Source organism: Amphiura filiformis, chromosome 10 (assembly GCF_039555335.1).
Source record: "Amphiura filiformis chromosome 10, Afil_fr2py, whole genome shotgun sequence".
NCBI classification, from domain to species: Eukaryota; Metazoa; Echinodermata; class Ophiuroidea; order Amphilepidida; family Amphiuridae; genus Amphiura; species Amphiura filiformis.
The window spans coordinates 24,193,675-24,337,853 of record NC_092637.1 but is presented as its reverse complement, the minus strand read 5'-3'; the positions used below and the strand labels follow the sequence as shown (position 1 = coordinate 24,337,853).

Genomic DNA, 144,179 nt, shown 5'->3' with positions numbered 1-144,179 from the left:
CAGAATTCAAATGACATTTTAAACTGGTTCAAATTGTGTAAAATACATTCCCAAGTATTCCTCAAGTCATAAGGATTCACAAATTGTATAGTTTGACCTAGCTAGCTGAGTTATTTACATAAAGGTCAAAGGTCACGTTTTTGGCTCTATGGGGTCGCATTGGATTGCATGTTAACCGGGATGTACCCTATACATGGAAAATAATGCTTTCAGTCCGACGAGAGAAATACTCGCATAAATCTACAATTAGCTTACGTTATTTAGGTGTAAACACAAAAGTTTTAGTTTGCCGGATAAAATACATTAAGAAGGAAGGACGCGGGATAATTTCACAATAATAATTTTATTTGATAATTATATGCCCTGGCTACAGGGAGTTTTAGCAAATGACAGCATTATATAATATCAACTGTACATGTTTAATCTGCACTTTTTTTCTCAATCAGTCGTTTATGCAATATTTGAACTTATCTTTGTCAAGGTCTCTTTAATCATAAACCCCGTTCGGGACAGATGTTGTGAGCTAATTCCATCGTCCATCTGTTATCCTGCTCAGATGTCAACCCACCTCCATGTAATTCATTTTACTGTTGTTAACACATCATTTACTCTTGTTTGTTCCCTGATCCAGATGTTCTTTTCCCGGTCTCTCCTTGTATACCCTAGCATCATTATACCCATACTTCTTTGTGTAGTCTGAAGTTTCCTTTCCATATCTTTGTTTAATGTCCACGTTTCACTTCCATATGTTATGGCAGGTATGCTGCATTGATTGAACAGCTTCCTTTTCGGTGAATTTTGCATGGTTTTGTCCGTTAGTATGTCTTTGTATCTGCTGAAAGCTGCCCATCCTGCTTGTGTTTTTCTCTTTATTTCCTGCAACTGATTCCCATCTGGCCAAATCTCCCGTCCAAGGTACAGTTCAGTTCAGGTCAGTCAGTTTTGTTTCATCAAATTCCATCCATGTAAATAAATACAATATAAAACAGCTTTTACAAACATCGTATAATATGATGAAAATTATGAGGATGCCATTGAACGCAGAGCGTGTTGTTGTGGCACCCTTTACAAAAGTTAGTATTAAATAATAATAATATGATAATTAATACATTTATAAGATATATGCCTTGTGGGTTAGGTATAAACTTATTATCACAAGAGCTATGCTTTCAATTGAAGACCTGAGCGCAAGAAGACCGTAAGTCCACTTGGCCCCTCAACATGTATACACTAAAGTTACGTATAGTTTCTTAGGGCTTTGATAATGTGTAATACATGTTCAGGGGCCAAAACCTCATGAAAGGTTGTGAAAGATCTGCTTTGTTTGGAGCCAATCGATAAAAGCATGCAGGGCCTCTACAACAACCAAACCTACACAGTATGTGTAAATGGGTTGTAAAATCCCATTATAAAATAGTTCAGGCGTGGCATAAGTATTAGATTAACAAAATGCATAGTCCGAGTGATATGATAAGCATTGCACGTACACTTGAAACGAATGAGCAAAGTTATAGGCCTAACCTACATAGAAGGTAACTATTAAATGCAATGATAATTTAACATGGTAAATGGTGTATAGTTCTGCAGAGCAAGAACGATAACATTTAAAAGTGATAATCTGCCTAAAAGGCCAAGCGAGATGACAACATTTATCAAATACCGTAAAACCTCATTTAGTGTTTTTTTATGAAAACTAAACAGCGAAGCAACGCACGCCTTTTCAAGTAAATATTTGCAGATTTATTCAACGGTAGTCACTCACCGTTATTCAGTAATCTAATACTCTTCTACAAAGAGAGCATCACTTTCACCATATGTTGCATACACCCTTGACAAGTCGAGTATACACGACGGCTGTTTGCCATCTTAACTGAAATCTTCCTGAAGTAAGGTTTGACATAACTTTCTTTCAGCGAATATATATAAAAAAATAAATATAATATATATAAAAAATAAATATATAAACACATACACAACTGACCATGTGAGTACATTGACCAATGTTGAATACTCTTAGATTGCTACTTTGACCGCGCCATTGAAAAACACCAGGAACTTGCAATTAATTTACTGTCAACACCGAGTGCAAATCTTGGTTTGCGCATACATATCAATTATATTTCATGAAGTGCCCTTAAAGTCGTCATGTCTTAAGACATGCATGCTTGTATACATGGTAGAGTCAAACAAAGTTTTAAATATCGAGTAGCCATATGATTTTTGCACACACTCCCGCGCTTCTTTTATTTGTATTATTTATTTATTTGTATTGTTTTACAAACGTGATAAACATGGACTTTAAATATCATAGTTTGCTGCACTATTGTAACCACACGTGTACAGTCACTACGAGAAAGACCCAGTTGGTTGAAATAAAAATGCGAGTCAACAACCTCATGAGCTCATAAAAAGCATTCAATGTAAAATCGATATGAATAAATAAAAAAAAAAATTGGTATGAATAATAAAAATGAAAAGTAAAGACCAGTAAAATGCGAAAAAACATGCGGCTTTTAACGAGCATTTTAAAAGTATTAAACGATATGTGCTCACTTTTTTTCCATAATCTAATAATCCGCTTTGGCATTGCCAAACAAGTTATTATTTAACGTCAATTCATCGAGTATGAATCATTACATCTCAAAAGAAAAGTGGAAAGTGTCATATGTGGCAATTAGAACATACTGCTGTGACATGATGCTTACATCAACGTCAAGGGAGCAGTCCTAGCTTTTAAATACCGTTTGTTTTATTCATTTAGGTTTCCGCAATCCAGATATCTGCGTCACTAAACACAAATGTATGAAAACCCTTTTGTGCCACTTTTTAGGAAATTGAATAGAATGGTATATCCAAATACAGTACATTAACTAAAAGAACATTCATTTGTAGGATTTGAAATTATTGCATAATCATTGCTCAGTATAATTGTATTGAAGACGAGGGCAGCAAGATGCATTGCTACAGGTGACGGTCACACAGAAGGAAGGGGGCTCTGAGTGTACACAAACAATATTGTTAAAGACTAAACTGTAAATGGCTAAACTGTTGATTTCAAGCAATGTCGGATTCATCTGCTGCACACTCGGAAATGTGCAATGAATTTTAATTCTTTAGTGTAAAATTTGTAACGTATTATTATGAAATATGAAAGTGGAAAGACGAGGTGAAACAGCTGTACGATAGCGGTACAAAACTGAGATTTATCGCCGGAAAATGGCGGAGGAGTGACGGCCAGATTTACAACTTTGATGCAGAACAAACCCTTCAATGTGTTTTTGTTTCTGTGACTTTTGCCGCTTTTTGGGAGACTGAATGAAGACGAGTACCGGTACTATGGAACATAAATATGGAATAATTATAACTTTTCGCGATGTGACTGTAAATTATCCACTTTCGTTATCTGTACAGCGCGCGGACTGTACTTCGATTTGACGAGAACTTTTCCTGTAAAAGAAGACCTTTTAAAATGGATTCTTAAACGGATTTATACTACTTTCTTCGTTAACAAGTCGCGGTAAGACTATGTTGTTGTGTTCCAGTTTAAATTCATATTTATGTTGTCAATGATGCGAGTAAATCTTCGGACTTTTATACCAAGAGACAGTGTTAGAAATTTTTTCTAACCTTTGCTACACTGATTATAAATTGACTTTTGATATATCATGTATTGAGAGAAATGCTTTTCTAATTATAATATGTAATGTCTTGAACATATTTCTTTTGCCATTAAAATATTGGGTTGCTTGGTTTTACCATATAATGCACTGGGTGAGAATTTTTAATATGGCTGTGGTTTGCCACGGTTTTTGTTGGTTTTTTTCCCAGTTGTCGCCAGTGCAGCGTGTTTTAGCTACACCTGCACGTACGGTCGGTATACAGTCAAGGGGTGCCAGGCTGGGCCCTTGGCTTGCCATGCCCATGTTGTTGCCATCTCACCGAGTGCAATACTTTATGGAATTTCCATACTTTATTTGATGCTTTATATTTATGCTGTTGTTTTTATTTTTGATATGATTTGAGCGGGTTTTGTTTGTTTTTCCCTTCCTCAAGTTTCAGATACGACAAGTTCGTGCGCGCACGTATCTGATTTTTCTAAAATACATTTTTTATTATTATTATTTTTTTTGGTCTGCTTATTTTTGTCAATCAGGTCTATACATTTTTAGCTAATCTTTTTACTGCTTTCGTTCTCGTGATACCATGAATCATGTATTCGCAATTTTTCACCTGTGCATGTACATTGTGCATAACTGTGATCCCTGTGTGCCCTTTCGGTATGCTTCTTCCCATGTTCAGTCTCTTTTGTTTAGAAGTGATGATCAACGTCCCTGGGGCTGCGCAGGGATTCACAGTTGTGGTTTTCTTTTGTGTGATGAGTATCATAGCCACGATAACAGGTGCGTTGTCTTCTGCATAAATTACATGACTAACAGGTGGGAGGTTGTTGATCTGGGCCGTGGTTGCGAGACTCAGTGCTTTCAGATTTACATAAATGATTTTAGCAATTATCCTTCATTATTTTTTTTAGACCCGATTGGCAAGTGTAGTGATCGATCGCATGAAATTACCAGCTTTTTCGGGTATAACCAGTCTGTTCCATCATATCTGGTTTATAGGCCAAGGCCTATTTTGAGTAACTTTGGCATATTTGCCTTTCAGAAGTATTATGGTTGCATAAATGTGTGTATAAACAATATGAATTCTTTAAATGATATCTATAAACATGGTAACACTTATAAACATGATAATGTTTCAATATTATATCAACAATATTATAATTATGTCAAATACGTGTATGTTATGCTGTACAATAGAGTTCCCTTTCATGAACCAATTATATATGCATGTATTGGTGTGGTATTCACAAGTTTGACTCTTCTGCCGGTCTGGTGAAATACAATCTTTTTCCCTTTAATGTGCACTATTCCTTCAAACGTACTTTGTGTTTTGATGTTTGCAAACATTTTTTTTTTAAATGAGTAATCCACGTGGGGTTAGTTTTTATTCAATGAATGTTAGAGGTTTGGGGGATCGTGTCAAACGTGTTCAAGTTTTTTCTTGGCTTAAAAATAGACCTGCTGAAATATTTTTGCTTCAGGAAACTCACTCTAGTTTTAATTTTGAGCAGGAATGGAAAGATGATTGGGGTAATGCAAATGTTTTATTTCAATCATTTTCAGGTCTTAAAATTAATTTTGACAAATCTGAGCTTTTGGCTCTTGGCTCTTTTCGTAGAAACCCTCCCAATGTTAGTGATATTGATCTGTCATACACCATTCAGCCTGTTAGACTTTTAGGAGTACTTTTTGATTCTAATCTAAATAATACTTTTGAGTTAAACTTTGCGCCCAAATTAAAAAAACTCAAAGAGATTCTTAGAATTTGGTCTATGAGAGATCTCACTCCAATTGGCAAAATTACCATTCTTAAATCTCTTGCTCTCTCACAGCTTATTTTCCTTTTTTCGGTTCTCCCAAATCCGCCTGATGCATTTGTTAAGGAATTGAATTCTATTATTTTCAAATTTGTTTGGTCAAACAAACCTGATAAAATTAGAAGAAGTACTATTATTGGGAACTATGAGCAAGGCGGTCTTAAGATGATTCATGTTCCATCCATTATTAACGGTCTCAAAATTGCTTGGGTGAAACGTCTTCTGGATACGAATGATAGTAGTTGGAAGTATTTTATAGACACCATTTACAGAATTTAGGTGGTAATCTCATTTGGGAGTGTAATGTAAAACCTTCTGCTAGATGTATTAATCGTATTAAAAGTAATTTTATTAAAGATGTTGTAAATGCATGGTGTTTTACGACTTATGATCCTCCTGCATATAATTTTAGACATCAAATTCTCTGGAATAATTCTTCTATTATTATTAATGGTAGCACTATTTATAGGCATGTATGGTGCAGTAAAGGGATTAAGTTTTTGGAAGATATTTTAGATGATGATGGGGAATTTTAGCCTTGTCACGTTTAAAAGATAAGTTTAATTTGAAGTGTAACTTTTGGACTACTATTCACTTATTTATGCCATTCCAAATAAATGGAAAAGAAGTGTCAAGAGGGGGAGGACAATGATAATATTAATTCATCTCAGGAGGAGATGCTAGCCAGAATTACGAAGACTGTTAAAGTGTGTAAAACCATTAGTGATATCTGTATTAGTAAGCTCTTCAAACCACCAATCGCTGAGGTGAAATGGTCGTATATCTTTGATAATATTGATTTGAATTGGTGTGATATTTATCAAATTCCATTGTCCTCCTCCCGATCGACCCAACTTAGATATTTTCAATTTAAAATTCTTCATAGGTACCTTGGTACCAATAATAATATGTTTAAATTTGGTTATGTTGATTCCAATTTGTGTTATTTTTGTAAACATGAAGTTGAGACTATACAGCATCTCTTTTGGGAATGTAATGTTGTAAGAAATTTCTGGAATGATGTTCAAAATCAAATCATAAAAAAACAGGTTTACCTGGACATGAAGAGTGTTTTGTTAGGTATTCTTGACCCAGATGTGTCCAAATTCAACTTCCTTGTTCTTCATGGGAAAAAATTCATTTATGATGTGAAGTATAAACAAGGTTCTCTAAATATTTCTTATTTTATTAGAAGGCTTAAGAAGACTGCTAAGGTAGAAAAAAGCATGTCATGTACTGGCAAAAGGTTAAATGAATGGCATAAACGTTGGAACTCCATTTTGTAAAATAATTATAATTGTATACCGTATCATGTTTATTGAGTACAAATGCATTGTTGTTTATACATATCACATATCATAATGTTTTCTATGATTATATTATTCATGCTACGTTGTATGTAACCTGCTGATAAAATAAAAGCACGGTGTACCTGGTGTATACTGTGGAAAGATAAAAAAAAAAATTATTATGAAATGCAATATTTCGTTGACATTATTTTAATTTTACAATAGAGTGTGCAATATCTGTCTTGAGTGACAAAGACAACAGTATTAACCATGATAAATACATTGACAAAATACATGTATTTAATTTTACAGCAGAATGTGATTATGTATTTATCTTTTAATCTTTTTAAGAGAGATAAAAAAGAATCATCATACCTGTATCATGATAAAACAGTAAAAACAGTACTGTTGTGTAATCGATGCATTCTTTTCATTTTATGAAGGAACTCGTGATAAAATTGATGCTATATCAATGATTTACATGTACAGCCATATTCCGTAGTAAAAGTGGCACAATTGTGATTTCACCCTTTCGTTGTTAACTAAACATATTTCGAGATTAAAACAAGCAAATTGAACAGAACAAGCGGCATTCAAGAGCTAAGACTGCGCTTTTGACGTTGATGTAAGTATTATGTCACAACAGTAGTTTCTAATTGCCAAAGAGGGCGCTGTTTACTTGCACAATTTTTTGAGATAGGCTGTAGTTTTAATCAAGGTCCTTTACTCATAAAAAAGGAACATCAAACTTGTTCAGAACAGGTTCAGAGAGAATCTAATTACAATGGTAAACACAAAGAACACCGACAGCGTATATGATGTTAAGTTACATTTCATTTTGATTATCATTATTGAGTATTCGGACTCTTTCAATTTTACGCAATCAGCAACAGACTTCGCATGATCACCAGGTGTACATGTTAACCAGGATTTTACAGGTTCAAAATGCCGCTACATCAAATATGTAATAGCGTGCTTTCACTCCGACACATTACACCGCTGTCAATATTAAACATCTCACTAACAAATATTGTCAGAGCTTGTTTTCGGATCATCAATGTGTTAAACCAGTGTCAATTACTGTGCTGATTTCAAGAATACCCTTTTCCTATATCGACCATAACTAAATAACGCTGGTCTACAAAGGGCCTTCAACTTATTCGTATCTGACTTTCTTTGTGCACTTGCGTAACCTCCAAACTGTTTTTTTGTGTACATCAAAGCCAACAATCTCGTTACATGACGGATGTTTCCCATCTTTTCGGAAATCCCATGAAATCAAGTTTAATATTTTGTTTCACAATAAATACACAATTATTGCATCACAGACCTTCACTACCTGTCAGATGAGAACATTGACTAATTTTTAATATGATATTGACAATCTAAGTGGGCTTTGTTGAGGCATTTGAGGTGTTTGTTACGACTAGACTTAAGGTTAGCCGAGAGTTTTTCATGCGCTTGATTTCAGAGGGGCGTAAGTTCATAACAGAAACAGCCATGCAGAAAATGAACAAGCGTACTGGGACGTAGGCCTATACTTACAATAGAATATTGATCCACGGTCAAGACATGAAACTTGGCTTAGCTCGTGCCCGCCCGCGCCCGGAGCTCGTGAGTCGGGGCGGGCGGGGGGTTACATGAGGGGCGACATGCCGGGTCGGATGCCGGGGGAGGGGTACAAGCCATTTTCGGCAATTTTCATAAGTATTTTATAAATTTTAAAATTGATTGGGGCACTTCGTCAATCTACGCCCTGGAAAATGTGTTGATTTTGAATTTATAGCCTTGATATATTTGATGAAATAAATCAATGCTGCTATTCCCCTGATTACAATGTAATAGGGTACAACAATAAGCAACAACAATATCAAAAAGCAATTATTTGCAAATCGAATTTGGGAAGAATATTCAAAAAGACAGACTTAGCAGGCCTACAAATTTCTGAATTATATAAAGTGAAAAACAATCAATCACGATTCACTGCAGTCAGCGAATCAATCAAATAAAAAGAAAAGAAAGGAGCAAGAAAGAATAAAGAAATAGTGAAAAGAGAAAGAAAGAGAGAGAGAAAGAAAAGAACGAAAAGAACGTAAGAAAGAAAAGAAAGGAAGAAAGAAAGAAAGAAATGAAAAAAAAAAATGAAAAAAGAAAATGAGAAAGAAAAGAGGAAAGAAAGGAAGTAAAAATGAGAAAAGAGAGAAAAAAGGAAAGAAAATTCAGCCACATGGGGACTCGAACCCACAAAAATTGTTCATAACAGATTCCCAGCCCAACGCTCTATCCACTGGACCATACATCAGCTTACGCAATTTCTAATTCTCGAACATGGTGCGTAAAAATGATTTAAACGAAGGATTTTCAAACGGATTCTAAATTTTTTTATAAACACACAAAAATAATGTAAAGTTACATCCATGCACCAACATTTGACTCACTGCGATATTTGATTGCTGAGAAAACGCGGTTTTAGAGAACAACTTTATACGTCTTTTATACGTTTTTTATACGTTTCTTCGTGTAACCTTAAGGTAATTTCAACATATTTACAGACATCATTTTAAAAAACTTCCGTGCAAGAAATTGATGTGGAAATCTTACATTTTGCATACTTGCCGATTATATTTCACGAGTCGACTATGTCATAAGACATAAGTCATAAGACATACCTTACGGTCATATACATGCACCAACTATTTTAATACTCTTATAATGATGATTTTTAAATGTATGACCAAACATCCTAGTACAGCACAGTGTATTGCAGTGTGTAAAAATGTATTAGAGAGCTATGGATTTCCAAACGTATGTTTCAAACCCCGTGCATCTGTTCAACATCACTCCCATGTCATGGAAATGCAAGTATGTTTTAGTTATATTTTATATTTGTGTTAAAACGATAGTGGGGCTGAAGAATCTAAACAAGTCGACCGATTCGGCTAATATAGACTGTATCAAAATGATTGGTATCCATTAGCTTTCAATGATTGCAGATACATCAAAATGAATGCAACACCGGAGCTACCGTATTGATAGATGAATGTTATAAAAGGTAATTCAACTATACATTCTGGGTATTTCAAGATGATCACATTTGCAGGTTTGGTAAAATTTTAGCGTGTTTTTTCTGCCGTCTTTCCTTTTTACGCATTCTTGTCAGAAACGCAAGGTGAAAAGCCTTGTATCATCATTTACATTGTTGTAGTGTACTACGCGTGGATTCGTGACAGTTTTGTTTGAAAAACATTCCATTATAGATTTCAGGTTCGCCATCTCAGGTAAATTTATTCAATTAGATCTATCTAAAACGTCGTTAGCCTTCTGGCTCAAACCATGATTTGTTTATGTTGTGTATCAATGAGTGAATGGGATATTGCAAGAAGTTAGATAGTGATCGACTGATTTAATTAGTGGTGTTAGGATAAGCCATTAACGAAGACGACTCAAAATATTATTAAATCAACGACATCCCTAGGTGAAACGACACAATCGCAGGTTTTGAGTCTAAAAATAATTTGTTGACTTTTACACTGTACCACCCTCGTGCCATTTTCTCATCATGCTTCCATTCACATTTAAAAAAGAAAAAGTTCTTCCCAGCTTTGACAGAAATAAAATACCATGTTATGGGAGGTTGTAATTTTAATTATTGTTATTATACTTGTGTTTTATTTTTCGTTGCAATTTTGCAGGCATATTATAAGTCATGGCTTAGATAAAGTGACTTTGTGGCTCAGTGGTTTAAGACTTCGACTCATCTGCTCATAGTCGCGAGGTATCTTGATGTTGTGGGCTTGATTCCACGTGTCAACATGTTGTACGCATATGCAAAGTTCTTCACTACTGTTGCCTTCCCCCACCCAGTTGCAAATTAGATACCGGCTTAGGTCAATGCCGGAAAGGTAACAAAATCGGGAGGTTGTGTCACGTACTCCACCCCGGCTGCAAAAGTATATAGATAAGTCTGGCCCAAATCGCTTTGAAAGAATGATAGACACCCCGGCCTGTAAACGAATGTTTGTCTTCTTTACCTTTTTATAGCCAGAATTGCACAATTATATCAGTCCAATTAGCCTTTTCGAGATATGACGTAAAAAACCCCAGGAGGGCAGTCCTCAATCTGGGTAAAACTCGGCATATTCAAAATGCTTTACCAATTTTGTGCAGCGCCATCCTATTCTGTTCGCCATATCTCGAAAAAATGGTAATAAGAAACAAATATTATAACTATAACTATCACGGCAACAACAACACAAATGTAATAAAGAAAGAAACAAAAACATCAGTAAAACACAATGTCTAAACCAAAGCAAGATATTTCGTATTTAAACGACAAGATGAAACGGGCACGTTAAATAATTCTATCTCACCGGTTTCAAAGAATTTCAATAGATTATGTAAACTCAATACCAATGAAATAGGAGAAGTGAATGAACGTCACAAATTTCCAGGGAACGCTCAATGAGATGCACTCTTTTGGATTAAGATGAACAGCGAATCAATGCACGCCTTTTCAAGAAGATATTTGCAGATTTATTCAACGATATTCGCTCACCTTTATTCAGTAATCCAATACTCTTCTACAGAGAGAGAAAACATTACCTTCAGATTGTACATAAACCCTTGACAAGTCGAGTAATGGATTATATTACTAGTAGGAAGCACTCCAGACAAAACCGTCGTTGAGGAAGAACACGATTATTTGTTTAGAATCAAATATGGAGTAGGTTTATGTGTTATGGCGAAACTCGTGTATGTGGATTCTACAAAGGAAAAGCAAAACAAAGAAACAAACAAAAATAATGTAATCATAAAGCAAAATACGCTTTAGATTAGACTTATTTAAAGACATTATTTTAAACACTTGAGAGCGAAGTAATATCGAATGCAAGACATTGAATCATACTAGACTTGCCGTTTAACAAGGAGCGAAAATCTTGCATTTTGTATACTTACCAATTGAATACCTGAGTGGAAGAAGGGCCCAACTCCATTTTTTTACAAAAATGAGTTAGACCCAGCATTTTATTGCCAGCAGACTGATCTTCCTTGTGTGTGAAAGATGAGCCAAAATCCACTCTCTAAATAGTCTTTCACGTACACTTAATAATGGTTTTCATGGAAGAAAGGCCCAACTCCATGGAGTTGGGCTCTTCTTCCAAAAATATAGGGTTAAAGAGGAATTTTGTTCATCCATGAAATCTGCTTTTCACTACAATAAATTTTCTTGCTAACATATTACATGAGTTCTACTTGTGCAATTAATGGTGATTACGTAATTTCTGTAGCTATTTATAACACAGAACTGGCACTTGTAGTATATTAGTGGAAGAAGGGCCCAACTCCAACTCGTATTAAGACCTGTACCGCTGCCATGGAAACATCAAATATAATTACGAATGTATGTACTATTGTATGTTCATGTATTAAAGGTCCCCTGAAGATGAAAACGTTCTGTCTATAAAACTTTTCCAAATATTAAGTTTTTTCTTAATATCTCAAAAACAGTTTTGATGGAGTTGGGCCCTTCTTCCACTCAGGTATTCAATTATGATTTCACCAAGTGGACTTGAAGTAGTCTATATCTTAAGATATACCTTTTGAATTTATAACCAAAGATCCTAGTGCAACATAGTGCAAAATATATCAAAAATATAAAATTGCTAATTAATATAGTTTTTGTACTATAAATAGAAAGGGGCATATGTTAACTTATTGATCCAATAATCTGAAGATGATTGGTTGATGCATCTGGGATATATTGTCATTTAAACGAAGATCGACGTAATCATGGTTTTACTTACACAACACAAGATGAATAGGTTCACTGCTTGAACTATTTATTGCATACATGCTCCTCAATATCTCACCTCAGTCTACATAACAAAAAATGCTTTACACATGCTTTTAGAAAGATAGTTCCTGAAGTCCCTGCCTTTAATACGAATCTGGCAGTATGAGGTGAAGCCCTATCTTGAATGAACTTAACACCTGGGATGAATCCGTTCTGTAACTGGCCATATCAAATTGTGACACATTGCAAGTTATAGCATGTTTGCATGAGATACTCCTTGCACTTGAAAACTGTCTTCAAAATCTTCTCTGTATACTTCTCCAAGGCTTCGTGTCAACATATCAAAAGGTATTTGTAGTTAGCTTTGAAAATGGTGCGCTACTGATCCAGCGTTACGATGAAAAGTGTAAAAACACCTACTTTCCTTTAGAATCCTGTAACTTCTGAACAAAATTTGCTATATTTATGATCTAAAATTCTTAGAGAAGATAAAACTACTATAAATACAAATATTTAAACAATTTACCCCAAACTGGTACAAAAAATAGTTTAAAACATCGGTAAAAAATGAAAAGTCGTCGGTACCAATCATTTTGATACACCCTGTAGTGTAGCACGTTGTTTCAAAAAGGTATTAGTAGGTTTATTTTGAGTTATAGCTTATTTTTGTTGGGCACTGGCCCTTTGCATATCAATATTCACCTTCATTTTGGGCTACAAATCGGCTTCAAAGAAATCAATATCTCGATTTGTATTATAAATTTATTATATAAACTGAAATAGGAGAAGTGAATGAACCACACAAAATTCCAGGGGACGTTCAATGGGATGCACTCTTTTGGATTAAGATGAACAGCGAAGCAACGCACGCCTTTTCAATAAGATATTTGTAGATTTATTCAACGGCAGTCACTCACCTTTATTCAGTAATCCAATACTCTTCTACAAAGGGAGCATTACTTTTAGATTTTCCATAAATCCTTGCCAAGTCGAGTAGTGGGTTATAGTAGAAAGCACTCTAGACAAGAAGAACGCGATTCTTTGGATAGAATAAAATATGGAGTAGGCTTATGTGTAATGGTGAAATTACCCATCTAATTAAAGAGCAAATCAAGTACATTTCTAAGTGTTATAGTACGAGGCATTAATATTAATATTTTAGCACCAAGTTGTTTGATAATCTTCCTATTTTTTCCAATATGTTACCAAAGATTCAGGAGTAGCGATTAATTGAGGATTTTGAAAACTCCAATGTGATGAACACGTGCAATCAGGGAAACCCCCACATAATCATGTAATAGATTGCAATGTCAAATCTCGAGGTTAATCCTGTGTAATAAATTGTATTAGCTGGTATATATTGCATTCGTGTGAATCCCAATTTGTATTTAAAACCCGAAGATACAACAAGATATATCTTATAATACGTTTACGGGACCTTTGGACGTCTAACCGATCGATTTGAACGTACCATTGGCCTGGAGAGGAGGTATCTCTGTATACGATAAATCAATATGACCTTCATCAAGTGACGATCAGCCAAGCACGAAAATAGCGTTACTAGTATATTATCTTATTTATTAAGGGCTGGGGTATGAACGTTTAGACAGTATTTATGTTGGGACATTAGAGCACATCAGACATATCGAATTGCATTCTGAATACGAAGAATGTCATTCTGATATCAAATAATTTTGATTTTTTGAAATTCGCAATTTAATACACTTTTTATGGCAAATCATTAAAAATTGATATTTTTGATATTTAACAGTACTTGAAGTAAACTTTATTAATCTGATGATTTATACTTAAAGTGTATGTATGTGGGATGAAAAGCCGACGATCAATTGAAAATTTTGACCTTGCGTATTGAAGAAATGGATTTTATTTCCCAAAACACAAATAAAATTAGGTCTTTTGGGGAAAAAAATTCAGTTCTTCAATATGAAAGGTCAAAATTTTCAATTGACCGTCGGCTTTTCCTCCCAGCTACATACACTTTAAGAATATATCATTAGATTTATATAATTTACTTCGAGGACTGTTAAATATCAAAATTTGAAAAATATCAAATTTTTATAATTTGTCATAAAATTTGTATTATATTGTGATTTAAAAAAATTAAAATTATTTGATATCAGAAAGACATGCTTCGTATTCAGAATGCAATTCGATAGGTCTGAGGTGGTCTCATGTCCCACAAAAAATACTGTCGAAACGCAATAAACGCTCATTTTGGATCCCTTAAGTAGTTTTACCGGCCTATAATCATATCATATAATACAGGCCTGCCTCAAGGGTAATGTGCGAGTAGGCTGATTTCTTTGATATTCTTCTTGGTTTGATTAATATTAGACCTATTTCTTTTCTTTTAATAGTAATACCTTTACATCATAGGCGTATAACTTATATTAGTGAAAATATAGTCTAAAACAAGATGGGATTTCCCTCCACCTTTTCATTTTCAAAGAAAGTTTTCAAGCTGGAAATAGTGTCACAGATATTTTGTGCTGCCATGTTTAGAGATACGAAATACCTGTGTGAGGTTGATATCATCTACCTCTCTTCCGGCAAACATAGTCCAAGGGTCCCTTAAACGTATTATAGATGAAGTGAAGTAGTCTTCAATCTATGAATTTTGAACAGGAGATAAAATCATCTCCTATTCTGCGGATTGCAAGTTGCAAGTGACGCAGGTTTATCCTGGTCTTCTTGTTATCACGGACAGCATTATCGGCCAACTCCAGGATCTTAGCAGTCAAGCAGCCAAATAAACACCAGAACCGACACGACCAGAAAAGTTTGCTTTGCGCAAGAAACGGTGCACACTTGGAATCAGGTAAGTGTGCTCTACCTTTGCCCAGTGAACGAAGGAGACTTTGGTCCTTTTCATCCTCCCAGTTTTAGTTTTCAGTTCCAGATCTCATTGTTGTTTTGAAGTGTTATGTTATGTGTGATAAACTCTTTTATTCTAGTCTTTGTGGCTCACTGAAAAGTTTCATTTTCAGTATGTAATGTTTGACATGCAAACTCGAAATGAGAAGGGACAGACTGAATGACAAACCACAGAGCAAGACGATGGCAAGATGTTGCGGAGTTGATGCCCATAATTGCAAAGACGCAACCAGTGATATGGCTACATATATTACAATCAATCGGCTCGCTGTGTCTTGAAAAAGTACGACACAGGAGCGCCATCGAAAAGCTCTTAGGCACAACATCGTTTTTGGTCCTATAGCGCTATTGGTGTCCGAAGAGGTACCGATGGCACTGTTTATCGTACCCTGAACATTCCTACAGTGCATTCGTTTTTTATTTGAATGAAAAACAATAACACTATGCAAGTGTTAATTATTATGCTTGATACAATGTATTACATCTCCAGGGAGCGATGTTAAGAGTCATCGGTACCTAACCGGGCACCGATAGTTCTATAGGACCAAACTGGATGTGGTGTCTTAGCCGACGTCAACTTAGTCTGAGAGATTCTGTCCCGGATCCTAAGCTTCCACTGTTTAACGTTTTTCATCTAACATTTTTTTCTAGTTTTAAGCTTGTAGAAATTGTATTGCATCGGTAGTACCACAAAAACATTTGATGATAAAATGAGAACTGTTTGTTTGTTTTCCGTCTTGCTTCCGATGCAAAAACAAACGAACAGTTTATTCATATAAATGATGGGTACACTTAATACGCTTTTTGGTGGGAATGAAGTACAGCATATTGCACGCGTATTGAGGTGTTGATTCGTCTAATGCAAGAGCGCTGCAGGGGACAGTGCATTAGACGCAAACTTCCAGGATGATAATGATCGTCATTAATCAAACTACTAGTGGTGAGTCCGTTACACGCGGTAGGTAATTACTTCGACAAAATAGGATGATACCGATCGATCAACGCTTGAAGTGTAATTATCGTGACCGCTCAAACGTATATAATTCATCGGTATTGCTTATAATCCGGCTGCAAGATATCGTTTATCAGGCAAGATCGTTTTGCCAGTTAATATGTTTTCTTCATTGATTTTGAGATGACGGTGCGATTCATCTTTATCAATTCAATATTTCCAAGGTAATGTTTATTATGTTCCTATTATGTATAATTTGACTTAACAACGACATGTCGTTTTGGATCATTTAAAGATACATAATGGGATAAAACAGATCAAGTACTCAAATTGTTGGTACTATTATCTCAAGTGTACAAAGAATAGTTATAACTACATTAAGGAACCGTTGTAGGTGGTCCAAACTATTCTTTATTAGAGACCATTTTCATAAAAAATGGAATAATTGCCTTGTTAACTCTATGAAGCTCCCTATTTAACTTCGATCTTTATACACGGTTGTTTGATGTATATAGAATTGGCTTCATTATTAACTGAAAAAGTTAATTACCGTGTATAATTTAAACATTAACAATTATCAACATTCACAAGTTTCAACATCAGTATTTGTTTCGTATTACCTTTTTCGAGATATGGCGGACAGAATAGGATGGCGCTATTTATCCTAAATCATATTTCTATATTTGCAAGGGGTGGGTGATTAATACTAGCATTAAAACACCTGGAATAGGTGAAACAAGCAACAAGGAAATTTTATAAACATATTTAATCAAACAATTAAAGGAATTATTTCTATTAAAAGCTTGAAAGAGTAATTTCCTCTAAATAAATAGCGCCATCAATTTTGGCTGTTTAAGCCTACATTTTGGCTGTACATGATGTTTTGTTTGAAAAACTAATAAATGATCCCATCAAACAACCGCAAAACCAACCTACCTTGCTCTGGCATCAGACTATGTCGGTGATATTTTGCTCGAGCGCGGCATTTATTGGGTTTCCTGCTAAACAAATTGTATACAAATTGTATACTACGGGGGAATCTTGGTAAAGAGCAGTGCGGATGGCAGCAATGATTTCATGGTAAAACAAAGTCGACGACGACAACGTTTGGTGTTTTACCGTCGTAGAACCATCCGTTATGGAAAACTAAAACTCCTTACTATAAAACAACAACGTCACCGAGTAAAGTCATTATGGATCATACAGTTTGTAGTTAAATTTGTTTTTCGACATCATGACAAAAACCCATTAATCTTATCAGAGGAATTAGATCAAGCTAACCAACAAAAGTAAATTGGAAACATTAGTAGAACAAGTCGGACTGAGAAAGAATACTGGCAGAACCAAGTTCATAGTATTTAACAATATCTCCAAATTCTACAACACACAAAGAGTCTGACAACGACGACAACGTTTGGTGTTTTACCTTCGCAGTGCCATCCGTCGTTGAATTTGAAAACTCCCTAGTATGAAATCATTGTCGCCATTGGTGTCACCCACACTGCTCTTTACCAATCACTTATGTTCCATGGCATTACGGGTTGTATATTGCTATTTTTTGCCAAAATTACGATGAATTATGTCTGTAATATTACTCGTCAGAAACGTAAACAATTATCTTTTTAATTAAATCAAGCAAACAAAACACCATATTATTATGCATATAAGGATAATAATTATAGTTCTTAATATTTCGTTATCGACCTGATTCGGTATACATGTTTAAATTTAATATTCAGGTTTATTTTTTTGAAAATAAATGTCAACACCATGCAGTTTTAATGTGCTTTTTTATGCTTCTACAATCAACCAAAAAAACCTGTACTAAGAATAATTAACAAAGATGATTCATATCCTGCTTTGTAGTAAAATAATAGTGAAATAATAATCGAGATACTATAGCATACATGCTTGATTTTGAATGCGTAGACTTGTAACATATAGTTACAATTGTCATAAAATAATGAAAAAACAAAAAATGTTTTCTCCAAACAATTGTTTGGTACGGGTTGAGCTTTGTTTTAACCGGGGGGTCCAACAAATACATCTTATTATTCTCCTATGCATAACCATGGATAAACTGTCAGTCAGTCAGTAATTTGAGCCAACAACTACACAACAAGCACCAAGCAAATTACTCATAAATGTTTTTTTTTCACAGAAGTATAATCTTTATTGTTTTGCAAACTTCACATCATTTTGACAAAATACGAAGCTGATGAACATTAACCGTCGTCCAACTAAGGCAAATTGTCTAACACTATCTACGAAGGGTAGTGTTTGCTAATATGTCATATACTGTATAGTTTATATTTAGGCACCAGAGCCATATAGGTACGATCTTTGGATCGCACGTCGATGCTGCTTCAATGTTGGTAATTAGTGGACTGTCAACTAATAAATCAGAATTACTAGTACATTTTTTTTGGTCGATATATCATTACATTCAGAAATTCATAATCATAATTAACAACCGTCAACTTTGATATATAATATGGATAGACCAAGCATCGATGGTCGATTGAAAGGTCGAACTAATTTGGTTATTTTGCCTTAGCTATGGGTCCTAAGTATCAAGCAGCACCAAAATAAATACATACATTTCCAAGCTAATTACGCTATGGTGTCATGATATGAAAGTTTTCTCGCAAAGATAACACACAAGCATAAACCTTACCCCCGGTGAAGGTTATAGAAGTGGTTGGTTAAGCAACGAATCCCGAGTGAGCTCAAAGGAAGGTATTAACACATCTCATTTTGGTGAAAATCGAGTGCTTTAGTATGCCGTTTGGTAAAATATTCTAGGGTGGGGTTGTCTCTCTCCCCCAGAACGTGGGGAGGGGTCCGCCGCATTATATTAAACGTAAACGTTAGTATATGTTAATATTTGTATTCTGTGTGAGTTGTGACAGTGTTTGGCTTAGGTTGTTGCATTGTTAACTGTTAGTAGTGGCTTAGCTAGGGATTGGGGCGCCGGAGGCAATGGTATCCCCTTCCCTAGAACACAGAATCTATCCAGGAATGAAAGGTAGACATCACTTAGTAAAGTGTCCTTAAAATGACTACTAATGGGCACAGCTTTGACAAGCGGGGACGAAACTTTGGCTACAGTTCTAGCCTTGACTGTGTTGTTTTAGAGCTAGGAGATGTGGAGAGACAGAACATAGCCTTAGCACATTTTTCTTTGCACGAATGTTGAGAAAAAAACCCGAAGTATATCTCACCCAATATTTGGAAGACTCTTATCAAAACAGTTAAATGTCGTTACCAAAATAAAGCTTAGAAGGGATCCCCATTCAGTACGGTACTAATCGTTAGTGCGGGTAATCATCATGGACATGCATTGATTGCTTGTAACCGACAGGTCAGAGAGATATCGACGCCTGTAAATCACAGATGAAAAACATGAAGTCCTGCAGGACTTGATGAATTATATCAGCAATGAAAACGTGCTAAATTCACGCTTTTGCAATATATCTTTAACAATTAAATGTGACATAATATTACATGTTCAATCTTTCCTTTCAAGTATTTTTCACCACATATTGAAACATTGTCAGATTATTTATTTTCTTACTTTTTTGGCCAGTGCACATCTTGATATTAAAGGTAGAGGGTAGATTTAGCATTGTTGTTTGATGTGTTCGTAAAGTACACTTTTGTTGGCAGTACAATGTAAACATTCTCCCTCTGATTATGATGAGCGTCTGTTTGTCCTTAGTCCACGGTTGTTTGATGGGATCATTTATTAGTTTTTCAAACAAAACATCATGTATAACCAAATTTTAGGCTTAAACAGCTAAAAGTAATATCGTGCTAATATTCAGATGCTTTTGAGTCGTTAACTTTAATTTCCCCTCTTTTACAAAATTATTCACTTTTATAGTACTTTTTATAGCTTTTTCGGATATAAAATGTATCTATTAATGACAAAATAGGTGGCGCTATTTTGTTACTGGAAATTACCCTTTCAAGCTTTTAATACAAATAATTCCTTTTATTGTTTGATAAAATATGTTTATAAAATCCCCTTGTTGCTTGTTTCACTTATTCCAGCTGTTTTAATGACGGTTTTAACCCCCTAAACCTTGCAAATAAAGAAATATGATTTAGGATAAATAGCGCCATCTATACTTTATATTTAGTTAATAATGAAGCCAATTCTATATACATCAAACAGCCGTGAGTCGATCACCATAACGTCCTCGTCTCGTCATTATGTCAAATAATAATAAAAGAAGTAACTCAACAACATGTGCTAATAAAACATCAACTATTGGGTACATAAATAAACGAACACATGAATTCGGTACAAACACTGTCTCTTTAGTCTGTCTGTGTTCGACGTTCTAGGCGAGTGCTTGTGCTGGTGTCATTGGGTGTTTGTGCTGTGGGAGTGGGTTAGATGTGTCAAACGTGGAATTGTGTCCGTTATACTCAGTAAATCCGCGGACAGATTTCAAACCACGCAGTGGCGTATACAGTGGGGTGGGGTTGGGTGGGCGAGTATGGGGGGAGGCGTCGGTTCATATAAGGCCGTCGGTAGACGGAAGGTGTTGGTGAAAAAAACCGGTTAACAATAGATTATTTTTGACCCAGGGTGACAGAAAAAATGGGAGAATTGTAAAAAGTGATGAAAAATTGTTAATAATATATGCAAATTTTGTGTTTTTATGTTTGTACTGCCTAGTTATATTCTTTTTTTTTTTGCTCTTCACTTTTTGAAACCAGACAAAAACAAATTGGGTCAACAAATCACAACTTACGATTTACAAGTTGTGCCCCCACCCCGGTTCCAAAATCCTGGCTGCGCCACTGCAACCACGGACTTTAATGGTCTACCACTACCTCACAAAATGGCAACAAACTTACAAATAGTCCACGGTTGATAGAGTGGAAACTAATGGGGTCCTCGATTTTGTATACCATGTTTTTATCTACGGTTGACAAATCATACCAGAGCTAATGTTGATGCGCTGTGTCTGCGCATTTGTTTATGTACAAGCTGGCGAAAGTGTTCATATTCTTCTTTGTTTATACATGTATGCCTGCTTATGTTAAATGCATTTTGAATGTGATATGCCATACATGTCTGCAGGATATGGCATTCCATATTGATCACGAAAACGTCTTATTTTTACATATGCTGGTACGCGTGTGGTTGTAAAAAACCTCGAGTCCTGAGTTTTTGTAAATGTTTGTTTGATGTTTGTATCGGTGTGTTCAAGGCATAACGCGTGACATGTCATATTTTTGTTTAGGATGTACAGGTACGCAGGTAACTGCTATATTTATTATTTTGTTGTCTCTATAACCATGGGCGTCAATCCCGGGGGGACGGGTGGAGGCAGAGTCCCCCACCTTTAGTCACAATTACCCATTTCTTGTTCTTTTCAGCCACTTTTAAACAAATGTTCCCGGTTGTCACCCCCTACACTTCAAGCCGGGATGTGTATAGCTACAATTTCACAAATACATGTAGTTTGCAGGGTCGAGCTCACGTTACTGCTTCATCGGGACATCGCGTTGCAAATGTTTGTACTTAATTTTATATCAATATCACTGCTATATCACTTCAATGAGCCTAACGATGGTCAGAAATCATTCGTACATTATAGGGTTCCATCGCATCAAACTGGTGTTGTGACTGCCTAATTGGGTCGATAAGGGCCATTTAAATCGATCTTATTATTGTATTGTGTCGTAAACTTTCTTCACTCTTTAGTCTACGTTTAACCAGTCTAAACGCAGGACAACCGATTCTTTTGTTCTGCTTAGTCGCGCTAAAAGTCGATCGATACATGTTAAAATCAGCACAATTCCGAGATACACCTTTATGATATGAAATTTATTTTCTCGGTCAAATATAAAGCAAAATTTTTTTTTTTTCTTCAGTAATGTCAAATAAAAACATAGTGCTTGGATGGACATTTAAAAAAAAAAAATCCTGGTGTTAAAATTAAGCATCAAATTGTGTCTTTTAGTGTGATATTTTTGATTTTTATAGGCCTTTAGTTCGCCCGTGAGCTTTTTACATAATTCATTTTTTAGCGTCTCAAACTAATATAGTTTGCTAAAGAAAGATATTTCCCACCTCTGTAAAGCACATCGTGTGGGTCTATATATTATAGTTTTGTCAGAATTTCCGTTTTGATTCCATAATTTTTGACTACCAGTTGAAATATTTTCAAATCCACGCGTGAACTCTTCGGCTAATACTAGCATTGTGGATCGATATCTCTGGGTGCCCGGCCTGGATAGAGTGTTGCCAGAACTTCAATATAGCAAAGAAATTACCTGGTGTTTCAATTGTCATGAAGGTGACTGGGTATAGTGCCTTTAGTTTGTGTTTGTTTGAAATTGCTTAAACCCACCGAAAGTCATAATGAAGCAGCCAAAACAATACAAGGTTAAACATGGAAGTTTATAACAACCTATTATAATGACCTAAAGGAAAAATCATTTATGGCAACAATGAGCCTTGCATTGTAAGTCATGGTTAAAATGTGTTGAGTACCCACCCCACCCCCATAGGCCTACATAATATTACATACCGGTACCTTATAATATTTATATAGCACGGCTATAGCTATACATTTATAAAGTAGGTCCTATAGCGCTAAATTATGACAAATAGGCCTACACAAACCCGAACGCAAGTCTGAAGGGTGTAATGAAAATGCCAACCCGCGATGCCCGATGGGGGGGTCATTCAAAATTCACCTGGAGATAGGAGGGACAGAAAATTAAAAATCCCCTCTAATAACACGCGAATTTTTCTAGGTTTGGACAGTGGATTTTCCCATGGACCTCATCCTAGGTAAATAAACAAACAAACAAACAAACAAACAAACAAACAGACAAAATGGTTTTCATAATCATGGAATCCATAGCCCCTATAAATTGAAATTGCAGGCTATCACGGGAGCAAATTTCCAAAATTCACCTCATTTACCAGAATTGGGGATTTGGGCTACCAAATCGCTGGTCAGGCAATCCTGGTTTTCAATGGAAAAGGGACCTGGTTGACAACAATTGAAATATCGATTAATTCAGCTGGTTGCTCCCGAGATAAAGTACTGATTTTGATATTTTCGGAGGATGAAGGGAAAAGGGTAAAATAAAAACGGAAATTCTGACAAAACTATAATATATAGACCCACACGATGTGCTTTACAGAGGTGGGAAATATCTTTCTTTAGCAAACTATATTAGTTTGAGACGCTAAAAAATGAATTCTGTAAAAAGCTCACGGGCGAACTAAAGGCCTATAAAAATCAAAAATATCACACTAAAAGACACAATTTGATGCTTAATTTTAACACCAGGATTTAAAAAAAAAAATGTTCATCCAAGCACTATGTTTTTATTTGACATTACTGAAGAAAAAAAAATTTTGCTTTATATTTGACCGAGAAAATAAATTTCATAGCAAAAAGGTGTATCTCGGAATTGTGCTGATTTTAACATGTATCGATCGACTTTTAGCGCGACTAAGCAGAACAAAAGAATCGGTTGTCCTGCGTTTAGACTGTAACATGGGTGATGGAATGCAGCATCAAGGCCGCATCATTTCACATTTCAGTAGTAGATAAAGAGTGAGAAACAGACCATTATCAGAAATAATGGGCGTGTTGTTCATGACTGGTGAGATGTTAGTTGGTTTGAGGTTGAGACCCCGATAGGGGTCGAAACCTCAAACCAACTAACATTGAGCCAGTCATGAACAACACGCCCATTATTTCTGATAATGGTCTGTTTTGAACCGTTTATCTTACATATACGGCGAGCACAATTAAATTGTTTGTATCAAAATATGTAAATATAATAGTTGTAAAAGGAATTTAATGCCAAAATTTAGTTTCTTGAATTAAAAACACTAACACCTCAGACGCCAGCATTGTCAAATCAATACAGAATTGATCTGTATTTGAAGTGTACTTGCATAGTTAATCCGCTGGAGTGTATTCACCCCGTTACCATTATTATTAAAATGATTAATGAATAATGCAAATGGCAAAAAAGTTATCAACGTTTTGACTACGATCGGTTTCAACACCATGAAATTTATATCTTAGAAAAATGTGATTAAGCACATATTTGAAAACACATTAACGCAGTGTTCATTGGTACTCCCCTTTTATGGGTAGGTCACAGTAAGGCTTTGCACCCCAGCCTCTTGACTTGTAATGAGTACCGCAGAGTAGTTGCGAAGCTCCCCTGGTCGGGTAGTATCCCGGGGGTTCTTGCCTAGTAGCTAATTTGCATGGACCGTTGAGCGTTTTTGGGTTGGGTAAGGATAAAGACAGATTCCCTTCTAAAAACCTAATGGAAAGTTTATATATATGTACTGAGCATACATTCAACGAAACATTTACTTTTTATTTATGAATGATTATTACTTCGTTGTGGTAATTAAGTTTTAATTTGCATGTTTATTAATTTTGCATCAGTGGTGTTAATACTGTTATATAAAATATTAATGTTATACGGACTGCAGTAGCCCTCTATAATTTTCTCTTGCCATGTAACATTTGCATATAAATCGAGCTGTAAATGCATTTGTTTCGTAAGTCTAACAAACTAAACTCAGATTCTACATGTATGTTGTGAACCTTTCCATAGTGTTTCTAGAATGCCCTAGTATTTCTTTTGTTCAGCTCGCTGCCCGAGACCGTTATCTTGAGCTATTGTGTTGATAATGGTCTCTGGGCAGCTAGCTACCTCCATTACTCTAGGTAATGGTCGAGGCAACGAACCTTGAACAAAAGAAATACAATGGATAATCAGTGAATAGAAAAGGGCTAGACGTATATATTGGGATAGAGGCAGCATGACCCAGCTATGGCGGTCATCGAGGTGTAGGAATGCGTGAAATTGGATTCGTCTGTAGACGAATACATGCAACGAGCCTATTGAGGGTCAGAAATCATTCGGTCATTACTGTGTCCCATCCGCACCAAACTGGTGTTGCGACTGCCCAATTAGGTGGATAAAAGCCACTTAAAATCGATCTTATATTGTACTCTGTTGAAAACTTTCTTCATTCGTTTGTCTAACACGGGTGACAGAATGCAGTTTAAAATCCCTGTGAAGACTGCAACAGTTCATATTTCTGGTGGGATAGGATCCATCAATTGTATCCAAATGTATGACATTTGATTCGTTTATAACGGTAGAATAAAAATATGTGACGTTTAATATTCAATAATATTTAGAAATTGATACCCCCTCCCCTCATTCGTTCGTGTTATAATGTTTGCTTCTTAAGGGGGTTAACATTAAGCCACTAGAAAACGGTGGACATCAACACAAAGTGTAATAATTTTATATTTTATGTTGTCCCGGCGACCTGAGTACTCTGTAGAAGTGGGTATAAATGTACTGCCAGCATAAGCCGCCTTTTTTGAAAATGTAAAAAAATAGGGATTTATGCCAAACCCCTGACTTCGGAACACTTTAAACATTTCCGCTGACCGCTGTTGCCCAAGACAGACATTATAAACTATCAAGCGACATTCAAGGACGTAGATCGAAATAGGCGTATATGGCAAGCCAAGGGGGCCAAAAGCGTGGAACAGCTACGCGTAGCTTCTTTCTCGTTACGAGCAGCTGTTTGACCAATCAAAATAGTCAAATTTAATCACGTGGTTGGGTCGTTAGCTGCGCGTAGTATAGTTATAGGTATCCTCTTTCACAATTATTATCTTGTAATTAATTTACGGAATTAGCATAGATAACGAACGTGTAAAGGAGGCCAAATCACAGCACGTGTCAAGAGAACATGTTGCTAATGCCTGGCTAAAATGACACAAAGCATATTTATTTAGTGTTTCCAAGTTTACACCGTGTTTAATAGCAAGTAACTTTATACTCAGGCTGTATTAGCGCCCGGTATTAGCGGTGCAGGGGATATGAAGGTCAAACAACAACTACTATATACTGATGTAAAGCGCTGTGTAAAGATATTGCAGGGAAAGCGATATCACATGCCACTGTGTAAATATGGAGAGAGTAAAATGGGTCATCATTCTTTTCGGAACGGGGGGGGTCCTAAATTTACAAAAAGTCGGCGTCAATAAATTGCGGCCCTCACTATTTCGGCATCAAAATGTTATGAACCCCGACTCCCCCACCACCGATACACCTTACCCCCTAGACAGGCTAAAATTGTATTGAAATCAGTCTTTTTGAATACAATAAACACACTATCTGTAGTCATCTTGTGACTCCCTACAATTTGTCATTATCAATTTATGACCGCCCTCCCCCTTATTATAATAACCAAAAAAGTATGACCCCCTATATTTGGGATCCCCTTCCGAAGAAAATGATAGCCCCTAAATATAGAACAATCATCATTCTGTTCAGATATTATTTTAATAGCACCTATACCATTTTTTGCTGATATACTACAGATATTTTCATTTACAAAAATTAACAACGTAATATTTGTGAGAGAGGATGTTTACATCAGCTCCACGTGTTTAAAACCGCGAATCTGATTGGTTAATAAGCTGCACGTAACGAGAAAGAAGCTGCGCGTAGCTAGTCCCACGTTCTGAGCCGCTTAGCTTGCCATAGGCGTAGTCTACTAGTCTCTCCACATAATATAGTCATCGCAACCAGGATCAGCTTCCCGAATAACACACTTAGGCAGCTAGTTCCTCGACCAGGGAACTTTCAAGTATTTTCGTGAGAATATTTTCAAACCACATCGGGGATCGAACTAGGTACTTCTCTCAATGAAGTCTGACAATCTTAAAGCTAACAATCTAAAATTAGGCGCTGACATCCTTGGTCACGTCACTACATGTGAAGACCTGAGCGCAAGAAGACCGTAAGTCCACTTGGCCCCTCAACATGTATACACTAAAGTAACGTATAGTTTCTTAGGGCTTTATAATGTTTACTACATGTTCCAGGGTGAAAACATCATGAAAGGTTGTGAAAGATTTGTTTTGGCCACTGAACATGAATAAAACATTACCAAACTATACGAAACTATACGCAACTTTCGTGTATACATGTTGAGGGGCCAAGTTATAGTAAGTATGGTAATTGACACACTCATCAGATCCCTTTGAGTGAGAGGGATGTTTCAACCCATAGCTATTGTGTGTAATGCTCCGTCAGCTCTCTAACTTAAGTGGAACAATGTGGTATACCGTAAAGGTTCGCCTAATGACGCACTTGGGGCCCTTTTCCTTGGGGGTAAATTACGTGCAAATAGAGAGTTCCCTTCTTTGAAACCCCACCTGGAATCAAGGTTCCGTGCCCTTATTTGCTGGTGGGATTTTTACGGGAGGGCACTTTTAGGTTGTGCCTAAATTCCACTTAGTGCAATTGATTTCAGTTTTCATGCACTACAATCGTGCAAATCATGTTAACCTTGCCATATTTTGCAGATGAATAGAACTTTTAGGCATTTTAACAGTACCGTCAATCTAGTAGAAAAAAGGTCATTGAACTTGCCACAGAGGGTGAAGTTCAAAATTACTCAGACATGTTCAAATCTTACACCATCGTGATCCAATGGTAATAAGGATTCAGAAAAAAAGTATACTTTGACCTATCCACGATGTACGGTTATGCCGCTGAGGGGAAAAATGACTGATTTTGATGAAGCTGGTCTCAAATTATTTGTCTTGTTGCAAGAATTCAGACAAAATATAGTTTTAACTATCTTAGGTGCTTTTCATCCAGGTAACGTAACAATTGGTCAAAGTCGAATTGATGAAAATATACAGGGTGTCCCAGAAAAAATTACCGAGTGAATAAAATTGAACGTAAGTCAAGAAATAAACATCAGATTCAAAAAATTCATTCCAAGTTTGATCAAAAGGCGCTTTTTTCATACTCGCTCATCCCTTCTTAAAGTTTGTGTATCTCATCAAATTTAGTCGACATCTGTTTTATAATCCGACGGTTATTAACTGTTATTTCTGCAATTGGAAGCTTTCTAACTTTAACTCTTTAGGTCATGCAAATTTACAGCTTTACGTGTGATTTTTGATACCAACATTAATGTTGAAGTTTAAAATTTCTTGGAAATATTCACAAAACATTAATGTACGTGAGAAATTGTTTAAGCCAGGTGGAATTCTTTCTGCAATCATTCTTTATGCAACATTTATATCAACATTAACGAAACAGATAGTTGGAAGTACCGAGCATTATCTTACATGCAAACTTTCATTTTCAATACCGTGCAGGTTTTCAAATGTGAATTAAATGTTTTGCAAGAAGAAGCAGATTGTTTAAAAAGAATAAAAACAGATTTCACCGAACAAAATATGAAGCCCATTGACAGTTAACCACTAGTGCGCATTGTGTTGACTGATTTTTCTTTCAAATTGTGAATGAAGTGAATTGACGCATGCGTTATGTAATTGCTCATTTCTTCGTAATCATTCAACCGATTCCTGTAAAATTAGCGTATAATATGCATAAATAAGATGGGCTATAAGCTGATTTTTAAATTTTTGGACTCTGATGTATATTTCTGGACTTACGTCCAAATTGTTTATGGGACACCCTGTAGAACCCAATGCGACTCAATTGTCGATTTTGATGTGTTACTGAGGTAACGAAACATCCTACATAGCACAAGCTATCATTTTTCTGATTTATCATGGAAATGCCAATAATTTGGGACCATTTTCAATAAAATCGGGGCATTTATCGAAGTCGATCGACGTAGTGCCAAAATTAGACACGTCACAATGTTACATTTTTGCTCAAAACTCCATAACCATACATCGTAGCTAGGTCAAACTATACGTTTTCTGAATCCTTATGACCAGAGGAACACATTGCTTGATTTTTCACAAAGTCAGAGCAATTTTGAACTTGACCTCTATGTCAACGACTTTTTGCAACCAAATAAGGGTACTGTTGAAATGCTTCCATAGTCTACAATGATAAGCGCTATAAGTACTGTATCTCAGCCGAGTACTGCAAATTTAACATGATTTGCAAGATTGTTACGGGAACTTATTGGACTAATTTAAGAGAGTCCACAGTAGAGCCATCAGGCGAACCTTTACGTTATCAAGTAAACACATAATTGTAGTAAATTTAAAATGACGTGGAAGTTTTTTTCCTGTTTTAAATAAATTCACTTGTACCAACTAATAAGCTATTCCGCATACCGTCGGCAATTGTGTATCATTACTTATAGCCCAAGAATATATTGGAATATTCCATAGGATTTTCACATGACAATATTTAGCAATAGATATACTTAGGCACATAATGTACTCTTTTATATACATTATATTTACACAGATGTTTCTGCTGATTATTAAGAGTCAGAACTGGCAGTCCTTTCATATTCGAGATTACACTTTCTGACTACTACTGAAAACAACCCTGATGTCAGTAGATAATAAAGGCATTATAAGACGTCGAGTAATGTATTGTTGGGTACCATGCATGATTCAAAATGTAAACGGCAATGAAAAATCACACACTGTTCTAAAGCATTTCAACTTTTCTCAACTGAACTTGCTTTGAATCAAATATAAGAGAGAAATCGTATAAAAATGCTACATAAATGCTTCTCACGTAACTGCTTTGTACATGTTTTAACGTGTTTGATTTTCGACTAATTCAGAGTATTCAAATAACCAATAAAAACGCAGTATTATTTTGTTGCGCGTCTTGAGTGAACGGTTGTTTCCTATCAAATCAAAACAAATATATTATCACGGTCCCAACATGTTTTAATGACATAGGTTTAGCACACTAATGAATCTAAACATTAATGCTCGCACTTCTGGAGTCAGTTTAATGTTGTTGTTTTTAATTTCGTACTTCCCATATAGGTACAAGACCACATATAAGCGAAGGCATTGTTCACAAAAAAGTACAGTATAATTACACTTTTGTTTGACTTGTCATAATTGTTCTCGTTGTTACTTTATTTGTGCTCTGAAACGTACTGCAACTACCTGCTTCTTTTTCAGATTTAGATGGTTTTCCTTTACTGCACTTGAATGGCTTGAGTAGCTTTCTTCTATGAGATGAGCTCATAATGAATACAACCCACGGATTGAGACAGCTGTTGGCCAATGACATGTAATAGTGGACATGTCTGAAGGTGTTAATGTAACTGCGAGCTTCTTTGAAATGGTGTTCATTCTTCGTGAAATGACACCACATTTGATAAACTACGCTTGGGAACCAGAACACAGCAAAGAATACCGATATTGTCACAGCGAGATAAGCTAACCTTGAGCGGGCTTTGTTTTGCTTCACGAACTGTTTGGAGTTACTCTCTGCAAATGTTTTTGTGCTTGCAAGTAATGTCTTCGCCATTTTGGAGTAATGGAATGCTATTAGAAAGCAGGGTATAGCAAACAGGAATACCAAACGAAGAGTTTCGTAAATCTGGGCTGATAACGAGCCTCTCACAACACTCATACACGTATAGAGGTTGACGTACGAAAACCAAAAGTATGGCATACCACAAAGGCAGCTAGCGATCCAGAGCAAAATCAATGAACCAATGGTCCAGCTCAATCGATTTGAAAATCGCGACTGCAATCCATGAACAATAGCTGAGTACCTCTCACGACTTAGGGCAACAAGTGAAAACACGCATGCGCTTTGGCATACAACAGGTGCAAATTGTTTCATGGCGCACCAAACTGTACCAATATGCCAGCATGGGTCTAATTCATGCTCAATACGTATTGGCGCTGTTACCAAAATATACATCAAATCCGCAAATGCTAGATTTGTGAGCAAAATGTTAGGTGTGTTTCTCAAGTTTGTATCGCTCCAAACAACAATGAGCAACCCAATATTTCCAACGATACCGACGAAGCTAAACACTGCCAGCAGTATCATCTGAGTATAATAGTTCGGGGACCTGTGCCCACACGCGAGCTCATATAACAGTTGTTCATAGTTGAGACTAGAATCACTATTGTTGGTAAAGTTTCCATCCATCATTATAGTTTAATACAAACTCTTGCGATATCCTTCTTAATGCATTCACGAAACGGGTGTTTTGTGTCTTCTTTGACCAGCTTGAGCTTGGCACTATGTTATTATGATAAACGTATATAGATGTAACCAACATGAACAGCCAGATAGGTAATCTGTAAATACAAAGAAAAGGAAAACATAATTCTTTTAATGTTTGATGGGAATAGGATAAATGTGAGTAATACACAAAAGAATACGAAAATTATCCTGAAAAGAAGGAGACAATATTAAAATGATAATTATGTCTAAGCGAGGGAAATGAACACAGCAACCAGAAAATGGCGGGCATATGTGGGGACGACGGCGCATGTCTTTTTGTGGTGTACATAATTAGAATTTACATTTTAATACTGACACACCAAAATACAACATAAGACCCACTAAATGTGTGTGTTATGTTATAAAATATCGCAAAGATATATTCTTTATAGCAATCTGTATTTGAGTGGTCCTTATTTGTTTTTGATTGTTATTATCTCGATGTATTGAAAACCCAAAATTATTTCTAACTTTTAAATATGAGAGGCAACCCTTTCAAGAAAAATCAGATCCGTTGGACACCAATTACTTTGATGCATCTTGTATATTATATCAAGATACGATATTACAATATATATCACGGGAGAAAGTGGCATATGAAAGTTTAAGGTTTAGCATGATCGGCTAACTCAGTAAGATCAAGTGGCGAGTAGAAGAAAAACAACACAAACTAACATAACACAAAAAATTAGCATAACAGATTAGTGAAAAAATGAAAAGTTTGTATGACAATCACAACATTTGATTTTACTGTATATGCTACCTTGATGATAATTATGAAATATTTACTGAACATACTATGGTTTTATTTGATGGTAGATGCATTTAATAATAATAAATAAATAAATTAACAATGTGATTAATTTGACCGAACAGTTAAACACAGAATACAACTCGACAGTAAACATCACTTATCGTTACCCGAGTGCAATGATGACGATTATAAGCCCAATCGCCATTGCAACTTCCGGAGTTTTTTTCGGGGGGGCAGTTTTGGGACACTTTGACCAGTGACATATCGGGCAAATTGCTGTAATTATTAATAATTAATTTATTATTTTAATAATGTTATCATCACAAATAACACATTTTTTTGGGTTTGTTTTTTATTCTAGTAACACGTTTTAAATTATATTTTGTACGCCAAAACCCCGATTTTTTCTGAATTTTCCCGATAGGTCAAAGGACAAAGTGTCCCAAAACTGCAAAAACTGTCCCACAATACATTGCAAACTTCCAATGCCGATTGGGCTTATTCTATCAGACATTATACGACTCGCATATATGTCAGTTTGACGAATCTGTCAGTGTAAAGGTATTTGTATTTGTTATGGTAGTGATATTGTTACGCCTACACGGTCTATTCATATGTTCAAAGACACTGGTATCAATATACAGCCTGGAGGAAATTGGTTGAAATATAAAGGATTGAATGTGCAACAAGAAGTAGGGTCAATAAAAATATACGCATGTTGAACTACTTTAATTTCCTGTCTCGCCTGCGCTTATTTTCGTGAGGTATCGCTTAGTTTTAAGTTGTTTATTGTTTTGATTTTATGTGTAAGTACCTATAACTAAAGCAGCCTTGACGAGAAACAAGATGTGAATAGTCTTATACATGTACTAAATAGTATTAATTCATTAAAGCTTTAATATTGTAATATTATTATTTTTCATGTTGTAAGCAGTACCCTTTCATCGTGTGTAACCATCATTTCGAATATGAAGGGTTGGTGTATTACCTTTATTAGTTCAGAGTGATACCTTTTATTTCTTACAGTGCTATGAAGCATTAATCCTTTACATACGAACTATATCACACTTTACCGATCATTGTTATCATTATGTTATTGAAAACAAATCTGTAATCTTTGTTAATTAAAGTCAATGCAAGTAACTTATGTATTTTCATTGTTTACGTTCCGTCACCCAATGAATTGTATATAAGGTGTCTTTATTTCTAACTACGATATGCATTTGTCAAATGCTTTGTTAAAACCAGCATCTAGGAATATTTGACCCGTTGGCATAAGGTAAGGTTATGTATCGAGCAAAAGCAAACTCTTTCTTTTGGTTATCACCACTGGTAATAAGTTTGTCGGAATATATGTATTTGGTTGGCTGAGATAAAGATATTGTGCAAGCAAAATGTAGCAACTAAAACCTGCATGCTGTTATAATAAACGTCTCAAAAAAATAATGACCATTATTCACAAACGGGTAATTATATTACAAATCTGAAAAATGCATTGGAAGCAGAATTTATTATTTGACACCTCATTTGTAGCAATTGACTAAATATTGACGTCACAGCGTACATTTAAATCAATGTAACCCAAGATTTTGAGAGTTGCAGTAAATTGTATTGATTTTGTAATTCAGTGTAATGGAAGGAAATCTGTGTAATGATATCTGAGTGTTTTTGTATTGTAAAAAGCTGTATTCAAGTGCAACTTTCAAATCTGGACCTCACTATATTAAATTGACCGGTGTTTTATTGTTTTTGGGCTATCGTATCAAATGAGGTGTCAAAATGCGCAGAGATAAATTCTGCTTGCAATGCATTTTACAGATTTGAAATACAATAGCCCATTTTTGAATAATGGTCGTTATTTAAGGGGGGGGGGTTACTTTTTTTGAGATGTTTATAACAAAAACAATGTTTAAATTGCACCAGCCAAAAAAACCAAAAGTTCCTTCGTGAAATCAAAATAATGCATCGATTACACTACAATACAAAATTGTTTTTACTGTTTTATCATGATCAGGTATAATGATTCTCTTTTTCCACTTAAAACGAATCAAAAGATAAATATATATTTGCACACTCTGTTGTAAAATTAAAATCATGTCAACGAAATATTGCACATGGTATACTTTTGAAATTTCACACTAACAATTTAAATTCATTGATGATTTTCATCAAACCATTGGTGCAAATTATAATATTTCCGAGTGTGAGGCAGCTGAATCCGACATTGCTTGAAATCAACAGTTTAGTCTAGTCCATTTTACAGTTTGGTCTTTAACATTATTGATCTTGTACATGGGTCACTCAGAGCCCTTCCTTCTATGAGACCGCCGCACCTCAATGCATCTTGCTCCCCTTGTCTTCAATACAATTACAAACTGACCAATTGTTACACAATCATTTCTCATCCTACAAACGAATGTTCTTTTATTGGATACATCATTCTATTCAATTTTCTAAAAAGTGGCACAAAAGGGATTTCATACATTTGTGTTTAGTGAAGCAGATCTCAGGATTGCCGAAACCAAAATGAATGATACAAACGGGATTTAAAACTATTAGGACTAGTCCATTGACGTTGATGTAAGCATCATGTCACAACAGTATTTTCTAATTGCCAAAGATGGCATTTTCCACTTTTGAGACAGGCTGAACGTGAACGAAAGTGTACTTTGACAAAATGAATATGGTCTCATTTATATTTATGATTAAAATATGTGATGCAATCAAGCAAAATCAGTCGGAACTCGGAAATATTGGTTTTGAGATATAGGCATACAAAGGAAATTATTTCCTTTTGTTTCCTGTTGTTTTGGAAACTTTTTAATTGCTTATATCTTTGGGACTTGGTTGTGTAATTTGAATGGTGTTTTCTGCAAAACCCAGATTTGTGAATGCTTTTTAATATCCTATAAGAAACTGACAATTTAATATTTCCGAGTTCTGACTGATTTGCTTGATCGCATCACATACAGCCTGTCTCACAAAAAATGTGCAAGTGAAAGGCGCCCTCTATGGCAATTAGATAATACCGTTGTGACATAATGCTTACATCAACGTCACGGGCGCAGTCTTAGCTCTCAAATGCCGTTTGTTCTGTTCAATTTGCTTGTTCCAATTTCGAGATATGTTTATTTAACAACGTAAGGGTAAAATCACAATTGTGCCACTGTTACTAGGGAAGAGAGCTGTACATGTAAATCAATGATTGCTGATGCTGATGCGTCTAATGCACTCCTCCTTTCGGGGCGCATGCATTAGACGCATCAACATCAGCACGCGTGCATTATTTTGTCTAATATCTCTCCCAACAAGTAATACGCGTTCATTAACATATAACATGTATAAGTGCGCAATATTTGTTTGTCTTTTAACATGTCTTAAGTGACTAAGAGAACAGCATTTACCATGATAAAATCATTGACATGCACATGTATTTAATTTTTACAGCAGAATGTGAAATATTTATTTATCTTTTAATCTCTTTTAAGTGGAAAAAGGGAATCATCATTCCTGCATCATGATAAAACAGTAAAAACAGTCAAAAATTTTGAAATGTGTAATTGATGCATTCTTTTGATTTCACGAAGGAACTCTTGATAAACTTGATGCTCTCACTGTTACATATAAAGCCCTCTTCCCCATTAAAAGTGGCACAATTGCGATTTTACCCTTTCGTCTTTAACTAAACATATCTCGAGATTAAAACAAGCAAATTGAACAGAACAAACGGCATTTGACAGCTAAGACTACATTCTTGACGTTGATGTAAGCATTATGTCATAACTATATTTTCTAATGGTCACTTGCACAATTTTTTTTGAGACAGGCTGTATAGGTTATAAAGTGAACAAAATGGCTATCTTAAAACTATAAAGAAAAGACAATATTAATTGACACTCAGGTACAAAAAAGAAACAGCTTATACTCTCCTATATGCAGTTTAAAACTTTTATTTTCTGACGTTTGAAGCAGACATTTTTTAATGACTAGTGGATTTCTATGTAGCCAATTTGAGTAACGAGTTTACAATCTGTCCCATTATACCCAAGGCGAAAACAATCAGCAATTACCAATAACCCATTAGATTATTTTTTGGTCAACTGCTTAAAGTCTAGACGATACAAACATTTTGAAACATACTAAACTCACGTCAGGTAACGGCACTTTTAACGCAAAGCTAACGTGTGTTGAATTTCTGGTTATTGTACAACTCATTAACAACAACATTAGGGGAGTAAATTTTTTTATTTTTTTATTTATAACATTCGGCCGAAGCCAGGCTAAACCCAATAGTGCTCAGAGGCTACTAAATTCAAGGGATGCCTCCAGATATGACGGGACAGGGATATGGGAAGAGGTCCGATTTTAGAAGCAGGAGGAAAACCGGAGCACCCGGAGAAAAACCTGCGAGGACGAGCATGGATCGGCAACCAAACTCATATGTGGCACCGCGGGGAATTGAACCCAGGCTACAGTGGTGAGAAGCGAGTGAGAAGACCACTGCACTAAATGGTTTCCAGGTATATCAACTAAGATGCTGCGATGTTTCTATGAATTACAAAATATCAACGCTTTTCTAACCATTGACTTATCATTGTTTTCAATTATACTAACATTGACAACATTGTAAATCATTAAATTGTCAATGCTTTTGCAATGAAAAGTTGATTAAATCGTAATTATCTAACATTTCATACAAAGTGGGTAACGGTGAATCCAACGGACGAGGGCACAAAACACATCACGAATCAATAAATGATACAAGAGGGCACCTTGAATATATAAACAATTGGAAAGAAATAGAGCAGGGTACGCTATTAACTTGACGGGGGGAAAAAGTAAAATTCAGACGTTACGCAGAAGAGGAACAAAAACAGCAAATGTAGGCATATAGAAGTAGGACAATATCGATATCCAAATATTATCGGTTCCAAGGCCCACAGCATGGGTCAATGGGAACACCGATGTGATGAAAATCACTGTGCACATAAGCAGACACATTAAACCAAACATCCAATCTAGGCACAAAAATATGCAAAGTTCGATGGCCAAAATTGCCAATTCGAGAGCCCAAGTACAGAAGTTGCAGAAACACAGTGACATTACAAAAAAAACCAAAAAACAACAAACAACACTGGAAGTGATAAAAATCACTGTACACATACAGGCAAACAGAACCAAACAAACCAAAAAACAAAAAAACAAAAAACAACAACAAAAAAAAACAGGAAAAAAAAACCCGACGTTTCGAGCTTTCGAAATTATTATGTTAATTAATAAAAGAAGATGAGCGGTTCACTTTATAGATTTATTATAGTTGAGACAGTAACTAATCATTAAGATTCATTTACTTGATGGATCTTTAATTGGGTTTTTTTGCTGCAGTTGGGGTAAGCAGTAAGTAGTATTGTATACTAACACAATCAATCCTGTACTGTCTATTATTACCTCCGGCAATTATTAGTGAGAACAGTTAGTGACACGATATATATGGAACAACTTTTTTTGCACATTGTACTGTGTCCTAGAAAAAAGTTCTTGTCGACGATTATTAGGTAACACACTTTCCGACGCATCAAGACACACCACAGCTTTCAGTATCTCATTGATTTACACTGCTTTAATTAGTGCTTGTTGATGTATGACTGTCCATCAACATGTTTGAAACAAGATACTGGTGTGATGGAAGTGATGTATCTTTATCAAAAAGTTATTTGCATGACCTACATTTTCTACTCAGATGCACACTAAAGATGACAAATTAAATATGAAGCTAATTGTAATGTATTGTTATCCCATATGTCCCGAAGCGTTTTCAACGAAAAATGCAAATACACATGTTTGCATTTCAGCTATATCAGATTTGCCAAGTGCCCTTCGGGTAAATGCATTTTAATATCTCTATTATTCAGGAACATTGACGCACAGTGGCACGGTAACCCACTTGGAGCTACTCACTGTAAATCGCAGTATTTATACGAAAAAACAAAAAACAAAACAAAAAAATAAATCAATTGACACTTATTCCTCGTTAACCCCGACACAAATTCATCGTGCTGTAATCATGCCAGTTGTCTGTACCTTGATCCAGTTTGGCCACAACGGCAAGGTACCCCATCGACAAGGATTGGAATGGCTACGGGGTAATGATGTGCATGCACCCGCGGCTCCAATGGGGGTGTGAGCGCAGAGAACTGGTTGAACCATATAATGTAAAATGTTATAATTTACTGTAGATTTTAATTTTAGTTTCTATACCGATATTATAGTCCCCACCACTAATCAGCCCCAGGCACTGAGAAAAATGTTTCCTACTAACGGGTTTATGTGTCGAAACGTTTTAATAACTAATGAAATCTCTTGTGTGTTTAGTCAATCATCATTTGCGAAGGCCACAACAATATAAAGAACTACCTACTTTTAATTTTGAAGTGTCTTATTCATTTTTGAACGCAATTAGTAATTAACATTAAACCGTTGTATTTGGTCAAAGGCTTAATGCCTAGACGATACTAACTGTCGATGTAATGACAGTAACACATATGGTACCAGAAACAAATTTGTTCGATCTTTGAATTGACCGTTGAGGCTGCTTCGATGCTTGTTAACAACTAAATGGCCAGAATTCATGCTCAATTTATATTGACAACTTCTAATACAGGCAATAATTTATATGTTACCACAATTAACAATAGTAATTTAACTGTTTTCATTAATAATAATGATCAACAAAGCATCGATGGTCGATCGAAAGATCGAATTAATTTGTTTCTATTGCCTAAGCAAATGTCATATTATTATTGAGAACTTTTAATTCATATTATGTCAAGCAACATTGATTATTTATAAAAGCAATATGCAAAGATATTTCAAATGTGTATTTTGAAAGCCGTTTTTTTTTCGATTAGCTTCAAACAAAATGCATATTGATCATTGTTCTTTGCTCTGCTCAATTAATGTTTGAAACATGCTTAGAGCATTTTCACAATGCCTCATATTCCACCGTAACACTTTACTTTCACACGGAGTGTGTCGCAATTATGTTTATCGTTCAATTCATAAAAAAAATATGAATCTCGTCCTACATAACTACCATATAATGTTATATATGGTACCCACAATAGATTTGGATCTATCCAGTGATACCAAAATAAGAACAACCATTCCCCACATAATGTCGCTATGAGCATGCCCTCGCAAAATTGAGAAATCTTGCTATGTTTAAGTATAGGCAAAATTGTTATTTGAATTAAAAACATTTAAACTAACTACCAAGTGAAAATTCGATGCATAATTTGCAATACTTTTACATAAACAAGTGCAAAATGAAAATCATGGATTTTATTGTATGTACCTATGGTGGGTCGTACGAACTCAACCCTCTATAGTCATTTTTAATAGTCGGCCCTACCCCCCAAATTAAGATGTTAAAAATTAAGTTGATTAAAAATGTTTTATATTCTTATCACTAAAATGAGCGCAAAATATGGCTCTAAGTGTAGCTTAAGTCCTTGTAACTTGTTTTTGTTTTTGACTTATAGACCAAAATCAAACTGGATACTTTCTTTTTGGGATGCGTTTAGAAACCTACTCGTATTAGTGAACGCGAAAGTCCAGTGATCGCTCCCATTCCGAGACTGAACGAAAGTGTTTCAGATCTTCCTTCCAATTAATCGTTCAACGAAGCCGGGTGATTCCGATGTCAATTACGAAAGCCCGCTCGTTTCAATTCAAATATGGTAGCACAAAGCCATGCCGAGGGATGTTACGCACTGACATGGAGATCGGGATGGGATACTTGTCAACAGCTGAGAGGTATTGGCACGCGTCTGATAGACACATGGTACGCGCAGTATAAAAGGTAACAACTCGACTCGGACTTAGTCCTATAGTCCGTATTGCGTGTATTGTCGTAAGGGGTTTGCAAATGTCTGCACAATATTTATCTAGGGAAGCCTCTTCAAATATCACCGCGCTGCCAAGCTACGTTGATCTATCGGCCTCTCTCCTTCAAACTGTCAAACGAGGCGGAACAACATCGTCACATAGTGCCCAGCACTATGTTGAACAAAGGAGAAGTCGTGCGCTTTCTTTGTTAAAAGCAATTTCTCAATGGATTTCATTGTATTGTAAGGCAAAGATTGAAATAAAACATGTTTCCATTTTTTTAAAGACCGTTTAGTCCCTAAAATCCAAGATGGCCGCCGTGATTGAAAATTTGCCATATTTTACTCATAAATTGCGCTTTAGTAGGGTACAGAATGGAAGTCCCTTCTCGGGTTGAGTACAAGAAGTTTTGAAGGTGTTTCTTTATAGATTTGAGGACGCTGAATAAAATGAGAGAAGTCTGCACCATCGAAAAGTGTGGGAATTCTTGGTAGAGGGCGTTTTTCAAGATGGCCGCCAAAATCCCTTAAAATCACCATAACTTGGTCAGAGAAGCACCCAGCAGCACGATTCTGATGTCTATACCCATGTTTTCAGGGTCAAGGAATCCAATAGAGTAATTTACAACAGCCTAGAGCCTATCATTCCAAGATGGCTGCCAAAATTTCAAAATGGCCACCAGTGAAAATTAATTTGGCTATATCTCGGGTGCAAAAAGTCCTAGAAGTATGATGCTGGTGTCTATACCCATGTTTACAGCGTCTAGAAATCCATTGGCATAATCTAAAACAGCACAGGACCTTAAATCCAAAGATGGCTGCCAAAATTTAAAAATAACCACCACTAAAATGCAGAATTTTGCTTATATTATTATCTTATCGGTGGTTTATACGGCCTTATACGGGGTTTACGATCCTTACCTGGGGCTAAGATACCTTAACCTTAGCATAACGCAGTCTAAACCCCAGATAAGGTATCTAAACCCCAGATAAGGCGCCGTAACCCCATATTAAGGGACGTAGACTCCAGATAAAGCAGTCCAAACCCCAAATAAGGTGCCTTAACCCTAAATAAGGAACATAAACCACATATAAGGCATCTAAACTCCACGTAAGGTGCCTTAACTCTAGATAAGGATCGTTAACCCCAGATAAGGGTCGTAAACCCTAGATAAGGCATCTAAACCCCAGATAGGGCACCTTAACCCCAGATAAGAGACATAAACCCCAGATAAGGCAGTTTAAACCCAGATAAGGCGCCTTAACACCAGATAAGGAACGTAAACAACAGATAAGGCATCTTAATCCCAGATAAGGCGCCTTAACTTCAGATAAGGATCGTTAACCCCAGATAAGGGTCGTAAACCCCAGATAAGGCATATAAACCCCAGATAGGGCGCCTTAACCCCAGATAAGTGACATAAACCTCCGATAAGGCAGTTTAAAAACCCCACTAAGGCACCTTAAACCCTAGATAAGGAACACAAACCCTATATATAGGGTGATTCGGACAAGTATGGACTAGGCAGATGATCAGTTATGCTGCCCTCAGGTAGTTATCGTTAGCACTAATCATCTGGGTGTCAATGAATTTTCAAGACAACATATCAGCCTCCATTTAGAAACTTTCTCCATGAAATTGGGGCAATATTTTTTCATTTTCAGACCATTTTATGTAGGGTGAACAAATAACTTCTGGTTGCATCTTTGATTTAAAGGCAAAATAGTCATATATTTCCCTCATACTGGGACGAGATTTTTGGCCAAGAAACAGCCCTGATCTCAATCCAGTTGAAAATGTGTGTTCTAGTGGAAGAGAAAGTCTACTCTCCCCCATTTGCCACAAACAAGAACATGCTGGTCAAAATAATCAAGGATGCATGGGATTATGTGAAATTGGGAGGCCATACGATTCTTCCTAATCTTCTCGAGGGAGATCACGGCTGGAAGAATCGCTGCCGCAAAGTGAAAGAGAACCAGGGAGGGGAAAGTTTGTAAACATTCAGTTCTTCAGTTCATTAACTTCATATAAAAGTACAGTTTTACCATAATTCATGTAAATATATATTGTGTTTTATTCATTTAAACATACTTTATGATATAGGTGGTCCATTCTTATCCGAATCACCCTATATAAAGGTAGTCTAAATCCTGGATAAGGCATCTAAACCAAGATGAGGCGCTCTAACCCCAGATAAGGGACCTGAATCTAGGATAATGCAGTCTAAACCCCAGATAAGGCGCCCAGCCCCAGATAAGGGACGTGAATCTAGGATAATGCAGTCTAAACCCCAGATAAGGCGCCCTAACCCCAGATAAGGGACGTGAATCTAGGATAACGCTGTCTAAACCCCTAAACCCATTACATTGTTGTCAATGGGAAAATGGCTGATTTCGGGTGTAATGTTCTCAAATTCAGAACTCTCACAGTTAAATAAAGTTAAACGCCACCAATTTCAGGTGAAACTAGATGATTTAGATCCCAAATGATCAAAAACTCAACATAGGTTGAAATGAGACTTTTCGCAAACAAAATGGCATTGTGCCCTTGAAGCTGAAAGTTACAATTAATTAGATAGGGCGAATATAATGCTAAAAAGTGTCATAAAATGAGAAAAATATACCATTTCGAAGCATCAAAACCCAAAATGTACTTTTTTGGCTATATCACTTGGTCAATTACAGTGATTTTAATCAGTCTTTTCAGATGCCACGCAAACAAATAGTTCATCATTTCCATGCATCGCCCAGGCCTATTAGTGGTGTATAACCATGTACTAGTGCCATGAGTAGGTACTGTATCTGATATGCCGTCTATCTTGGACCTGGCAAGGGGTCTGGTTATGTCAAACATTGTGCTTTTGGTCCAAAGACATAATTATACACTTGGAAACGTGATCATAAAAACAAACTCATTTACATTTAAGCAGTATATAAGCAGCCTCACATTGATCCTTTACTGAGAAGCAACCAGTCTGGCTTTAGATCAGGTCGAAGCTGTGCTCAGCAAATACACATTTTGAGGAGGATCGTGGAAGGCTTCAAGGAGTACCAACTTCCCTTGACAGTCACTTTTGTGGACTTCAAAAAGCCTTTGACTCCATCAACAGGTCCGTCATGTTCTCAGTGCTGCGGCATTATGGAATACCAAAGGTTGTGGTCAATGCCATCCAGGTGCTCTACAATGACTCCAATAGTGCCGTTATGATAGATGGAAGTATTTCAGAGCCTTTCCAAGTAACAACTGGAGTGCTTCAGGGTGATGTGTTGGCACCATTCCTGTTCATTATCCTGGTAGACTACCTCCTGAAGAAATCAACTTCTGGAATTGACGCTGGAATTGTTACCTACCCACGTCGGTCAAGCAGGTATCCTGCTAAGATGCTGAATGACCTGGATTTTGCTGATGATATTGCCCTGTTGGAATCTTCTATAGCCCGGGCCCAGTAGGACTGCAACAGCAGCAGCAGATCTAGGCCTTGTCATCAGCGCACCTAAGACAGAATATATGACTGCAAACTGTAACGCCCAGCCAGCACTTGAAGTCTATGGTAGTACCATCAACCATGTCACAGACTTCAAGTACATGGGTTCCAGGATGGGCTCTAGTGTTGGAGACCTAAAAAGAAGAAAAGCACTAGCCTGGGCCGCTTTCTGGAAACTGGAACGCCTTTGGAGAAGCCCATCCCTGCCAATCGGAACAAAAATCAAGCTGTTTAAGATAACTTGTGTCACTATCCTTCTGTACGGGTGCGAGTCATGGGTAATCACCAAGGACATGGAAAACAAGATCAATGCCTTTGCAACATCTTGCTACAGAGTCATGTTAAACATCAAGAGTGTGGATCGGATCCCAAATGAAACCATCTACAATCTGACCAACACCACTCCACTGGTTGCCAGAGTCAAGATTCATCAACTCAAATTTCTCGGCCATATACTGCGTCTTGAAGATGACGAGCCTGTGAAAGAATATGCCCTTTATATTCCACCACATGGGAAGAGGAAACCGGGACGGCTAGAATATTAAATATATCTTCAAGTGCCTGACACAATACTAGTTCCAGTGTTTGAAATTTAGATTTTGAGCATACTTTGAGAGAGATATGTGGCTTTTTTGCATGTGTCAGCCAGTTTTACAAGATTTTGGCGGCCATCTTGGATTTTATGCCACTTACCCCGAAATATTACATGTTTCTATGAATGTCTGACACAAGGCTACATAGTTCCAGTGTTTGAAATTTACATTTTAGCATATTTTGAGAGCGATAGGCCTATGTAGCTTTTTAGCATGTGTCAGTCAGTTTTATAGGATTTTGGCGGCCATCTTGGATTTTACCAGTTACTCCGAAATATTAAATCTTTCTTTGAGTATCTGACACAAGGCTACATAGTTCCAGTATTTGAAATTTACATTTTGGCATATTTTAAGAGTGATATATAGCTTTTTTTTGCATGTGTCAGTCAGTTTTATAGGATTTTGGCGGCCATCTTGGATTTTACCACTTCCCACGAAATAAAAAAATGGAAACATCTTTTTTCCCATTATTCCCAAAGTTTGCTTTTAACACCGAAATCGCACGACTCGACATAGTGCTGAGCACTAACACGTGGCTTTTAAAGAACTGGTGGATTCGGCCTACTATCATAGCAATTTCTGACACGAAGATATCGGGATGATAATCGAGTTAATTAATTTCGATTATAAATTGAAGCCTTGGACCGCTTCTACACTGTGCCCCTCTTTAGTAAAACGCTGTGGTAAATCCCGTTTAAAAAAAACACGAATGGACACCGCATCCGGCATGAATCGGCAAAATCTCCAAATCGAACGACAATTTACATCTTTAAGCTTCATTTAATTTCATAGTGTTCTATGCGTGTAGTGCTGTCACGTATAAATTTGCCTACACACGCAACGCAAACAAACCCTCACTATAAATCGAAGTTTGTCACTATTCTGTATCCATTGATGAGCGACAATCACAGAGCCGGGAATATTTAGGTCAAAACTCGTTGTCGCAATAGATAGACCAACCTTCTGAGACATGCGTTTTATGCTCCAGAAAGTATAAGCTTATAGCTTATCTACAATATGTAGCCCGAAACGGAACATATCGCCCACTCCGTCACTTTATACTTCTTAAAGTTTATCACTAAATATATCACTCTCATTTTACATAGCTGGAATCCAAACCACTTGATCTTGACATCTATTACCTACTGTTTTTGGGCAGATATCTTTAAAGTCAGATAATAAAGGTAAAAGACAGGTAATAGCCAGAGGTAAAATGCAGGCAATTACCACATATAATACAATTTTGACATTATATTTTGATGAAAAAAATGTGATCTCATTTTCACCCAAGGTATTCACATTATTACGGATGATTGCAGGATAATATAGCAATGTAACGCTATATCATTTGCGTCAGTAATTGTGTCGTGAATGACAAAAAAAATGTGCGTGGAACTATTAGAGGTATGACTTTGAGTGAAACAACAAAACTATGTATTGTACAACGTTTGCAAAGTACCCGGATGTAATACAATATTGTTTTGAATACAGTAAGCCAAAGAATTAAGATACCAGCTATGTCCACCCTATGTATATCCTAAACAGATATGTCATAATTAGAACCAGCATCTAATAGCTGCATCTTCTAGCTCGAATTTAAGACCTTATTTGTTGATATTGTTCAAGAAATAAAGACACGACGATACAAAAACCCAAGGAAGATGCCAATTTTAAAGTTGCAGGTTTGCTCCATTGAATGCCCTATTGATTTTGTACACAAAGCGTTCGCGAATAAGAGGACTAGCGCCATGCTTCCATTGGTTAGCACGGTAAAACTAGCGTCGTGCTTTTATTGATAGAACACATAAGTGCAACTTTTGATTTCGTTTCTTCATTATGTTTTAGATCACCGTTTCTTTAATTCTCATCCAATTTCAACAAGTGGTCCATGGGGGCCAAAGGCGGCAAACTTGAGATAAAGGCAAAAATATGGCGAAAAAAACAAACAATAAAATTCATAACAAATAAATAGACATCACAAAACTTCATAACTTCAATGAACAAAATGCAAATTATCTTTAAGCGGTGCAAAAACGTTTTGTCATACGGTTGTAAATTCAATGAACAATTAAAGAGCGCTTAGAAATTGATATGTTGCTGAGAGTTTCATTGAGGCTGTTTGAACAATCTTGAATGTTTCCCTCCGAGGGTCTATAGCACAGGATTACCGCCAAGTTCTGACTCGATGGACGTATCTTGATGCCAAAAATATCACCATCTCCAGACTCCAGTTCCGAAGATTTTGTTCCTCACAAGAAACACAATCCCTCCACCGCAACCGCAAGACATTCTCGTGCCAACTATGTCTCCGCGATAAGGTGTGTACCCCGGAAAGGTAACTCGTGTACAGCCACGTCTCTCTCATACACGCACATCAGGTATTATTCGTAAATAGCAACCAGTTATATTGATCATTCCCCATGGCTTCCATTCAGGCAATCTTGATCTTGATATCTCTAAACATCTTTCTCCGACCATTAACCCCATACTGTCAGCTAAAAGATGTAAAATCTAGGCTAAAAGACATATTATAGCATTTTTTCCCTAAAACTTGACGTTACTTTCCTATGGCAATATCTTGTTACATGTTCCCCTCAAGTACTGATATTAGAAAATAACATTTGTTTTTTTAATAATGCTTTTAACGCGACTATTATTTTCATCGGAAGCCTGACAAGATGGAACAATCGGAACAAACCACTTAAGAAGGCCAGACAAAATGGAGTATTATTAACTTAGTATTGTATTACATAGGAAATGATATAAGGAATGTAATTTCTTTTATTATTTTTGTTTTCCAAATCAGAACACTATGTGGTCATATTTAATAAGCACCTTTCATGTTCTGATAATAAAATACAAGTGTTACGCCATAAGCGCTCTATATACAACAAGCAAGTGTTATGCAATAAGCGCAATAAAATATAACAACTCAAAAAGTTCAGTAATGGTAGATGTATTTTTGATGTCTCCACCGAAGTTCTGCAGGGTGATGTTCTGGTACCATTCCTATTTATAGTGTTGGTAAACTTTCTACTTAAAAATGGCCTCTTGCGATCTTGACTCGGAAATTGTACTCGTCGCTCCAGTCGTTACCCAGTTATTTTCCAAGCCCAAATACTACGAGAGCTATTTTCCAAGCCAGGACGCCACGAGAGCCACATTTTATGAGTTTATAATAAAATGTCAGTGTTAACAATATAAGCGCGTAATACAACTGCTCAAAAAGTTCGCTAATGGTAGAAGACAGATTCTGATGTTCTTTTGATGTCTCCAGTGTAGTTTTGCAAGGTGATGTTCTGGCTACAATCCTATTTATAGGGTTAGTAGACTTTCTACCTAAAACAGGCCACCTCCGTTCTTAACTCGGGAGTTGTATCACATTCTCGTCGCTCCAGTCGTTATCCAGCTAAATGTTAAACGACGTGGATGATGACATTGCCCTACTGGATTAGCCGAATTGTCAAAGTTTACTGTGTATGGTGTGTATGGAGACATAGTGTGGTCGCATGCTCCGCAGCCGAAGGATGATGTGTTTCAATTTAAAAAGGAAGTGATATGTTAAAATTTTGGTCGTAAATCAATGATGGTGTATTAAAACCAACACCAATATTTTATGATTGTGTATCCATAAACATCAGTGTTTATTTTATGCCCCGCCAGTGTTTCTGCCACCCAATCGCCACATGATACATTTTTTTTTAAATCTTTTTAGTTTTAGTTTTGACAATGTTTCGCGAGTTACTATTTGTTGCCAAAGACGACAGTATTAACAAGTTTTTCTTAATATATTGGCCGGCTGAGCATACACAGATTCCGCTTTGACCGACACTTAACTATTAAACCACTAAAAATCAAATTATCGTTCCTCTTTTCCGTAGCTTCAACCTTAAGGGATGAGTCTATAGGAATAACGACCAAACAAAGAAATTCTTGTTTAAGCCGTAATATTGTAGTCTTTCAACCCTTTCACAACTTCAGCTGTGTAACTTACAAAAATTCCCGCTAAAAAGTGGTTCTTTTAATTTTAGAAAATACATTAATAATCGCATTGGACTTTTCGTACTGATCGTACTATAAGTGACCACCAGCCTATACTGTTCTAATCACACTATAGACTGGGATTACATGTGACGTCATTGCCAGGCAATTGGTCTCTATTGTTCCTTGTCCGGAAATATGCCCACGCAGTCAGGGACCGTGCTTTTAAAACTCCCGCCAGATCACAATAAGGCCATTGAACTGCGTAGTAGCCATACGTACTCATTGAAGTATAACGGTAGCACGTTCCCTTACCGACTCATTATTAATGTGTGAAAGGGGTCAGGGACGGCATTCTGATCATTCTAATCCTTTCTTTTGAGGTCAATAGATAAAAGAAAGGCCTTGAACACAGGTGCCGAGTTGTAGATAATATTTAATCATCAAAGCTGATGGCATAAGAAATTTCGAGGAGGCAGCGCTTATTATTTCTTGTAAACACAATCTAATGTGGTACTCACTACATGTAGAAGGCCAAGCGGGTCTGCAAATTAGTGCATGAAGCTAGTAAAGATATAGCTTTATGTTCAGTTTAATCAATTAAAATACTATGGCTGGATATCAAAAAATCGCGAGGCATTAAGTATTAATTTTTATATTATTATGACAAAATCCAGTCCCTTCTCAATTGAATAGGCTCCGAAATTAGACTTTCCTTTCCAAAAATAAATTATATGGCCTAGAGGACATGATATAGGCCTAATCTAAACCCATATTCGGTATCCAGAAACCTTCACAGTCTGAGCGGCGCTTGCACTCGCATCGCATTAAACTAGACATTTTCGGCTGGTGACTTCATCACAAAAAAGGAATCCCCGATCATCACGATAATGGCGCGCGATCACGAACACCCGGCAAGCGGCAGAGCGTTTCAACCAATGACAAGTCTTGATTGTGTCCGTTTGTCTGCAATGCGCGTGCGCCACGCCGCTCATTGCAACCGGCATGGTAGTATGAAACCAGCACAGAGGAGTAAGATATCTTACTCCTCTGTGGAAACCAGCTTTATACTGACGTGACCCCGGATGTGACGTCACTGTCACATCAGGGTGAAATATAGTCTCGGTACCAGCCGGTTTGTGCTCCTCCGTCACCGTTAGTGACGGAGGAGCACAAACCGGCTGGTACCAAGACTAGGTGAAATGGTATTGAACAACGCAAACCAGCCAAATGTGTCATAAGTTTGAATAGCCATTAGAACAACCGTGAATATAGTGTCAGAAAGTCTTACACATCTTAGTATAACCTTGTCGTTTAGTGTGATACTGAATGCAGCGCCATATTTGGAATATATTCGTACACGGTGTGGGCAAATAGTTGCTCAAATGTAGGCTAAGTAGGCCTAAATCATGAAAATCGCTTAATCGGAATAATACTAACCAGTAACGGACACTGCAGACAGCACTACGTTTGAAGTTTGAGGTAAGTAAAGCTTTTCCTTGTTATAAAAAACAAGGAAAAGGCAGTCATTTTTATCACAACGCGATATTTTAAAAAGTACATTTTGAGAGGGCCTACGCTGGTTCTTTTGATTCTAGTGTAAAATCTGTTCATCACATGTAGTCCGATTTGGTATCTATGGTCTCATCAAAGTCTTGAGAACTCTTTTTGATGTTATGTTGGTTAACAAAAACGATACTGTTAAAAATAGCGGTATTTATGCAAGCGACGTATCTATTGTGTAAAATGCATTGAAAATTGTCGGCTAAAGAGGGCATAAATTAAAATCGCGAAGAGTAATAGCAACAATAACTATCTACATTCCAAGCGGAAACGCTTTTCAAAAACATACCACCTTTTTCGGGCAATCGCTGAAACCGAAATATGAAATTCCAGGCCATCTGTAAAAAAGTGCGTGAGCAGAAATGACCATGAACTTGGGTCACCGAAACAAGTGTTTATATTGGTGTCAGGCCTATCATAGTGATACAACAATTAGCCCCCAATAATGGCTTTCATTTGAACCGTTATTTGTTAAACTGCGATTTTTACTTTTTAAGAAATCAATGAATGTATCAAAAAACTTTTCGAAAGTCGATTTAAAATGGCATAACTCGTTAACAGTCATGATCTTGACATTTATTATCCGCTTTCATTCGTTCATCAACCTCGTTGCATCTGGTAATGTAGCCTAAACGACAAAAGATCTAGCCCTGTAAAAGAATAGTTCTATTAAGTCTACCATGGGAGTAATCGGTTACATTATAACCTAAGATACCTACTCCGGGCATTAAGTGTGTTTTGCACTTTAAATATTACAATGTCAAGATATTTGGTAATGCAATGCGCTCTGAGCATTGAATCACACATGTAGGGGTGGGCGTGCAAAAATGTCGGTTAAGTGTTAAGCAATATATGTAACAATTTTATTTATTACATATGCAGGTCATTAGTCTGCCTGACTAATATAACATTTAACAATAATGGTAATAGTAGGTGATGACGGATGTTTCGGAAATGTGTACTCACACATTAAACAAACACCAAATCAAAATATTTTTAGATCTTGATTGTTTGCCTTTTTTTTCAAAGGGTCAAAGTGTTATTGTACACCATAGTATACAAACGTTGGCTGCTATGAGGGGCGTGGTTAAAATTATAGGCCCAAGCTGATCTCAAAACCATGACTATGCCCCGAATAAAAAACATTTAATATTTGTTTTATATACCAATCTTAAGATTCTTGTCATCTGTTTAAATTCAAACGGCACAGATTACAATCTGCGATTTCCGCGTAATTATAGCGCGCGAAGCTATGCCCGCGCTTTTAACCAATCAGATGTCGGGAATCTTTTATGAGGTATATAATAACGAATGTTGCGATGTTTTCCAGCCAGGCAATGATTACATAGGTATAGTATAAGTATACTAGATTGCATTTTATAAATTAGTTTTCAAGATATGTGACGTCTAATTTAAGAATAGTTGTAGGATAATAGTTTAATGCCTTTGTCATTTGAGGTAAATTGAAAACACAATAAAGAATGAGGATGTTTTCACACAATGCAAAAATATATTTACTTATTTTAAAAACATACATAAATATAATTATATGGATGATCGAATTGTGTTCAGATCAGAATATACAAAACTATTTTTGTTCACACTTATTGTATCCAATATCACGAGATGGGGAAGTAATTCGATTATCCCCAAACGTTTACAAAGTTTTCTTCTCAAATACTATTTTGCTTGCGGAATTAGCTTGAGAAAACCTGTGTATAAAACATTATCAAATATCATACCGACGGGAAATATTATGAAATTTGATAATCACAATTTAATCGATATTGCTTTCTATATACATTAGCTTGGTTTACGCGTGGTAATATATGAGTAATTGCAGGAAACATGGGAACATGAATGTGTTTTTATTTTATAGTAAAGTATAGCCCTTGTTAATTTCCAGTTAAGACACGAATGCTTCTGAATATCATGCATACATTTCTATGGAAAGATGACACGTCATGTCATAACACTAATTAACACCATCTCGTATCATGTTGAAATTCAATCTTCAAATCTTACGGCTGCATGTCATTCGATCATCAAGGTCGATTTACACACCCAAGAAATTGATTGTAACATTAAAGCAGAGACAAATGAACAATTTAAATTAAGCAATGTTATTACAAAAAACATCATTTGAGCGTATTAGACTGACAAAATTACCTTTGGCTTTTCCCAATGTGCATTTCCATGCCTTCTGAACATTCGCATTTACTTTTCTCAATGAGCTTTCCGTGCATTTGAACATTTACTGTTCTTTTCCCAGTGCGGTTTTCCGTGCCTTCTCAAACACATTTAATTTCAATCGGAGCTGTATCATATTTCTGTGTATTTAGTGTTTTTAAACTATATTTCATATCATCCATATTTCAACTTGGTTCTTCATGTAGAACAAAGATAAACTGTGTCAAGTGAAGACCTGAGCGCAAGAAGACCGTAAGTCCACTTGGCCCCTCAACATGTATACACAAAAGTTACGTATAGTTTCTTAGGGTTTTATAATGTTTAATACATGTTCCAAGGTGAAAACATCATGAAAGGTTGTAAAAGATTTGTTTTGCACCCTGAACATGTATAAAACATTACCAAACTATACGAAACTATACGAAACTTTAATGTATACATGTTGAGGGGCCATGTGGACTTACAGTTTTCTTGCGCTCAGGTCTTCAAGTGGAGTTTACAGTGGCATACACTTGAAGTTTCGTTTTAAACGTCTTTGTTGGTGTCGCGTGTATCCACCCTGTAATTCATCTCTAGCTCCAGGACAAGCTTAACTTTCTACTTAAAGTGGATTATTCTATGAATTAAAGGATATCTTAGAGTCAATCATTTTTAAATCCCGGAGGGGTAATAACATTTAACAGACAGATGTGTATGCAACCTCAGAACTGAAATAATACATAAAAGCAATATGTATACAATGTATTCAAGAAATCGACACTTCACAAGAATGGAAACGACTGCTTTCTTATGTTCTGTGTTGGGATGTATCCATTATTGTTATTTAACACTTACATATGAAAACATAAAAGTCACGTGTTTCAATGTTAGAGGAGTGGTAAGTAGATGCTACGTGTAAAATAATGCATGTATTGTAAATTTAGGGTACCCTCGTGCACCTCGGAAATCAACTTTTATTTGACGTCACTAAGTCAGAAAAAGTACGTAGAAAATCCTGAAATTAATAACCCTCGTACCACCAAAATTCAACTTAATCATAAATTGTGCATAAATCGAATAAGCTTAGAGTTTCTATCTTGAAAAAAGAACTTAACAGAATTTAAAGTTTCAGCGCCCTTAATAGATTTGTCCAAAACTTACAGTATTTTGCCAACAAAATGCCGTGGTATCCGCCGTCATTCCAATTGACATTTACCTTTGTAAATTGACATATATTGGTTCAAAAAAGCGTAAGCTTTAATTACACAAATCACGTAGGAATATGTGATGGATGGAAGACGCATTCAACGTTGCCTCAATATGGAACAAAGTTATAATCTTATCGTCTCTTTACTTCTTAAAGGCCAATACTAAATATATCGCTCGCATTTTACATAGCATGCATCCAAACCACTTGATCTTGACATTTATTACCTACTCTTCTTATAGGCAAATATCTTTAAGGCCTGCTAATGTAGGGTAAAAGACACATAATAGCCAGATATAGTGCAATTTTGACATCACCTTTTGTTGGAAATATGTGATTGCATTTTCACCCGAGGTATTCACATTATTAGGTAAAGCCATTGCACGCTTGAAGGGCAATGTACAGGGTGATTTAAAATGAACTGTACCCAACTTTACCCATTTTTTATATATATTCGCGGAGATTGTACATATCAAAAAACTAACATAGAAAGCAGTGATAATTGTTCTGTAATAGAAATTTTGAATTTTGATAATAAGTCGTTTTAGTCAGAAGATATCGCATTTTCAAATTATCATCCCATTTTTAGACCAACACATGGAACTAAGTTTATGCGTGTTCTCTACCGCAGTAACAAAATTGGTGTGTTTTATAAAAATGTTTTTTTCTTCAAAACCATTTGAGGTAAAGACATGATTTTTTCACCAATAATAGGAAACATACTATCCTACTACAGCTTACAAACACAAATTATTTAAATGTCGGTAAGTATTTTATTTGAATTTTTGAATTTGGGTACAGTTCATTTTAAATCACCCTGTAGCATTGTAACGCTTTGCCAATCATTTTAGTATCATATTTTCACGCATGTCAAGAACAAGGGCGTTGCTGAGGGGTATGGGATGCATGGCTAGAATACGTGTAGTATTATTGCAGTGGGAAGGAAAGCACATTAAATAACTGGCATGCGTGATGCACCAGTAAAATCACGTTGGTGGTCATTACAAAAGTGAAAAAGTACGTCGTCAAAAGTCCACCCGGACAAAATTTTCAATAAATTTGAGTTGCATAAAAATCAATGTGAAATTCGTCGCATTAACACCAACATGGCTGCATTATATTCAGTTATACATCATACCATTAATGGGAATATCATACTGTGCAATGTTCAGCTAATTTTATTTTCAATTAGCATTGATTTAAAGCATTTCGTTACGTGTGTTCGTATAATACGTAAACACTAATATTTCCTTTGCGAAGGAAAATTGGCACGCCCAAATAAATGAACCGAGTTTTGCAGCTATCTTCGAAAGATTTGAACTTAGTACGTTCTCCTTTTTTATCAGCTATTACTCGTAGCGACCAGTTATACTGATCGTTTCCCCGCGGCTTCCATCAGGCAATCTTGATCATGACATCTATATACGACCTTATCCGAACATTAACCCCATAATGTCAGCTAAAAGACATAAAATGTAGGCTAAAAGACAGATTATAACCCTCTTTACTAAAACTTTGACGCTACTTTCCAAAGGGAATATCTGGTAACATGCTCCCCTTAAGTACTGACATTAGAAAATAACAATTTCTAAACCAATGCTTTTAACGCGTCAACGGTAAGCTATTATTTACATCGGAAGACTAAGAATTTTGGACCAAACCATTCTGGAAAGTGGCAAAATGCGAAATGTCAAGAGTGCTTGTGTGGAGAATATAAACTTTTTATCATCATGTTACGTATGAAATAACTAAACACTTTTATGGCCAATAGGGAGAGAGTTCCTAAAGGAGCCAACCTTTGTTTTTACCGCGTTCGTTTGCACGTATATATTGTTTGCCGGAGATTTTCAATTAACTTGTGGTTATTTCAACGAGCACAACCCCACATCCACCACGCACACCCCCTAACAGTCACATTGTGTGTTAATGAGATAAACACAAGCCTAGAAATAAAATAGTTGGCACACTTGTATTCAACAATATTGAAATACGTGCCCTATCAAAATTACAGAGGCGACTCTTATGGGCGAGAGGAAAATACAGGCGACATATGTGAAGCACAGACTCCCCATGTGTCTCGCCCTCCACCACTCTCCATCGTTTAATGTTGGAGGGTCTGTTAACAACATGGCTTGGTCCAACATTAAAGTTGGGGGAGTGGGGAGAAAGATATACCAAATGACAGGCAAAGTATACAGAACATTTTAAAAATCTTGATTTTTGGCACAAAAAAAAAAGGATTTTCTTTTCACGAATCCGATTTCACGCATTCCAATACCTCATTGGCAGCAATAGCTGGGAACCCCCTTAATTGTGAAATGACGTGGCCTTGTTGGAGATATTAAACTGCATTCCATCACCCGTGTTACACGTAGACAAAAGAATGATGAAAGTTTATAACATAATACAATTCAACATCGAATTTTAAGCGGATGTCATCCACCCTATAGGGCAGTAACAACACCTGTTTGGTGCAGAAGGGGCCAAGGAAAGGTCGACTGAATTCTGACATTTTCTTGACTCATTGGATTCGTCTATGTGACGGCCAAATTAAAACTAGTTGTAAAAATATAACTTTTGCAATTTTCAATTGATTTAAAACATAGGCTATAGTTTAACGCCTTTGTCATTTGAGGTAAATTAGCAATATAATAAAGAATGAGGATGTTTTCACACAATGTGCTCTAAAATTTACTGTTCATTTACTGTTCTTTTCCCAATGCGCTTTTCCGTGCCTTCTCAAACACATATTCATTCAGAGCTGTATCATATTTCTATGTATTTGTTTTTTAAAGTATAATTTATATCATCCAAATTAAAACTTGGTTCTTCATGACGAACAAAGCGTCGCTGGGCGGAAATCCTCATAATGTAATTCGAAAGGTCAAATGAAAAACTTCAAATGTAAAAAGTAGGCCCCAATTACAAAACCTCATATGTGCAATTTTGCTCAAATTTTTCTGTGTCATGTTGAAGAAAACTGTAACCAACTATAACCAATGGTGAAACACCATGCTTTAATCGTGTTTGATTTTAACCGGTTTTTTTTTTTTTTTTGCGTCTCACACAAAATGGCAAAATCGTTACATATGCGATTTTGTAACTGGACCCACTTTTTACTTATGAGGTTTTGCATTTTGACCTTTGGGATTACATATGATGTTTTTCTCGTCCAGCTACAAAAGATGAAATGTGTCAAGTGGAGCTTACAGTGGTATAAACTTGAAGATGCGTTTAAAAAGGCGTTTTTGGTGTCGCGTGTATTCACTCTGAAAATTGATATCTAGCTCCAAAACAAGCTTAACTTTCCACTTAAGTTGTGTTATTATATGGATTAAAGGATATTGTAGAGCGAATAATTTCTAAATCCCTGAGGGATTATAACATTTAACAGACAGATTTGTATGCAACCTCAGAACAGAGAGTATACATAAAAGCAATATGTATACAATGTCTTCAAGAAATCGACACTTTACACGAATGGTAACGACTGCTTTTTTATGTTCTGTGTTGGGATGCATTCTTTATCGTCATTTAACACTTACAAATGAAAACATAAAAGTCACGCGTTTCAATATTAAAGTATAGTAAGTAGATGCTACGTGTTTAAGAATGCATGTATTGTAAGTTTAGTAGGAAGAAGGGAGTACCTTCGTGCACCTCGGAAATCAACTTTTAACTGAAGTCTTTAAAATCAGAAAAAGTACGTAGGATATCGTATATTTATTACCAGCATACCACCCAACTTAAAATTTAATCATAAACCGTGCATAAATCGAATACGCTTGGAGTTTCTATCTTGAAAAAGGAACTTTACCGACTTTAAAGTTCCAGAAATAAAAACAGCGCACTTGAATTGTCAAAAAACTTGCCGTGGTATACGCCGTTATTCCAAATATATTGACAATAACGTTTGTAAATTGACATATACTGGTCCAAACTAGCGTAGGCTTTAACTACACATATCACGTAGGAACACGTGATGGATGGAAGACGCATTCCACGTTGCCTCAATATGGAACAATGATATAATCTTAATCGTCACTTTACTTCTTAAAGGCCAATACTAAATATACCACTCGCCTTTTACATAGCCTGCATCCAAACCACTTGATCTTGACATTTATTACCAACTCTCCTTATGCTTATCTTTACTGTCTGTAAATGTAGGATAAAAGACATGTAATAGCCAGATATAGTGCAAAATAATGACATCTTTTGCAGCAGATATGTGATTATATTTTCACCTGAGGTATTCCCATTATTAGATTGAAGGGAAATGCAGCATTGTAACGCTTTCCCAATCATTTTAGCATATCATATTTTCACGCATGTCAAGAACAAGGGCATAGCTGAGGGGTTCTTTGATGCATGGCTAGAATAGTACCGGTATATATGGGAAAGGAAAGCATATCAAATAAATGACATATGTGATGTACTAATAACATTACATTGGTGGTCGTTACAAAAGTAAAAAAGTACGTGTCAAAATTTTCAATACATTTGAGTGAAATTTGTCGCATTTACATATAATATTATTACCACAAAATTGTTGGATTATATTGAGTTATACTTCATAACATTAATTGGAATATCATTCTGTGCAATGATCAGCTAATTTTATTTTCAATTAGCATTAATTTAAAGCATTTGGTTATTTTATGTGTGTTCGTATATACTTAACTTACGAAAAGGCTAATATTCACTTTGCGAAGTAAAATTGTTACGTCCAAATAAATGAACCGAGTCTTGCATCTATCTTTTAAAGATATGAACTTAATACGTTCTACTTTTTTTTATCAACTATTACTCGTAGCGACTAGTTATTCTGAGCGCTTCCGCGCGGCTTTCATTCAGGCAATCTTGATCATGACATTTATATACGTCCTTATCCGAACATTAACCCCATAATGTCAGCTAAAAGACATAAAATGTAGGCTAAAAGACAGATTATAACCCTCTTTACTAAAACTTTGACGCTACTTTCCAACGGGAATATCTGGTAACATGCCTCCCTTAAGTACTGACATTAGAAAATAACAATTTTTAAACGAATGCTTTTAACGCGTCAACGGTAAGCTATTATTTACATCGGAAGACTTAGAATATTGGACTAAACCACTCTTGCAAGTGACAAAAATGCGAAATGTCAAGAGTGCTAGTGTGGAGAAAATAAACTTTTGATCATCATGTTACGTATGATATAACTAAGAGGGAGAGAGTCCCTAAAGGAGCCAAACTTTATTTTTCACCGCGTTCGTTTGCACGTATAAACGTCAATCAAAAGGCCATTTCGTGATCCACAACCTCATATAATTAACCTTTTTTTTTACACTGGAAACATCTGGAATACATAATATTTATCTACCAAAAAAAATCTTGCAGGTCAATTCCGTTACCAAACATATCGTCGTCAAATTTGAATTTCGTTCCGGTTTTTGTAAAAAAACAAAAAACACTCAACATGGTGATACATTTTTGATCTCAACTAGTGGGGGGGATGGCGGTCGCCTCGATGTCGTTTCATAATCCATCAACCAAGTGGGAAGGCTCATACCGTATTTATCATTGCGTTTAAATCATTTCCTGGCAAACTGTATTTTTTTTGTTACGTTAATATTTTGTTTCCTCCGGTATCATTAAATTGTTTTCCAATGTTTCCATTCGGACTTGTTTACGATGCGTAACTCAGTTTCTTACTTTAAAAGAACAATACTAATGACACTCTTATTAAAGTATATACTATTGTTTTATAATTAGCATAGAGAATAAATTGTGATAAGCTTCATTTATTTATCATCGCTTATACATAATATAAATAAAAGGGGTCCTCGAATTTTACCTTGGGGTACACAACTTGTATTCTAAAATTGAAGCTTTGAAATTAACCTAATTTAATTTTATCATTTACAATTTGTCCAAAAGTTCGTAAGGACAACTTGTTGTTGTTTCTGTGAATTTTGTTTTCACTTTTGGTCACACGATTTAGAATATTTTAAATAATAAACGTGTTATCCGAACGGCTCGATTCTTGTTGTTATTTTTGAACCTAGCTTCAGCTCGATAAAATTACATATCTAGTTTATTAGTAGTGTCAAGTAACCGGTTTTGTTATTATAAAATATTTATAAGAATGCAATAACACAAACACACTATGTAAAGTTGCATAAAATGTACAGAGGTGCCTACGTTTTCATAAAATTACAATATCTGTAAAATTTTAATCAGAAAAGAAAATACTTAGAGTTATTTAGAAGGGTAGATTATCATTTAAAATGTAAATCCCTTTAATTGACCTGCCATTATTTTTTTTTTTACTTAGATACAGCTTGGTGATGTTGCTTTACAATCTTAATCATTAAAGAAAATGTTTAGAGTTATTTAGAAGGGTAGTTTTTAATTAAAAATGTAAATCCCTTTAATTGAATTTTTACAGCTTGATGTAAGTGCATACTGGGTTCACCAATGTCAAGCTAGTCACGCCTGTTGCGCAACCTCTCGTCCTGAGGCTTTCCACAATGAGCGATCGCAAATTTGAGGAGGGTAATATTTGCTTGACAAACTAAACTTTATTTTTTTATTTTTTTATTTTTTATTTTTTTGACTCCACCAGTGTTACTTTGTGAAATAATGTCCCGGTCATTAGTGTGGACGAAACTTGAATAGTATAGAAATATTTTAAGCATGGATTTTTAATTCTTACTGCACGGATTTTGTATTCTAACTGTATATAGAAAAATATAAGTGAACATGTGAGAAAAAATCATTCAGTCGGATAAAGGAAGCCAAACTTTGACTCAAATGGTTGGCGTGAACATTGCGCTTCATGTTAACAAAGACATGGGGAAAAAAAGGAAATTGCACAGGGACAGCGAATAAGACGAGAGAAAGAGAGTGAGAATGAAATAGAAAAAAAAACCATGTGAATTCCTTAAATACATTCATCAGGTCTGTAGTATAGTCATACTAAAATAATTTCATTACATTGGCCATACCATATGAATTCCGGTAAGTCCTACGGTTGCAAATCTATTCCTTCATTAGTTGGAACAACAGACAGTTGCCAATACCCCATTGGAGTACAAGCCAGTGATGTATCGTTCGAGTCCGGACTCGGACTAGAGTCCGGACTCGAGTCCACTTTTTGTTGGACTCGGACTTGGCTCGGACTCGGACACCAAACGACTCGGCTCGGCTCGGACTCGGACACAAAAGGACTCGGACTCGAAGCCGAGTCCGGTCCGAGTCCAGTCCAATTAAATCCATGTAAAATGTGAAATGATTATCTAAAAATGTCAAAGTAGATCTCAAATTTGTTGACTTTACATATTTGGCAATTTTACAAATTAATTGGGGCTGTCAAATCTGTGATCTGTCATATATCCTACATATCGACCAAATTATTTAGATTTATTTGTCACTTTGTAGAATCATATTATTGTTATCATTAATGAAATAATTGATAATTAAATAAATGCAAACTTTATTAAATATTTGGACTACATCAAAATATCTAAGAGTTCTTTCATGGAACTTTCCAATCCAATCTTGAAAGAGAGAAATATGCACACTGGACCATACATCTCAGCTCAGTAAATTGTAATGGCTGTAGGGTGCACATTTGTGTGGGACAATTTTGAAAAGATATTTAGAATTAAAGGTGAATTTCTGTTATTATTATTATTATGACGATGATGATAATGATGATGATAAAGAGAATGATAACGATGATGATGGTGATATTTTTCTATGATATATTTGAATACATTGCAATTCATTTATATGTATGCTGCATGCAGCCTAGTGACACTTCTCTAGTCCCTGGGTGCAAGTTCACAGTGCGTTTACATGTAGTGTGCCACACACACACAGATAGCCCCACATGACTGCTGTGAGTGCTGTTTAGTACAGGTGGTCTGATACATGTAGAAGTTTTTTACCATCAGGAGATACCTGTTCATGGGTATGGGACTTTGAAGGGGTGTGTACGTACAGTTGGTTGGTTGAGTTGTGTTGAGTCTTTTAAATGTTAACTGTGTAGGGTGGGGTTTGGTAGGGTGGGTGTGTATAGGGCAGACTTGTAGTATTGGGACCCGCCATGAGGTACGGGCCCCGGACCATGAGTACGGGTACGGGTCCCAAGCCATGGGTACGGGTACGGGTCCCAGGTCACGGGTACGGGTCCGAGTCCATGAGGACGGGTACGGGTCCAAAGTCAAAATAGGGTATGAGTACGGGTACGGGTACGAAGCCACGGGTACGAGTACGGGTACGGAAATGGGGACTCGAGTACGGGTACGGGTACAGGTCCCAGTATGGGTACGGGCCATGGGTACGGGTATGGAAATTTGAACTTATGGGTCCAATTATAGGGTATGAGTTATGGGTATTATGAGGGGAATTAGACATACCCATAATTATGGGTATGAGTATAAACAAACTAATAAAACAAGTACAAAAAGAGATTAAATATTGGTGTCATGGTGAATCTAGCCTAAATGTGGCATATTTTGGGATGCAAGTGAAAAAACTATGTCTTTGTATGGACAACCAGACTGTGCAATACTAATTTCAACATACTTTAGTATATATTTAGCAGTGATGTCGCGTTCGAGTCTGGACTCGGACTCAAGTCCACTTTTTGCCGGACTCGGACTCAGCTCGGAATTGAACATTAAAAGGCTCAGCTCGGTAAAAAAATAGGACTCGGGCTCGAAGTCGACCCCAGTCCGATTCCAGTCCAATCAATCCATGTACAATGTGGAAAAATTATTTATCTTAAAACATCAATTGGAATTAAATTAATTGTCAATTTTCCAAGTACATTCATGCACATCTACACAATACACATCCATCAGATTATCCATTAGCTCAATCATTCTAATTATTATCATTAATTATGCACATCTGGATAATTATATTCATGTTTTATCAATATTTTAAAACTCCTTTAAATCTCTTATCAAATCCCAAACTTCAGTATGGTAAGGACCTCTCTATTCATTTGTCTCAGATGCACTGCATGGTAGAAGAAGTACATGTACACCGTGAGCTCATGTGGCTGGCAGAAAATCTCACTCCAGTCCCCAGCACCAGTCACATTATCATTAGTTCTACATGTGTGCAGCATACAAGTAGTTGAGTGTATTTGAATGGGGAATATCAAAATGATTAATACAAGCTAAAATAATGATATTTTAACATAAAACATAAAAATTCACCACAAAAGAAAAAAAATCTTGAAATTTTTTTCCAGTTTGCTAGGTCTTTTTCTGTATTGATCAGTCATTGTGTGAATGAGACATGTACATGTAGCACACATGTCATGGGTGGCAGTGTGCACAGGCTGTTGTAGATCTCAGCATTGATGTTCTTTTTGTGTAACCAGGGTTGGATTGATATTTTTCAGGGCTCTAGACCAGGCTAAAATAAATTTAAGGGCACTTGCTAAAGCTTTCCATTTACTCCCCACACAACCCCATTCATGATGTAACCTATTTGTTTTAATTATGAATTTATGATCAGAGGACTCACAGTGGGATTCATGAGTGGAGTTAACATGCATCTGGGAAGTGATAGTATTCTATTCTCACTTTCCTGCATTTGTGTATAAACCATGTACTGTATGGTACCCGTACCCGTGGGTACTGTAAAAATAGGGCATGAGTATGGGTACGGGTCCGAAGCCACGGGTACGGAAATTGGGACCCGAGTACGGGTACAGGTACTACAAGTCTGGTATAGGGAGAGCGGTGTGTGGTATAGTGTATAGTGAGTGACTTATGGCCAATGACCTTCTTTTTCTACAATTTTAGCATCAAAAACTTTGCAATTTTCTTTTTTCAGCAAATTTGTATTGTAAATTTTCAAATTAGAAACAAAATTTAAAATTTTGCTCCATTTTTGGGAAATAATGACCCATTTTTTCAAAATGTTATACCAAATGGCCCCCTTCTTTCAAAATTTTATACCCAATTATCCCTTTTTCATTTTGTTATACCCAAATGACCCATTTTTATACAAATAGGCTCCTACTAAGCAATGCCAGACACCTGTCACATCATAAGTTGAATGACCCCCCCATACACACACGGGCATGGACTTTGACCGAGTCCGGACTCGAGCCGGACTCGAGTCCGGACTTGAATCATATTTTTGTTGGACTCGGACTTGGCTCGGACTCGGCACCCCTGGACTTGGACTCGAGTCCGGACTCGGACACAAAAGGACTCGGACTTGGCTCGGACTCGGATACAAATGGACTCGGCTCGGCTCGGACTCGGACAAGCTGGACTCGGGTACAAGTCTGGTACAAGCCCGAACTTTGAGAGCGTTATGTTGATGATTATTTAAATGTCATAGGGCAAGGGTCAACACAACAAATTACTGACCATCTAAACACCGTCGACACCACCAATGATATAAAATGAGGAGGAATAGGATGGTAAAATTTCACTCCTGGACACGATAATCATAACAAATAAAGAGAAGAAAAGGAAAGACGACATATGAAAACCATGGTGTATAAGATCAGGTTCAGAGAGTCCTGGGAAACGTTGCCACTGCCGTGAGACCCAGTTGTACTCTACGCAACCTCTTAATCCACCACAAAGACAAGAGGAACCCTATGTCATATATAGACATAGTTTACCAGATCACCTGTCATTCATATCGCCAGTCCTATTGGTGGGATAATTCAAGACCAGGTTACCTAAACACATGGTAGCAGTAAAGAATGCATCTAAACAAACAAATACACCAGATCCAACATAAAACAATCAGCTATTTATGACAACGTTACTAGGGACAACATTGTTATAAACAGTAAGGAGGCCAACACCATAAGGAAACAAAAACAAAACAAGACGGACCAAAACAACAAAAAACAACAACAACAAAAAAAACCAAGCAGGGTCCGGAGGAATAGCGGGAAGCTTCTAACCATAGATGAAGGACCTGTTAACGTTTACATCTATACAATCCTGTGTTTCATAAGAACTTTGACACAGGGCATGATGCTACTCCAACTCGGACCAATATCACACAGGACTTCAAAACAGTAACACTGCTGATTAAACGTAACCTTTGACTGGTATTGATGTTTTAACATTGTTTATGTTATGTGATTTTTAAAGTAACTGAACCTTTGCCTATAAATCTACCTTGAATAGTTTCAATAAACGTTAAACAAACTACCTGCAATTTAGTTTCAAGTTGTTTAATGCACGATGCTTGTTACTTTAAAAAGATGAATATTTAATCTCGTTATCCACTACCTGCATATTGCCATAACATACCAATGATAATATCTGAAGAAATGAAAATAATAACAAACACACACATGATGTAAATGTACACACGATAAAATATAACACACATAGTAAACTCAACATAGTTTTTTTTTAACATTATGTTGTTTTTAAATTATTCACACCAGGTGGCTATCGTTACTTTGTACAAAACTTCTGTCTAATGTTTGGGCACTTATCTCGCGTTTCCCGATAATGTAGTAGCAGACAAGCTCTTCGATTACCCCTCTTAACTTTGGTTGCTTATAATACTAAGGTACTATTACTATCTCTTGACTTGCCTAAAAGCACGACGGTCGCGGTTATGGGTATCGACAGACACACGTTGCTACTATTAATGCACAACGACGATGTGTTCTAGAACGCCTAAAACAACGAATATAATAAGTTTGCCGTCTCTATCCGCACGTACAATGAAACTTTGAAATGCATACTATGTCTAAGTGCAAGCACTTCTTTTAAGTACGATCATCAGTTTGCTACGAGTGCTCTAGAGTACCCATAAGCGATCTTATAACATGGTCCTTCACGTGATCTTGACTGGGGCTATTTTAAGGAGAACAAGTCTGAACGTTATGAGAAAGGTTTTAAACACAAGTCTCCACATACATACATGACAGCCAGTGAAAAAATTTCACTGACCATCCAGGATTTGAACCTGGGACCTTCGGATCACCGGACCGATGCTCTACCAACTGAGCTAATGAGTCAGATGGAGAAGAGCAGTGATGTTATTATCTATAGGCCTTCAGTTCAATACCCGCCCTCTATCATCTTCTCATCCAAGAACGCTCTATAACAAAATTACTAATCAACTCAGTATCACTCCACAAGGGGTGTAAAGAGCAAACAAATAGTATTTGGGCCTCACCAACCCCTCTCCTACCCACGATATACCGGGTAAGATAGTATCTTAGCGTAAGTGCCACATACGATAGTGTAGCATTCATTGCTAAATTAGGATATGCGTAATATCGGCTCAAAATGTCCAATATTTTGTCAGTTTATGTTTCTTAGCAAGTGTTAATTTATTTTGGCACATACTATTTACATTAGCAAGACACCTTTTGCCGTAATGTTATCTCTCAAGACTTATTACTGAATCTAAAAATAAAAACACCGGGTTTATCGTCTCTATTACCAGTCATGGGAGCTATGAACTTAGCCGGCATGATGACAATGTATACAGCCGTCACAGCAAGTGATGTGTTAGAGACTGTTTTGCACTTACGATGGTGTAGCATTCCGTGATTTTGTTGTTTAGGCCCAATAAAGTAGCGTATGTGGCACATACGATGGTCTTGCAGCAAATGAAAAAAAAAATAGCGTGTAAGACTATCGTAAGTGGCACATACGATAGCCTTGCATATTTTATTTTATTAATTAAAAAATAATTAATTAATTTTGAAACTCAAAACCTGGTTTAAAATTTTTGTTTTTATATGGCCTTCCATACTTCGTCAAAATCTCATTTTGGCCAAAAATGTCACTTACGATAGTGTAGCACTCTGCCGACGAATTGTCAACGAGTTTTTGATTATACAGAGAGTGAGAAACTCATCCACTCAACCACGGGGACCAACCTCAGTCACAGCCGATGGAGGGACACGCGTTTGCGACATCGGCCCAAAAATCCAAATAGACCACATACATAAAGAAATGCAGCTTCAGGGAAGAACTCTGGTATATGGTGAGATATCATCTGTCATATTTTGTTTTCTAAATTATAGAAAATCCTATAAATATGTAACTTGATATTTCCAACCCTATAGCCATACAATCTTGAAACGAATCACACCCACAAAGGCTAATTTTCTTTGGTAACCTTATCAGTTTATATTTTGCTTCACTTATTCAAATCTCATTCGTCAAAGAGATTTGCTGTTGATAACGTATTCGGAATTTGATCGTACACAAGTCTGTTTTGAGACAACACATAATAGAGGTAAGAGACAAACGGATAAACACGTGGCGCGACGGTATCTCCTTTCAGAAAACGTTGTTGGTAGCATTATAGGCCATGACAATAATATGTCTAAGACTAAAAAAAGATACATAACCATAACCAAGTCGAGAGCTCTTTTGAAATAGAGTAATTACTCTCCAGTGTATTGTCGAGTAAACCACAAATGATGTTTATGTCAGTAAGCTTTATGTATGGGAGTAGCCCGTTATTTAAAAACTGTAAGACTTAATCTGCGTAACTTACAAAATAATGTACAAAGTTCAGTACAGATTTTTTCCCATTTTGTTATCAAAGAAAGGACGCCGACCAAAATGTAAAACAAAATATATTAAGGACAGGAAGCAAGACACTGTTGACTTTGAATCCCAGAAGGTCATGTACGGAAAGTAGGTTGGTGCATAGGAAGGTACAATGAATAAACAAGGGACGTAACCAGAAGCAGGAAGGGTAGTCGAGGTGTCATTCCCCTGTCAGCAGATTCATACTTGCTCACTACTTATGTTTAATAATACACACGGACTGTGTATTATTGGAGACGATCTTGTCCGATGCGATTTGACAGAATCATGACAGTCGCATATTATTGATCGATATCTGATGCATTATCAGACATACATGGTGTATTTCTGTTATTTCAGCTCTTGAAATCAATGTTGAAAAAATGCAAATGAGAATGTCTTACATGTTCTAAATAATCCGAGGGAAAAACAAACAAAAACAATAAACGGTGTGATCTTAGTATCCCTTTAAGTCAATAATATTCTACACGTACGCTATGAAATGGTCAATGCAATTTTTGCCAAAGCTCACTGCCGTTCGCAAGATGCTGTAAACTATAAAATCGCAACAGTTTAAAATAGTTGCTATACTCAAGCTTAAGCTGGTTGTCGTTACTTTGTATTATCGAATATCGTGCAGCTCGCTTTCCTGATAATATAGTTGGCTTTAGGCAGTGCGACTGTCCCTCTTGACGTTGTATTCTAAGATGCTGATAACCTCGTCACTTGAGTGATATCAACCCATAAACTCTAGTCCGCTGGTCAGTCGATTCCTTGGCGCATTTACAAGCTGTTAAATATTTGATAACCGTGGCAGTGCAAGAAAAAAGATATCGGTTACAACATGTGAACTAAACTACTTTTTGTATTTAAAAGTAAAATGTACCACAACATCAACTAGTGGCAAATGGTGGTCATAGACCACAAACCTAGCTGGGCGTGTTGGTGTTGTGGAGGTATCTGACCCCTGCAAAATGTTCCAAAAATGTTCCCCTGGTTATGAGGTTTGTTGTCACCGAGTTTGAGACCCGTACTCCTTACAGATGTCCAGATAATGAAATTCTAGGATTTGGCCCCAGGTGACCTTTGACCTGACCCCTGCAAAGTGTTCCAAAATGTTTCCCTTGGCATTAAGCCCCGTACCCCTTACAGATGTCCAGAAAATGCATTTCTAAAATTTGACCTCTGCATGACCTTTGACCTGAACCCTGCAAAATGTTCCCCTGGTCATGAGATTTGTTGTCACTGAGTTTGAGCCCCATACTTCTTACAGATGTCCAGAAAATAAAATTAAAAGGTTTGACCCCAGATAACCTTTGACCTGACCCCACAAAATTTTCCAAAATGTTCCCTTGGTTATTAAGTTTGTTGTCAGCGAGTTTGAACCTCGTACCCCTTACAGATGTCCAGAAAATGCATTTCTAAAATTTGATCTCTGCATGACCTTTGACCTGATGCCTGCAAAATGATCCCCTGGTCATGAGATTTGTTGTCACTGAGTTTAAGCCCCATACCCCTTATAGATGTCCAGATAATGCAATTGCAAGATTTTACCCTCTTAATGACCTTTGACCCCAATTCTGTGTGCAAGTGATGGGCGCTGGGTAAAGCCGATGCACATGTGTAAGTGACGTCATTGTGCTATGTAATATGTGGCAGAAGAAGCATTTTGAAGGTATTTGGTTATATACCAAAAATGCCCTTTTAGTGACCTTTGATCCCAATTCTGTTTGCAACCTATGGGCACTGGATATAGCCGATACATATGTGCAAGTTACGTAATTGTAGGGTGTAACATGTAGGAGGAGAAGCATTTTGAAGTTTGTTGTCAGAAGAAGAAGAAGAAGAAGAAGAAGAAGAAAGAAAGAAGAATCGGATAGCAAAACAGTACCTAGCTCGGGGGTTTGAAAACCCCCAGCTAGGTAAATAAAGATTTGCGCAACACCTTGAATATTTTGATTTCAATTACGAATAGTCCTTCAAGGAGGACCACGCTCCATTTAGTACGATAGTCCACGCCGTCAGGCGTGGGTCCTTCTACATTAGACATATCCTTCCCGGAAAGTCGGGGGAAATGTCAAACTGATTAACCACGCCTACTGACAGCTACTAGTGATATTCAGCCAATCCGATTGACTGAATATCATCAATAACTAATCAGTAGGTGTGGCTTGCTACCTGCTACCAGAACACTAGCTTCTAGCTTGGGATTGACACAAGTATTGCGTAACGAAATTGATTATTAATCCTCTTCAGTTGATATGTGTTAATGATATTATAATACTCGGTTTTCTTCTTACCCTCAGTTCACTGACCTGTAGGTTGCACACAATCAATTCCTTTTGTTTGTCATCACTACATTTAATATTGTCCTGGTTAACCACGATTCGTTACTATTTTTGTATAGAGATTGTGCTTGAAATTAGTGATTGGCTACAAACAAAGGATTTGAACCGGTGTCCTTCACCGTAATCATGGGCCAGTGCAGTCCATTTAATCAAATGTTGTAATCAACCTATTTGATCGTAGTGCATTTGTTATGTATGTGAGACGAACTGTCTCGGTAGATTGCACTCATGCTTTTGTTGAATGGATTTGAGTAGTCCGCCATATTTACGGTATATGATACGTCATATGCACAACCTCTATTAACTGTGATAGTTGGCCTATTCGTTTAACATGTTTAAGAAAAATATAGAATTGGAGGACACACGCTTCATAAAAACTTTGGGTTTCACTCATAAAAGAAAGAAAGAAAGAAAGAAAGAAGGAAAGAAGGAAAGAAAGAAAGAAAGAAAGAAGGAAGGAAGGAAGGAAGGAAGTAAAGAAAGAAAGAAAGAAAAAAAAAGGAAGGAAAGAAAGAAAGAAAGAACTTGCTGAACTTATTATTTTCAAGAAAAGGAATTAACCTAATGTGTATTCATTAATTATTCGTTAATATATATATTTATTTCTATTCATCAGTATTGGTTTTATTATTCATTTATTTATTTTCTATTCATTTATTGATTTATATATTGCCATTTATCAGGCTTATGGTTGTTATTTATTTTATTCGAATTATTTGTTGATTTATTTATCCATTTATTTATAGAAAGAAAATATTTATTTATTTACATTAAATTTATATTATTTTATTAAATCATCAATTCATTTTTCGATTGATCAATTAAAAGTGGTGAATCCCATGCCCTCGGTTAAAACGAGAGGACCATGTTGTTTTTTAAAGAGTTGATATTAAAATAGTTTAAATCAAAACCCTAAATTCAAATAGTAATCACAGGCCCTTTCATGCCTTCGGGATTAAAGAAATATACTGTAATTTTTCCGTTCCTTTTTTTCTTCACATGCATTTGAAATATCAACAGTACTTGCGAGTTGTATCGCCTTTTGTTTTATTTTACTCACTCTATTATTTCCAGTTAGGTGTTAAAGGCTTAATGTACGATTTCCTTCAAATTTTAAATTTGTCATTATATATTCAAAATGCTGAAATAATACCAGTAATAGGCCCTAATTATCGGGAATGGTTTCTGTCCATTTTGAGCGGAAATAACGAGGTGAACACTGCTTGTTATTTTGGCCGTTTAACACGCAGTTCTATAGGAGGACATAAAGTCATAATTCTTGAATTATGACTTTATGTCAAACTTTGCTCTGTTTACATACAAACACAACAAATTTGGCTGATTCCATTCAGGTGGAAGTTGTGACATGTGTATACATTACAAATATGCCAAAAAAATCAGGTTTGAAAAAAAATAACCAAATTCATATTTATATATAAAGATCGTACATTATGACTAATTTAATAAATCAAAGTCCAGTTCCAAATAAACGGTGTGTAGAATTAATGTTCTTTTAGCTTTTTTTATTGTATCACGGTTAGGCCTATCGACAAATGTGACAATTTTAAATAAAAAAGAAAACAAACCTAGAATCATATAAATGACTTTTTGTTAACACTGATTATGCCTACATTATATCTGCACTGATATAGCAACAAAAAACTTTCATTTAATTCATACTAGCCCGATTTACACTGGTCATGGAAATAGTAGATATCTACTATGCACTGGTAAGCGACCTCAAAAGTTTGTATTGCTTTTATTGCATTATCAAAATCAATCGATTGAGATACCAAGTACTAGAGATGACTTGAGAGTCCCAGTTATGTAATAGATGCGGTTGAATGATGGCCCGAATGGTGGGCGGGGCTATTTTCCATATTTGGATTCATGACGTAACTCATCGACTGGTTTGGTTTTGGTCACTGTTTATTATAATGAGGGTGCACTGCTGGGGGTAGCGACCCAATGTGTAAGGACCAACGCCTGACGGCGTTGATTATGGTGCTAAATATTCCGTTGGTCCTGTATGGACTAATTACGAATGAAATTTAAACGAGTTCCGGATTAATACACCTCACAATCAGTTATTAGAACAAACCCTTGTATAATTATCAGTTCGCTTCGAGTGCCATAGAGAGCTCATTGGCAAGAATAATGTCAGAATAATGTCCTTCAAGTACTAGCTTTAAGTACCGATGCCATGTCTATTCCTGGAGAGGAAAAAACCTCTTGACCTCCCAAATTAAAGCAATCTATATAGTAAAATAACACAAGAAAAAAAAAATCAATAATGTAATTAATTTGGAATTTTAGGTGCGACACAGAAAAGCGATTTAAATTTAGTGTTGAGTGATTTATATTTGCAGTTTATAAAAGCTATCGGGACATTTTTTTTTCAATATACAAAGCAGAAGTGTACCAAATAGGGGTTTATAAGTACTTGGTTTATGTACTGGTGCGCACCTTTTACATACGATTTTGTATTTGACTTTTGGAATTAGATTAAAAAAAAAAAAATTAGGATAATGATAATTATGATAATTGTTTTCCCGCCCGACTGTATTATATCTCTGTTTCATTGTGTTATATAACTTGTTGTCCTCTACTCTATCACCTTGAATTTCTTCCGCTGATAAGGTGTTGAAGCTTGGGCGTTTCGTCGCCGCGTTTTGCGTTCTAAATAGCTGATGATAGTGGACTCATGTTGAACTTGGTGATGTTGGACTCATTAATATATTTTATCTCATAAAACCTATCAATGAAACAAGACAAAACACCTATTAGTTTTTTTTACTGTCTTGGACACTTTATTTGCGGGTGATAGATATTACATTGCCCGGTGTTTCTTTCATACAGATCCAATACTGGTAAGCAGTTCAAATAATATGATATGTGATATAGGTTTAACCAGTTCTCCAATATCGTACATGAAATTAGAAACTTGATGTACGAATTCCATATAAGAATATCAGATAATAACTGAATAAGAGAAGAAATACGAACAATCAAATGACTCGTTGATCAAATTATCTCCATATTTCTCGTTGAAATATTACTTAAGAAGGCATATAAAGTTTCATTGTAGCATTTCAATACAATTAAAACTCAATCTTTTTCAGTAATACGTATGCTCGAATTAAACTCAGATTACATATACCAGCTGAAAAGCGGCCAATGTTTCTGCTCACGTACCATATATCATAAAAACTTTCATCTCAAACAATTGCGGAGTTAGATTGAAAAACCTGAGAAACAACATTCACAGTGACTGGCTGCATCAGTACCGTGTTTTCACACCTTGCCCGGCTGCACCGGTAATGTGATATCCGACGGCGCACCCGGATAAAAATCAGTTGTTATGGAATCCCCTCGTGAAAGCCTATATACTTTCTTATTATATTATTTCTTCTGATTGCTTACTTGCTATTGTAGTATTTTATTAATGGATCAACGCTCTGCAAGACACGAGAAGATAAAATATGTTGAGAATTTAGTAGATGATGACAGTAGTATGACATTGATCTATACCCCAATGGTAGCTTCAAACGACAGACATTTGTTAACTCCGTCCCTGAGTTCAATGTATATAGAAAATACAAGTGAACGTGTGAGAAAAAAATTATTCAGTCGGTTAAAGGAAGCCCAACTTTGACTCAAAAGGTTGGCGAGAACATTCCGCTTCATGTTTACAAAGACAAGAAAAGCTAAAGGAAATTTCACAGGGACAGGGAATAAGAAGAGTGAGAAGGAAATCAAGGGTTGAGAGCCAGAAAGCCTCAACTCACAATCATCTGCTCCTACAAGATGAGCATAATGTCGCCATGGCACTATAGAAGATACAGTCCATTAATCATGACAAAATTCAACAGAAAACAGTAGACATTGTGGAGTGAATATTGATGTTTGAAGACAAAAGCAAGGAGCCAATGTTATGCTCATTTTGGGAGAACTTGTCATAGTGAGCTACGGCTTTCTGGTTCTGAACCCTCGATATAGGAAAGAACGTCAAACAATGTGAATTCCTTGAATGAATTCATCAGGTCTGTAGTATAGTCGTAATGAAAATAATTTTATCACATTGAGACCAGCATCATAAGAAACAGACTACTCCAGTACACATAGATTAGGAACATTGCTTGGTGTGGATATTTTTTCATGGGACTTTTGGCATTTATATTAAGAACTACACACTTCACATTTGTGTCACCAGCTAGCCTCCAACATCTTTGCAACCGTATTACTGATGCATTCTCAAGTATACGGCGCACAAGGAGGGTATGCAATGTAATTGACGCAATGAGGACCAGAGCTGAAAGCTGTATTCGTCAAGGAAAAATGAGGGCAAAGCAGCAAAATAAACTCACTTCAGAAGAAGAACCAAGGATATACCAAGCAGATCTTTTTAGGCTACATTTTATCCCCCCAAAAAGAGAAATGACGTTGTAAATAAAAATAAATTAGAAACAACAAAATAAGAAAATAAGAAACATTATAAAACAAAAAGGTATAAATAACCAAGGAAAATAAGCATAATTACTGTGGAGAACCCATAAGTGATCTTATTATAACATGGTCCTTCACGTGATCTTGACTGGGGCTATTTTAAGGAGAACAAGTCTGAACGTTCTATAACAAAATTTCTAATCAACTCAGTATCACTCCACATGGGGTGTAAAGAGCAAACAAATAGTATTTGGGCCTCACCAACCCCTATCCTACCCGCGATATACCTGGGTAAGATAGTATGTCCAAATTCATTTTTGGTAAAATGAGATTTAAAAGTGATGGACTTCAGATTAGATTTACTCATTATGGCGCTTATGAGTTGGTACAATGGTTAAGGCTTAACTATATAAGCATCTACCAAGTTAAGAAAATTCGATATTTGTCAGTTTGTGTTTTCAAATCGCAAACTGGAAGTTCAAAGCGCAGACAGCAGCTTACCATATTCTTTCAACACATATATTCAACTGCAAGTCTAACAATGTGTTTTTACAAATACCCAAAATAATGAGATATATTCAAGAATTTGAGATGTTAACTCATACATTTAATATCAAATACACCACCGTATACTGCTCGTACCATTACTCACGCAATTCATCTCAATGCAACTATGTGCTTGAGTAAAGTGTTCTTAATTGTCAACGAGTTTTTGATTCTATACAGACAGTGAGAAACTCATCCACTCAACCCCGGGGACCAACCTCAGTCACAGCCGATCGAGGGACACGCGTTTGCTACAACGGCGCTAGAATTCAATAGAGATTTTCTTTTCATTTGTTCCACGTTCCAAAAATCCGAATAGACCGCATACATAAAGAAATGCAGCTTCAGGGAAGAACTTAAAAAGAAAAGCCCTACTCTGGTATATGGTGAGATATCTTCTGTTATATTTTGTTTTCTAAATTTTAGAAAATCCTATAAATATGTAACTTGATATGTCCAACCCTATTGCCAAACAATCTTGAAACAAATCACACCCACAAAGGTTAATTTTCTTTGGTAACCTTATCAGTTTATTCTTTCTTTGCTTCACTTATTCAAATCTCATTCGTCAAAGAGATTTGCTGTTGATAACGTATGTGGAATTTGATCGTACACAAGTCTGTTTTGAGACAACACATAATAGAGACAAGAGATAAACGGATAAACAGGCGACGAGACGATATCTTCTTTCAGAAAACGTTGTTGGTAGCATTACAGGTCATGACAATAATATGTCTAAGACTAAGAAAATGATACATAGCTGTAAGACAAGAGCTCTTGAAATACAGTAATTATTACTCTTCAGGGTATTGTCGAGTAAACAACAAATGATGTTTATGTCAGTAAGCTTTATGTATGGGGTAGCCCGTTATTTGAAAACTGTAAGACTTAATCTGGGTAACCTTCAAAATAACGTACACAGTTATGTACCGACATTTTTCACTGTTCAAGACACTGTTGACTTTGAATCCAAGAAGGTCATGTAAGGAAAGTAGGTTGGTGCATAGGAAGGTACAATGAATAAACAAGGGACGTAACCAGAAGCAGGAAGGGTAGTCGAGGTGTCATTCCCCTGTCAGCAGATTCATGCTTGCTCACTACTTATGTTTAATAATACACACGGACTGTGTATTATTGGAGACGATCTTGTCCGATGCGATTTGACAGAATCATGACAGTCGCATATTATTGATCGATATCTGATGCATTATCAGACATACATGTACATGGTGTATTTCTGTTATTTCAGCTCTTGAAATCAATGTTGAAAAAATGCAAATGAGAATGTCTTACATGTTCTAAATAATCCGAGGGAAAAACAAACAAAAACAATAAACGGTGTGATCTTAGTATCCCTTTAAGTCAATAATAAGGTACTATTTTGTCTAAAAAATGTGAACTAGACGGAACCAGATGGTCGAGTTTTTATCTCATCCCTAACACCACGAATAAATATCATTAAGTATATAGTTACTACTTAAAGCGACGCGATGTTTTGTTGGTAGAAGCAACCCCCCTCCGATTTTCGTTGTCTATATCAATATATCATTGAAAAATAACACTTTGATGTTTTGCAAAAGTTCATTCTAAAAATCATATACTTTGAAAACTTGCTTGATTTATTGTTGCTAATGAGTTTTACAAGAGTGTTGTTGTTTCAGTCCTCATTACAACATAACTCATGAACCACATGACCTACAAAAGTATATCTGTGATATTTGAATTCTTCTACACACTCGCTATGACATGTGCTATGCGATTTTTGCCAAAGCTGACTGCCATTCGCAAGATGCTGTGAGCTTCCAAATCGCAACAGTTTAAAATAGTTGTTAAACTCAGGCTTAAGCTGGTTGTCGTTACTTTGTATGAAACTTTGTACGGAACGAATATCGCGCAGCTCGCTTTCCTGATAATATAGTTGGCCTCAGGCAGTGCGACTGTCCCTCTTGACGGTGTATTCTAAGAAGCTGATAACCTCTTCACTTGAGTGATATCAACCCTAAAACTCTAGTCCGCTGGTCAGTCGACTCCTTGGCATATTTACAACCTGTTAAATATTTGATAACCGTGGCAGTGCAAGAAAAAAGATAAAGGTTACAACATGTGAACCAAACTACTTTTTGTATTTGAAAGTAAAATGTACCACAACATCAAAAAAAAGATGTGTACAATATCTTGAATATTTTGATTTCATTAACGTAAGATATTAAAACGAAGTACCGGATGAATGCACCTCACAATCAATTATTAGAACAAACCCTTGTATAATTATCAGTTTGCTTCGAGTACCACGGCGAGCTCATTGGGAAGAATAATGTGCTACAAGTACTAGCTATAAGTACCGATGACATATCCTTTCCTGGAGAGGAAAAAATTGGGATGATCATGGTTTTCCCGCCCAACTGTATTATACCTCTGTTTCATTGTGTTATATAACTTGATGTCACCTACTCTATCACCTTCAATTTCTGCGGCTAGTAAGGTGTCGCAGCTTGGACCTTTCGTCTTCACGTTTTGTGTTCTAAATAGATGATAATACTGCTTTGGTACTGTTGGATTTATTAATAATTTATCTCATAAAACCTATCAATGAAGTACAACTAAACACCTATTACTAGGGTGGCCACAATGCTAGCTATTGTGTGTACCCTGCCTGCATACACAAATGTATGGTGGAAATTTTAACAGATATTGCAGCAGTTGGAAAACTTTTGGGCATTTTGAATTCCATATAATTTGTCTAATAGTAACTTCTGTGCAAACCCGACTACCTAATTAGATAGAAAATTGCCTGCTCGTAATGAAGGTGAATATAGCATTTTTGTACGGTCACGCATAAAATTTTTTGTCATCAAATAAAATTATTTTCCCAAAGATGTACAATAATGCTATATTCAGTTTTACAATCTAGACCCTCAGAGCAAAATCCTGTGCAAACATCAGACAATTTGGTTGTGTAGTTTAGGAAATACAGGCCTTTGAAGGTCATAATTAGCACATAATAGCGCCCTCAATGGTGAAAATCACACATATTTAAAGTAGGTAATGGTGCCTCCAACGGACAAGGTACAAAACACACCAAGGATCAAAGAATGATACAAGAGGATACCTAGAGTATATAAAAACAGAAAGATTCGAGCCAGGTATACCAACTTGGTGTGGGGAACAAAGACAAAGACAAGAAAAAAACTAATGCAGTATGTAAACCAGAATGGTGTACATGCACTGTTACGTCTGCATTCGAAAAAATCCAAAAATCCAAAACCACAGGGGTGGTCACACATATTTACCTTAAAAGTCCTGGCAAAAGAGTTATTTTTGTGATTTCAGCCATTTAAAAAATGTTGTAAAGAAGCAAATGTAGCAATTATGACCCTGGATTTTTAATATTTGTATAAATGAACATTGAATAAACCAAAACAATACATCTCATGCCTTCTTTGGCTTTATTCCCACAATTATCGCTTCATGAATATGCAAATTTATGACAAAATCAGGATTTTCCTAAAAATGGGGTAAAAATGGCAAATTTTGTGAATCTTTAAAAGGCTGTATCTTCACAACGGATTGTCCGATTGAGTTGATTCAAAGGGTTTTTTAAATCATTTTGCAGAAGGAACAATCCTGACAGAAAAAGTAATTCCAGGAGTGGGTTTGAAATTTTCATGTGACCACCCTACTATTACCTATTTTACGGTCTTGGACACTTTATTTGCGCGTGAAAGATACTACATTACCCGGTGTTACCTCCGTACATATCCAATACTCGTAAGCGGTTCAAATAATCTGAAATGCGATATAGGTTTAACCAGTTCTCCGATATCGTACATGAAATAAGAAACTTGATATAAAAACATATATCTAGAAGATAGTAACAGAATTGAATAAGAAATAGGAACAATAAAAATGAATCGTTGATCAAATTATCTCCATATTTTTCGTTGACATATTACTAAAGAAGGCATATAAGGTTTCATTGCGGTATTTCAATACAATCAAAACTCAATCTTTTTCAGTAATACGTATGCTCGAATTATACTCAGATTATAAATAACAGCTGAATAGGGGCCATTATTTATCCTCACGTATCATATATCAGAAACGCGGGCTATTAATTAGATTATATCTTAATGGTTATAATAATTTCATCTCAAACATTTGCGGAATTAGAATGAAAAACCGAGAAACAACATTCACAAAATATGTCCTACCGATGGTTAATATGGAATCTGATAACCACATTTTAATCAACGGTATCACCCATTTTTTACATTAAAAAGTTTTCACCATGAAATGCATTATCTGCAAGTTAAGGGACTAATTGCTATTCCATTATCATCACAATATATCATCATTTAGAGGATTTCTCTTTTATAGTAGTTTTTAAATATCGCATTTCATCATTTTCAATGTCATTACTCATGAATGATTTCAGTAAGAAAATGTAAAAGGATTTGATTAATAGGTTTGATCGGTTAACCATAATAGGGAGCTCCCACTTTTCTTTGTATTGAGGGGTTAATAATATGTATATTATATATGATCTTCGTGTCACGGACTGATCTTTTTGAATTTCCTGTTTTGGGTTGACAATATGTATGACCCTAGCACTACTCTAGCTTATGCACACACAGACTTAAACGGCAATATTATATGTCGGATTTAAGATGCGCGGAACTCGCATGAATGATAATGATGATGTAAATAATGCGAGCGATCAAGTTTAATTGTAACTACACCACCCTACGCCATACATTATCCTAGCCCCCATTTCCATAAAAACTGAATTGTAGCTTGGCAGAGGCAGACCTCGAACCCATGCCACACCTGCCCGCTATCATGGCTATCAAACTAATGTTAGTATGTTACGATATATGAAAGTATCGTATACGAGGCTATAACTGTGACTTTGTTTATGTGGACGAAAGGGGAAGACTCCTTAGCACACGTATCAAAGAACATAGGAAGGAAGCGGACAAAATCATCAGCAAAATCCAAACCAGAGCAAATAGACTCTCTTCAATATCAGGCCAACACAAATCGGCCATATCAAACCAGGGGAGACAAAACATTGAACAATCAAGTTGGGCGCAGCATTCAACCTCAGTCACAGTTATGATCATTTGATTCAGAACAATTCTAGAAACACTACATCTTCTAGAAACACCACCACTGTTGCTGGATCAAGTCATCACCCATAATTAGGAAACCAGACAAGAAGGTTTCGAAACGTCGAGTCTCCATAAAATGTGAGTACTTTGTCCATGGATAGCTACAAATTTTAATTGTTGTGCAATTTTGAAAAATCAACCATTTTTAGGAAGTTCGATTGTTTTACATTAATCTACTTCGTAACACAAATAAACAGAACAAGACTCATTAATGTGGTAAAATGATCTTGAGATAAATTGTTTTGCCGTATTATTATTTATTTCCGTTTGTGTGTGTTTGGCGCCATCTAGAGGTCTTAGCTAATGAAGTAAAATGATCTAACGTTTAACTCATTTACACGGAAAAGTATCAAGATAAGCTCTGCTATCTTCAAAAGTGCGGTTGTGATTTTAGGATGCCACCAACAGATAGAGCGCCCTCAAATGATCCATGATATGGATTTGTCTCAAAATATCCTAATTTCAAGTCAAATCGTTTCACCAAATCAGGACCTAATGCCATAATGGTATGTTACATTTGCAACATTATACTATTAAAAATATTAATTCTTTTCATTCAATAGACTCAAATTTTATTTATGTATTAGACTGTATCAGACTGTATCAGGAACTTTTAATACCAGAGCAAAAAAGGAAAAGCAATTCCCAAATGCAGTGTTTGCAGTGTAGTAAACTTCCGCTTAATGGTCCCATGTGTAAAGTAAAGTTCCGAAAAAATATAATAGAGATTAGGAAGTGCCTTTCAGCAACAGATTAGGCAATTTCTTTTTTTTTAAAACGTCTGAGTATACCGCATTAATACTACAAAGCCCGTAAAATATTCATAAATGGAAAGGATAAATACCTCCAACTTGGCCATACATGTTAACCTATACTGCGCTAAAAAGTATCCTTACACTTAGAATCAATCCTTATTTTAAAACTGAACCATATTTGGGTTAATTTAGATGTTTTCAAAATACGTAGATGCACTAATCCTGCGTATTTTAACACATCATTGAATCAATGTAATTCAAGATGCAAAGTTATACTCATTTTTAATTTAAAACAAAAGGAACAAAAGAAAACTGACGGTCGAGTTTTGATTTGATTTTTAAGTTCAATAGTATAATGTAACTTTGGTACCATTTAAGGGTAGACGAGGTATTGTTGGTCGAAGCAACCTAAAAATCGATTTTCATTATCTAAATCAATATATTATTGAAAATTAACATCTTGATGTTTTGCAAAAGTTCATTCTACAAATCGTATGCTCTGCAAACTTGCTTAATTTATTGTCGTTAATTAGTTATGTACGTTTTACAAAAACGTTGTTGTTTCAGCCCTCTTCCCAACGTAACTCAAGAACCGCAGCACCTATAAAAGTATATCTGTGATATTTTAATTCTTCTACACGCTCGCTATGAATTGAGCAATGCAGTTTTTGCCAAAGCTCACTACCATTCGTAAAATGCTGTGAACTACCAAATCACAACAGTTTAAAATAATTAATAACCTTAATAGTAAATCCATCCACATTAACGAACTTCGTTTTCTTTGTTGTTCCAGGCAGAGGCTCAAATTTATTTCCATCATCGTTTATCGTTTAGTTAGTAATAAGATATAAAATGCAGCATTGATATTTCACTTGAAAACACACGTGTTTCCCTGTTATGTTTTGTTTGTTTTTGTTTTTTTTACTTCTGATACCACAGCCAACGTAAAATAAATCCCTTGTGCATTACCATCAGTGTTGTTATCAGTAAATTTCCGATTATGGTCCCATGTGTAAAAAAAATGTCAACCAGTCAATCGGAAGTGCCTTCCAGCAATATTTTGATAATTGGCTTGTAATAAAAGGACTGAGTATAATGCATTAATGATGCAAAGCTTGTAAAAGGCTTAAAGTAGTTATTGACGAGGCAAACGTTTTCTTGACAGTCACTGTCAAACGATGCACATTTACTGTAGGCTCCGTATTTATATTTTTATAGTAAAAACATCTTCTAACATCAAAAATCTCCAATTTGGCCATATATTTCAACTATTTACATTATATTTCGTAGAAGGTTGAGGATGAGAGCAGTCATGCTGAGAATTAAAGTAGTAAGAACCACTTTGGTAACTGGAGTAGAACAAACAAGTCTTCTGCAAATTCCTAATGTAGTCTTTAAATTATCATATTCGTCTGAATATGTGATTCATTGGAGACAAGGTTAATTGAGCTTATTTCACTAATGTTATTGCTCAAGACGTATTTGTCTTTGATTCTCAATGTTGCTTTTTATTGTATGCAAACTCCTCAAAATAAGTTTGAAAACTTTCCAAAACGGCTATACATGTAAACCAGAAACATACCTCCATATTTCATTCTTGTCAAAATGACACCAATTTTGTGACCATAACTTATACCATGGTTGAGTAACTGTCTTTGAAAGGAGAGGAGATATCAAACAAAATGACCAAATCTGCCATTGTCTGTGCAATTTGCATCATTAAACATGAGTAAGGAATATCACACTGTTTCATTAAAACAATCGTCACATACCTAAATGCAGTAATATATAACTCATATGCATTCATAACAGCATTGCATCTTCTCCTCATGCTTCTTATCAACCTGGCCACAATCTCCTGAGGGACGGCATTCCACTATTCAAGCAATATCTGTCTTGATCAGTCACTCAAGTGCGCACAGCCCCACCAAGTTTGTCCCAGAGATGTTCTATAGGATTTAAGTCCGAGCTATTGGCTGGCCACTCCATTCGTTGAAATTCTCACAGAAAGTCAACAACTCTGCCCTTTGTGGTCGAGCGTTTACGTCCTGTAGAACAGCGTTCAAGGGATTACAGAAACGGGAGCTAATGGGACTGCGACTGACTGAAAGATGTCATCTTGATAGTTAATTGCAGCCACTTAGGGGTCTGTCTTTGATATACCCGGTCTGACGAAACTTGGCCCTTAGCTTGGAGATCATACTACGGGAAACTCCAAAAGTTGCCGCAACTTGATTCTGAGGTATGTCATCCTCAAGCTGACCAATGGCTCGAGCCGTATCCAGATCTGATAATCGAACCATGGTTGATTAGATCTTTCTTGGAAATGACCACTATGATCCATTTCGATCCACCTGTAGAACTATTCCATCATAGTACTTTTCATTCAAAATGATATACTGTAAAAAACTTTTCATTCATTTTTTTATTCCTGCATTAAACCACTCATTAATTCGTTCATTCAAGTCAACGAGATGAGATGATCGCAGACAATGGTCTATTTGGCACATTTTCTTTGAGACCTCGCTGTCTTTCAAAGAAAATTGCTTACCACTGGTATAAGTTATCGTCACAAATAAGGCTTATTGTTGACAGAAAACATTAATGTTTTAAGTGTTATGAAACAATGTATAGATAGATTTCAAAAATTTCTGATATACAGCCGTTTTTGAAAGTTTCCAAACTTTGTGGAGGAGTTTGGTTATGGAGTATATTTAAATTCTTTCCAGATGGTTTAGCATCATCGATGTTGAACATATTCTTTATGTGTCTTCATTGCCAATCGTGTGCTGTCATTCGAAATGCACGGTACCTGTTAGAAAATATTTGGGTGTTGATGTTACTATGTCTCACAAAATAAAACACATTATGACTATTCTTGTGTAGCATTTATAACATTTTCGAAAAGTTCAACTTGGTTCTATTGGTTGTTTACCCCATTGCAGTTTCTTTTTGAACTACCCTGTGTAAACGGGTATAAGCAGGCTAGTTGATGCCAATGGTATAGCGTTACGTTGGCAATATTGAATGTTTTGTTGTATTTAATAAGTTCTTCTTGGTGGTGTTTCTATTTTTGATCATTTTTACCACATGTCTGATGAAGATTTAATGTACACCTCTGCAAGAACTGCAGCAGCATCAGCATCATGATTTATTTAATAATATCTGCAACTTAGGCATTCTCTTTGAACAAAATACATTGTACTGTTTAATGGGTCCTAAATTAATGCAACCAAAGTCAAATAAATCCCCGATGCGTTTTTTGGTCGTTGTGGTACTCTTCAACTTAATAGTCTCATGTGTAAGATCTGAATAGATTTAATCAGAAGTGCCTTCTAGCAATATAATAAGCATTGACTTTTAACAAAAGGTCTATGAATATTGCATTACTATTATAATACATGGATGTTATTAACGAATTTCTAAGTAAATGCGATATGTTTCAGTATTGCTCCTCCGGGTATTCTTGAGAGTATTTATTGTCCTAGAAAAACAAGTATAACACAGCTCTGGCGATTTACACAATGGAAATTTGAGGCAAGCTTCGGTGAGAAATCTTGAGACAATTTTTTTTCAGATTCAGATGAAAATAGAAAAGATGTTCTAATATATTTATTAAAGCAAGGATATACAGCTATATTCAACTTGACAATACATCTCTCCAGACATTATATTTTGCACCAGATGAAACTGATACTTAATAATTCTAATTGAATTTGTACTTAAAATATGACTTTGTGGGGTGTAACATTAGAATTAAAGCGACGCAATCTTTTGTTGGTCGAAGCAACCAAAAATCTAAATCAATTATATTATTGAAAATAACACTTTGATGTATTGCAAAAGTTCATTCTGCAAATTATATACTTTGAAAACGTGCTTGCTTTATTGCTGTTATTAAGTTGTGTACGTTTTACAAAGTGTTGTTGTTTCAGCCCACTTTACATCATAACTGAATAACTGAAGAACCACAGGACCTACAAAGTATATCTGTGATATTTGAATTCTTCTACACGCTCGCTATGAAATGATCAATGCCACTTTTGCCAAAGCTCACTTCCATTCGCAAGATGCTGTGAAATTAACTACCAAATCGCAACAGTTTAAGGGCTGGGGTATGAACGTTTGGACAGTATTTATTTTGGGACATTAGAGCACATCAGACATATCGAATTGCATTCTGAATACGAAGAATGTCATTCTGATATCAAATAATTTTGATTTTTGAAATTCGCAATTTGATACATTTTTATGGCAAATCATTAAAAATTGATATTTTTGATATTTAACAGTACTTGAAGTAAACTTTATAAATCTGATGATTTATACTTAAAGTGTATGTAGGTGGGATGAAAAGCCGACGATCAATTGAAAATGTTGACCTTTCGTATTGAAGATATGGATTTTTTCCCCAAAACACCAAAAAAAAATTAGGTCTTTTGGGAAAAAAAATCCATATCTTCAATATGAAAGGTCACAATTTTCAATTGACCGTCGGCTTTTCCTCCTGCTACATACACTTTAAGAATATATCATTAGATTTATATAATTTACTTCGAGGACTGTTATATGTCAAAAATTTGAAAAATATCAATTTTTATAATTTGTCATAAAATTTGTATTATATTGTGATTTTCAAAAAATGAAAATTATTTTATATCAGAAAGACATGCTTCGTATTCAGAATGCAATTCGATAGGTCTGAGGTGCTCTCATGTCCTACAAAAAATACTGTCGAAACACAATAAACCCTCATTTTGGATCCCTTAAAAGAGTTGCTAACCTTAATACATATTTTGCTTGCATGTTTTCTAGACTATATACCTGCTACAGTGCACAATAAAATTAAGGTACCAGTAATGTTTACCCTTGTTTATCCTAAACAAAGATAGATATGTTATAATTGGAACCAGCAGCCAATAGCTGCAACTTGTAGCTAGGACTCATTCTTTGAAATCGTTCCAAAAACGAAAAAGAATAAAAGAATACTCAATTAATATAAACATTCAAAAGTTGCTGTATGCTCCATTACACGCCTTATTTTTTGGTATACACGCTTCATTGAGAGCGTATTGAGAACGTATTGTGAGACTGCGTCAGTGAGAGCGTATTGCGTAAGCACGATACACAAATACGATGAGATTCGCGTACAAATGTCATTCGCGTACGGGCGCGTAAAATGATATTTTAATGATTTCTTTTCTTTTTTGCAACAATTAGAATGCTTATAAACTTAAATATTTCAATATTTAGAATGATTTTAGTGGTATGATAACGTGCCATAATAACACATCGCGAACGGCACTTTCCCGACGCTAATAACTAAAAATATCTCAAGAAACACAATGCTTTCATCTCAACAAAAGTAACTGAATATGACACCCGATGATTAATATAAAATTTGTGTGCATAAGATAATTTTTGACATGACACACTTAAATACTAAAGTAATTGCACAAATCAGGCTGTGGCGGAGAAAACTATATTGGGAACACGGGCCCCTGGGGATCCTTGCTTTTTCGCCGGGTTGGGTAATTTGTGGTCCTAATTCGAGCAAATATGCCCTTAATTCCGGCAGTTGGCGTTTGTTTGGAAGCTCTTAAACAGTGGGCTGCTTGACAATCCTGTACCGCGGCCTGGTGAGCCAATGCGCCGCACCTTGGCGTGAAGAACATGCTACACTGAAACCATTGGCTTAGTGATGACAAGTAAAGACCCTGAATGGAGAAAATCTTCAATACAGCTTTTTTTGATATGTGATGCGATCAAGCAAAATCAGTCGGAACTCGGCAATAATAAATTTTCAGTTTCTTATAGGATACTAAAAACCATTTACAAAGCTGGATTTGGCAGAAAAACCGCATTGAAATCGAACAACCAGTTCCAAAGATATGAGCAATTAAAGAGTTTCCAAAACAAGAGGAAACAAAAGGAAATACTTCCTTTGTTTGGCTATATCTCAAATCAATATTTCCGAGTTCCGACTGATTTTGCTTGATCGCATCACATATGGTTATGTTATTATTATATTGCAAAGTAAACTGTAAGATAAACGTTTTTCTTTTTCTCTCTGACACTCTAACATTTCATTTTACTCTTTCCGTTTTTAAACGCATGTGATGAATATCGATATAGACGTGTGATGAATATCATCAATATCGGAATATTAAACTGTATTCTTATTGTGTTTCAATCTACAGGTGCGTACTCCTGGCATATTTGTTTTAAATTTGCCATAGGCTAAAGTTCTTGTATATCGGACGAGAAAATCTAAAGGTTTAATACGTCCTCCAAATTTTACAGACTATCCAGTGTGCTTGAATCTTTAACAGCTTTGAACAATATTAATAACAAATCGACATTGAAATTTGTAATGCATTGTGGGACAGTGATTGTAGGTTTGGGACAGTTTGCCCTCTGACCTATCGGGATTTTTTCTGCGTACGCAATATTATTGAAAATGTTTTACTGGAGTAAAACTAAAAGAAGGCTTAGAACTTAAACATGATTATTTCACAAACTGTTATTATCTTAATGAATATAATACAATGCGTTTATCTCAACATTTGCGGCATTTGCTTCAAAATTGTGTACAAAAGTAGTTGGTGATCTAGCGATGGTTAATATGAACGTTTTGTGCTAAATTGAGTTTTTTTACATGACAAACTTAAAATTTTAAAGTAATTGCACGAAGCAGGCTGTGATGGAGCAATATGTACATGACATTGAATTATCATCACATCATATTTGATTAAAAATGGTACGTTATAAAAAAAAACCTGATTTCACAATGTTCACATTTTTTCTCGGTTGTCATTCATGAATGTATTTACACAGCATTTGAAGCTGTGAACATTTTTTAGAGATCTGGTTAAACGGTTTCCTTTAAGTGTCAGAATAATAATAATAATTTGACTGGAACTGCAAGTTTGCTCAGCATTTTTATTTTGGAAGGAGAAATCAATCAAAAATATGCAATTGCAAGGGCTTCAATACTTCGTCTTTTCTATCAACGATAGTTATATGTTAGTATGCTCACATAGATGTTGTCAACTCAACAATGCATTAATATGTCAACATAATTTTACATGGTAGTACTATAAAATACATTAAGATGAAAGACTGCGCTTTCTTCTGCCATTCATTGCAATTACTTTATGTGACTCGTCTTTAATCTATTGTTATTGCTCCTCATATTCGCATTTTTATTACAAGTAATATTTCCTTAACGCTTGCCAAATAGAGATAATTAAGAGTTCATGGATTGCTGCATGTGCATATGTTATGTTACTTGACTAAAACTAAACGAACATTACTTGTTTGAACAAGTTGAAGATTTGAAAATCGACCACTGTTTGAACAGGTTTTTTGTTTTTTCTTGTTTTATCACTATAAAGAGTACAAGTATTGCACATATTGAATACTTTAGGTTTATTATAGTATATTGAGATAGCAATGAACTAATCGTGGGTGACTGTCAGCCGCTGTCAATCACTTAATGTAAAGCTATTTCGATTATCCTATAAATTAAACGTGATTTTGCCATGAGCGCGTTAACTCTTCAATGTAGTTTTGCTTGTCTTAAGCTATTGGGCATTATTTGCATAGATATCGTATGCATTGTTTGGTACACAACTTCACAAGGCATCATTATCATCATCATTATCCTTCATCATTCTCTTCGTCATAGACGTTTATCTACATCTTGTGCTTGGGAACTTGTCAGGAAACACGGGCCTAGAGGGATCCTTCCGGCCAATGTGTAATAGTTGCAATACGTCAGGATGACAAACATTGATTCAAGTCTAGTAATCTTGTTGCGCATAGGTCTATCTCTGTATTGAGTATCTTTGATCTCTGTCACCACGAGTTTATGTTACTGCAGTGTTTACAGTGATACAATCAAACACATAAAATGGATAATTGATGCTAGTAGTATAATGTTACGCAGGCAACAGATCCTTTGTTGTTTGTTTTTGGTGGTGTTCCTGTTTCTCATCAAAGTTTTACCACATGTATTACTAAGATTCATTGCAATGACTCAAACTTCTTCTCATCATCATACATTATTCAAAATCATGTACATCATGTATGTAACATTTCAATATCAAAATAACTTGAACAGTGAATCCTTTGTGCAATATTTCCAATCTTTAAATCCCCCAAAATGATTTAATAAGAGGCGCCTTCCAGCAATATTATGAGCAATGACCTTTACAGTATGTACAAGTACACTGCTTTACTTAATGTTAATAGTACAAAGCACCAACTAACTTTTCACGATACCCGAGAACATTTCTTAATTTGTCGGAATATTGTGACATTGTTCAGCGGTATTCCTACGGGTATTTCTCGACAGAAACAACTAGTATAAGGAAGCTTCTGCGAGGTATAACAAGGTTGGCTTCGAATGACAAATGATGGAGTTATTGTTCAGGTTCAAATATTTTCCAATATATTCTTAAATGAAAAGATACATACTACAGCTTGTTCAAATTTGTTTCAAAAATGTTTCAAATCTGAGCTTCTTAACCACTATATCTCAAATTAACTTGTCAGTATACCTACTTCGTGCTATTTTTACTAGTGCTTTTATGAATTCTGGGATATCTTGACTCTATATTTGACAACTCAATTTTGTATTTTTAATGTATTTTGTAGTGTTTTATTTAACGTGTTTAAAATGTAATGTGTAATGCATTCGTGTGAACAATTGTTGGTCATTTTGCAGATTGATACATGTGTTTTATATAGGTTTAATAATGTGATTAAAACCAAATCAATAGATCACAAAAATCATCACCTCTAAAGACAGCATAAATCAAGTTTTGACTCATAATTGGGAGGATTAAAAAACAACATGATGTTGCGACGCCTCTCAAATCAAACAATATTTTAGGTTATCCAAAAGACCAACGGGGCATATCACAAACGTCAGTCTAAGTATGTCTACAGAATCAGATGCAAAAACTGTAACGATACATACATTGGCGAAACGTCACGATTGTTTTGCCAAATACATGAGAAGCGGAGAAAGCAGCACATTGTTCTTTGGCAGTCAAAGTCTCCTATGTATTTGTGGCCTTTGGGCATGTTTAAAACAAAACTGCCAAGGGGTAATATATGATTTTCTGCATTAACCCTAGAACTACATATTTTATAGTAACACGGAATACGAAGGGGGAGGGGGAAGTGTTGCTACCCCCTTTACTTTGTTTAAATTATAAACACCATACCGTTATATTTGGCATATACAGCTATGGGTCTCCTCTGTCATGTGATACCAAAACAAGTACAAGTACAAATATTCCCCACAGAATATCGTTATGACGTCATAATGTGAGGGGCCTACACAAATATTTGAATAATTCCACAAGAGCGAAATAAAAATAATAGATTTTATTGTAGAAACCAATGCTGTGTATTACCCCCCCCCCTCATGGCCGGTCCTACTGGGTAAAAAAAATGTCACTAAAATGAGCGAGGAAAGATCTACTTAGGTCGTTCGAGCGTAAACGCGTGCGTTGTTATATCACGGATAAAAGATCTTAGAGGTACAACGCCCCACTCGTAGTTCTAGGGTTAAACATTTTCAGGGGATAATTTCACAATGGCACATAGGAGGTTTTCCCTGCCCAGCGACGACATGCAAATTACAAATTACAACCCGTCACAGAAAACAAGTGCCCACAGAAATAAATGTATCAGCTAATTGCAGACCACGTTGCGCAAAACAACCATGTCATATGCTCGGAGGACACTAATCTCAGCTAACAAGGGCAAGCAACATCAATAAAAAATGTCGTACCCAATATTGTGCTCAGCTTCTGGCGCCGCCAACGGCAGCAACTTCGTGAAAGATTAAGTGCTGCGTAAAAGGGTAAAAATGTATATCACAAAAATGGATTTGATGGTATGATTTCCCATCAAACAGTCAAGACTAAAGTCTTTTCAATTTGTGCTTGCTTTCATAGAAAGTGCCAAATATATTGCCGTTCTTTGCAATCACTTTCTCTGAATCATCTTGAATTTATTTGCTCCTCTTTCTGGTAATAAAAAATAATTCATATACGCTTGTTTAAAAGAGATAATTTATTGTTTCAAAAGATCGACCACTATTTGAACAAGCTCTATGTTTCTTACAAGTTTTATCATTTACTGAACAAGCATGGCACGCATTGAATGCTGTATAATTATTATTTTATGTTGTGATAGCAATGCAGTAATCGCGGGTGACTTTCAGCCGCTATCTATCACTTAATTTAGTATTATATCGTGTTTTTTCCGGTAAAGTAAGAGTGACTTCGTCATGAGCGCGTTAACTCTTTAATGCATTTTAGCTTGTTTTAAGCTATTGCGCATTATTTGCTCAGGCGTCGTTGTTTGGTACGCAACTTCAAAAGGCATCATTAGCATCATTATCGTTCAGTCTTCTTTAAATCCGTATAGACGTTTATCTACATAGTATGTTTAGGAACTTGTCAGGAAACACGCGAGACGAGGTGATTCTTCCGGCCAACGTCAGGATAAAAATGATTGATTCGCTACATTCAGTGTCACGAATGTTGTTTCTGTGATACAAGCAAACACATTCGCGGTCGACCATTACCATAGAAATAGATGAATACAATTTTCGAATATATCGCCCTGCACTACAACGTTCACCCGGTACCTATGCATTGAATCATATATGTTAACAATGCTAATCACTTGCACCTGTATGATTAGAATCTTTAAAAAGAGCTGTATTGTATTCAATCTATGATTGCATACATACACAGGTGATGAATGCAACCTCAGTGTAGTGCAGGGCGATCTATTCAAAAGTGCATTCATCTATTACTATAAGTTAATCGGATTATTACATAACTACGGTGGCGAATAGATGGGTAGCTAACCAATCAAACATGGTAATTTATGCTAGTAGTATAATGTTACATCGGCAACATTGGATTCTTTGTTGTTTGTTCTTGGTGGTGTTTTTGGTTCACACTACATTTTAAGCAATCTTTTTTAAGATTTACTGTACGCCTCTGCATTGACGCATTCTTTTCATCATCATACATGATTCAATATCATGTAACTTTGACATTTTCCTTGAATAAAAATGTATTTCACTGTTTGGTTGAACTTTTAATATCACAAAGTATAATAATCCCCTATGCTTTAATTTCGGTCTTTGTGGTATTCTTCCGCTTAATGGTCCCAAGTGTTGAATAAATTTCCCAACAGGTTTAATAGAGATGCCTTCCAGCAGTATTGCTAGCAATGTCCTCTACAAAATAAGTGAGTATATTTCATTATTTAATAGTACAAAGCCTCAAATAACTCTCCACGAGACCTGGGAAAATTGCTTAATTTTCCGAAAGCTTTGACTGTTATTAACGAATTTCTAAGTGTATTGTAATATCTTTCAGCGGTGTTGCTCCGGTTATTTTCTTGACAGTGACTACTGAAAGAAACTAATATAAGTACGCTCTTACGAGTTATACCATGCATATTCGAGGTTTGCGTCTAATAAGAAATGTTGAAATCATTGTTCAGGTTCAAATATATTCATTATTCATAATGGAAAGATAAATACAATCGCTCCAATTTGGCAAATCACGTGCAAGTGCATTATATTATGAAGCAGATGATTCGCAGTCATGTAGGGGCAACTGGTTGATTCATACGAAACATTGTGGTCATTTTGAAGAAGACACGTTCTAAACGTTCTTACACAAGTTTAAAAAAATCGATAAAGCATAAAAATAAACCCTTTGAAGACAGCATAAACCAACTATTGACATAGTATGAGCTCCTGCATATTAGGTTCCTAACGTAGTCTTATAACTGTTCATTCGTTGTTGTTGTTTTTGTGTGCTTTTTTTTCTCGAAGAGAAACGTTGTTCCGTGTGTTTTAAATATACATATCGATAGAGCATAAAAATAAACCATTTAAAGACAGCATAAACCAACTATTGATATATTATGAGCTCCTGTATATTAGGTTCCTAACGTAATTTTATAACTGTCATTTGGCTTGTTCGAAGAAACGTTGTTACGTATGTTTTAAAAAATCGATGAGCATAAAAAATAAACCATTTGAAGACAACATAAACCAACTATTGACAAAGCATGAGCTTCTGCATATTAGGTTCCTAACGTAGTCTTATAACTGTTCATTCGTTGTTGTTGTTTTTTGTGTGCTTTTTTCGAAGAGAAACGTTGTTCCGTGTGTTTTAAAACTACATATGGATAGAGCATAAAAATAAACAATTTGAAGACATCATAAACCAACTATTGACATATTGTGAGTTTCTGCATAATTAGGTTCCTAACGTAATCTTATAACTGTCCTTTGGCTTGTTCGAAGAAACGTTGTTACGTATGTTTAAAAAAATCGATAGAGCATAAAAAAAACATTTGAAGACAGGATAAACCAACTATTGACAAAGCATGAGCTTCTGCATATCAGGATCCTAACGTATGGTTCCCGTGAGACAGTAGCATCCATCTGTAATACACGCATGCTCAAAGGCAGTGCACCTGTCACAAGCGTGCGATGCCACGGAAAGTAATTTCGCCCAACAGCTACGCCACCTCTGACGCTACCGTCTCTGAACCCAAATTGACTATAATAAAGGGACTTTGTCAGATTATGCGAGTTTATTTAAATAATTCTCATTATCCCACCTTTGTCTAAGAATATTTTTTTGCGATTCTCAGTATTTTATTTTGTTTATGATTAAAATACCTCTGTAATGGATTATGGCAATCGATTGAGAGATAACTATGTGGCTGGTTTTCTATATAAAATGTATTGTCCCAAACGTAAAATCAAGCTGATTCTATTCATATCGATGATACAAACAGACCAATTGGCAATACTTTTAAAGAGTGAATATTTGTCAATGTACTAAAAACCTATAAAATCTAACTCGCACGTAATTTTCTTTGTGAACGAAGAATTTGCTTATATCACTTCCTAAATTCGTCGTAGTTATCATATCATGATCATCGTATCTATTTTCAAAAGTTAATCTCACCAATGTGTGACACCCTTCCAAGCACATAGAATAGATACCGATATTGATGTCGTATAGTAGACATGTATAATACTTTAGCAGATTATTTTCGTAAAAAATGTGTCACTGACGGCAGTAAGGCGACACAAAAATCTTAACAATAAACGTATTTGATAGGCTACATTGTTCAACTAAAACGACTGCATAATTGGCATTACTACACACGAGATGATCATGCTCATATCATGATCAAATGAAGAGTAATTACAGTAATACAATACAAAAACTGGTTGTGCGGCATCGAAAATACGTATAATGTTACATACCACTAATAAGCCTGGGCGATACATGGAAATACGACGAGTAACTATTTGTTTGCATGGCATCTGAAAAGACTGCATTAAAATCGCTGAAAATGGTATATTTTCTCTCTTTATATGACATTTTGGTTGTAATAGTACCAAAATTAATACACCCGGCTTCTGTTTTTAGTAAATATTCGCCTTACCATATTGTAACATTCAGCTTCGAGGGCGCACTGCCATTTTAAGGTGTTTACGGTTCAGTGCGTTAAAACAAGAAAAGTCTCAGGTCAACCTATGTTGAGTTTTTTATCATTTGGCATCTAAATCATATAGTTTCACCTGTTATTCGTGGCATTTAACTGTGAGTGTTCTGAATATGAGAAAATTCCACCCAAAATTATCCATTTTCCAATTGAAACCCGTGTAATATTATTCACGTTTGATGAGAGAGCAACCGAGAAGAGACCCATTGGCTTTACGTAGCTGGTGTATTACTACTGATCCCAAGTAAAGACCCTGAATCGAGAAAAAAAAAGTATTCGTTATTATCATACAAATTGCAAAGTAAACTGTAAGATAAACGATTTTCTCTTTCTCTTTTACGCTCTAATGTTGCATTTCCCTCTCTCCATTTTTCGGATTTAATTCAATCGGCGTGTGACGAATAAAATCAATATCGGAATATTATATTGTATTCTTACTTTGATGAGAACATCTTTCAAAAGGTTTACCTCCTCCTGATTTTGCAGAATACTCCGTGTGCTAGAATTTATAATATTTTTGATGGTTGCGGATGTTTTTGATCTACTGTATAAGAAGTTTATACGTATTGATACATTTATATTAGGACTCTGTATGATCTAAATGAGAATGAGTAATTGTCCGTTATGATGTTGCATTAACGGGCACCCGAAATACCTTCATAGCATTGAGCGCATTTAATTATTTACATCTTCATTTTGATCTGACACAGATTAAAACTTGTAATTATCCTGTATACGATATCTTGTTTATCCCGTATTTATTATGCCAAACTTTTAGTGTTCATGGCAAGGAAGTTCACTTTTATAGCGAATTAATAAAATGTGTTTAATTTGATACCCACATGACCACCTTTAGTAAAAAAGTAGTTTAATATTCCTACTGATTGTTAATATGAACCTTTAGTGATAATAGGAGTTTTGACATGACAAACTTAAAATACTAAATTAATTGCACGGAGCAGGCGGTGATGGAGCAATATATATACTTATGCCATTGAAATGAAATAAACTATAATAATAATTATAAAAAAAAATGCACGTTATTAACTCGTTTTCACAATTTTCATATTTTTTAAAGATTGCATTTCAACCTCTCGGTTGTAATTCATCAACCCACCAAGACTCATTTACACATCATTTGTAGTTCTGAGTACTTTTGAAGAGATCTGATTAACATATTTTCTTACAGTGTCAGTTTAAATATAATAATTTGACGCGAACTGCGATTAGGCTCAGGCTTTTTTATTTTGGAAGTAGAAATCGAATTAAGATATGAGAAAAAAAAAAGAAAAATCACAAAATATCAAATTTATTTGAAGGACTTTTCTGTCAACGATAGTTATATATTATTAGTATGCTAACATAAATGTTGTTAACTCAACAATGCAATAATGTTAACAGCAATACATTAAGATGAAAGTCTGCACTTCCGAAATTGACATTCTTTGCAATCACTTTTTAATTGGTCGTTATTGTTCCTCCTATTTGCAGTTTAGTAATACAAGTAATATTTACTTTGCGCTTGCTAAAGAGAGATAATTAAGAGTTCATGAAATGATTCATTCACAGGTTTTATATTACGTGACTAAAAGTAAAAGAACACAACTTGTACGAACAAATGAAGATTTGAAAATCGATCACTGTTTAAACAAGTTCGTTCTTTGGACATGTTTTATCATTAAGAACACAAGTATTGCGCATATTGAATGCTTTAGAATTATTATAGTAATGCACATTGAGATAGCAATGAACTAATCGTGGGTGACTGTCAGCCGCCGTCAATCACTTAATGTAAAACTATTTCGTGATTATCCTGTAAATTAAAAGTGATTTTGCCATGAGCGCGTTTTAGTTTGTCTTAAGCTATTGGGCATTATTTGCATAGAAATTAAATGCATTATTTGGTACAAAACTTCACGCAGCATCATTATCATCATCATTATCATTCATCATTTCGCTTCTTTTCAATCCGTATACGTTATAGACGTTTATCTTCACCTTGTGCTTGGGAACTTGTCAGGAAACACGGGCCTCGGGAGATCCTTCCGGCCAATGTGTAACAGTTGCAATATGTAAGGATGATTCGGTCTATTTCTATCTTCACAAATTCTTTGCTGTTTACAGTGATACAATCAAACACATCAACGGGTACCTAAACATGGTAATTGATGCTAGTAGTATAATTTTATGTCGGCAACAGATCATTTGTTGTTTGTTTTTGGTGGTTTTCCTGTTTCTGATCATAGTTTTACCACATGTCCTGTTAAGATTCATTGTAAACATTTTCTATTCACTATACATAATTCAAAATCATATTTGTAACTTTGACATTTCTCGTGAATAAAAATGTTTTCGCTGTTTAATGGACCCTTTAATAATTTCACAACAAAAATAAAATGAATCTCCTGTGCATTATTTTCTTTGTGGTTCTTCCACTTAATGGCACCATGTGTTAAATAAATCCCCAACTGCCTTTCAGCAGTATTGTTAGCAATGTCCTCTACAAAAGACATGAGTATATTTCATTATTATTAATAGTACAAATCCTCAACTAATTCTTCGCGCGACCTGAGAGCAGTGCTTACATTTGAGTAAAGCTTTGACTGTTATTAACGAATTTCTAAGTGTATAGCGTTATTTTTCAGCGGTGTCGCGCCAGTTATTTTCTTGACAGTGACTACTGTTCTATTATAGAAAGAAACTATAATAAGGAAACTCCTACGAGTTATACCACGTATATTCGAGGTTGGCGTCAAATGAGAAATGTTGAAATCACTGTTCAGGTTCAAATATATTATGTGGAAATATACATACAATAGTTTCAATTTGGTAAATCATGTTCACGTGCATTATATTACGCATGTTGATTCATATGAAACATTTGTGGTCATTCTGCAGAAGAAACATTGTGTCACGTGTTGAATATACAAATCGATAGAGCATACAAACAAAACCTTTGAAGACAGCATAAACCAACAATTGACAAAATATTAGCTTCTGCTTATTATTATTAGACAGGCAAAACTTTGCCAAAATTTTTGGGAATTCCCAAGCCTAAAAAGGGGATTGTCTTCTTTAGGGTATCGAGAATAACAACTATTCCCAGAGCAAAAATGGTAAAATTAATTTCTGGAATAGCCCAATCATCGTATCTATTTTGTAAAATTAATTTCCCCAATGTGTGACACCCTTCCAAGCAAAGAGGAATCGATACCGATATTGGTGTCGTATAGCGGACATATAAAACAATTCAGCAGCTTATTTTCGAAAGTAGTGTGTCACTGACGGCAGTAAGGTACACAAATAATCTTAACAATCAACGTATTTGACATGATACTTTGTTACACTATCAAGACAGAGCGATGTAAAGTTCAAATGAAATGTCCAAGTTCACGCCTAGGAAAAAAACAAGAAACAAAAGTGTAATCCGTCACTTATGGTTAGCAACTATTTCAAACTGTTGCGATTTGGTAGTTCACAGCATCTTGCAAACAGTAGTGAGCTGTGGCAAAAATTGCATTGGTCTTTTCATAACCAGTGTGTAGAAGAATTCAAATATAACAGATATACTTTTGTAGGTCCAGTGGTTCTTGGGTTATGTTGTAAGGCTGAAACAACAGCACTTTTATAAAAACATACATAACTCATTAACAACAATAATTCAAGCAAGTTTACAAGGTATACGATTTGTAGAATGAAATTTTGCAAAACATCGAAGTGTTATTTTACAATAATATATTGATTTGCATAATGAAGATCATTTTTGCTGCTTCGACTAAGAATGCCTCGTCCACCATTAAGGTAGCTATATCCCTCAGGATGTTTAATCCTATGATCTATTTTAGTTCATAACGGTTTTGTAACTGTAATGTATTTAGTTGAACGTACAAGTTGGTGACAACCATCATCGTTGAATGCGTACGAAAGGAATTTGCACATTCATTAAATTTGCAAACCTGTAATGTTAGAAAGAACATACAGAGTTATTCCATGTATTACTATTATGATTGGTGTGCAAAGCTACAACAATACTTTTCACAAAACATACCCACGTAAGTATATCTTATAAATCAGCATCTCACGAACCAAATTAAGCATAATACAATCGTTTTATCATATGGGAATTAATATATTGCCCCGAAATATGTGAACAAATGTGAAAAAGATTAATCATGATAAATTAATCTTATAATCAGCATACCACGATCCAAATCAAGCATAATACAGTCGGTTTATTATTTATATGGGAATTAATATGTTGTTCCGAAATGTGTGATAAAAATGTGAACACATTGAACATGATAGGTGCTGTGTGCATGTATTTATTTAATTCAGGAAAGCATCCATCTTAATAGAGCTTCTAGGCAATTATGTATACTCTTTGCATTGCAAAATTTTGAGCATATTAAGCTGCAAGAGAAGCGTTTTTCTCTTCCAGCCTTTGCTTTAATGTATTACATCACCTCTCCATCTTCAAATTCAACCGACGTATTTAATATCATGTATACCGAAATATTATATTGTTTTCTTATTTCGTTTTAAGGTTATTAATTATTTTAAACTGTTGTGATTTGGTAGTTCACAGCATCTTACGAATGGTAGTGAGGTTTGGCAAAATCTGCATTGCTCAATTCATAGCGAGCGTGTAGAAGAATTAAAATATCACAGATATACTTTTATAGGTGCTGCGGTTCTTGAGTTACGTTGTAAAGAGGTCTGATACAACAACACTTTTGTAAAACGTACATAACTCATTAACAACAATAAATTAAGCAAGTTTGCAAAGTATACGATTTGTAGAATGAACTTTTGCAAAACATCAAGTTGTTAATTTTCAATAATATATTGATCTAGATAATGGAAATCGATTTTTAGGTTGCTTCGACCAACAATACCTCGTCTACCCTTAATCTATCCAAGCTAGATGCACACTCTTGTCATATTAATGTTTTGAGTTACTATAGGCTAACGTACAGGAATTCAAATGTTTAATACATCCTCCTTACTTTACTTTACAGAATAGAATTTGAACAACATAATAATAATAATAATAATAATAATAATAATAATAATAATAATAATAATAATAATAATAATAATAATAATAATAATAATAATAATAATAATAATAATAATAATAATAATAATAATAATAATAATAATAATAATAATAATAATAATAATACCATATCATCCTGTACCCCACAGTACTGCGGGCTTACAGTGATACCGTTGGCTCAGAATTACAATATGTTTTTCTCTGGATAATAGTATTTTAAATTCCATTACTTTTCAACATTTATTTGTGCATTAACGTTTTATAAAACATTTTATGTCCTACTGTTTTTACCTCAATCTAAGAGAAAAAATCAGAACATACCGCTTTGTACACATTATAACGAATAAACAAATACCGAAATAAATGTCATTTAAAATCTTGTAGAACTCAGAACGCATGGATATCTCATGGGATTGGCAAATGTAAATTTCAACCAAAATGTGATGTAATCAATGAGGCATTACGGGGTATCATTGATATGAGGTATCAAGTATTTAGTATGTAGCCTCATTTGTCCCAATAACGCAAATAAAATAATGTTTAATCGAGCAAAATATTTACACAACGTAGGATTTGACTGATACTGATATTTTAAAAAGTAGATTTTGACTGCAATTAAACACTATTATATGGCTATGTCACAGCTGTACACATTGCGCTTTATTGTGCTGAGTATGTTGATTTGAATAATTAATACCCAGTGCAGATGAGTTTTTTGAGAAAACAACTTTATTACATGAAAAGACAATACACTGTTTCCTATGATTTCCAGCAACTATTATAAAGTCTTGCGCAAACATTGACAATATTGATGAAAATAAAAACTGTTGTTTTCATCAAATTACATAGACTTGTACAAACATTGAAAGTGTTTGATGAAATTTTAATTAAGATGTGCAATGTTTTACGCAATTCCTAGCTTCATTGTAGTACACAGAGCTAGTTTTGAAACAAGCGATTAATATTGTACAATGCATAGAAAAGTATGTATGTAACGAGTAACGACGAAACATGGTAGCTGCAACATATTAGTATATAAACCCCAAGCAATTCATGTTACAAATCGTGAAGATATTTTTTTTTCTTTTGCAGACCTCAAAATCGTTGGTGATATTATCTTTATAATTTTTTGATATTATAATGAACAAACGTCCAAGACAAATTGTGGTACTGTTGTGGTAAGATCAAATGGTAAATTCAGGTTATAATATTACTTTGTAAGAATATCTTATCCTTTAACGTCGTACTCACCAGTTCAAGAGTAACGTTGGCTACAGGGTTATATCCAATACACGTAACAGATCCACAGTGAAGGCAATCGATTATTGTATGGATTTGGTATATCGCTCATGAGATAAACTACTCCAATGAGTTAAAACAACTGTTTTCCATTAATTAAAACCAGAATATTTCTCGTTGTTGCAGTTACTTCATTCGTTTCTAGCAAACACACTACAAATGTTCCGATATGCTATCCAAGTCATCAAGCGCTGTTCGCATAACGAAATATGTGTTCAATATACAGAAATTACCTACTTCACAGCATACCTTTACAGCCTTATAACTTTAGGAAGTGTTAAAAGTTGTGAAATGAACGATAGTTTTATACTCAAACGATGAACAACGCAGCCGTGCTCACGTGATATGCACAATCCTCCAGTAAAATCTCTTGACATAATCAGAGCGATGTTTCTAAGCTCGTATGTTCTTTTCAGCCATAGAGGTCCTACCTCTAGAGCAATACACGGGAAATCATTGGACAACTCACACTGATATAGTATATAAGCGAAGATTGGTTTTCAGAACTGTTCTGTTTGGTTTGCAATGTTTCGTTTAAGTGAAGATAACAGATTGCTGGAATTTATTTCTTGATTATGATTGGACCACTTAGTTCAAACATTACTTGAATTACATGTTTTGAGTATAAAATAATTCAGAGTGTGTTCATATGGGATCGATACAAATGGTAACATACGTATCAAATGAGAACGAACTGCGCTTACTTTATATTTACTATTAGGTTATCAATTGATGGTAACGTTACATTCTCGAAATAAATTTTATGTAAATAAGACTCACAAGAGTGTCTCAGCTATTAGTCAGTGTTATTTAATGTAGGTTAGAATTGCACTCGTTTAAGTAAATAATGTTGTTTCATTTTAAAGAATTTTATCGTTCAATTAAATGTATGTTTATGTGTAAGCATGGGAGATATCTCTCAAAAGTAATGCGGTAGAGAACCAAATATCCATTGCAGCTGAATATATATGCAGTGTCCTATATTCACCACAGATCCTGACACAAATGCACCTTGAAATACGCTCGCCTGTATTCCATATAACAACAAAGTGTTGTAGTACGTTTGGGTAATCAGTTACATATTACATTCCAAACCAAGTATTCAACTTTCACCGGATGATTATGCAGAACTTTCAAATAAACAAAAGACAAACAAGCAAGAAAGAATCACAAAAAGTCAGAAGGGAAACTCACACAAATATTAAAAGGTTAATTCTGTTTGACCTATATATTTAACACGTTTGGTGCTATATGTCTGTTTAATTTGGACTAATAGAAACACGGGTTATTAAGTCAGATGGTATCAGTGGATGACCTGATTTACATTGTTGATCATTTGATGGTGAATACAGGCTTAAAAGCTTAAACAATGACAGCCTAAATTTACAGCCTAAAGCAAATATATCCGTAAAAAACGTCTAGAGGGATGGAAAAGTAGGTGAAACCTGTGCACGATGGTGTATCCCATTGCAAAACCGTAACATTTTGCAAACATCTGTATATTGTAATAACATACTATTGCTGCAATTATTCTGCAATTATATGATAACATTGCTTACTTGATGGATGTTACATGATTATGTTTAAATCAAACACTTCTTTACCATGAAAAATAGCTATCCTCTAATACAGGTTTATTAGGCATATTCAAGGGGTTTACAATTCGGCAATAGAAAATACAATGTATATAACAAACCTTCTTCCGTATCAATGTTACCTTTGATGGTTACCCTCTATTTGGAAAGTGCGAGTGATAAGTGTTTTTCAAGATTACATTTCGAATTTATATAGCAGTGCTTATTATTCGATATTCAACAATATAGTCAAGAACTTGTATTTGAAACATAGCTGTATATAGAATAGGCCTATTATATAAAACCAATATAGGAATGCAAAAGGGTGATAAAAATGACATTGCTACCGGCTATAAGTAACACTCCTTTGAAATCAAAATATTTTGACTTCTTAGAGGTTTTATTGGGCGCACGTATACAGTTTCTCAAAACTAACGCCGATGATGTGCGATATGCTTTTTAAGAAATAGTAGGTGTGAAACACTTAACTGTTTGTGTAGAGCAACACACATCACGCTTAAGGTTTGACACTATTTTAAAGTGTTGCGATTTGGTAGTTCACAGCATTTTGCGAATGGTAGTCAGCTTTGGCAAAAATCGCATTGCTCATTTCATAGCGAGCTTGTAGAAGAATTCAAATATCACATATATACTTTTGTAGGTCCTGTGGTTCTTGAGTTATGTTATCTTACGAATGGTAGTGAGGTTTGGCAAAATCTGCATTGCTCAATTCATATCGAGTGTGTAGAAAAATTAAAATATCACAGATATACTTTTATATGTGCTGCGGTTCTTGAATTACGTTGTAAAGAGGTCTGAAACAACAACGCTTTTGTAAAACGTACATAACTCATTAACAACAATAAATTAAGCAAGTTTGCAAAGTATACGGTTTGTAGAATGAACTTTTGCAAAGCATCAAGGTGTTAATTTTCAATAATATATTGATCTATATAATGAAAATCGATTTTTAGGTTGCTTCGACCAACAATACCTCGTCTACCCTTAACACCTCATTTTGTGGAATATAGCGCATATTTAATTTTATCACCCAAATGGATATATTCTTTAATAATCTTTAGCCAAGGGTCCATAATTAAACGAAAATACACACAAGGGTAACATTCAGCTGATTGTTTAATAAAAACGACCCATAGAAATGGGCTACGGTATTCCGGAAAAATCCACACGTACTATATAGGTTAAATATGCAATAATAGAAATATCCAAGCTTGCTTGGAAATCACGAACATTAGATTTTGTTTTTCAATTGTTAACTATTTCTGCTACATTTGTTCGTATTTAGATACTTTAAAATATTGATTTACACCAATAATAACTGGCTAAAAAGTCTGTAAATCAAACGTCAAAACGTATAACACCTATGGATTAAAGAATACCTGCTTGAATAATATCTCCTAAAATACGAACACGTTTAAAGGTACACACTTCTACGTGTTGAAATACTGCCATGTATACTGCATTTTTTATGTATTAAGTTCTAACATTCTGTTAGAACAACTATTAACCAAAATTTACAAAAATATTCAAGATATTGAAAGAAAGAGAGAAGGGAAGCGTTTTTTCTCCATGTTTTAATTGTATTCTTTACTGTTTCCAATGACCCTTTTCTTATAGACAACCAGTTATAGTTTGCTCCATCTATATCTTCTTCTTTTACTAAACTTGCATACATATTAAACGTAGAAGTAGTTTAGAGGGCAGTAGTTCGCTTTCACTGTAGATATGCCAGGACATGCAAATTTAATTCTTAGTGCGTGAAATTTAAAATGACTGTCAAAATCAGACAACATTAATGAGAGTTCATAGCTTTTAACGGATAACGCATACATACTAAATGCACCCCCCCCCCTCAAAAAGAAGAAGAAAGAACTCAGTACATGTATTTACTATTTCAACATATTTTTACTTTTTTAAGCAGGGTAATCCGATAAATAAAAACACTAATTTAGGTTCCCTGAAAGAGATGTACATTTACTAAATTAAAAAATAACTGATAATATTCAAAGAGAGTACATGAGGAAAATACAATATATATTTGTCAAAAGACTGAAGCTGTCAGGAAGTTTATGACATTATGTAGTCCTAGGTTTATGATGGCATAAAAACTTCGTTGGAGTAAAGGTGAATAACGAACTGCCCCTTTAAATCTGATGCTATTATCCTGGTGATGGTTTAATGTATTATACTGGATTTGTAAACATTCATTTTTATCCTGTCTTCTTTTCAAACAAGATAATAATATACAAAATTCAATTGAAATTCAGGCAGGTGATAATGCCTGTACCAGGAAAAATGCGATCATAGTATTGATATTCGTCTATGTTATTTTATGTCACATCTTAAGATGGTTCACCTGCCAAGAAATTCATTATAAAAAGGAATGGTGTCAACATACCTCTACCTGATGGATGTTCATGTTATATAATGTATTCCTAAAACAAGCAATTCTCCACCAAGAAAAATAGGTAGCTTCTAATACAGGTTTATGTTGCATTTTCAAGAGATTTACAAGTCGGCAATAGAAAAACAAATGCACACCATTATCTCTCATGTTTTCCACTTGTTTTCAAGCTTTCAAAGTCTATGTGATGAATGTTTTTCAAGATTACATTTCGAACTTATATAGCAATGCTAACTGTTAGCTATTCATAGTCAGTGTCTGTTGCTCAGCTTCTTAGCGCTGAATTCCACTGGTTTCTGCGTCCAGTCTGTCACACGCTAGACGGCAGCAACCGTGTCATCACGGACGACGCTTTTCGAGGCGCAAGGTTACGTAATCATGTGTGTGATATTTTTTTACATGTGTTGTTTGAAAGACAAAGGGACATTGTTTATGTAATCATTGAGAAATGCCATGAAAACAATCCACATATGACGTCACAAGTCAACTCTTAAAACATACTGACTGCCCCTAGTACAAACGAATTAAACGGTTCCAAAAAATAAGTCCCCCCCTAAGAATTTTTGGTATAATCCAAAATAACTTAAGTTAAGATGTTCATGAATTAATTAGTAATGTGAGGGCGCTCTTTCCATTGGTGACATCCTCAAATCACCACCATGCCACCAAATAATGCGATTTTTATATTTTCTAAGACATTAGATCTGTTTAATAATTTATTTTATTCAAAAAGAAAAACGGCAAGTGTTCAAACTTTAAAGCTCTTTTTCTCGGAACAGCGATTTTAATTTCAAGTTAGATCATTTTACCAAATCAGGGCCGAACAGCAGAGAAGAACGATGCTTGGAAGCCATCTCACATGAAGGAAGGCATATTCATTATTGAAAGACATTAATAAGCTGCAGCATTCAATTTAATTTATTCACTTAACCATAAAAACTGTTTTTGAATGTATGATACTTAAATCAGGAAAGGCTTCAACTTAAATAAATTGAATGAATGAATGAATGAATGAATGAATGAATGAATGAATGAATGAATGAATGATGGAATGAATGAATGAATGAATGAATGAATGAATGAATGAATGAATGTACGAATCAATCAATCGACCAATCAAGCAAATATATCAATCAATCAATCAATCAACAAATCAATCAATCAATCAATCAATCAACCAACCAACCAATTAAATCAGGAAAGGCTTCAACTTAAATAAATTGAATGAATGAATGAATGAATGAATGAATGAATGAATGAATGAATGAATGATGGAATGAATGAATGAATGAATGAATGAATGAATGTACGAATCAATCAATCGACCAATCAAGCAAATATATCAATCAATCAATCAATCAACAAACAATCAATCAATCAATCGATCGATCGATCGATCAATCAATACATCAATCAACAATCAATCAATCAATGAATCAAACAATCAATCGATGAATTAATCGGGCGATCGATCGATCAATCAATTTCTCGATCAATTAAAAGCAATCAATGATCCTTTTAGTTGAATCATTTTCTTACGATCCGTGACCATTCATAGCATACCTTTGTTTCTCTATGGATTTGACTAGACGGACATATTCTAAGAAAAAATAGCTCCTATGTCCCTCCCAAAAATGACGGGAAAATCTATTTATAGCTCATTTTTCAAAATGGCCGCCGGTGACATTTTGAAAAACATGAATATCTATATACCATGTTCTGGATAGGCTATAAAGACAAATAATATGTCACTATCTTTGGCATGCCCAACCTTTTAATAAAATTCATGTTGAGAGTTTCTTGACCCCTAAATCTGGCCGCCAGTTCCATATTGCATGCCCAACAAACAATGTAACCTTTTAAGATAAAATTCAAAGTGTTCTTGAATCATGAAGTAAGGTTATAATAACAAACAAACCATATTTGTTTGGATCATATTCAAAGAGTTTGGGGTCACATTGACCCCTAAATCAAGATGGCCGCCAGTTCCATATTGAAAAACATGAACATCGATATATCATGAAGTGGATAGGTTATAATAACAAACAATGTGTCGTTTTCAACCATATTTGACATAAAACCCCGTTTAAGATCATATTCAAAGAGTTTGGGGTCACATTGACCCCCTATATCCAAGATGGCCACCAGCGCCATATTGACAAAAACATGAAAATATATACCATGAAGTGGATAGGCTATACTGACAAACAATGTGCCGTTTTCCACTATTTTGGGCATGCAAAATCATTTTTGTCATATTCAAAGTGTTTGGAGGTCATCTTAAACCCTAAATCCAAGATGGCCGCCAGCACAATAGTGACAAAAACATGAAATGGATAGGCTATACTGACATATATTCCACTATTTTTGGCATGCAATCTTGATATCATGATGACTGTCTAAGCCATGTGGATTGACATGAGGCCAATGCTTAACCAATGTTATACTATAGATTTTGAAAGTGTTACAGAAAAGTTGCACGTTAAGAGCATGGGAACATGAAGAGCTCAAAAGATCATTTAGAAAAGTTGGGAGACACAAATTTTTACAATGTTGTCAATACAACAGTGGAATGGGATAAATGACCTCACTTGTTGTACCACGACAACACACACGCTCACTGAAATCTGAGTCCGGTCAAAGAAGTATAGGTGTTCTGCATGATAAGGCATTGTGCACAAAAGTCTGGTAACCGGGACAAAAACATTGTTGTTACTTTTGACACAAGATGCATGGAAAAGATTCAAGGCACACACTATCTACATTGCAGATGAGGATACAAGAGAGCGGTTAGATACGTTTATAACGTCAATCCCAGACAGGCAAACAGCATTTGGCAAATCAGATACCATCATTGCTGGCGTCAATATGTCAGCAATCAAGAAGTGAAAATGCAGAGCATCTACAGCATATTAACTTTCGGAAGGCTCAAGCTTTGTTCTTTCATGATCGCGAAATTAGCTCAATTACATGATTACTTCAAACTACGGGCACTTTTCCCAAGTTTAAAAAAGTTAGAGGATTTCACGAACGTATTCAGAAGAATGTTAGTGAGCTTGTGTATGATACAAGAACTGCCGGTACATCATTTTATCACTGGGGTAACGGTCAACAATGCATGAACACGCATTTTAGTGAGCTCCTGGTTGAAAACCTAAGGGCTGATGACAACCCAAAGGTCAATCTTAGAGAGCGATCGTTATTTATGACAGAAATGGGCATTTTGAAGGGGACCTGATTTTTTTTATCTTGAAGGGGGGGATGGAGAAATTCCTGAAAACAAGGGCGGAATTTGAAGCGTAACAATATTTTGGCATGCCAAACCTTTTCATGACGTATTCAAAGTGTTTGTGGGTCATCTTGACTCCTATCCAAGATGACTGTCTAAGCCAGCATGAACATCGATATTTAAGATTGACACACATTGCTTTCCCCCTCGAGTCCACTCAAAATTGTCAGATTCCCCTTTAAACTTAACAATCTTTTACAATGGAAGGGCCTTGGTTCAACAAACAATTTTTCGTTTCCACCACAAGATAAAAAAAAAAAAGATATATCGGGTTCCCCCTCAAAATGCCCATTCCCCCTGTCGCAAATAACGATCTCTCCCTAAGATTGACGCAATCGATCGGACCTTTGGGTTGTCATCAGTTAGACCTGTGTTAGGTTTTTTCAACCAGGTAATGAACTTCAGTTGGAGCTCACTCAAGTTTTCAGCTTGCTCCTCCTCATGTATTTCGGGGGCCAAGGAACAGTGGTTGTTTTGATGACCTGTTCTCTAAGTCGTGTTGCGACATTGTTGACCAACTGGTCATCCGTTACTCCCAGTGATAACAGCGGGACCTCGATGTATGTATCGGAAGTGCTTGTATCATACACAAGCTCACTAACTTTCTTCTGAATACGTACGTGAAATCCTATGTCTTTCCCAAATTCTTTGATCATAAGTTCCCTGAGGTAGCTGGACCTAAACTGGGAAAAGTGCCCGTAGTTTGAAGTAATGCGAATGTAATCTTGTAGCAGTCTTTCAAGGGTGCGTATTTCACGATCTTTAAATATGACTTGTTGGATATGTTGAAAGAACAAAGCTTGAGCCTCCCCAAGGTTAACATGCTGTAGATGCTCTGCACTTTTACTGAGATTATCTCTTGCTTGATTGCTGACATATTGACGCCAGCAATGACCGTGGTATCTGATTTCCAAGCCAAAGGCTGTTTGTCTGGGATTGACGTTATAAAGGTATCTAACCGCTCTCGTGCCTTGAATCTTTTACATGCATCTTGTGTCAAAAGTAACAACAGTGTTTTTGTCCCGGTTACCAGACTTTTGTGGACGCACAATGCCTTATCATGCAGAACACCTATACTTGAACGAAGTTTCTTGGGAGGAGGTCCTGAGAAAGATGATTGCTGACCGGACATCCCAGCCTTTTTTTTTTTTTTTTTTCTCAGATTTGTGCTTGCGTTTTGTGGCTTGGCAGTGAGCGTGTGTGTTAGACACCGTGGTACAACAAGTAGGATGCATATGATAACCCTTAGGTCCTTTATCAAATTCAACTGTTGTATTGACATGTTGAAATTTATCAAGGCCCTTCCATTGTGAAAATTTGTCCTTAATGTTCTCCCATTTCTTTACTTTTTCTAAACTATCTTTTACAGGGCAATGATCTTTCAGCATGCATTCTAGTTTATAAGTCTCTTGGTTGATCTGTAGCTCTTCAGTGTCTGTTCTGTTCTCCATCACATGCTCTTAACGTGCAACTTTCCTGGAAGAACAAAGGTAACACTTTCGAAATCTATAATATAAGTAATTGAGTAAAAATAAGTATTGGCCTCATGTATGTCACATCTTAAATATCGTTCGATCATGTTTTTTCGACATGGCTTGAACAGTCATCTTGGATTTAGGGGTCAAGATGCCCCCAAACACTTTGAATACGACATGAAAATGGATTGGCATGCCAAAAATAGTGGAATATTTGTCAGTATAGCCTATCCACTTCATGTTTTTGTCAATATGGTGCTGGCGGCCATCTTGGATTTAGGGGTCAAGGTGACCCCAAACTCTTTGAATATGATCTTAAATGGTTTTGCATGCCCAAAATAGTTGAAAACGACACATTGTTGGTTATTATAGTCAATCCACTTCATGATATATCGATTTTCATGTTTTCCAATATGGCGCTGGCGGCCATCTTGGATTTAGGGTTCACGATGACCCCCAAACACTTTGAATATGACAAAAATAGATTTGGCATGCCAAAAATAGTAGAAAACGACACATTGTTTGTCAGTATAGCCTATCCACTTCATGGTATATAGATTTTCATGTTTTTGTCAATATGGCGCTGGCGGCCATCTTGGATTTAGGGGTCAATGTGACCCCAAACTCTTTGAATATGATCTTAAACGGTTTTTCATGCCAAATATGGTTGAAAACGACACATTGTTTGTTATTATAGCCTATCCCCTTCATGATATATCGATTTATATGTTTTTCAATATGGAACTGGCGGCCATCTTGGATTTAGGGGTCAAGATGACCTCTCAACATTTTGAATTTTATTTTAAAAGGTTGGGCATGCCACAGATAGTGGAAAAGGACATATTATTTGTCATTATAGCCTATCCAGAACATGGTATATAGATATTCATGTTTTTCAAAATGTCACCGGCGGCCATTTTGAAAAATGAGCTATAATGAGCTCTAGTCAAATCCACAGAGAAACAAAGGTATGCTATGAATGGTCACGGATCGTAAGAAAATGATTCAACTATTTACTGTGACGTGTGACGTGTTATAGTAGGCCCATTCTACCATCATATTTACATTTCAATATTAAGTCAAAGCATAGACCCTAAAAAGGAATTCGGGTCTATGGTCAAAGTCCCGTTATTATAATATTACAGGCTTGTACCCTACTACTACACTAAGTAATAACTAGAAGCTACAAAAATTTCATGTCTGGGAAACAAGATAGGATATCGTCTATCTCTAAAGCTGATTTTATACTCCGTCGCTGAGCCACGAGCGATTTTTTTCCCAACGCAACCAAATTCTTTCTACCTCATTGTCTAAAAATCAATCGCTCTCCTCTTCAGGTATGAGAGCACAAATTGGTTGCGCTATAGCGGGTGGCTTCCATTTGGCCCTGCTACCCTTTTTCAATTCTGACTGTGCTGTCTGGCTGCAAAAGTTCCCAGGTTGGCTGCAAAATACGCCAATGGATTACTGGTACACCATAGGAAAAATCAATATTCTGTAAAGTTTCATATAATGTAATTATAACTATTGTTTCGTATTTATAACGCAATTGTGATTTCTTGATAAAAAAATTCAAAATTATTATGCTTTGAAATCATAGGTAATGTCTGAAATCTATTATTTTATCAAATTAATACAACTATGTGTACACAAGGCAGTGCTAATATAATGGTTTATTACTTCCGTTTATCGTGATCAAGAGGAATGAGTCGGATGTCGCTAATATTGATTTTGAGATAGCAAAGAAAGTGTTAACATTATTTTGTTTTATATTGTTTTCAGCGATTGATAAATTGACATAACTTCGCAAAGGAAAGTTGTATCAACATGGGATTTTCAGTGCATTTTAAATTCTAAATGTCCTTTTTAGAAGCATGTGTAAAACTCATTTTTGACCAGGGTCGACATGTGACTCATTCGCCCTAATTTGCGGCCTTGACTGCATGATTTTGGTCCAAATATTAGAACAATACATCAGTTCCGTTGCCTCTATAGTATGCACTTCTTCCTGCCAGATCTTCTTGTGCCGCCATTATCTACACACGAAAAATACGAAAAGTGTTCCTTTATTTTCTTTAAAATTGTAAAATAAGCGCACAAAATTGCATTCTGTTTATTATGTGGCCCGATGTACATGTATTGCACAATGTATCTGACATCAGAGCTTTCAAACGGACGGTGGACGAAATTCAGCGTCATATGGAAAGGTTTCTATCCAAAAACGATTCTCTTATAAACCATCATATGCACAGTTTCCACCTCGACACACCTGAGTCGGGTGAAAGATAAATACAATAATAATATATATATATATCGTGTGTATCATCATCAGATATGCATTTGTAGCACGAAAGAGCTTGGAAGTAGTACATAGGCCTACTATAGCCGTAAAAAGAGGCCGTATATTTCCAACTTGCTAGCAACGCAAGAATAAGAATATACGAAAAATCATTGAATAAAGATATAAATTACAGGTGACAGGCAGAGCAGAAAACTGTGTAAATATGTCCATCACTGATTATCTTGTCTCGCGAATTTCGTAAGTGTTATATAAGAATCAAAAATCTAGTGTTGTTGGAAGTTAACTGGCCCGACGCAAAATCCGTCCCTGAGTGTTGGACAATAATTTCCTCAGAAACTTAAATGTCGATTTTCTTGAAACCTCATTTTCAAAATATGTCACTATGTGATACGACCGAGGAAATAGTGAATTTTAAGGTGATTTCACGTAATCAACCCTGTTTGAACCATGCGTGACCTTGAATTCTAACGATATGTGCCCATAGACACTAGCAGATGTGAATCCGTATGTGTCAGTATATTTTATGTACCGTGTAATCTGTAGGAAAAGAAGCATTTTGAAGATTATTTGCTATGTACCGAAAATACACCCTAATGACCATTTACCCCAATTTTTAGACCCCGGATATAGCCAATGTCAATATGCAAGTTCCAATATTCTAGCATGTGTTCTGTAGGAGAAGAAGCAATATTGGTAAACTCAGAAGCTACTCATGCCTGAGAAGCGGAAACATGAAAAGACCAAGAAAAGACACATAGACAAGTTTGAACGCCAAGAAAAGACACAAAGACCAAGAAAAGACACAAGTTTGAACGCCTCAAGAACAAAGATCGAGTAAAAATGTAAGTAATGGAGCTTCGGGATAGCCGGATTTAACAGGTACGCAACTAAAACGTTGGGTTATCAATACTACCGATCGTAAGCTTACTAATCCACAAACCACCTTGCTGGCTAATGGGCTGAACTTCGCGGTTTCTGTTGATAAAATTCCGAACGAAGAGTTCATAGTAGCGTGTGAGATAGTCTGCTGGGCCATCCCCAATGATGAAGCGATTAACTTAAGTGCTGAAATAGCGGGGGTCTTAAAATCTGCCAAAATCCCGCCATCAAACATCAGCTATGAAGAAAGAAAAGCACCAAAAGATCTCCAAAAAGAGAAATCACTCATAGTAATGGGAGCGGACAAGGGAAGAAGTACAGTAGTCACTTCTAAAGACTCATATGAAGAAAAAGTCAACAACTTGCTCAGCGATGAAAGAACGTACGAGAAGCTTAAAGGAGACCCATCAAACTCTTACAAAAGAAAGCTTGTTGCTGTTCTCCAAAGATTGAAAGAGGAGTCAAAAATTGACAACAGCCAGTATAAACTACTGTACCCTACGGCCATTACTGTACAACAAAGATACATAAAGTAGGCAACCCGGTTCGCCCCATAGTTGACTACACTGGTTCAATAGCGTACCAAACCTCCAAGGCACTTGCTGAAATATTAGCCCCAATGGTCGGGAAAACCGAGCACCATGTCGCCAACTCCCAAAAATTTAACAGCGGAAGATCTGGCTGGGGTAATCAACGAAGATCAACGATGCCGTGTCTTTATTCACTGACACACCTATCACTAAGACACTCAGTATCATCAAGAACCGCCTATCGGACGACAAGACTCTAAAGAACAGAACGAATTTGAGCATAGATGACATTACGCTAACTACTACGTATTTCTCCTTCAGAGGACGTATATACAAGCAGACATTTGGATCTGCTATGGGGAGCCCATGAAGTGCGATTATTGCCAACATATTTATGGAATGGCTCGAAACAGAAGCCATTGCCACTACTTCATGTCCTTGAAGTCATCAAAAAAGGAACCACTCAGCAACTAACAGACCATCTCAACACGGTTGATCCCACGAACAATATCAAATTCACGCACGACGAAGAAGAGAATAACCAGATCCCATTCCTGGATACCCTTATCATCAGAAAAACTGATGGTTCGGTAAAGTTGTTGATCTATCGTATAAAGACGCACACATATCAATACTTGAACTTCGCTTCGCAACACCCCCTCCACCAAAAACTGGGTGTGGTCAGAACACTGCTCGATAGAATGAGTGCATAGAGTGCATTGTCACCGAAGAAGTTGACAAACTAGAGGAAGAACGAAAAATCAGGTCTGCGCTACCCCAGTGTGGGTACCCAAAATGGTCAATCGACAAATCAAAGCAGCAAATTTAAAACAAGCAATCAAAAGCAAAGATCAAGAAAGACAGTGCAGAACAGAGTAAATGTTATTAATTGGGAGGGGGCTAACATAATCGATAAGGACACCAAAAAGCAAACTAGATGGATACGCGAACCACTTTGGATCAGAAAGAGGGGCACTGAAACTATCAACAGTGGCGAGGGCATCTACTCTCTAAATCACATGTATGATCCGCTGTTAAGAACTGTGCACCCGAGGAATGGGAAATTTCGCGGGAGAGTAGGCGGATCATCGCATTACTGAAGAAGTCACTGGATGACGAAACTGTCTAAACAGTGAGTAGAACTTGGATCTGTCCACATACATTTATACTTTAACTTTATACTCATGCCTGACATTGGACCCTAAATGGGTCATGCCACATGTAAAGTCTGGAGTAGTAAAGCTTGTCCTCGTGCTTGGGCATAGTCGGTCATATACTTAAGGAGCTAATTCATATGAGATCGTGGCTAAACTGATGCAAACTATGCACATTATTTCTTTAACTTACCTGTAGTAATAAGAGGTTGGGAGGCGATGTTTCTATGACTATGCGTCTTCTGCGTCGTCGGTGACATATGACGATCCAAAATGCCACCAAAGACATCATTAATATTATCAACATTGGATCAACAATGATGAAAATCAAGTTGAGTGTTGTCAAACCGTCTGAAATAAACACGTCATAACATAACTTTGTTTATTATTGCACAAATATCCACCCTCGTGCTCGTGGTGGTGTAGGAGAGTGCGTCACTATCCAGCTAAATGATATACACACTGCATTGTTAGTGACGTGCATCATTCTTGAGATCGTATAATAACTTCGCAAAGAGTAAGTGCTCGGCCTTTATAAACTACGTATAGCGTTAGAAATATCTATTATGTTTACAATATTTTATCATAGAAAGAAAGATTATCTATTTACGGCCATTTTGCTAACACTTCCCCAATTTCGTTGAATTATAACAATGCATTAGTATTCAAAAAAATGACCTCGAATTTAAAAGTTGCATTTAAAGCGATTACTAGGTAAAGTTGTTGTTTTTATTATGTGTTTGCAAGAGTAAATGTGTTCGAAATCTTCTAATTTCCTTGTGAGTAATGGCAACGCTTTTTCAAACCTACCGTCATCATCAGAATCACACGGATTGTCTTTCCCGTTTAAATCGGTATCCTGTTGGTCTAAACTATTTATATCAGGACAATTATCACAAAGATCACCAATCTGATCTCCATCTCTATCCATCTGGTCAGGATTGGGCACATCTGGACAATTATCACAGTCATCCCCTAAAGCATCGGAATCGGAATTGCTTTGGTCATTATTGGGAACTGTAGGGCAATTGTCACATTCGTCACCATAGTCATCAGAATCCATATTGTATTGGTCCGTGTTGGATGTACCGAGGCAATTATCACATAGATCACCAATTAAATCTCCATCCCTATCCAGCTGATCAGGATTTGTCACATCTGGACAATTATCACAATCATTACCTAAATTATCGGAATCGGAATTGCTTTGATCATTATTGGGAACTGTAGGGCAATTGTCACAATTGTCACCATGGTCATCAGAATCCATATTGTATTGGTTCGTGTTGGATGTACCGAGGCAATTATCACATAGATCACCAATTAAATCTCCATCCCTATCCAGCTGATCAGGATTTGTCACATCTGGACAATTATCACAATCATTACCTAAATTATCGGAATCAGAATTGCTTTGATCATTATTGGGAACTGTAGGGCAGTTGTCACAATCATCACCAACATAGTCACCATCAAAATCGTCATGACCGATGTTGTTTATGTTGGGACAATTGTCACATGCATCGCCCACATTATCGGTATCTAAAATATTATCCTGGTTTTGGTTTGGTACTTCGGGGCAGTTATCACATACATCGCCGACACTGTCATTGTCGTTATCCTCTTGACCTGGGTTGTTTACGTTAGGACAATTGTCACAAGCATCGCCCATATTATCGGTATCCAAAATATTCTCTTGACCTGGGTTATATATGTTAGGACAGTTGTCACATACATCGCCCACATTATCGGCATCGAAATTATTCTGATTTTGGTTCGGTACATCAGCACAGTTGTCGCACACGTCACCTACACCGTCACTATCATAATCGTCTTGACCTGGGTTGTCTATGTTAGGACAGTTGTCACATGCATCGCCCACATTATCGGCATCGAAATTATTCTGATTTTGGTTCGGTACATCAAGACAGTTGTCGCACACGTCACCTACACCGTCACTATCATTATCATCTTGACCTGGGTTTTCTATGTTAGGACAGTTGTCACATGCATCGGGCACATTATCGGTATCCAAAATATTATTCTGATTTTGGTTCTTTACTTCGGGGCAGTTATCACATACATCGCCTACACCGTCACTGTCACGATCATCTTGACCTCGGTTGTTTACGTTAGGACAATTGTCACATGCATCGGGCACATTATCGGTATCCAAAATATTATTCTGATTTTGGTTCGGTACTTCGGCACAGTTATCACATACATCCCCTACACCGTCACTGTCACGATCCTCTTGACCTGGGTTGTTTACGTTAGGACAATTGTCACATGCATCGCCTACATTATCGGTATCCAATACATTCTCTTGACCTGAGTTGTCTATGTTAGGGCAGTTGTCACATGCATCACCCACATTATCGTTATCCAAAATATTTGCCTGATTTGGGTTCGGTACATCGAGACAATTGTCACACACATCACCCACACCGTCACCATCAACATCCTCTTGACCTTGGTTGGAATCGTCGTCACAATTATCACACATGTCACCAATCAAGTCATTGTCAGAATTAGCTTGATCTGAGTTGGGATCTCCGATGCAATTGTCAATACAGTCGGGTGCTCCGTCACCATCAGTATCTAGCGAATCTGTGAGAAAAGTAAAGTTATCAAGTACATCACAGCAAGAATCTAACAGCATTCAAAAACACCTAAGATTATACGCCTAACTTTTGCGGTCTAAGATACATGAAAATGCATCCAAGAATCGACGAATCAAATGACCAGAATTCACAAATAGCAAATCATCTTAAAATACAGAAAGCCAAAGAAAAAAGGTACCAGTTGTCTTCATCCCTGTATATCCTAAATATTAACAAATATGTCCAAATTAAAACAAGCAGCCAATGCATGTAGTCTTTAGCTCTGGTTTAAGACATTATTTGTTGAAATTGGTTTAGAATTAAAGAAACGGTGATCTAAAACGAAACGAAATCAAAATATGCACTTTTGTGTTCAAATCGATGAAAGCACGACACTATTTTTAACGTGCTAAACAATGGAAGCACGGCGCTAGTTCTCTTATTCGCAAACGCTGTGTGTACAAATAAATAGGGCATGCAATGGAGCAAACTTTATATTGGCATCTTTCTTTGGTTTTTGGATCGCCGTGTTTTTATTTCTAGAACAATTTCAACAAATGAGGTCTTAAATCCGAACTAAAAGATGCAGGTATTGGCTGCTGGATCCAATTATGACATGTCTGTCTTTTTTTAGGATATACAGCGGTGAACATAACTGGTACCTTAATTTTTTGGCTTACTTTATATTTACGTCGGGTACCTCCAAACAAAAAAGATTATCACTTGAGGAAAGCAGTTCCCTTTTCATGTAGTTATGATAGCAAAAACGACAAGTAAGAATATCTACTATCCATTTGAGCGAAAATGCAGCTTATAGCAAAATATCAACATGGAGTCGTCAGATTTTAAATTGGAATAATGTCGCAGTTATATGGTACAATATAACAGTAATGCAAATAAAAGTGCAAATGTAATGGTCGTCATTCGGTACAAATATTTATGACAAAATGCAATTTCAAATTACGTCACGAACTTCAACACCAATGTCCCAATTCGCATATTCTTCATGCTAGCTCTTAAAATAGCTAGGACCGTGATGAATCTCTAATCGGGGCCAAAACAAAATACCAGTTTAGTCAGACAATTAACGCTATACGGACCATGATTGGTTAGTAGCGCCAAATGCCCCTGTGAGACACTGTTTAGTCAGACTTTGACGTATCAGCCAATGACAAGCCTGGGTCGTGTCTATCTGTCTGCAATACGCTTGCGTCCGTCATGCCGCTCGAGGCATGCGGCTTAACAGTATAAAACCAGGAAAGCTGACTCATCTGATGCCTTTATCGGAGAAAAAAATCGCATAAAATGCCGAACAGTGACTGTAGTTTCATAAAGCAAAAATCAACCTATCTAGGCTTTGCCGTCAGGAATAACATTTATATTATCGATACCTTATTAAGGTTTGTATGTTTTGAAGTTGTGATAATTATTAACCATAAGGCGCGCCGTTTTACAGCTGCGTTCAGAAATTTCAATCATCATGACAAACCATAAACACATCGTTTCTAAGTTTGATTGACAGATAAAGTCAGGCGCAATCTAGTCTTTTTAATCCGGTCGCAGATTATATTGTGTTCAATTGTTCTTGTGCAGGATGCGTATCCCCATTACCTACTTTACGATTAGTCATCAGTGATGATCTCCTGTACTTGTGTACTTGCATACTTCGACTGCTCACATTAGACCCAGTTTTTAAATATGACAACAAAGAAAGAAAGAAAGAAAGAAAGAAAGAAAGAAAGAAAGAAAGAAAGAAAGAAAGAAAGAAAGAAAGAAAGAAAGAAAGAAAGAAAGAAAGAAAGAAAGAAAGAAAGAAAGAAAGAAAGAAAGAAAGAAAGAAAGAAAGAAAGAAAGAAAGAAAGAAAGAAAGAAAGAAAGAAAGAAAGAAAGAAAGAAAGAAAGAAAGAAATAATGAAAGAATGAAAGAAAGAAAGAAAGAAAGAAAGAAAGAAAGAACGAAAGAAAGAACATTTTACAGCACATTCCCTTGCCTTTTCAAGTTGGCTTGTGTGCCGGTATTTGTGTTGGTATTGGTATTTGTCTTTGTCTTTCTTTCTAAGTAATGCGCAAAACATACGACTCCGGATTCGGCAGTCAGTCAAACTCGTAAGACTTAAACGTTCGTACCACACTTTTAAGATTGCAAATTAGTTAAAGGAAGTCTCCGGTAATCATAACATTAAGCCTTGTATGTTAGAAAATAATTATCAACCACGAATCACTTTGTTTTATTTAAAACAAACTCATGTTGACGATAAAGACAGCCGGCTCTTAACACACGATATTCAAAATTCCCGCGCCGGAATTTGCTAGTGCAATGACGCAATGGTTGTGTGTGCTCAATTGCCGTCAGCCTTCATTGTATTACTGGGACGTCGCTGCACTAGACAATTTCAGTGCCCGGGAATTTGGAATATCGCGTGTTGGGAGACGGCTGTTTTTATTCAATATTATGGCCAATAGGAAGTTGTTTAAAATAAAATCACGTGATCATTATTTTTCTAACAATGAGGCAAAATTGTGTGATTGCCGGAGATTTCATTTAACAATGTCGCATTATTTCGTACTGTTGCATTTATAAACAGTATAACATGTTAATCCGCTTATAATGAAATCTTACCGGCACATGCTATTATAGTGAAGCATTCAAGGGGGCTTGATTGGCTGGAAGTCAAAATGGAAACAAAAGTATATATTAGTGGATCATAAATGATATATTGGACTATAATATCAATTCTAATTTACGATTTAAAAAGTCTAGTTAGCTCAATCGATAAGCCGTTCGACTATGATGCGATAAGTTGCAGTTTCGATCCATGACGGTGGTTTATTATGCTCTTGTGGATATCTGAGTTTGCTTGAAATACCCGTGAGTCGGGGAGCTGCTCCTGTCAATTATGACGCGATTGGGTATCATAATATCGTAATTCGTTTATATTCCGGATGCTTCGGATGTTACACAAAAATATTATTTCATTGGAAACCCAATTTATTTTTAAAAGGAAATCTGATGTCCGTAGCCTGTCAACGGTATAGGTTCATGTATTAGTCAAGGCTACCAGAGTCACTTTTGTGTTCATATGTCATACTCGGGTTCAAAATGTATGCCCGGTTGAATACCTAAAGGGTCTAGAAACGGTTTGGATGAATTTCTCATTAATCGACAATATCAAGTCACTAGCTAATGCATAGGCCTATAATATATAATTATATAACAGGCTATTCCTGTGTTAGTTACATACCATTGATCTTCTACGGAATAGCATACCAGAAATTCTCCCGCTTCAGTCGGGGTTCCATCAATAGTAATGAATTTCTCGTCACCAATGTCGTCTTGGGTTGCTGAAGCAGTAAAACTCGAAGGCAGTATCGTTGTAAAAGACTCGATTCTGAAAAATGATAAGAGCAGGTCAAAATCAGTGAGGCGCGTGGGAGGGTGGTTGCCGCCCCTCCATTTGCAATAATACACCTTATATATCATTAGTTGATATGTGTAAAGATATGGATCACCTCTATCGAGTGATACCAAAATGAGTGCTAACATTTCTCACACAATGTCGCTATAACGTCATACAATGTGAGCTCATCCTTGTAATATTTGGAACAAGTAACAAATCAATATAATCTTGGAATAATGTTCAAAAGCGAAATAAAAATCCGGGATTTTACTGTCGAAACCTATGACAGGCTGCGAGCCAACCCCATGTGGCCATTGTTGATGGTCGGTTCTAGCCCCGGTGATGGTGATTGGGTAATAATGTTATTACTCATACTTTATGAAGGATGAAAAACCCAAGAGTAAAAATTAAATTAGTCATATATTTATTATGTAAATCAACAATTTTGATAAAAGCCAAAGATCAAAAAACAATTAGCGCTTGAGGTCAACCAAGCAAACACAAATTCTTTTGAAACGTTATGGTTATAAACATGATTATAAAGTATATGCTTTGGATGTGGCCCAGAAGTTTTAATATCACTTATATGGTGAGTTATTTAACCCTAGAACTTCGAAGGGTGATACTAGTTGGTACACCCCAAGATTTTTGACCCGTCATAAAAAAACGCGCGAGTTTACACACAAGCAACCTACACTAAACGTAGATCCATCCTTTGTGCTCATTTTAATGGTACAATTTTTACCCCAGCAAACTAAACAGGGGTAGAACCGGACATCATTGATGACCAGGGGGACGATGTTCACCTTTGGTTTCTGCAGTAAAGTCAATGATTTTCATTTCACCCTTATTAAATTATTCCAAGAGCTACCGACATTTTACTTGTACGATAGATTTAAAAGTTCATTCTCTTCATATGTAGGAGACAAATCGGAGAAAATTGCATATTCGTAGAATTGTTTAGCCGAAAATCAATGTTGCCTATACTTTTGTACAGAGCCAGAATTTCCCAAATTTGCATCGGCGCGCTTACATTTTGACGTCATAACGGTATGATACGTGGAATGCTTGTATTCATTTTTGGTATCACTGGATATACAAGGAACATAGATATAAATTATTGGTACAAACTATAACGGTATAATATGACGTTTATAATAATTGAAAATTAGGGGGGGGGGGGGTAACAACCCTCACCCCTTCGTAGTCCTTGTTACAAAATATGGCTCTGTTATTCTAGGTCCTTCAGTGCTCTGTTTTGGTAAAATTCAGGGATTTTTCGGGGCTGCGTGATTTAAAACCAGGGGTCTTTCCGATATTAAGACCCATCTCAATGGGTATTATTCCCAGTTTTAAGGTGGTGGTTCATTGGGAGCTGACGGCGTGCCAGTAAAAGTGGTCTTTCAGAGCTGCGAACGCTAAAATGTAAGGATCATCTGGGCTTTTTGGTTGAAAGTCGCCTGAAAGAAAAAACAAATGTACAGAATGAGCAACCTAGGGATGTTTTACAGCTGAAATTATCATAATGAAGGGTGTTTCAGTGCTCTGTTCTGGTAAAATTCAGGAATCTTTCGGAGCTGCGCGATTTAAAATCAGGGGTCTTTCCAGGATACCATACCCGTGTTGTACACCGCGAAATTAAGCCTGGTAATTGGCTAGTATTTAATATGCTTAATAATCTTACGGTGGGTTTGCACCATTTGCACTTCCTCTTATTTCCTGCGAAAAAGGTTGGTTAATTACAGCTGCCACATTAATACCGTCAGCTGGAGTTGGCGACACGATTGATGGTTTCACACAAGAACAAGTAGCGTGACAAGGACAGGACCCAGCCTCGACGTTAAGAAGGAACTGCAGCGGGATTGAGCTAAGAGGCGTGTTGGAAGAAGGTGAAATGAAGTCCTGTATTTCCAGGGCAACAACTATAAAGCCTACAGTTGGCTCTGTTATTGTCAGCACGCAATTGTTCTGAAATAGTAATAATATAATAATGATTAATATTAACACACAAAGGGCTCCTTTACACTTGTCTTTTTATTTGTCTTTCCAATTTTCGTTTCCATTTTTTTGTAAGGGAGGCACTTTTATCTTACATTTCTTGTCGGGGTGGGGATACTCTGCCTCATGTGACATCACCACCACCACACCCTCCATCCAAAACTGCTGGCTACGCTACTTGTGTATTGTTATCACAGGGCTTCTGTTTCTCATCTATGTTCGTGCAATGGGCCAATAACTTGATTGTATTTGTTGCGTTTACTTTTCGCCGCCTTCCTCCTGAAGATTAAATATTGCTGCCAGATCACAAAAAAGGAGACCAACATGCATTTACTCAGCTCATGAGATACTTCGACAATCACTACCGGAGGATATTTTTTATGCCTAGCATACATGTACCAATGACAGCAAATGAAGACCTGAGCACAAGAAGACCGTAAGTCCATTTGGTCCCTCAACATGTATACACTAAAGTTACGTATAGTTTCTTAGGGTTTTATAATACGCCACTTTAGTGTATACATGTTGAGGGGCCAAGTGGACTTACGGTCTTCTTGCGCTCAGTTCTTCAAATGTTGGCCTGTATGAGGGCCCAGACAGTAGCTTAAATGGACCGACCATATGTTGTTATTCAGCTGAAGAAACAAAGGAATGAATCTTTTTGCATTGGAACTATTACATATCCGGACACCGCTATCTGATGTGATCATTTATTTTTCCATCAAAACATTATATAATTTCAATTTTAAATTCTAGACCTGGAATATATCATACTGATATACACATATATTTTTAGCTATATTTGAAGTAATATATTTCCTTTCTTTATTAAATGTTTTCCTGCCTTTCATGGTAACTTTTATTAATTGTATATTTGCGCTATTTACATATATTTTAATTTAATTTATCCCTTATTTATGACACTTTTTAGAAAATTCACTTGCTACCCGTTACTCATTTTTCGGATGTTTAATGTCATTATGGAAGTGTGTACCCCTTGAAAGATGTAAACAAGATTTAAGATAAACAGCGCCATCACTTTTCAACTTTACTTAAAAGTGAATACAGCTCTACGTGCCATCAAGCAACCATTAGGTGCATACAAATATCAATGGCAGCAACTTGTACGGGGGCTCAGACAGTATCCTCAAAGGGCTCGATGTCCCATAACTGAATTATTCAACTGAAGAGCCACTATATGAATCGTTTTTGTTGTTGTTTTGTTTTGTTTGTTTTTTCATTGGAACTTTTACTCATATTGGGATTTACAAAAATAGCAATGGAGGCAGCTTTTTCATTCATGGGGGCACAGATAGTAGCCTCAAAAGGACCGATGTCACATAACTAATTTATTCAGCTGAGAGAGAGAGAGAGAGAGAGAGAGAGAGAGAGAGTGATGTCCAATAGGTTTTGTCCATTTTTAAAATGAGCTGAATATATGCATTTTGACCCCCTATTCTGTGACCACAAAGCTGCCCGTACAGGCTGTGCACCGGCGTCAATATTGAATCTTGGTCCTATCCTAACATAACCAGTTCATCAAAGCTTTTGTGTCTTCTGGGCTCCCAGTCAATAATGGGCCCTTATCACTATATATGCCTCTTGAAAACATTCATCAGGACTGTTCATAGGAGAATTGGTTTCATACGAATAGTCCAATAAATTACCACTATCAGTTTTCTTTTTCGATGCTGTTGTTGTAATGACGATCTGTGTACAGCTGGTCGATGTTGACAGCTGCTTAGCAACCGATTTGCTAATTGATTTTCTCTCAGTTATCAGATCGTCAAATACGTGACTTAAGTTGTATTGCCCCTCGTCTCTGTTTATGGTGTTGCCCCGCTTCCCGATGGTGAATGCTTCAATCTTTAATCGAGCTTTTGTATCCATTTCTCTCGGAGACGAAGCGCGATACAATTTGATTTGATATTTGATAATTTATTGGACTAGTGGTATGAAATCTCAACTAACGATTCATTAGATATGCTATTTGCCCACTTTGGCCCAATGATCAAATGTCAAGGTTTCCATGGATATAAGTGTAAATATCCGGATCATGGACCATGAGTTAGTAGACTCTACAATGATAGCCATTGGGCATTAAATGTTAAAATTAAATAATATCATATTATCAAAATTAAATAAGTTATATGTGGCACACCTAATATAGGTAGCGCGTAGATGCACATTTGGCCTATTGTTAGAATTTGGGCGCCAGATGTCGAATGTCATTCAAGGTCCTAAATGTTAAAACAAAGGGCCGGCCGTTTGTCAGTTTATAAGTCTGTTTCAGGGCTCTAAGTTGGTATACTGATAGTAGGCCTACTTGAGCAGTAAAATGTATAGGTGCATGTGCTCCAGGGTCCAGCATGTTTCAGCCACTTGCTTAAAAACACCGATTACCAATCGCTGCGTCTGGCGTCCGTGTCCATTTTCCACCTCTTTCCATGTACAGTACACGATAAAATGTTGCTGTTTCTTACCTCATCGATTTGAAGAACATCAACCGGTGGTTGTACTACTTGTCCGACAGGCCCCTGACCCCACATACACCGTACGTCATCGCCATCTGGATCAGAAACTTATAAAAAAATGCCGGATGGACTGTTTATGAGTTTGAAAATATCTAATGAGCTAATAAGATATAGGCCTAGCCATAGAGTAGCACATTATAAAAGTTATTCATATCAGTGGCGTAGTGTCATAGGCGTACGGGTCCCGAATCAATTTGGAAATTTAGAAAATCCCACATAAAAAAAAACCGAAAAAAAACAAAGACTTGTTCCCCGTAAATCTCACCCGTTGCGCTCCTATCGTCCTCGTTGCCTCACATCGCGACACTAATGTAATTATTGGGTATGATGATGATGATGATGATGGTGGTGATCATGGTGATCATGATGATCTTGATGATAATGGTGATGGTAATAATGATGATGATGATAATGATGATGATGATGATGATGATGATTTGATGATGATGATGATGATGATGATGATGATGATGATGATGATGATGATGATGACGATGATTACGATGATGATGATGATGATGATGATGATGATGATGATGATGATGATGATGATGATGATGATGATGATGATGATGATGATGATGATGATGCTGTTACACTTTAACATTTTACCTGGTACTTTAAGTATTGTCGCGCAATTTTGCAGTACGGAAACCACTGGGAAAATATTGGTAAATGGCGATGAGTTAATCGAGCCGTCGGATCTTGGAGTAAGATCAACAATTGTCTGTAGATCCCAGAGACCATACCCAGTATAGGTATTTTCACGCCAGCAGCCTGACATATAACTGTAAAACAGAAAACGATCACTCGATACAGTCATTTCAACCGTAAACGTATGACTAGTACTTTCCAACACTTTACCCAGGCGCGTGATTAAAACAAGCTATCATAATTCAAGTAACTTGGCGGAGGTCCTGGGTTATGACTAAAGTAATAAAATATTTGAAATCTGGCAGTATGGTTTGCATAATACTAAACAGTTTGTCTACTACAGTATTTACTATTTGTAGCTATTAGGTCAATAGGCCTCGATGGTACTTGACCTATTTTGCTGTGTAACGAAGCATCCTAGATGGTGCAATTCTATCCTTATTTGAATTGTTTAATCAAAACGAACAATTTGACACCTCTTTTGGCAAAATCGAAGCACTTTGATGTTTTTGACTACCGTAGAGCCAAAAACATGGCCTTTGACCTTTTCAGTTATAATCCAAGGGCCAGGTGATCACCTTTTGAACGGTTACATTAATGACTTTCTCCACCCCCGGGGATTTTACACCCACTAATGTGACGTATAGACCCACACACACATCACATACACAAACCCACCCCAATATGTGACTTGTCCTTGACCGTGGTGACGTTTGAAAAATGGTTTCAAGGTCGACATTTTGGCCTCCATTTTCCTCCCTCCCCCTCACGATGTGGATGATGGCGGATATTTGTAATGAGTGAATTTTGTCTGCAGCTTAGTAAATAAGTCATGCAAGCACAATAATTTATATCCAATGTTTTCAAAAATGCTGATTCTATTCAAGTGATCCTTTAATTCTTTTGAGGAGTGTATGATAAGTTCAGCTTTTTTGTTATTTAATTTTCACTTGTTCACAGTCAACCATAATTTAATATCAGAAACACAATGTTCAATTTTTGCACGTATAGCTGGTTCCTCATCCGGGGAGTTAGTATCATAGGAAAAATATAACTGCATACCATCTGCATATATGTGTACATTAAATCCATGGTTCCGCGCGATGTTTGCGATGGGTTCAGAATAGATGTTAAAAAGCAACTGCCACAGTACTCAACCTTGGGGCACTCCAAACTGATTGATTTATGTTGCTTAGGTAGGAGCAAGACCACTCGAGGGGGCGGCCTTTGACACCAATAGACTCCTGACGATGTTGTACAATGCCATGATCAATGGTATCAAAGGTAGCAGAGAGATCCAATAGCACTAGAAAAACACCACATTTCTTGTCGAGGGAACTCAGAATATCATTCTGAACTCTTACCAACGCAGTTTCTGTTCCATGATACTTTTTATTTGGACATTGAAATGGCACAAATAGTTCATTTGTTGAGAAATACACAGTTAGACGCGAAACAACTTCCCTTTTTGATGGAGCAAAGCTTCAACTACCTATAACAGTTGCTATTGATCATTGCCACACTCTTGGATTCTTTGCAGATAATGTATGATAATGTATATAATAATAATAATAATAATAATAATAATAATAATAATAATAATAATAATAATAATAATAATAATAATAATAATAATAATAATAATAATATTTAAAAAAAAAAAAAATATAATGGGTAAAAGGTAATATTACCTGAGAAGATTTGTAGTCTGGGTTAGAGTCAGTATTGCTTCATTACTGCCTGAGGACCAGTCTTGGTCAACATTGTACGAGTCACATGGGATGGGCAAGCTCATTCCAATTGGTTCGAGATAGCCGGAGCCGATTGTTATGCCACTATCTATCGTAGTTTGATCACAAAAGTAACCGGAGCTACTACGAAAACTAAATCTCCATTTCAAAAGTATCTAAGGGAAGAAACCAAAAGATCGATGACGTCCTATAAACGAAACTAGTTTCGTTTAGGGGGAAGGGGTAAAAATACTCGATTACGTTTGTACAAAAACATCGGTCTGAAGAATGTTTAATTATTATTATTAGTCAAAATTTTCAACATTTCTTTATTACGTTTCTGGCAGGGAGGGAGGGGGTTGGCAGAGAAACGAAACTAGTTACGTTTATAGGACGTTGTCGATCTTTTGGTTTGTTCCCTAAATGTTGAAGAAATAACAATGAGATGTTTCAAGAAAGACAGACACACTGACACCCATACAAACAGACAGACAGAAACAGACACACATAAATAAATAAAGAGAGGAATTTGTGTCCTCGATTAGATAGTACAGTGCACGTTCTCGTTTGGAGGCGCTTACAGGCAAGGGTGTATGTCTCTCACTCTCTATATGACTCTCCCTAGAAAGCCCAATTATTTGAAAAACACCACGCCATTTGTTGTTGAAAATTACTAATTAAATTAAGGTTACGATACATGATTTACCAACAAGTGACTCAGTTCGGAATGCAATCATGCATTTTGAAAATAAAAATAATTTCCATGACTCGAACCAGCGATCCTGATTGTCGTTGTTTAAAACATAATAGGCATTTATGCGTCCAGGTCTTCACTGCTCGGCCACTGAGACAGTTGACACGCGAAGTACAATAATAGAACAGAAATCTCATAATGCTATGTTTAGCCTTCTGTTTACCTCAAAATAACATATTTTCTAAAGATGGATTGGCCACTTTACGTAGAAATAGCACAAACATTTGGAAAAGGTCTCAAATAATACGGTGATGAAATAGCATGTGTCTGTGCTGCGTTGCCATGTTTTTTTTTTTTTTCGAATTTGACATTACAATTTACGACTTCATGACATTATCATTCGAAATTAACATATATCAAGAGTATACGACCCCATTCTTTCCCTAGAGTTTTTGAACATGCATATGAAATAACAATAATGGTTCCCTGCATAATAGTTAACACAGCACTTACTGACCTACAAAGGAAAGAAAGAAAGAAAGAAAGAAAGAAAGAAAGAAAGAAAGAAAGAAAGAAAGAAAGAAAGAAAGAAAGAAAGAAAGAAAGAAAGAAAGAAAGACAGAAAGAAAGACAGATAGAATGAAAGAAAGCAAGAAAGAAAGAAAGAAAGAAAGAAAGAAAGAAAGAAAGAAAGAAAGAAAGAAAGAAAGAAAGAAAGAAAGAAAGAAAGAAAGAAAGAAAGAAAGAAAGAAAGAAAGAAAGAAAGAAAGAAGAAAGATAGAAAGAAAGAAAGAAAGAAAGAAAGTGAAGAATACGGAAATACAAGAGTCCACCTGAAGTTCGGTTTAATAAAGAAGGAACTAGATATGCTGCGGTCTCGAGATCACGAAGTACAGCCGTGACATCTGATGACATTTAAATGAATTTTAGGACATTTGTTTTCCTTACAATGTGTTGCATCATACCAACACTACATATTCAAACCAACATTGCATATTCAAATTGGACAAACTTTTACCCCTTTTGACCCATGTTTAAGCCTGATCTGATTATAAACCTATATACACGTAATGTTATGGCCTTTTTGACATTATCGTGATGATTACAGCACTTGTGATGATAACAGTAATCAACTATATTTGACCCCAGTATGCATTTGAAATCAAAATCTGTGTATACCCCGTAGACTCCAGTTAATCCCTAATTCCAAAGCATCACTGTACTATGTAATCTGTAGGAAAAAAAGCATTTTGAGGAAGAAGCCTTTTTGATTAAAATCACGTTTTGGGTCAAAATTACTCATCTGTGAAGTTTGAATTCAAGTTGGTTATGTCAAATGAAAACGTGGGGGAAGTGGAAGATTGGAAACAATTGGTCGAATAATGGTGGAGCTAGAACAAATTATATCAACTGATCTTGACATGTTAACAGAAAGATTGAAAGAAGGAGAAAGAAACTGCTGAAATACAAGCGTCTAGCCTACCTCATGCAGTTATCGTTGCCTACAATATATGTATGCCCACAACACAGAGGCACTCACAATAGGGAATTGACCTACTGGTAGCGCTGTGTGGTGGGTATAGGACGGCAACTAGTTAGCATCATATATCAAATCAAAAGGTACAAGACCTATGATTTTAGTACTTGCTCTAGAGTGAGATTACTTATTCTTAATATAATGTGTCTGAATCTTTATCCCGATACAAGTTTCGGTAACGGGATATCATACATTTGTGTGAGCAAGCAAACCCCAAAATATTGTCCAAAGTCCCGTGCAAATTCAATGCTAATTTGCTTCGCCGAACCGGTCTGGGTTTGCCGCAGTTGGAAGAGGGGTGTCGCAAAACTATTTGAGGTACGAATTTAGTACTTTCTGATTTCAAGCCTGATCTATACTCTCTATGCCAGCCTTTAATTCATTAGCATACTCATTATAATAACGGGGAACCGCCTTGATAAGTAAAATGACATAGAGAGCCCAAACCAGTGTGAAGCCAACTGGAATTAGTAACCATGGCAGTCAAGTGGCCCATTCTGAGAGCTAATTGGCTGTGACTGTGGTAGTTGGGACTAGTTAGCACTGGGTTATTGTTGGTACTTGACAAACAGCACTTAAACCAGGTAAGTGCTGTAAAGGTCGTGGAAAATTTACTGTAGACATATCTGCACTATGAAGTTCGACTGTACTAAGAATCGCTTCTGCTATGTTGGGTAAAGAAACTCGTAAGATGCAAGGTACAGACTAAGTAATGCCTAGACAATAAACTGACGAAATAAAAGAAACCGCTGATAAAATAAATGCAGACCTGAGCGCTAGAAGACCGTAAGTCCACTTGGCCCCTCAACATGTATACACTAAAGTTGCGTATAGTTTCATATAGTTTGGTAATATTTTATACATGTTCAGGGCCAAAACAAATCTTTCAAAACCTTTTATGATGTTTTCACCCTGGAACATGTATTAAACATTATAAAACCCTAAGAAACTATACGTAACTTTAGTGTATACATGTTGGGTGCCAAGTGGACTTACGGTCTTCTTGCGCTCAGGTCTTCAAATGCCCAGCTGCGATGCGTCTAGACTAAGAAAGACACCTGTATGTAACAAGTCCAGTCCGTGCCTGGTCAAGGCTGGACAAACAACCGCTGAACATAATAATGTCCAGCTATGGAATCAGGAAAAAAAAGGAATTATGAAAGATATACATATTAACAAAGACTGATTTTGTTTCATTTTCTGTTTAATGAACACTTACGTCATTAGGACTTCCAGTCACCGGCTCCCATGAAAATGTTCCTCCAGCAAAGTGACCCGCCAGTAATAGTCTGGTATACCCCAGCATTAGTATAATGTACAGTTGGTATTTCAACATCATCATCATTGCTATATGGAAAATACATAAATCGGAGTGAAACATTTAAGCCACGTCATTATTGGTTTCTTATACTACCTATAGACGAATCCAACGAGCAAAGTCATGGTCAGGATTTGGACGGCCATGACTGTGTCCCCGCAGCGCCAAACTGGTCTTGTGACTGCCCAATTGGGTGGATTAAAGCCGCTTAAAGTTCGATGTTAGATTATTTTGTGTAATTTGTGTATTCTTTTTGTAAACTGTCATCATTCTTTTGTCTACGTGTAACACAGGTGATATAATGCAGTTAAAAATACCCTCCAAGGCCGCATCATTTCACATTTTAGGTGAGATGGAGCCGACGAGGACCCAAATATGGCTGCCATTGAGGTGTAGGAATGCGCGAAATTCGATTCGTCTATACGAGGGGTGAGAACCAGAAAGCCTTCACTCACTTTCTGGATATTTTAAGATATTGGTACCCCAAAAAATCAAACACACCCACATATTACTAAAACCATAAGACTTTAACCTAATTAAACTTAAATTGTAGATATAGCAAAATTCTAATTAGCCACATCACAATAGAGCAAATTTGACATGATCAAGGGGAATGAGGCACATGTCGACCCTGGTCGATTATTAATTTTACACATGTTTCTAAAGAGGACATTTTGAGCTTTCAGAAACTGAAAACCTGATGTTGATACAACTTTTCTTCATGAAGTTACGTTGATTTATCAATATAAAAACAATATAAAACAAATTGCCGTTCAGCCAGAAAGCCTAAACTCTGGTTTGAGGCTTTCTAGCTATAACTCTTTTGGTTCTAATACTGAGATCAGCTTTCTGGCCTACACAATGTTTAGTATCTCTCTCATCCTACCCCATAAAATACACCGTGTTTCCTAATTTAAAACTATAACTTGAATTATACCTAACTTGCCCATGTTTCCCATTTTTGCGAATGTGTGAAGTACCTAAATGTATTGAACACTTCAGATATTTAAATTGTGAAAATTTGACCTAAAAGTGATTTTGAAAAGTGTATATTGATGTTTGCCCTACCTATGTGACACAATCTGGTCCATTGGGGCCAAAGGCGGCAAACTTGAAACTGAGATAAAGGTAAAAATATGGAGTAAAAACAAGTAAATACATAAGAAAATAAATATCAAAATACTTCATAACTTTAGAACCAAGTATGATCGACGTTTGGTGTATTCAGTAAATGATAGCATATTGTATGTATAATATAATAATTACAGTAAATCAATTTTCAAAAATGCCTCCTTTGGCCCCCATGGACCATATCGTGCCAGATATATTTTGTTTCATTTGCTACGTGAGGGCAATTAGCATTTCAAGATCAATGTATAAAGATTTCCATTCTCATTAATGTGAATACCTGAGTGCAAGAAGACCGTAAGTCCACTTGGCCCCTCAACATGTATACAGTAAAGTTGCGTATAGTTTGGTAATGTTTTATACATGTTCAGGGGCCAAAACAAATCATTCATAACCTTTCGGGATGTCTTCACCATGGAACATGCATTAAACATTATAAAACCCTAGAAACTATAAGTAACTTAGTGTATTATACATGTTGAAGGGCTAAGTGGACTTACGGTCTTCATGCGCACGGTTCTTCATATGTTGCACTCAAAAGCCAGCACATTTTTAAATCAGTACAAATGCGAATCCAGACAATGACACAACATCTGTTTTAGCATAATAAGGAGATGATGATCCCATAATAAGTATTGACAAGAATTTATCTGAATAGCAGCGTGTCCAAGAGAGTCTCGTCTTGAAGCATAGGCTCTTCAACCTTCAAAGAAAGCCATTACACTCAAATGATATTTGAGAGTATCTATTTTAAGTGTTCTTAAACCTGAGTTTAGATTTAACATAAAGCCACTAGCCCAGCCAGATATCTGATTGTACCGATTTTACTCCTTGATTTGCCTGGGAATCACAGTAGTTCTGAACAGAAAAACACGAATGCTAAACACACACGCACCACTCCTGAGAATTCCTGAAACTTCCTCATAACGGATTACAAGAAGAGTGGCTATTAAAGAGGATTATATACAGTTGTGGAATGTTCTTTTGTTATATCGCATTACAGCATTAGTGGTAATTGTGTTTACTACTTTACTACTTAACCTTAAAGTATGAATAGTCATAACTATAAATGCCTCCTTTGTAAAAGACATACAATAGTATGAGAATATTACCTTTCAAATAGGATTTTAAGTGTTATTGGAAAGGGTTTGATCTATATATGGTATCCTCTCACTGTAAATCGGAAATATTCCGTCCAAATAAAAGGTGTTCAAATCATTAAAACATCGTGCTGATCTGAAGTAATTGGTGAGATAAATATCGGTTATACCCCGAAGAGGTATATACTGCTAAGTTTATAGTTCAAATAACGTTGTATATGCTTAAATAAAAGAAATACAATTTGAAAGTGAAAACGGAGACCTTGTTTTGCTTTATTCGTATTAGCAATAGGTCCCAACGAAAGCCTGAAATGCGTGATCCCATATCGCTCTCTGTACATGTAAAATTTATATTGTTTCTGAACGAATTATAAATATTTACTAATCATCTTAGAATATGTTTGTGTTACTAATTGCATACATGAATACAAAACCCAACGAAAACCTGAAATGCGTGATCCCATATCGCTCTCTGTACATGTATATTGTGTCTGGACAAATTATAAATAGTCTAATCATTTTAGAATATGTTTGTGTTACTAATTGCATAAGTGAATACAAAACCCACGTCCAAGTCAACACTTTGGCCAAATTGAGTCAAAAACAACCAAAATCTTGTTCATAGACTTTTGTCTGACACGGGTTTTATTTTATACGCCAATTGGTCTAACGGCGGGCATCCAACACTTTACTTGGAAAACCACTTTTTAGCAATACAATTAAAATCCACCCTCTGCATGCGTCTATTGAGCATGTGAAATCCAGCATGTATGAAAGAACAACCCAAACAATAAATTCGCCTATGTTTTCACATGGTCCACCGCAGTTGCTGATTATCGGTCTTCCTATAAAGACTTTGTCAGCGGGGGTGGTTTTGTGAACTTTCGGCAGTAGATAGCACGTAGGTGTTCTGGTTTTGCCTTTATTCGGATATAGATAGTCGTATGTATTTCAGAGCTTGAATTAAATGGACAAAAAAAAAAAAAAAAAAAATAGCATATATACCATAAAGGCCTACTTATTGATTCACTATGAAGGCACTTATATAATTAATAGTGCCTACTCCTCAGTTTTATACCTAATGAAAACTTTATACCTATTGTACCCAACTAGATTTTCATTATCATGATATTTGTAGGCCTACTAATACACTCTTAAAACAAACTAACCAAAAATGATTAGAAACTAATCAAATTTGATTAGACTGCCGTATCGATAGGTGACTTACTAGAATCTAATCAAAATGATACGGAGAGTCTAATCAAATATTTGATGAGGGGAACTAATCATTTTTTTTACAAGTTATCTAATCAAAATGATTAGATAACTATTCAAATTTGATTTGATCCTTATCAAAATAATACGTAATATATCAAAAAATGAATAGTTTACTAGTTGCAGTTGATTAGAATCCATTCAATTTATTTGAATCTATTTGACTAGAATCTGGTTAAAATTCTAGTCATGTTAATTTGGGGAAATGCGTCATCTCTTGTCCGCTTCACGCTAAGAGAGGAACACTATACGACTCAACACTGTGGTGTTAAATAGCCATCGAGTGTATTTGATAGCATGGTGACACGTATTACAGAAATTATCTATAAAATTACGGTCTTAAAAGAGGATGGCAGAAAATTATAATGTATTTGCTTGAAAATATAAAATCTATGGTGTTAAATAGCGTTTGCCCTGTGTTCTTCACCCGTGGTTTTGTTTCCTATTAATTCAACTGAGATTCTAACGTACTTTTAAAATATAATGAACACAAAAATACAGATGCTAGATTAATATATCAATAAAAGTGGATTTCTTACTAGTGCCTATGTCCCCACCGTACTGTACAAATGTGTAATGGCGGCCGACCAAGACCCCGGATACAGCAGCGTGCGTACTTTTGACCAATGAAATCCCTCATTTTGATGAGTGTGTCGATTCAAAGTTTTCTGCGATGTTGATACTAAATCGCATCAAACGATATGATTCGATTTAAAAATGATAAGGGATCTATTCAAATTGATGAGTTTCTATTAAAAAAAAAATGAATAGACTTTCTATTCAAAAAAATGAATAGGCTGTCATTAGAGTGTAGGTCTACTCTTTTCTAATAAAGAAAATATATCCATTTTAATGAAATAAAAACCACTCATGCTTAATTTTCATAGTAAAATATAATTTATGTCACTAAATGTTAGCATAGGCCTACAAAATGCCATAATTGACATTGCATTTTCCATTTTTAGAAAAAACCTCTGTCACTAAAAATGGATCAAATTGACAATGTCATAAAGTTGAACATTGGACCTAAGTTAATTAGGTATGCAGATCCATGTTTCTACTGTGAACAAATATACCAAAATACTAGGTGATCTTAAAATTAAGCTGAGCAAAATGTAGCTGATGAGATTAATAAAAAGATCAACTAAGTCTTGATCACCATTAATCGAAACGCGTCCTACGATAGCTTTCTATAGTTTCTCAAAAATAGAGAAACTCAAGTGGCCTTTTGGTTGGAATTTCTTCACAACCACCCATATTACAACCTCTATACGCATTTTTTGCAAAGCAAAACTTAGCTTCTTTTTACCTAAAACTTTGCAATTAATTTGTATAAAGGTAAAAAATATAGCTATACCATTCTTTTCTCTAAAAAAAATATAGGCCTACCGATATCTGAACATTAGATTGCGTAACTCTATCACCCCCCTTACCACTTATCATTGAGGTATAGGACTTTTTTATTTTTTCGGAGAAGAGCAGGTAGGGCAACTACTTGATTATATTTCTACATGTTCATACTACATACTCTGAAAAGTTTAGAAAATTCGCACGAGTCCGTTTTTTTTAAATCACATTTCTGTTCCTAAAATGGGGTTATAGCGCCCTCAACGGGCACTCTCTCCATATGGCTACATGTAAAGACCAGTTATAGACAAATAGCCCTAAAATAAAACGGACTCGTGCGAATTTCCTCAAATTTTGCATATGATGTATGATGCAAGTGATGTCGTTGCTGCTCTTCTAAATTCATTTTTAAAATGTCCGCCCCAGACCAAGGTGTGAAGGTAAAATGAAAATAAGAACAAGTAATGTTTCTTCTCCTTAAACAAGACCAAGGTCTATATCACTTTGCGTACTCCATTTCATTTCATTGCCAATGAGAAAAGTTAAGAAAATGGCAGTTGTTCCAAATCTACCTTACCCACAGTAGGCTGACATTTAAATTTTTGATGTCTCTTGGACAAACATTAAAAGTGTGTATCCCTATTAAATGCTAATTCCTTGATTGTTTCACACAAGGTCACAGATCGATATCTTATTTATAATGTTCAACTAAAAGGTTCAATTTCGGTTCTTAAATAAAAATGGATTATTTTCTCTGCACTTTTTTTGACTCACCCGGTATTTCTCTTATTTCTGGGACACCCTGTGTTTTAAGTCTCAATGATTGCAATTTTTTTTATGGTGATCGACCCCATATCATACAAACTACAAAAAAGAAATTTGATGAAAAAATATCTTGACCACAGCACATGTGTATGTGAAAACTAAAAAAAACAATACCTTAAAGTATAATTTTTTAATGTTTTTGCCATAATCACGCTTTTTCATAAGTTACAAATATTTGTACCGGGATATACCGCGGGCGTGTCTGTTGTCAGATCGATGACAGAATAGAGGCCCTGCATGCTTTTATCGATTGGTTCCAAACAAATAATTTGAACCGGTGTCCTTCACCGTAATCCGTGCAGTCCATTCAATCAAATCTTGTCATCTACCTATTTGATCGTAGTGTATTTTGTTATGCGTGTGAGACGAACTGTCGCGGTAGATTGCAATCGTGCTTTTGTTGAATGCATTTGAGAAGTCCGCCACATTTACGGGATGATACGGTATATGCACAACCTCTATTGACATAACCTTGAATAATAAATATTCCGTATTGCTTAAGGGATCCAAAATGAGCGTTTATTGCGTTTCGACAGTATTTTTTTTTTTTTTTTTGAGCACCTCAGACCTATCGAATTGCATTCTGAATACGAAGCATGTCTTTCTGATATCAAATAATTTTCAGTTAAAAATCACAATATAATACAAATTTTATGACAAATTATAAAAATTTGATATTTTTCAAATTTTTGATATATAACAGTCCTCGAAGTAAATTATATAAATCTAATGATGTATTCTTAAAGTGTATGTAGCTGGGAGAAAAAGCCAACGATCAATTGAAAATTTTGACCTTTCATATTGAAGATATGGATTTTTTCCCAAAAAGACCTTATTTTTTTTTGGTGTTTTGGGAAAAAAATCCATATCTTCAATACGAAAGGTCAAAATTTTCAATTGATCGTCGGCTTTTCATCCCACCTACATACACTTTTTAAGTATAAATCATCAGATTTATAAAGTTTACTTCAAGTACTGTTAAATATCAAAAATATCGATTTTAATGATTTGCCATAAAATGTGTATTAAATTGCGAATTTCAAAAATCAAAACTATATGATATCAGAATGACATTCTTCGTATTCAGAATGCAATTCGATATGTCTGATGTGCTCTAATGTCCCAAAATAAATACTGTCCAAACGTTCATACCCCAGCCCTTAATACGGAGGTTACCACTTTTTTTTATTTCCCAATGAAAATTATTTGTTGTATTTTGCTACAGTTAATTGTGTGCTATATTGTTTTTCTAACCAACATTCGTGACATTTTGTATGCAGGTCTTTGTATACAGTGCTAAATTGCTCCTTATAGACGAATCCAAATACACGCAATCCTACACCTGACTAGCAGCCTTTAGTTGGGTCCCCGTCGGCTACAATGCATCCAAAATGTGAAATGATTCGGCCTTGGCGGAAATTTTAAACTGTATTCCATCACCCGTTTTACACCTTCCGCGAAAACACAGGTAGACAACAGAATGATGAATTAAAGTTTACAACACAATACAGTTCCAACAGTTGTGCAAATAAAAGCCGCCTTACACCTAGGGAAGGTCGAGGAGGGTTAATAGAATAATACAATAGAGATAATTCTGCAGGTAATCCCGTCGCATCTATTCATAGATGTAAAAATGGATGAACAAAAGGACTATGTATATATGAATATATGCGACAGGATTACCTCTATTGTATATATTATTCTATTAACCCTCCTCGTCTCTGCATCTTATCTAGGTGTTAGGCGGCTTTTATTTGCACAATCGGGCGCTCAAAACACCAGGTTGGTGCTAGCGGGAAAATCAAAGATGGCCGACCAAATCCTGACCATGACTTGGCTCGTTGGATTCGTCTATAGACGAATCTAAATTCACGCATTCCTACACCTGACTAGCAGCCTTTAGTTGGGTAGCCGCCGGCTACAATGCACTCAAAATGTGAAATGATTATGCCTTGGCGGAAATTTTAAACTGCATTCCATCACCCGTTTTACACCTGAATACATAATAATCGGATTAACTACACGCGGTATCTATGCATGGATATACTTGCGTACAAAAGGACTATGTATGAATAGATGCGATGGGATTACCTGCGGAATTATCTCTATTATATATATTATTCTATTAACCCTCCTCGTCCTTGCATCTTCTCTAGGTGTTAGGCGGCTTTTATTCGCACAATTGAACGCTCAAAACACCAGGTTGGTGCTAGCGGCTACCCAAAGATGTCCGACCAAATCCTGACCATGACTTGGCTCGTTGGATTCGTCTATAGACTATTAAAACTTCCGAATGTTTTTAGCCATATGCCACAAAAATTGCTGCTTTAGTACAAGTGAATCAAATTTAGTTTCAAGTTGATTTTTTCATGATCCTCGCATATGAAGAGTTAGTTGCACTAGATTTAAGCGCAATCGGACACTGACTTACAAAATTTGACTACTCCGGACCCCACCAACCCTCAACCCGAACTGACTATGCTTCCCTCCCGCACTTCCCTCCCGCACAACCCTTGCGTACATTCCCTGTCTCCATGTATACGTTAAGCTCGATACGTCAAAGCGTGGAGAAAGGAATAGCTGTGCAGATTGAAATGGATTCAAAAAGAGTATTACAATATATTTGATACTAAGAGTTATTCACCATTACTGCACCATCAATTAAAACTACATGTAGCATTTACCACACAGTGAATACTATATTGCTAATCCATAATAGACTTACTTAAGATAAAATATGATTCAACATTATAAATATTTATTAATTTATTAATTCGTGCCAATATTAATGAAACGTTATATTGAGTCCCATCATCTAACATACAATCTTTGATTTTTAATATCGCGCATTATTTTCACATTTGAACAAAACTTAATTAAACGTTTTGCAAGAAACAGGTTATTTAAGATGAACGAAAAGGATGTCACTAAACAAAACACAAAGCCCATTTACATGTTACCCATGCGTTAATTGATTGCTCATTTCTTCGCAATCAGTCAATCCAACCGATTCAATTAAATTGTTTAAAATTAAAATTCTGATACATACATGGAGAGTAAAAAAAAAGGTGCAATAGAGCAAATGATCGATATTTATGTAAGAACAAAGTCGAACTTTTCCATTATTGAAAATGTCTACAAATAGTCACCTCCTGTGATAAATAAAGTGAATCGCAACTCCCGTTTATTTTTATGACTCCTTTTGCTGACATACCCAATTTCATTATTTGTCCACGAGGTAGCAGGTATTTTGTATGAGATCACAAAATGCATCAGCTCTGAAACTGTTTTTAACTTAGATAAGGTTGATTTTTTGCGTTATTTTATTTTTTCCTGTTCAAACAATCTTTACTTTAAGTCCTTCATTCCTCACTCGACTCCAACTCTACTTTTTTAAATCCCAATATCTCTAACTTCCTGGATATTTTGCAATTTACTCCGCTTCAATTTGCTCGCATTCATTTCGACATTTGAAAAACCTGCTTACAAACTTGTATGTTTTTGATGGAGAATACACATCTTTAAAGTGAAGGTAAAATGAAAATAACAACAAATAATGTTTCTTCTCCTTAAACAAGACCAAGGGCAATAACACTTTGGGTGCTCCATTTCATTTCAATGTCAATGAGAAAAGTTAAGAAAATGGCAGTTGTTCCAAATCTACCTTACCCAGAGTAGGCTGACATTTAAATTTTGATGTCTCTTGAAACATTAAAAGTGTGTATCCCTATTAAATGTGTCAAAAAACAAAACGGTAAATGCTAATTCCTTGATTGTTTCACACAAGGTCACTGATCGATATTTTATTTATAATGTTTAACTAAAAGGTTCAATTTCGGTACTTAAATAAAAATGGATTATTTTCTCTATTGCACTTTTTTGACTCACACGGTATTTCTCTTTTTTCTGGGACACCCTGTGTTTGTAAGTCTCAATGTTTGCTATTTTTGTATGGTGATCGACCCCATATCATACAAACTACAAAAATTAAATTTGATGAAAAACTATCTTGGCACGACATCATGTATGTTATGCCGAGTGCCTTCCAATCGGATCACATCGTCATCATCCCTATATCTTCGTGTCAAAAATTGCCGTGATAGTACAGCGACTCCTCTCGTTTTTCAACAGCTACGCATCGCGATTTTGTTCGAGATAGGCCGAGCGACTCAGGCTAAGCATACCATGACTACCATATGAGATACACACAGAGTTTCTATATTCTACACATTATTACGATTTGTGCCCCATATGATGTTTCTATCACAAGAAAATCGATTTGTTTTCAGGTAAAACCAGGGTTTTGTTTACAGTACACTCACTCGAAAAGTAGTACACTTATTAGCGGGGCCTTGCAGCTTGCTGTGGATATATTTTACTGCATTTTAGAAGTAAATATTTTGAAATCCAATGTAAAAATTGTGATATATTTAATTTTGAGAATTACAATTCTACTTTATAGGTATAAAGGAACATGTTTAGCCCATTCAGTTAAGTTCCAGGTGCAAGCCCTATAACACAATGCATATGTAAACTTTCTTTATATGTGTCAATAATAGAATATTGATTTCAACGGAGTATTGAGCTGTATGGAAAAAATATTTATAATACAAGGTGTTGACACTGTGCGGATGCAATTGTGCTAACATAAATTTATATTTTATTATTTGGATTGCATGCTTTTGCAACTTTTTAATTATTTAGACCGTCAAAATATCTAGTATCAGTATGTTCTTGCAACAAAACGGTATTCAAACACAAAACCTTTTACCTACTTTAAGTAGACATTAAAATATTCATACCATTCACAAACCATACTGTTTTGTCAAAATAAATGTTGTTGCAAATTTCATTTGCTATTTAATGTTGATTGCACCACATCATGAGATAAAAATTTACATTACAAATTTCCGTTGACCATGGCCACAAATCAGTAAATGTTACTTTAAACAAGTAGGATTTTTACGTAACTTACCCAATTTACTAAAGGCTTTAACTTGTGAAACGTAGACGGATTTTACTCTTCTTTGTTTAAACCTGTTAAACCAAATTGTTTATATAAGAAAATGTGTTCCTTTAAACGCAAATTGCTTAAAATTTTAAACTACTTGTCATTAACAGAGAAGTACTAATTTCTGAAATAAGAGTTTCGGTGTTCTAAACATGTTTTTATAAATATATATCAATGAAAAACTTACCCACTTTACGACTTCCACACGGAACGTCCGTCTAGACAAAAGAAACAAACACAAAACCTTTACTAACTTGTTTTAATAATATCAACTTGCTTTTTTCTCGTATGACTGCCAATATCATACGCAATATACGGACTACGTATAGCCCCTTTTTGATTAACTATATTTGTTCAACTCCAATTAAATACCACACACCCATTAAACACAATACAAAGAAAAATCATGTTTCCTGCTGTTTCAAGGCCAGTGGTCATTGTTAATTAGTAAAACCGGTGACCTGTACCATTTCTTTACCCTTTTTACGTGTTTTCTTTTTTATGAAATATGGAATTACGAAATAGACACAACACAACGAGTAACAACACCCAATGTTGTAGCCCATCAGCATCATTAAGTTCATCACTCACTGCATTACTGTGTGTAGTGGTGGGGCGTAAAAATTAATGACATTGAGTATTCCTTCCTCATTTTGAACTTTTCGAATTTTGAATCATACACACTACTCCAATATCGAGGTCTCCTATCCCTTCTTTTAATTTCGTATTTCGTGCAATAAATAACTGGAGTAACATCAACTAGCCTATAGACGAATCCAAATTCACGCATTCCTACACCTGACTAGCAGCCTTTAGTTGGGTAGCCGTCGGCTACAATGCACTCAAAATGTGAAATGATTCCGCCTTGGCGGAAATTTTAAACTGCATTCCATCACTCGTTTTACACCTTCCGCGAAAACACAGGTAGACAAAATAATGATTAAAGTATACAACTCAATACAGTTCCCTTCGGCAAAACACACAGCTTCTACATGGTCTATTCACCGTTGAATTGACATAATAATCGGATTAACTACACGCGGTATCTATGCATTGAACCATATCATTCTGATCACTCGCACCTGTACGATAAGTATCTTTGAAAAAAGCGGTATTGTATTCAATCTATGATTGCAGACATACACAGGTGATGAGTGCAACCTGCTTGTAGTGCTTGTACCAGAATATCTTGATTATCAGGCTTCAGAAAATCACCGAAAATACAGAAAAAAAACTAAATAAAAATGATCAATAATCATCACTTCTCTGACAAAATGCTAACAATCATAAACTTATAGGCCTATATTTACAATTTGTTTTTTTGCGAGGGGTCTTCAATACTTTCCAACAAATTAGATATAGGAACAGCGTGCAAATTGATCAACCATGGCGGTCTCATACACCATATCAAACGCTACAAATGGATGTACTTGCGAACAAAAATACTATGTATATGATCAGTGATCATCTTCCAATCTTTGCCAGGACTAATATTGATTTAAATAGTAAAAAAAATAATCTATGCAAAGAAAATAAAAGTAACTATAAAAGGCAATTTACAGATGATAACATAAACTTACTAAACAACAGACTTTCTTAAATTGTCAATCACCAAATGATGCTAACGCAATGTATAATAAATTCATGGATAAATTTAGTGTTTTATATGATGAGTGTATTCCCACCAAGAAATTAAAAAATAGGAGGAAAAATGAGCCGATTTCGCCATGGATAACTAAAGGTATTCTGAATTCAATTAATCATAAAATAAATTATACAAATCGTTTCTGAAACACCGAACGGCCGATAAACAAGATCGATATAAACTTTATAGAAACAAATTAAATTCAGTGCTAAGGAAAGCTAAGAAAAATTATTTCACTCATAAATTAGAAAATTACAAGCATGATATGAGAAATACTTGGAAAACTTTAAAAAATATTTTGAATAAGAATAAAGTTATAAAACAGTCTAATAAATTTCGGGACAAAAATAAAGTTTACACTAATTCAAAGGATATTGCTAATGGCTTTAACGAGTTCTTTGTAAACATTGGTCCAAATCTAGGTCAATCAATTGACAGTATTCCTGGCATTGACTATTCACATTTTCTTTCAAAGAGTAAGATTGCGAACAACAACAGCGTCCTATTTACACCCATCACTGAACATGAAATTCTCAAACTAATCAATAAACTTGATTCAAATAAAAGTCCAGGCCAGGATGGTCTTGGTTCATTCATCATCAAAAAGGTAGCTCCTGGAATAGTGCATCCACTTGTAACAATTTTCAATGTTTCCATTTCCACTGGCAGAGTACCAGACAGTCTTAAAATAGCAAAGGTCATTCCCCTGTATAAGAAGGATGAATGTGATTTGTTTTCAAAGTATCGTCCTGTTTCTGTTTTACCCATTCTATCAAAGATTCTTGAACGTCTTGTATTCAACAGATCTGTATCATACTTAGATACACATAGCATTTTGTATAAGCGCCAATATGGTTTTAGAAAGAACCACAGTACATATATGGCAGTGATAGATTTGGTGAATAAAATTACGGACGCAGTAAATGAAAACAAATTTACTGCTGGTATCTTCCTGGATTTATCGAAAGCGTTCGATACAATTGATCACTCAATACTTCTTAGTAAACTATACCATTATGGCTTTAGAGGTGTATGTTATGACTGGTTCAAAGACTATATGTGTAACAGAAAACAGTTTGTAACTTACAATGGTGTTTCATCAGAGAGCAAAAATATCACTTGTGGCGTGCCTCAGGGGTCAATATTGGGGCCACTGCTCTTTATTCTGTATGTTAACGATATCCATCTCGTTACAAATTCTCTCGATGTTATATCCTTTGCAGATGATACTAACTTGTTTTTCTCACACAGCCAACTTGAGGAGGTAGAAACAGTAATGAATAAAGAGCTTACTCATATAGACAGATGGTTTAAAGTAAACAAACTATCAGTAAACGCCAAAAAAACCAACTACATGTTACTTGGCAGTGGTAAAAATACATGCTCTGACTATACTCTACATCTTTGTCTTGACTCAAATGAAAGTGAAGTCACTCGTCTTGAAAGAGTCACCAGCACAAAGTTTCTAGGCCTTCAAATTGATCAAAATATTACTTGGAAGGAGCATATTGTAAATGTCATTAAAACTTGTTCTTGAAATGTCGGCGTTATTAACAGAGTTAAACATTTTCTACCCAGTGAAGCTTTGTATACATTATATTGTTCGTTAGTCTTGCCGTACATGAATTATAGTATTTTAGCATGGGGATGTGCCTGCTCTTCATATATTCATAATCTGTTTAAAATTCAAAAAGAGCATTGCGTATTATTAGTAACAGTAATTACAGATCTAGAACTAATCCTCTGTTACTTAAATATAATACTTTAAGCATCAAAGATATGTACGCTCTAGAGCTTGGGACATTCATGTATAAACATACAAATTGCTTATTACCCAATGTTTTTGACGACCTTTTTACAAAGCACTCTGAAATTCACGCTATAAACACTAGATATAGAAACAATCTCGTCTTACCTCGAGTCAAGAAAGTCTTTTGTGAGAAATCTATTAAATATGC

At 35.8% G+C, this 144,179-nt stretch overlaps 1 protein-coding gene across 1 annotated transcript; it reads right to left on the bottom strand.

Annotated features, from left to right (window-relative positions):
* Positions 1 to 28,893: 28,893 nt before the first annotated feature.
* Positions 28,894 to 100,060, bottom strand: LOC140162665 (bombesin receptor subtype-3-like). Its single transcript, XM_072185939.1, has 2 exons — positions 99,749 to 100,060; positions 28,894 to 31,477 (listed from the first exon to the last, which is right to left on the bottom strand). Exon 2 carries the CDS (start codon positions 31,326 to 31,328, stop codon positions 30,249 to 30,251), a length of 1,080 nt encoding a protein of 359 aa, XP_072042040.1. The 5' UTR covers positions 31,329 to 31,477; positions 99,749 to 100,060; the 3' UTR covers positions 28,894 to 30,248.
* Between the last annotated feature and the right edge of the window lie 44,119 nt (positions 100,061 to 144,179).

Coding starts and splice junctions, on each gene's coding strand:
- LOC140162665 (XM_072185939.1), bottom strand. CDS start 31,328: ATGATGGATGGAAACTTTACCAACAATAGTGATTCTAGTCTCAACTAT.